Source organism: Notamacropus eugenii, chromosome 6 (genome assembly GCF_028372415.1).
Source record: "Notamacropus eugenii isolate mMacEug1 chromosome 6, mMacEug1.pri_v2, whole genome shotgun sequence".
NCBI lineage: Eukaryota > Metazoa > Chordata > Mammalia > Diprotodontia > Macropodidae > Notamacropus > Notamacropus eugenii.
In genome coordinates, this window is record NC_092877.1 from 173,264,471 (window position 1) to 173,386,366 (window position 121,896).

The following is a 121,896-nucleotide window of genomic DNA, read 5'->3' on the forward strand; positions in this document are numbered from 1 at the left end:
CACTATCTCAGGGAATCTTGCTTCTGGCCAGCCAGTGGGCAACTAAATACCTTGAGTACCAGGGAGGGAAAGCAGGTCATATAAGTTCCACTAGAGGGTGGGATGATGCCCACAGAGGATATCAGTCCACCTACTTTCCTCCATTTAACATGTTACAGTAACATTTCAAATAATGAAATGGAAAAACACTGGGTACCATTTGATCAATGTATTTAGTTATTTAATACTACAATAATATAAAAAATCCTGATTCTCTATAAACAAAAACTTTCTTTTACCTTCCATTGCAATCCACTATCAAAGCATTCATACAAAAAAATCAGCACTCAGAGTCTTCTTGGTTTAAAGCCTGCCTGTGGATGGCAAGTAGGAGCACTGCTCTACTAAATCTCAAAAAGTCATCTTAGTAACATTACACTGGATAAAATGTAAGATTGCTACCCCCTCATGTTCCTTGACAATATTGCACTGACCAGATTATTTCTATAACCCTGATGATGGCAAGGAGAGCATCTCTGAGACAGGTGTCTAAGAATGAAAGCTGCATTCAATGAGTAAGTTATAGAATCAACAGCTCCCCAGAATACTCCCTGAATGACCTTGGAAAAGTCACACCCAGCCCTGCTCTGAGATTCAGTTTGTCACTGAAGAAATCACTGAACAGATTGGAATAGATAATCTTTAACAGCACTTTCCAAGTTTGTGATTTTGAGTCACTATTTACACATGTGGTATGATTATTCAGAGGCAGCATGCATCACAGACAGAAAGCTGAATCCAGAATTCCAAGACGTGGGTTCTGGACCTACCATTACTACAAAATGGCTCAGTGACCTCAGACAAGTCACTTAGCCTCTCAAGGTCACAGGCAACTCTCTCAATTCAGTTGTTTTCATTTGTGTCCAACTCTTCACGACCTCATTTTGGGTTGCTTTGGCAAAAATACTTAAGTGGTTCGCCATTTCCTTCTCCAGCTCATTTTACTGAAGTGGATTTTTATTCATTTTACTCATTTACAAAAAACTGAGGCAGAGTTAAATGACTTGCCCAGCGTCACTTAGCTGAAGGTGCAGAAAATGTCATATAGTTTACAAAGTAAAAACAGCTATATATACAGATATTCAACACTTCTTATGTCCCACAGAAACCTATCTTCTTTATAAAACTGTTACTCCCAGCACCGATTCACTAGGAGTGGTAAGTTTTCTGGGCTACTCTTCAACAAAACCAGTGAATAATCTAAAGTCATGATCGGCTAGTTATGGCCCCAAAAGAGAAGACGTTACTGTTAGACGGATCAATAGATAATTGTTTGCCCAATATAGAAGATTCTACCATATTCTGAGTTTCTGTTTCCTCAGATCTATAAAAAGAGTTGAATTACATGACCTAGTTTAAGATTCCTTCTGATGTTAAATCTATGGTTGCATGGGATGGGGGCCAGACTTGTGATTTCTTTGGTTCATGAACCTGCCAGAGGAGTGGACTTTTCAGGTCAGCACTTTTTGTGTAATATATAGTCTTAAAGAATGGCAGAGCATTGAATGATTAAATGAATTGTCCAGAGACTCACAACCATTATGTGTCAGAGACAGAACCAGATCCCAGATCGTGGCTTCCAGGTCAGCCTTCCATCCATCACACTGTGCTGCCTCTACAATCTTATACTTCCCCTCGAGTGGCCACATCTGTACTATAGTTCTTGATGTTGATTCATGCCTTATATGGAAAACTGTTTCCATAATCTGCATTTACACTTTGTTGATGTTAGGGTGAAGTTAGTTTGTGAAGTTAGGGTGAAGTCAGCTCCTTCTATTCATATCATTAAAGCTTTGCATTTGTATGTGTTCTATTTTCCAAATATTTCTTTCCAATGACACTATAAGGAAAATAACTCTCTGGAAAATCTGCCTGTCTCTTTCTTGCTCTGTCTCTGACTGTCTATGTCTCTGTCTCTCTCTAGATTCTGTCTTTCTGCCTCTGTCTCTTTATTTTGTATCTCTCTTGCTCCCTCTCTCTGTCTCTCTCACTCATTTTGTTTTGCCCAACACAGCCTGGGTAATGGCAGAACTTCAGTAACCCTTAACGCTGCCTTACTAATGATGTGTAGCTTAATGTGCCTGGCCATGTTATACTTTACACCTTCATAGTTCACAGGTGTAGTAACCAGAGATGTCCAACGACATTGCTGTAAGGCCTTAAATGGATCCTTTCAAAATTGAAAACTTCTTGTTGCTTTGTTCCAAAAGAACTGAATCCTTTTGAGAAATGTTTTTAAACATTACCCTGTATACTTAGACACGTGCAAATAGAATTATCATTAGCAACATTGCTTTTCTTCATCCTTACCCTAAAAAGTATTTAGGTACCACAAGCCAGGGACTAGGTACTTGGGACAATAGCAAAATATTTGCTCCTATCATACACTAAATGTCCCTTTTGTTGCACATTCATGGAGTGATTTCCCCAGAATGTGGACATTTTTAGAGATGCTAAACAAAATCCCATGGCTAATACCTTCCTCTGAGGTTACTGTCAGTCATCCTGACTTTTGTCTTGTCACTGGACTTCAATGATTCTGGAAGAAGCAACTCTGGTGACTGTGCAGCTCTGCCTCACTTTAATCCAATTCACAGGCAAGACAAGACATCCCCCTGTGAAGTCAAAAGTCCTCTTCAAAAAACAAATAACAATCTTCCATTTATTCTAAATATATCTTATATATTGGCTCCCCCATGAGACTATAGCTGTCTGTTTGTCCTTATATAACAGCATTTTAAAGTTTGCATAGCACTTTACATATTCTATCTCAATTATTTCTTATAACAACTCTGGGAGATAAGTTCAATTGTTATTTACTTTTGATAAGGGAGATTAAGGCTGAGACAGGTTCAATGACTTGCCCAGAGTCACAGGGCTAGCAAGTTTCTGAGGCAGGATTAGAACTCAGGTCTTCCTCACTCCAAGTCTAACACTCCATGTACTTACTGTACCACCTAGCTGCTCTTTAGAATGTGAAGTCCTTCAGAGCTTTTCCTGCTCTTTGTATCCTGAGCATTCAGTGGGGTATTTGGCACATAGCATGTACTTAAAAATGCTTGTTGACTGAAAGATGATAGTAATAGTGCCTTTAACTTTAAGGTATGTCAAAAAAAATTTATTTTTTTTAATATTTTATTATTTAAACAAAAATATTTTAAAAATGCAAATACAACTGAGGCAGGATTAAAATACAGCTATTCTCACTCCAAATCTAGTACTCTATGCACTTAAGAGTTTGCTGGAATGCAAATTTTTTAGTGGCTTTTCCTTTTCCTTGTATTCCCAGCACTTAGCATATTTGTGGCTTTTATAATTGCATTTAAGTTATTATTATGTGACAGAATGCTACTGTGCTAGAAGAAATGATGAACTGGAAGCATGGAAAAACATGGAAAGACTTGGATGAAATAATGAAGAGTGAAATGAGCAGAGCTAAGAGAACATTAAATACAGTAACAGTAATATTATTCAAAGAATAACCATGAACAACAAAGCTTTTCTGAGTATTAGAAATCCTCAAATCAATAACAAAAGATTTATAAAGGAAAAGGCTATCCACCTCCAGAGAAAGAACTGATAAACAGAAGCAATGTATAGCATAGTTTTACTAGAGAAAGGATGTTTTTACTAGATGTATATATATATATATTTGTGAACGTGTGTATGTATATATGCATATATGTATAGGTTTTTTTTTATACATATCTGTGTTTAACAATACCCTTCTCTAGTGCAAGATGGGGAGAAAGAGAGGGAGATAGTTTGGAACTTAAAGTGTAACAAAAATAAATAAATTTAATTTAAAAATAAATAAATTATTGCTATTATGGTTGGTGTTATTATTTCCAATGTCAAGATGGACCTGTGGGGAAGATCTGGTAACAAATACTCCTGCACTGTAGGTGTATAGAACCAGAGTAATGAATGGGGGGGAAACATCACAACTATAAAAATATTCCAGTCCAGGTAAAGCAAGAAAATTGTAGCTAGTAACAAAGTTGCTTTTTCCTACAAGTAAAAGAAGCAATTGCCCCAACTCTCTGCATAAAAGATGGATGATGTCATTAATTTTTTTTAAGGTAGACGTCATCCTTCTTGTTCAAACTGAGAAGTCCATATAATTATTTACAGGGACTTAGCATGTTACAAATATTATTTCACTTGACCTTCACACCAGCCTTATGAACTAAGTATTGCATCAGTGACTATCTCTACAACACTCAAAATCACACAGCCAGTAAATAGTACCACATGCTGAGACTTGAACCCAGAGCTTCTAACTCTAAGACCATTGTTATTTCCGTATACTCAACAGCCCTAAATTTTTCCCATGGTCAGCCAGTTTAACAATGATAACCAAGTAATTCTTCCTGAAACAGAAACTATTTTGAGATTCTCTTTCCAATAAATATTCGTTAGCTGCTCTGGGTAATGTTTTTTGTGTTGTTTTTTTAAAGAATTAAGGCTGATGGAAATCTTGTTGTGGGTCAATTGTTTTCAGTTGTCTCCAGTTGTGTCCAACTCCTTGTGACTCCATTTGGGTTTTTCTTGGCCAAGATAATGAGGGGGTTCACCACTTCCTTCTCCAGCTCAATTTACAGATGAAGAAATGTTGGCAAACAGGGTTAAGTGACTTGCCCAGGATCACACACCTAGAAAGTGTCTGAAGCCAGATTTGAACTCAGGAAGATGAGCCTTTCTGACCCTAGACCTGGCACTCTATGCATTGAGTCAGCAAATAACTGAGACTTAGGGTTGTTGGACTTATAAATTAGCTCAGTTTTCATGAAAATTGAATTTCACCACATCCTTTAAAATTCCAGATGAAGAGACAGTATATGAGCTGGATTTGAATGAGCCACCTATCTACCTCCTACCACTGATGTGACCTAATAACACATAACATGGTCAGGAAGGCCCTGGTTCCAGACCTGTCTCGGGCACTTGCTAGCTGAATGACTCTAGATAAGTTACTTAACTGCTACTTGCCTCAGTTTCCTCATCTGTAAAATGAGGATAACAGCACCTACCACTCAGGGTTATTGCCAAATGAGGATGAAATGCAAAAACTGTAAAGCACTTAGCACAGTGACTGGCGCATACTATATAAATGTTAGCTATCATTATTATTAGCTATTATTAATTCCGGGCCTGGAAGTCACAGGTTCACCCACCACTGTTCCAGGGCATCTGCATGGTGCCCTCTAGTGGCTATAAGCCGCAAATGTAGCTTGGTAGCCAAGAGAGAACACTCAGGAGAATTTTAGTTTTCATGAAACTGAACCTTCCGATACGTTTTACATGATTGCACATGTATAACCTATATCCATTTGTCTGCTTGTCTTGGAGAGAGGGGAGAAAAATTTGGAAATCAAAATCTTAAAAAAAAACAAAAAACAAAAAGAATGTTGAAAATTGTCTTTATGTGTAGTTGGAAAAAATAAAATACTATTTCTGAAATGAAAAAAAAAAGAAACTTTCCAGATGGCAAAACTCAGGTCTTGAGGCCTTTGCTCAAGGATACACTGAATTAGTGTTGCAGAAATTTGCAATTAGCCTAAAAGGTGACTATGAACTATCCAAGCTCAGAGATTCCACTGCCTGGATTGAATAGACTATTATACCTCTGTAGGAATATTTAAAATTCTGAGAAGCATTGACAGGATAAAAATCAGTAGAACCAGGAAAACAATATGTTAAAGGTAACTACAAAGTAAAGGAACTACAAAACACCCATCAGATGTCATTAATTATAATGACCAAGTCTGGCCCCAGAGGTAAGAAAACAGGGCGGGGGAAGAAGGGTTACAGATGTGGAACATTGTATATGCCAATCAATCTGTTGATGTGTTGGGTTTTGCTGAATTACCTTTTATTCTTCTATCTCTTTTTAATTCTTTGTTAGAAGGAAGGATAGTCCTCTGGGAGGGGAAGGCAGGCATGGATTCAGAAATGAATAATGAATGTAATGTAAAAGTCAAAAATATTCAAAATTAAGAAATGGTGTCTATGACGAATTCTGAGAAACACAAGCAGACAACTGATGGAAGAGAGATGTAAGTAAAACCAGGAAAACATACACAATGACAAACAAAGAGCACAAAATGAATTGTAAGCTTAGTCCCCAGAGAAAATTAAGCTCCCTCCCCTCATTGTCAAGATGTGCTAGTGTCGGTGTAAAATATCCTGTCAGATGTGGTTTTAATTACTCTTAATTTTTTTCCTTTTTTTATTCTCTGTTATAAGGGATGACTAGTTATGTTTCATTTTGTTCTAAGGGAGAGCATGACCAGCTAAGTTTCCTTCTTTTTAATATTAAAGATAAAAGAAAGAAGGAAAAAAAGGTCAAAATTAGAAGAAAAAAAGTTTGATGTTTTAGGGCTGGAGTAACAACTCATATTTTCTGACTATCAAGATCAGAGTTTTTCTCACTGCCCCATAAACAGGGGCCTAGTATCCAAGGTGGATCCTAAGGAACCGAAGGGATAAGCAGCTGAGGAAGTTAGGTATTGGCAGATAGGCTATGTGGTTTTCTTCTGGGGTAGGAGTGGGGCAGGGTAGGGGAGGTTGGGTCTTGTGTTTTTGAGGAAGTTGAGTTTTGAGATTGGAAAGAACCATAGTCTGAGTTCATCTGGTAGTCCAGATTTCTTCTCCTTGCCTCTATCATCCCATATCCCATAAACAGCTCTTCAAATCCCAGCTTTCTCCAAGAAACTTTATAGAATTAGTAAGAAGAAATGGGCAATGGCTTTCTCTTTTAACCCCCTAATCTGGCAGATCCAGAACCTCATAGCACTTGGCCCTCTACTACTTTTATTTATTACATACAGAGGATATAAAATTTATTTGTGATTTCTAAGTAGGGATGTCTGACTTACACATTCTACACTGAAATGCAGAGACAATAGCACAGAAAAGTGGGCTGTAAGTTGTCAAGTTCTATGCAAATACGATGGGATTACAATACAATACAATTTATCAATTAGATAAATAAACCATGTGGCAACTGTGCCCAGAAACATCAGGCATGAGGAGGAATCTCCTTGAGTTCATTTACTGAACTTCGAAATCAGGGCAAGCAAAAATATTTCCTGTCTTGGGCATTTTTCTCCCACTGTTTATATGTGTACGTTTGTGTCTGCACAGCGTGTCTGACTGGAAGCCTGCCCACAGGCAAGGGCCTGCCTGTGTCTCTGTCACTCACTCTCAGTGACACAGCTACTTTGTGTGGTAGATGACAAAATTTCCTTAAAGGGAAGGCAGAAGGAAGAGGGAAGGGAGAAGGGAAAGGAGAGGGGAGGTGAAGGGAGGGAAGGAGAGGGGAGAGGAGGGATTAAGGTGAAGGAAATCCAAGAGATCTGAGCTCCCACCCAAATCTTGGCCTCCCTCCTCTCAGACCCTTCTCTTCCAGGCACAAGCTTGTTGGGGTATGGGAAAATGGTCCAAGACTGGGCCCTAGGGTGCCAAGCTGACTAGCCCCCTCATTCTGGAGAGACATAGACCCCTGTGTTCTCCAGGAAGCCCAGCAGGAGTGAGAGCTGAGGTGCCAGGGATGGATGCCAAACTTTTGGAGGCTTGAGCCCAGCCTCTGACTCCTTTAATACAGGCATCTTGGGAGTCCAGCCAGGAGGTGGGGGGGTCTGGGATCTTACCTGGATTTCATTCACCTCTAGGGAACTGGTAGGGAAGGGGAAAAAAGGGAAGCAGGTACATGTGTTTTGCAAGTAGACAGAAATATTTTAGAAGACAATATTTCTGACAGAAAAATGTCAGAGCTTATTTGGCAGGTAGAAGTAAATATTCTGGATCTGAAGTTAAAGGGAGTAAGATATCACTGAAAAGGACAAAACTATGTGGTGAGAAGTAGAATGGCTTGTAGCAGGGGATAGGGCACTAGCCTGAAAATACATGGGTTCAAATCTCACCTCAGAATCTTACTAGTAATGGAAGTGATTTGCCCAACATCCTACTTCTCTGTACCTCAAGTTTCCTATCTGTAAAAGGAGGATCTTGGACTCTGGCATTTAAGATTCCTTCTAGTTCTAGAGCTGCAACATTGTTTTTCAGTCATGTCTGACTCTCTGTGACCCCATTTGGGGTCTTCTTGGCAAATATACTAGAATGGTTTGTCATTTCCTTCTCCAGCTCATTTTACAGATGAGGAAACTGAGGCAGACAGGGGTAAGTGACTTGCCCAGGGTCACACAGCTTACCAGTGTCTGAGGCCAGATTTGAATTCAGGAAGATGAGTCTTCCTGACTCCAGGCCCAGCATTCTAGCCACTGCTCCACCTAGATGCCCTTAAAGTTGTGATGCTATGGCCTTGGTATTACTCCAAATATTCCCTTAAGGGAATGGGTAGAGTCTAAAGCCCAGCAGTACCCAGCACACAGTAAACACTTAATAGACGTTTGGATGGGCAAAGGCGAGCCTGGCACTCTAGGTACCTTCTGTATCATCTGGGAGCACTTCAGCTACAGTTACAGGAGGGTAGACTGACTCACTCACTGTTAGAGCTGAAGGAGTCATCTAATCCAACCCTGCCATTTAACAAAGGAGAAAACAAACCATGGAAGGGGAATGGAGGACCCAAATCATCTAGGCCTTGCAGCTAATTCAGAGGCAGAACTAGAACCCAGGTCCCCTAGCTGTAAATGCAGAGCTAATCTAACACACTAATTTGGATTTTCTCTGATCTTCGTTTGGTGCCCCCTTATTGGCCCCCTCCCCACAGACATAATGTCAAAAAAATATGTTTTATGTAGCTCAGCCCCATCCCTACCATGATTATCTGGGAACACCCTCTCTTCCTCAGGATACTCACCCTGAGCAACCACAACAGGCCTATCCAGTCCTCTCACCTTTCTCCCATTCCTCCCACAGAATAGAGTTGACAAGAAACACTGAACAGGAAAAAAATAATCCCAAATTATTTATTTTATGCCTTCAAGGGACATTTGGTTTCTGTATTGAGTATTAAAAAAAGGCATATAAATAAATGGCACTGTATATGAGACATTACACAAAAAGGCTTGGAATAGGGAAAGTGCTGAGGTCAGATGGATGGAAAAACATGGCCAGAAAAAATATGACCCTAAAGCAATACTTTATCTCATACACCTGACCCCTAATACCAGATACAGACATACGGAGGGATGGACATGGGAATAGACAGACACATACAGAACTGTGAGGGGATAAACACTGTTTTGCCCATAAATGGGTTCCATTGGTCAGTCAGTCAAATACTACAGGAAGCTACACCTCTCTGTGCTGTCCCTTGGGACCCCTTCCACAGGATAAGAGAACTCTAGCTCTTTGGCTCCCAGTGTCCAAAGAAGGAGTTCTGCAATTCCATCCCCAGTACAAGTGAGAAAACAGAGGTCAGAGTGGACAACGCAGGGCGGCTGGAAGATTCTAAGTGGTCACACTATGACCCGGAGCAGGAAAGACAATAAGGTACCCAGAGCCAGACCCAGGGCAAGGAAGAAGACCATGACTGTGCCTGCAGCCTCAGCCTCTGAAGGTTTCACTTTCCTGAGCGGAGATGGAACAAAAGGCAAGGTCATCCCAAGACTCCTGTACCTGGCAATCTCTTCTCCAGAACCAGGACCTTCTCCTCTTTCCATGAAAAATCCTACACCATGCTTCCAGACTCCACAACACCCAGTTCTCAAACCCAAGGATACCTCTATCCATCCACTCTACTCATTCTCTTTCAAAGATCAGAAGTTCATCAATTTAGAATTGGAAAGGACCATCTAGTTTAATTTCCTTTTTCAGAAGAGAGAACAAAAGCCCAGAGAAATAAAAGTGACTTGCCCACTGGTAGGAAGTTATCAGAGGTGAGATCCAAACCCAGGTCTTTGAACTCCAAATCCAGTACTCTTTCCAAAAATGTACACTTTGTGTTCTCTCCCAGATTCAGGATGACTGTTACCCTGGGCCCTTGGCTTTGCTTAGGGCACCTCTCCCACAGCTTATTCCCAACATACTCCCCCTCCTTACTCCAGCACACACTCCCTCCCCACTTGGTCCCCAACCCAGAGACCCCTGCTAGCTCTATTACTCACATAACCCATTCAGCAAAGTGCTCCCACTAATCTCTCCCCAGCACTCTTTATGGCCTCTGCTATTATATGTCCCACCATTCTTCCCTCTCTACCACCTTCAACCTTCATTGTTCAGGCCCATGTCTTGAACAGGGATTGTGACACCCTACTCACATAAAACGGCACCGTGAATATTACCTATGAAAGATCTCACAGCAAACAAACTATACTTCCCAGAATCCCAACTAGAAGCTAAGTTACTTCCTGCCTTAAGCAACCAGAGCTGTGGAGGACATAGGGAAATGAATGCCAAGGATGCAGATCAGATGCAGGATGCTGGGTGGGCAAGTCCTTAAAAGAAGGGTAGTCAGAGAAGCTATGTAAGAAGGACAGGGCAGGATATACCTGGGCACTCCCACAGGCTGAGGCTAATGGCTATCCAGATCTCTAACTGTTCACCCCATTCCCCAGACTTATGCTTTGTCCATCCTTGTCTCCCTCTGCACAGACCCTGGCTCTAGGCACATCTAATCCTAGAAAGAGGAGGCTATCTTCCTCCAATGAGACTGAGGTTCTCAAGCATACTGGATGGGTCTCTTCCAATCAGGCTAGAAAGAGTAGCAACTCTTCTCCCCATTTCTCTCTCCCTCCATCATGCCAAACTCAGAACTCTGAACATGGGGATGCTGAGGCCAGCAACTTACATCAGATTCACTGGTCAAAGGACATATTGAGTCCCTGTACCATCCTACCTGCTTGCTAAGAGTCCTGCCCCAGAAGTCTTGTGCCCAGAATCTGCCCTCCCTCTCTCATCCCCATGCCCTGCTCACTCACTTGGGGGCAAAGCACATGCAGAGGCTGGCAAGATAGCCATTGGAAAAGGCAAAGAGCGTGATGAAGATGATGAACCAGGCATCATGGTGAAAGATCACAGGCAGATTTTTCCTTGGATGAATGTTGCACAGCATCAGCAATGGCACAAACACAATCCTCGCCACCACCAGGGCAGGAAGCTGCCATCGGCTGTCCTTTGTCGGCTGTGGAGAAAGGGTCACCCAAAGGTCCTAGGTCTCCCTGCCTGCCCCATAGCAAGGAGAGTTCTCTCCTAAGAGTGGGTCCCTACACTTACCATTCATTCATTCAAGCATTACCAATTAATCAGTGAGGATTTACTAAGCTCCTGGCCTGGAGGCACAAAGATAAAACTATTCCTGCCCATAGTTTCTATCGAGGCAAAAACAACATGGACCCAAGCTAAGTAAAATATGGAATAACTGGGGGAGTGGGGCTCTACCAGCTGGGGGAGGTAGAGCTGAGGAGTCAGGACAGGCTTCCTGCAGGAGGTAGCTACTCAGCGAAGCCTTGAAGGAAGCTAGGGAGTCTAAACAGCAGAGATGAGGCAGGGGATTATCTCAGATATGAGGAGCAGAAGGTGCCACAATGTGATCCCTGGCCCCCTAACCCACTCCCCCAGGTAAAGATAAGTGATCACATGTGTGTATAGATCTCACACTCACATATACACACATATACACATAACACACACACACACACACACACACACACACATTCACACACACCACTCTATTCTGAGATACCCCTAAGAAACTTGCAGTCCATTAAGTGGGACCAGAAACCCCAAACCCTAGCCCCACCCACTACACACTCCTGGGTTGACCAGTTTTGAAGCAGGAGAGGGCAGCTTACATCCCCTTCCCCTAATTTATTTAATTACTGTTCTATCCTCAAAGTCCTATGGGACTCTTACAGCTTCCCTACCCCTACTTACCCACATGCAGAGAGTAGTGAGGCTCCGGCCAGCCCAGTCAAAGACATTGAAAGTGAAGAAGCAGGAAATAAGAATGAAGTACTTTTCTGGAAGTGAGGTGGTAAAAAAGTGTCAAAGTAGTAAAAATACAAGGTTTGAGGCCCAAAGTGGGTAGGGGGAGGGATTAAGAGGCAGGACACAGGCTCCAGTCTCAACTCTGACACCTATGTGACCTGGAACAAGTAACTGCATTTTTTAACTAAGCTTATTGTTTCTGCAACTGTACAATACATCCCACTTTTTACCTTCAGGGAACTGAGAAGAGAGCAGAATAAAGGGTTAAGGACACCCTCTTGACTCCCCACAAGTCACTGACCCATACACAAGCAGGTTTCCCAGTCTTCCCCCACCAGCACAGCTCCCTATCATCTCAAAAGGAAAGGAATCATCCCCTTGGCACCCTAAAGACCTCCAAATCCTAGTGAAGGTCTCTTCTCTTCCCTCCCTCAGGGATTCCATTCTCCAGTTCCTCCCCCTCCAATTCCACACCCAATCCTTCCCTGCCCACTCTGCCATCCAGCTCTCACTCCAGTCACTGGTCCTGGCAATGGTTGACTGGACCTCAGCAGTCACAGCGGGGAATACACAGATGGTGATGATGAAAATAAAACTGACAGACAATGCCAGAACCCAGATCTGGGAATAAGAAGAAAAGGGGATGGTTTCCTCCTGGAGCACGTGGGATGATGGGTGTGGGGGTGGCAGTTCAGTCTCATTTTGGATGTGCTTTGGGTGGTGGTGGGGGAGTGGTGTGGGGGGCTGGAATGATGAGGACAGGGGAAGTTCTTCTGGACCTAGCCACCAATAACAAAGGGTCAAAAATAGGCAAAGTCATAGATTAAAGATGGGGGAAGAAAATAGAGAGGATCAAGGACAAGGGGAAAATGGGGATGGGGAGGACAGGATATAGAGGCAGAAGAACCAGACTTTTTACCCTTATCTACCTGTTTGAAGAAAGCTATGATGGAAGTCCTCTCACAGGAGGTCTGGGTGCTGGGCTTTGACATCCCTCCTTCTTCTCCACTTGTAGCAGAGTTGTCTCTTGGGAAGACAAGGTAAATACATGAGAAGGTCCTGAATTGGGGGGAAAAATAAATTTGTTCTCTTATATAGTGTTGTATGATCATAGATTTAGAGGTGGAAAGGAATTCTGAGGCCATCTAATCTAACCAACCCCCTACCCCCACTGCTCATTTTATAAATGAGGACACTGAAGGACAGAAACTTTCGCCAAGATAACATAGATTCTGCCCAAGGTGGAATTTGAACCCAGACCATCTGACTCCAGAGCACGTGCTCTTTCCACTATCTAGCATCATCTCTTCCCAAATGGAACCTACTTCCCACATCCTACCTCTGCCCTGTACCATCACCAAGGTCTCAGGTCACTGGGTAGAGAGAACCTATGATGATCCCATCAGGAACTCACAAAACAACCACTTCACAGTCCAACACGACACATACTTCATGTTCTCTGTTATTCCCTTTCCACAAAGAACTTTATATCCCAGAGCTACCAGTCATCACTTGGGTCACTAAAAAGGCCTCTTGCTTCCTCTAGGCTCCCTTCTCTAATCTGCATTTTGCCTTGTCCCTAGTGAAAGTGCTTCCTTATGGAAATACACCACTTTCAATGTGTCATATCTCAGAGAGGGAGCTCCTTGTAAGTGAAGAGACAGCAGGCCTAGGTCACAAAGTTTGGGATCAGGTTCCTCCTAAGACAAATACTGGTTCTGACTATGGGTTAATCACTTAACCTCTAGGCCAGGACTCTAAATTATACTCTGCATTATAGTTACTGATTGTAATTAATTAGCATAGGGAATTTCCCTATTAAAATGACATGAAATCACAGGCCTAGGTCTCCCACACCCAAACCCTCTCCATACACATGTTCACTATGTTTAATTTATCACAACCAAAACCATTTCCTTCCAATGGCTTCTATAATTCAATCTTGAACTTCCTACTCAATCTTCTCTTATCCCTCTCCCCAAAGGCACCCTCTGCCCTAGTTGGAAGTCTCCTCAGTGGCCTGTAAACATACCATAATCCTATTCCTGTGCGGGAAAGTGAAAAGATAATAGGATTTGGAATCAAAGCACTCTATGGTCTGTGTAGTAGACAGATGCTGGACTTGGAATCACAAAGGTATAAATTTGAGGCAGCTAGGTGGCACTGTGGATAGAGCAACAGCCCTGGAGTCAAGAAGACCTGAGTTCAAATGTGACCTCAGACACATTTACTAGATGTGTAAGCCTGGGGCTAGTCACTTAATTTCTATTGCCTGGTCAAAAAAAAAGCAAAAAAACAAAATTTTAAAAAGGCCTGAGTTCAAATCCTACTTCAGATATATACTAGTTAAGATACCAAGTAAGTTGTTTAACTTCTCTGGAATTCAGATTTCTCATCTGTAAAAAAGGGTTTCAGCTTATCACCTCCTACATTCCTTCAGGCTCTAAGATCTTTGATCTTTTAACTCAATATGATTTTACAGTGTAATATAGCAAAAGATAAAGCATAACTGTAATAATAAATGCTTATTGATTGATAATACAATGCTGGGAACTAAAAGGTGCATAATATCCAAATCAAGTCAACAAACATTTATTAGGTGCCTACTATGGCACTATACTAAGCAACAGGGATGTAAAGAAAAACAAAAAAAATGAATTCCTGCACTTGAAGAGCTCTCAATCTGACTGGGGATTCAACATAGAAGCAACTATATAAAAATAAGCTATGGACAGGAAAAATTGGAGATAATTACAGAGGAAAGGCAAGAAGAGGTGACTAAAGAGGCCTAGGAAAGACTTCTTGTTTGGAGAAGGTGGGATTTTAGCTGAGATTTGAAATAGCCAGAAGGCCAAGATGAGGAAGGAGAATTACTTCAGGCTTGAGGCATAGTGAAAGAAAATGTATGGAGTTGGAAGAGGGAGATAAGGACACAAAAAAAGGCCAAGAATCAATCCCTGCCATTACAGAGTTCACAGTCTGATAATGCTCAGAACAAGGAGGTGAAGGTTTCCAATCTATGATGTTCTGGCCAGGCCATTATCTCTAGAGGGATGAGTTCAGCTCTGGGTGCTCTATTTTAATAAAGAAATAGACAAGCTGAAGTGTATCCAGGAGAGGATGGTTGAAAGGAAAGAAGAATATATTTTATGAGGATCAGTCGATAGCCTGAAAAATGCAAGACTGAGGTGACAGAGGGTAGATATCTCCAACAATGTAAAGAGCTATACTTGTTCTGTTTGAACTGTGAATCTGGAAGGGTAGGGACTAGGATCAAGTGTTTGAGATCTGATGTCAGGAAAAGCTTCCTGATAATCCAAGCTGTTTGAAAATGGAATGGGAGGCTCAGGATCATTCATTGGATGAGGACTTCTTAGGTCATCTAGTGCTCACTTTTCAGATGTGAGGACCAACTGGGTAAAGTACAGAGTGGGGGGAGGATTCTTGGACAAGGATGAGTTGGACTAACCACCAACTGAGGTCCCGTCTAGCTCTTGGGTTCCTTGTTTTTGTGAATTTGAGCTTTCTTCTCCTTTCTGGGTTTCTTTTTCCCCGCAGAAGTAAGTTGAAGACAGGAAGCATGGCATGGTGCAGAGGTGTCAAACTTGCAGGACTTTGGCAAAATTCCTGAGTAAGCCAAAACCAGATGGAAAATGTAACTGATAAATTGTTTAACACAATAAATTGGAAAACACAATACAACACAGATAATGTTAATTTGTGGCTTTCTAAGTCAGTGATCAGGTTCTTATCTGAACTGACTCCACTTGCTTAGCAGATAAAGAGCCAACCTTGAAATCAAGAAGATCTGAATTAAAGTCCGACTAATACCCAACCCATAATGACTGTGTGACCCTGGACAAATTCCTTTCATCTCTTCAAGCCTTGGGTAAATCACTTCTAAGACAGTAATTTTCTTTTTTTTTTTTTTTTTTTTTTTTTTATTATTAATTAAATTTATTTATTTAACTTTTAACATTCATTTTCACAAAATTTTGGGTTACAAATTTTCTCCCCTTTTATCCCCTCCCCCCCCAAACACCAAGCATTCTAATTGCCCCTATGACCAATTTGCTCTCTCTTCTATCATCCCTCACTGCCCTTGTCTCCATCTTCTCTTTTGTCCTGTAGGGGCAGATAGCTTTCTATACCCCTTTACCTGTTTTTCTTATTTCCTAGTGGCAAGAACATTACTCGACAGTTGATCCGAACACTTTGAGTTCCAACTTCTCTTCCTCCCTCCCTCCCCACCCCTCCCCTTTGGAAGGCAAGCAATTCAATATAGGCCATATCTGTGTAGTTTTGCAAATGACTTCCATAATAGTTGTGTTGTATAGGACTAACTATATTTCCCTCCATCCTATCCTGTCCCCCATTACTTCTATTCTCTTTTGATCCTATCCCTCCCCATGAGTGTCGACCTCGAATTGCACTCTCCTCCTCATGCCCTCCCTTCTATCATCCCCCCCACCCTGCTTGTCCCCTTATCCCCCACTTTCCTGTATTGTGAGATAGGTTTTCCTACCAAAATGAGTGTGCACTTTATTCTTTTCTTTAGTGGAATGTGATGAGAGTAGACTTCATGTTTTTCTCTCACCTCCCCTCTTTATCCCTCCACTAATGAGTCTTTTGATTGCCTCTTTTATGAGAGATAACCTGCCCCATTCAATTTCTCCCTTTCTCCTCCCAATATATTTCTCTCTCACTGCTTGATTTCATTTTGTTTTAAAGATATGATCCCATCCTATTCAATTCACTCTGTGCACTCTGTCTCTATGTATGTGAGCGTGTGTGCATGTGTAATCCCACCCAGTACCCAGATACTGAAATGTTTCAAGAGTTACAAATATTGTCTTTCCATGTAGGAATGTAAACAGTTCAGCTTTAGTAAGTCCCTTATGACTTCACTTTGCTGTTCACCTTTTCATGGTTCTCTTCATTCTTGTGTTTGAAAGTCAAATTTTCTTTTCAGCTCTGGTCTTTTCATCAAGAATACTTGAAAATCCTCTATTTCATTGAAAGACCATTTTTTCCCCTGAAGTATTATAGTCAGTTTTGCTGGGTAGGTGATTCTTGGTTTTAGTCCTAGTTCCTTTGACTTCTGGAATATACTGTTCCATGCCCTTCGATCCCTTAATGTAGAGGCTGCTAGATCTTGTGTTATCCTGATTGTATTTCCACAATACTTGAATTGTTTCTTTCTAGCTGCTTGCAATATTTTCTCCTTGACCTGGGAACTCTGGAATTTGGCCACAATGTTCCTAGGAGTTTCTCTTTTTGGATCTCTTTCCTGTGGTGTTCTGTGGATTCCTTGAATATTTATTTTGCCCTCTGGTTCTAGAATCTCAGGGCAGTTTTCCTTGATAATTTCATGAAAGATGATGTCTAGGCTCTTCTTTTGATCATGGCTTTCAGGTAGTCCCATAATTTTTAAATTGTCTCTCCTGGATCTATTTTCCAGGTCTGTTGTTTTTCCAATGAGATATTTCACATTATCTTCCATTTTTCCATTCTTCTCTCTTTGTTCTGTGATTTCTTGGTTTTGCATAAAGTCATTAGCCTCCATCTGTGCCATTCTAATTTTGAAAGAACTATTTTCTTCAGTGAGCTTTTGAATCTCCTTTTCCATTTGGCTAATTCTGCTTTTGAAAGCATTCTTCTCCTCATTGGCTTTTTGAACCTCTTTTGCCAATTGAGTTAGGCTAGTTTTTAAGGTGTTAATTTCTTCAACATTTTTTGGGGTCTCCCTTAGCAGGGAGCTGATCTGCTGTTCATGCTTTGACTTCATGTCTCTCATTTCTCTTCCCAGCTTTTCCTCCACCTCTCTAACTTGATTTTCAAAATTCTTTTTGAGCTCTTCCATGGCCTGAGCCCATTGGGTGGGCTGGGACACAGAAGCCTTGATTTCTGTGTCTTTGCCTGATGGTAAGCATTGTTCTTCCTCATCAGAAAGGAAGGGAGGAAATGCCTGTTCGCCAAGAAAGTAACCTTCTATAGTCTTATTTCTTTTCCCTTTTCTGGGCATTTTCCCAGCCAGTGACTTGACCTCTGAATATTTTCCTCACACCCACCTCACCTCCTGATCCTCCCAGCCCGTGTTTGTGGTCTGAGATTCAAATGCTGCTTCCAGCCTCAGGGCTTTTGGCGGGGGCAGGGCTGCTATTCAGTATGAGATTATGTTCTGGTGCTGAGGTCGGGGCAGGGCCACCTCTCAGGCTCAGTTCCCTCAGGGGGTTTATGCACAGACCTTCCACAATGGATTCAGGCTCCCGCCCGCTTGGGGAGCCCCTGTCTGCAGCCGCCTCTCAGCTTCTACCTCCGGGGGGGGGGGCTGTATTATGGGGGCACCCCACTCCCCTCTCGACCCGCCAAAGAGACTCTCTCACCCACCCCTGTCACCTGTGGGTGGAGGGACTTGTGCGGCCGCTGGAGATCCCGTCCCTGAAGCCTGCTCGGATCTGTTTCTCTCGGTGCCGCAGCCGTGGCCGCAGCAGTTCTGGGCTGGGCTTTGTGTCTGCAGCGCGACGGACCTTTTGGGAGAGGTTTGCAGATCCCTCTGTGGGTGGAGGGACCCGCGTGGCCGCTGGAGATCCTGTCTGTGAAGCCTGCTCGGATCTTTTCCTCTCGGTGCCGTGGCCGCGGCAGGGCTGCACTCAGCTCCCAGTCCTGGCGCCCAGTCCGCAGCGCGAAGGACCCCCTGCGAGAGGTTTGCAGGTCTCTCTGGAACAGAAATCTCCCTCGCTCCAATGTTCCGTGGCCTCTGGGTGCGGAATTCGCCGTGAGTTACTTCCCTGTAGCCATTCTATGGGTTGTGGGTTCAGAGCTATGTGTATGTGCGTCTTTCTACTCCGCCATCTTGGCTCCGCCCCTAAGACAGTAATTTTCAAACCAAGAATTTACTTTTGGTAAAGTAAATTCCTCATCAGGAATCCTGTTGCAATCATAGGTCTAGTCCAAAAAAAAAAAAAAAATGCTACCTACTTTTTCACTGTGGTGGTGAGGAAATCACCCTTCTGACTTTTGCAATGCTGTATAAGAGGCATCAGGTATTCCTGGGCCACTCCCCCAGCCCCATGACTCCAATGGATGGTTCTTTGGCTAAACATTCATGGAAGTGTATGTGGCAGAGGCTGCCATCCATGCTCGTAGCTTCTATTGGACTGATTAGCAGAGTACCTAGAGAGGCTGGAGAATTCCCCTCCCTTTGAGCCACAACCGTGTGGTTGCAGTGGTGAGAATTTTGACAGATTTTTCACTTCTCTGGGCCCTCATGATGAACTCATCTGATTGCCAGGTCCCAGGCAACAGGATGATTTCCAGGGCTTCATCTATGTCAATTCCAACTTTGTACATCCTGATCTCCAGTACTGGAGATGATGGCAACCCAATGCCTGTTCTGTGAGCACACACTGCTGGATCAGGGTCTTTCTGCTACTTGACCCCCTCCCTCAGAGGGTAGAGCTGTCTGGGGCAGTTCTTAGATCTTTGTATTCTCTCCCCCACTCTTTCCCCATCTGGGATTTGCATCCTGTATATCCTGCCTCATCCTATTCTAGTCCCTAGTAATGTTTTAGTATCCCTACCCTCCCATTCTAGTTTCCCTCTATTTTTCATTTCTGATCCCTCTTCATTGCCCTGAGCCTAGAGCCTACCTTCAATCCAAGGTCCTATGAGAAGCTGTGCTCCTGGGACCTGGGGATACGTGGAGATGATCCCCCAGCTGGTGGCCCAGCTTCCAGATCTATCCAATCTTGCCTGCTCCCCTCTGATCTCCCCCATCAACCAGTGTTCTAGAACTTCCCTTCCCTCTCAACCACAGCCATATGTGACTCAAGTCTCAGCTTTCATGGAGCCCTGGATTCACCTCTTAGGACCCTTAAGGCCTCTCTCTTTCACAGTCTCCACAGCTTGTCTGCTCATCCCCATATCTCAGGGCTGAGAAATAAAGTTAGGGTTTGATGCTGAAAATAAATGAAATGCTACCCAAGTGAGAACTATTATTCTACTTCCTGCCTCTCCTCATTCAGTTTCTTTAGCTCACACCCTCCATCCTTCTTTCCCTCCTCCAAATAAACCCTACCAATCTTTTTAAGTTTGACCTATTCCCAGAGGCTTCAGAAGACAATACCACCACAAACTAGTTAACAGTTGCTAAGCGTCTCTTTTTTTTAAGAAGTCCCATCTTACAGAGGCTAAAGGAATGCCAGGGGATATGCAAAGTTTAGACAACACAAGATCCCTGCCCTCATGGTTCCAGTCTAGCACAGGGATGTGTCATATACACAAAGCACTGTCATACACAATTTTACCTGATGAGTCCACACTGCAGAGGGCTGCTGTGTGAGTTTGGGGCTGAGGGTTGGAGTCTGACCAAGGAGGACTTTTGGAGGAGAAAGCATTTGAGCTGAACCTTACAAAACAGGCCCTCGCTCACTCAGATTTCTGCCTCTTCTGAAGATTTCTTGTATGGACAGTGGAACCTTCCAATTTTCAGCGTGTCATTGTTTTTCCACATTATTAAATCTGCATCCCCAGACGGGCATCATGTTTTATGTTTCTCCTCACAGAACCTGGCCTAGAGACCATATCTAGGTTTTCTGTTACTGTTCCTTTGTTTTTAAGATTCGGTCTCCCTAGCTTGCCCAGGCTGTAGGTAAAGCAGTCACTCACACCCTCCATGGTCAGCCTGATGCCACTCCTTATCACTACACTCCATATGCTCCCTAAGGGTCCGCCATATTGGTGTAGTATGGCAGACACCAGGCTGGCTTTTGCCATGCTGCACCTCAGGACTCCAGCTCAACCCATCCACTAGCCTCAGTCTCCCCTGGAGCAGAGAAAAATAGCCATGTGCTGTCACATAAAATCATATTTTGTATTTCTTCTGAATCACCCAGTCCAGAGGTCACATTTTTCCAGTATCCTTTACAGCATCTAGCACATAAAAGACTTCTCTCTTTAAATATGTATTCCCTCAAAGTAACCTCCCTCCCACTCCTCTGGGGCCCAGGACCTCTTAGAATAAAATCCATTTTGACTTCCCACTCCCCAAGAGCCTCCATCTGTGCTTGCTGATAATACCGGTAGAATTTCTGGCAGGGAGAAAGAAAGAAAAGGGGCAGCTCAGACTGGGATCCTCTTCCCCAGCTTCCAACTCTCCAATCATCTCCATGCTTAGGATCACAGACCTAGGACCCTAATCTAATCCAACCCCTTTATTTTACTTATATGTTTTTAGAGGGAGAAGGAAATAAGACTTTATTTACATGTTTATTTGCACTGAAAAATAAACAAGCATGGCAACTGAATGATATGCATTTTATGTCTCTCCCAAAGCCTGGAGGAGCTAGGGAGTAGTAATACATAGGGGAAGGAAGCATCACCATAAGTGCCCTTGAACCCCAGAGACAGGGGTGGAATGAGGACATACTTTCCTTTACCCCAGGTCCCAAAATAGGGAAAGATCTTTGGGATCATTTGTCTACTGGCTGATTACTTTGATAGCAAGGAGATAGTGCAGAGGTGTCAAATACATGGCCCAAACCATAAGAAATGTAATTAGAAAAATAACAAAATAAACAAACAACACAGATAATATTCATTTGTGGCTTTCTAAGCCAATAATATGCTGCTGGAAGAAATCCTCTAATTCTTTTGAAGTTTGATATTACTGACTTAGAAGCAGAAGGGGGTTCCTGAAGAACTAAAAGAGGAAGACTCTATGTGTGTGTGTGTGTGTGTGTGTGTGTGTGTGTGTGTGTGTGTGTGTGTGTGTGTGTGTGTAAGGAAGACAGAGGGGCACAGGCAACATTGAGTCTGAAGTCAGGAAAATCTATTTAAATTCAGCCTCAGATACTTATTGGCTATGTCATCCTGCGTAAGCCACTTAACCTCTGTTTGCCTCAGTTTCTCCATCTGTAAAATGGGAATAATAATGATATATCTCTCAGGGATTTTGTGAAAGATACTATTCATAAAGTACCTTGAAAACTTTAAAATATTATATATGTTAGCCATTTATTTTATTGTTATTATTTTATCATCATATTATATATTTTATATTATATCCTATTATACTACAGTTATTATTTCTGCCACCATGACTACAGATCAGAAAACTGATGCCCAGAGAGAAAAGTGATTTGCTAAGTGGCAGAGCCCCCTTTCTACTATACCACACTGTCTCTATTGTTCAGGAGCCCCCAGAGGACAGACTTCCTCCCTTCATCTTACCAGGCAAGACAGGACCAAGTAGCATAAAACAGAAATGGTAGTGACTACACAGGCAGTGATAAAGTATCTGGAAGCACTTTGTTCCAGTTCTGAACCACCTATGGAGGTAGAGGGAATGGAAATTACTCACAGAGGACATGAGAAAAGTGCTCGTTGCAGGGTCTCCATCCCCAATCAATCCCCTAAGGATACTTCCCCTCCCCTTCCCCCCAGCTAGTCATAAAGAAGTGAGAAGAACTCACTGGAAATGGCAAGAATCACGGCCACAGCTGTGAAGATTCCGGCCAGGCCCTGGCCACTCATGAGGGGAACTGTGTAGCTGGCAGGCAGGAGGCCAGCCAGGCCAAACAGGCTGCCCTGGAGAATGGCTCCAGATGCTAAAAAGAACATAAGACAACACGGTGTAACAGAAGGGGAAGGAAAACAGTCAACCTGATGAGATGAGAGGAAGTAAGACAGTAAAGCAGGAACAGACTTTCTTTTTCCAGCACTTAGTACAGTGGCTAGCACACAAGAGCTGCTTCATAAATATTTGATGAATTGAATTGAACAGTAGAGAGGGGACCAGGGGAAATAAATAAGACTCAGAAGGTTGTTACAAGGGTTAGTGAAGACTGGAGGATCAAGAGGAAGTCACTGGGCACTCCAGGAATATCCTCTCAAGGAGAGAGGCCGAGGCAAATATTTCCTCCTTTCCCTCCAGCCTTCTCCCCATCATGCCTTAGAACCAGGTTTCTTGCCCTTTCAACTTCCTTGTAAGTGTAGGCTTCTCCTTTAGAAGGTAAACTCCTGGAGGTCAGAGATTGTCTTTTTTTACATATATTTGCATTCCCAGCACTTAAGATAGAGGTCAACACACAGTAAGCACTTAATAAAATGCTGGACTGACTGTCTCTCAGGCTGGGAGGCTAAGGAGGACTAATTCAAATAGTTGGGAAAATAGTTATTCTGTGGGGAGGGCGACTAAGTGGGGGGAGCAGATCCAGTGCCAGCCCTGGAGTCAGGAGGACCACTTGAGACCAAATCCACCTTCAGATACTTACTAGCTGTGTGACCCTGGATACTTACTCTTGTTTGCCTCAGTTACTTCCTCATCTATAAAATGAGCTGGAGAAGGAAAATAGCAAACCACTCCAGTATCTTTCCTAAGAAGAACTAAATGGGGTCATGGAGAGTCAGACACAACTGAAACAACTCAACAAACAGTAACAACTGGCCAAGATGTTCCTTTCCCCAGGGTCCACTTTGCAAAGAGAAATGGGTGCTGTGGGATTCAGTTCTTGGGATTCCAGTAAGCTTTATACCTCAGTTTGCCTAGAGCCAAGCTTTCATACCACTTCTCTCACCCAACTCTACACTGGATCCTCCACCCAACCCTTTCCAGCTCTCCTTTTGTGTATCCTCTTCTCCCATTAGAATGGAAAGGTCCTTAAGAGCAGGAACTGTTTTGCTTGATAGTTAACTGTATTCTCAGAGCTTAATACATCCTACATAGGTTCTTATTCTATTCTACCTATTTATCTAAATTTTCTAAATTATAAATTTAGATTTTTATAAATGTATACTTATATATAAAATTACACAAAATATATTTAATAAAATTTATAAATTATAAATTTATCTAAATATTCTACCTATTTATCTATCCATCCATTCACCTAATCTCTGTATGGAACAGCAAATGAAGAGATTGGGACCAATGAGGGAATGAGGAAAATCCAAGCTGAGAAAGTTCCCACTGGCTCTCCATCAACCCACAGATTCCCCAATCAACTCTCTTCTCCCCTGAAAACTCCCCAGAGAACTCACAGTTGATGATAACAATCTGGATCATGGTGACAGTGAAAAAAGACATGGGGTCAAGGTCCACTTCTACCAGGATGGCTGTCAAGGCAAACATCAGCAAGATGGCCACCATATTGCCCAAGATCCTTAGGGCCTGAGGAATCCTGCAGAAGGAAAGGAAAGGAGAGTAGGTCAAATCCATACTCCCTCTTCCCAAACCAGAGGCAGGGGAATCACAGGTCCATGGGCTCACATAAGGGAGAGGACCGCAGGGCACAGAGGAGGGAGGAGGGGAATAAGAAGAATTCAGGACAAGCTACGCAAGAAAGAAATGGGTGTAGTGGAGAGTGAACAAGGAATAAGTTCAGAGGACGTCAAGCTGGAGGGACTCACTCCCTAGAGATCACTAAGCAGGTCAAAAATACTTATATTCAGATCCTGCCTCAGATACACATAGTGAGTCACTTAAAACTCTTTGATCCTCAATTTCCTCCATACCGAAAATAGGGATAAAACAACTCCTACATCATAGGGTTACTATAAGAATGAAAACAAAATACTCTAGGTAAGGCAATTTGTAAACTTTAAATCATTAGACAAATTGGGATGATTACTATTTATTCCAATCACCTCATTTCACTTTAAAAAAAATCTTACTGATATACAGTTCCACATTTAGGGAGTTAAAGTTGCAGTGCCCCTGTGATCTGGAAAATCTGTGTAAAATTTTTTGGCCCTCCTTTTGGACCAGAGAAGCCTGAATTGTCATCGTGGTATTAAAAGATAAAGTGTGCTGATACTATCATCCACTATTCTATATATATTTTATGCAATTCTTAGTTTCTAAACTTTTTCTGTGTTATCTACTGACCTTGGCATGTCCTTTGTGGCTTCCACAAAACTCCCCAAAAATTCCCACTTAATTTCTTATGTAGACCCATTGTAATGTTAATGTAAGGTTGTTGTGTTCATCCTTGGCTTTCGGAAAAAGACCATGACATCAGAGAAACCATGACATGACTTGCGCTTGACTTTGTTTTGAGGAAGGGCTGTGTAAGGTCACCAGCCTCACTTTCTCCTCCTGGGTCATCTGGATTCAGTGACCAGATATTCATCAGGATGACTGGAGATGGCCCAGGATGCAGAGAGACCTTGGCCTTTTCAGGTACTCAGTTAGAGGGAGGTAATGGCCATTGAGTGAATAGTCCTCTTTAAGAAGTGGTCAGGGAATGGCCTCTTTACTGAGCAGAAAAAAAGAACTAAATCAAGCAGTCATTAAGTAGAGCTTGGACAGGGACCTATTGTCCAATACATGGGCTTCAGAATAAGGTTTTGGGAAAGACAAGATGAAGGAAGGAAGGAAGGAAGGAAGGAAGGAAGGAAGGAAGGAAGGAAGGAAGGAAGGAAGGAAGGAAGGAAGAGAGAGAGAAAGAGAGATTAATGGTGGGTGAGGGGAAGAGTTAAAGATCTTCCCAGCCCATTATTAGGTCAAAATCCCTTTTGTTAATTTTTATTAAGGCACTGGATCAGAGGGTCTTGCCATCCATCTCCAAAAAGTGTATAAATGAGGTTTTACTTTGGGGTTTACTCATTAGTGTTTGTTTGGCCAGACAAGCCTCTGGGTAGATGACAAGGAGCCCTCTGGCTTTGAAAACCCAGATGTTGGTCTTCTCTCTCTGGTAACTATGTATGTATGTAAAGGTCAGACAGTTGGATCTGTCTATTGATCTGTGATGTGTGTATTGCTTATGGTCAGACAGTTGGAAGCCCTGTCTGTTGGTCTTTATTTCTCAGCTTGTATTTTCTCTGTTGGTATATGTGTTTGATTAAAGTGATTGTTGACCCCTCAAATGTTGCTTTCCTTTGAGAAAAGCAGATCTAAGAACCTGTACAGCAGACCATCCTGTGTAGGCAGGGTGCTTGCTGCTACACCCATATTTATCGAAACAACTATGGGAAAAGTCATGATGTGGAAAGGATAACTGTAATTTGTCTTTGTATCATAATTATTTCTAGGGAAAAGAAAAACTCTTGAACCCCCTCTAAGACTGAACCCTCTTTTACTACAAAATAACACTGAGCAAATACATCAAATATAGTAGCAGCAATATGCAACCACTTTCTTCCCTAGAAGCCTCCCACCTTTCTGCCATCCCAGAAAATAGAAAGAGTGACAATAGATGTTAGAATAATTGGGCCAAAATCTCAGAGCTACTGCTCCATCTGTGTGAGCCTGGGCAGGTCATCACCATTTATATTACTGAAGCAAGCAGTTAGGGCAATAGGGAAAGGAGGTGAGTCATGGAAGGGTTCAATTACCTCCAACACAGGAAAGAGTTGAGACAAGTGAAGACCAGGAGGGGAAGCATGGCACAGATGGTCATGACATTGTTGAAAATGGAGCTTAGGAAGCTGGGCTCCAGTGGGGGTGATGATGGAGTAGCAAGTAGGTCCCTATTTTCCTCTGTAAAGGCACCCAAGTTATTCTGGGGTGGGCCCAGACAACTTTTGAAGTACTGAGGAGAGAGGTGGACAGTAAGGAACATCAACAGGTACTAATGTATTCATGTGCACATGGATTCACTAGCAAATCTAAGCTTTCAGAATATTCACAACAGACTAAAATTCATAAGATGAGAATCCAGCTGTCTTCTAGGAAGGCAGATAATATTGAGATGTGCAAAACTATGTTTTAAAAAATGCCACTCTGTTCACTAATTTTTAAAAAGAGGATGCCACCTTGGTCCCAAGGCCATCTTGAAAACTAAGCAGTTATAAAGGAAGGAAGGAGGCTATATACTGTAGCAGATTTGGAATCAGAGGAAGGGCTACACACAAAGTACTGGCTCAGCCACTTGCTACTAGGGTGACCCTGAGCAAGTCATTTCTGTGGGCCTCATTTTCCTCATATCTAAAATGAGGAGACTGCATGAAATCCTATGATCCCATAATATTTCTTGGATGGCTCTTCGTTCACCTACAGGGTTATTCCTTTTTCTAGTAGAGATCCTAATCTACCCATGCCTTATTGGTTCTCGTCTCTGCCATCTTAGATGATCCATCCAACATACAGGGGAAGCTTTCCTCTTGATTTACATGGAGGTATGCTTCATTTCTTCTATTAGTATATTCAGACTCACGCCGGGTTTTGGGCAAGGATGCCCAAACATCCTCTGAGTACCAGCAATTGACACTTGGGTTTTTTCTTTTTTTTTTTTTTGATGCAAAACATATTTCCATATTAGTCATGCTGCCCAAAAAAGGCAAAAAATAATAATAATAAAGAAATACAGTCTAGCAAGTCTAGTAATCTAGACAGATGGTGAAATATTGAGTGAGGAGCTGAGTCCAGAAGACTTGGGTTCCAGTCCCACCTTCTGACACATAGACTGTGTGATCCTAGGGGGCAAATCACCTCACCTCCAAGTGCCCAAGCAGCTCTCTAAGACTTCCATGCTGCAAGGGTGGAGGAAGATTCTTAGAATCAAGAAATCACAGGTCCAAATTTTTTAAAACAGACAGTGTAGAAGTTATAAGATACTGAACACCGTCTCCTTTTTTAATCTCTTCTCCCTAGGCAGAGACAAGGCCACATAGAGTCCTGCTATGTTGTTATCTGCTGCAAAGGAAAAGAGAATTGAAGTTACTTATACTCTTAGGTAAGGTGCCTTGCCCCAGATCAAAAAGTGCCAGAGGTGGAATTTAAATACCCATCTCTCTGACTTCAAAATCAGCGTTCTGTCTACTACAACACACAACTTCGTGCTTGGCCATAACAAATGTAGCTAGGGATGAGTCTTCTGGCAGGAAGCTAGTTTTTTCCAAGTCAGTAGAGTACTTCAGAACTGTAAGAACCTAAAGTTCATCACAACATCAGCACAAAATTGCAAAGAACTTTAGTGAAGGATACACATAAACACACGTCCCCATTCACAGAACTATATGACCCTTGGAAGGCACCTTAAAGACACCATCTAGGCCAGGAGCTCTTCACTTTTTGTGTGTTATGGACCCCTTAGGCAATGTGGTGAATCCAAGCCTATCTTTTCAGGAGAATTTTTTAAATGCATAAAACAAAATACATAGAATTGCAAAGGAAAACAATTATATTGAAAAGACAGTATTTTTCTAGATGCACAGATCCCAGGTTAAGAATCTCTGATCCAAGGGATAGCTAGGTGGCACATTGGAGACAGCACCAGCTCTGGAGTCAGGACAACTTGAGTCCAAATCCAGCCTCAGACACTCATTAGCTATGTGACCCTAGGTAAGTCACTTAATTCTAATTGCCTTCCCTGCACCCCACCCCACCAAAAAAGAATCTCTGATTTAGTCTAATTCACTAATTTTCAGAGGAAGAAACCAAGGCTCTGAGATGTAGTAACTTAACCAAGTTCCAATATCAGAGACAAGCAGAGAATTCAAGGTGCCACTTTCCCATATCCAGGGCATTCTCCAGTACCCAACAATACTGTCTCTTCCTCCTCCCATCCCAGTGAACAGAAACACTTCTCATCTCCCAAGATGGATATGCCACCTATCTACATCCTCAAATTATACCCTCAGGTACCTCCTCTAAGTACTTTACTGAACAATGACTTCCCATGGTACCCCTGGGAAAGGTACCCACCCTCTGCCCCTTGCCAAGTGGTCTACCATCTTTCCTTTCTCCCAAGTCTCACCATAGTGGCAGTCATAAAGAAATTCCATGGCAACAGAGTGCCCAACCCTAGAATGAAGAAGATAAGCCATACCGCTTTGTACCTGGAAAAAGACAAGAAAGGCATATGGATGGATGAGTGGCATGTCCCAGCTTAGGTCCCTAACTAAAAGGACACTCTCTCTGGAGCCTATCTCTCACTCCTCATTTCACTCTCAGCCCCCTCCAATCCACTGTGACTCTGAGCTAACACTTCACCTGCTCTGACTATCTGCCTAGTGCATAAAGCTGGAGGGAGACAGACTTTGACCCAGGGAAAGACAAGTTTCTCTCAAGAAATGGACACAGGCATGACACTATATCTGTACTTTAGTTCCCAGCCCACATTGGTCCATAGGGACCTCAAAGGCCAGGAACTCCAGTTCAATCCCATACAGTTCCACACAGAAAGGGGGAGGAATTGCAGAGGAGGGGAGGGAGAGAGAAGAAAACAAAATATACATCAAATATACCTCCTTCCCCTTTTGGCTGGAAATAATTATGCTGCTGCCTGTTGGGGGTAGGAGGAAAGGGGAATGTCTAAGGTTACCTACAAAAGATGTAAAACCAGGGGAACCAAGCTTCCTGGTGCTTCTGCCTGGCCATTGCACGAAGGGGTGAGTGGGAGAAATGAACTTGGGAGGCCAGAGTCTGTATGTATGTGTGAGTATGTGTCTACTTCTTACTCCAGACAAAACCAGCTCTGTTGGTCACACTTCCTTGAGTGGGACCATAGATATCAAGCAACAGGAAGTCATCCAAGTTAAATAGAGTTAATAGTTAGGGTCTTCCTAGTTTGCAGGGGAAAAGACGAAGGAGCTATGATTCTCCAACCCACATTAGGGCAGAAATACTCCCTAAAACCCATCTCCATATCAAGCACTGTCTGGGACAGGCTGAACCACAAAGGAAGAGTTGGGATCATGGCTAGAACCTCAAGAGAAAAAAGTCTGAACTGTTTACCCAACCAAAAGACAGGGAGCCTAGGCTTGAAAAACCAGAGGACAGGTTGATGGGAAGAGAGAAATCACATGACAGGTCTCTGATGGTAGATGTGGGATGCAAGGATGGGATGGATGTCAGAGATGAATCTCCCAAAGGGTGAACAGTAAATGACCAAGATAGAGCATGGAGCACTGGTATACTAGGGGCAGGGATGTAAAGAGTGGGGTAGGAAAAAAGATTAAGACAAGAAGGAGACCAAAAAACTGTAGGAAGGCGAAAGATGAGGCAAGGCAGGAAAGCACTAAGAGACAGTAAGCAGAGATTAAGATAGAGAAGTGAGATATGAAGCCAGAGAAGGGAAAAAAGGGAGCTATGCAAAGAAGTCCCAGAAAGAGAAGGGTGGTTCCAGATGTGTTGGCAAGGAAGAAAACAGGAGTTGTCAAATATCCTTCCCCATGGGAAGAGGCTGGAAGCCAAGGCCTGCTAGCTGAGGGGAACCAGCAGCAGGTAAAAACAGTGACAGAATGGGAAGAGGCCCAAGCCATCCTACATGCCTGTCTCCTACTGACCAAGCCCCTAGCAAACACTCAGATATAGATTTCCTCCCCATTCTCTGGTCTGGGCCTGACTCACAGTTTCCATCAGGAAGGGCCAGTAGACAAAGGGGGCAACCTTTCCCCTTCCCCCAGCTCCACAGGCAGAGACCCCTCCTTGGGTCCTCTATGCTTCCTCTCCCTGCCCCCATCCTCCAACTCTACCATACCTGTCCTGTGGCTTGTGACAGGTCATCATGGTAGTAATGCCTGTGGCTTCCAGCTCTGTCAGTCTGGGGGTCCTTGAAGGGGAAAGGGGCAGAATTGGTGTTAAGTTCCCCTCCCTTCCCACCCCAGATGCTTCTTTGTCCCCTCATGGCCAAGCACTAGATTAACTCCTAACTTCACTATTTTTGTTGGAATTGTCAGTGTCTGACCCCCTCACCACCTCCCAAAGGGACCCCAACAAGCCTTCACCTACTCCCCTTCAAAAGGAACCCTGTTCCCAGAATACCTGAAACTGTCACCAAAAGAAACAAAGTCCTGAGAGCTCGCCCCCACCCCTCCACCTCCTCCCCAGCTGTGGCAATACCTGGTCCCCTACCACTGCCATAACTATTTTTATCCAGCCCTGGGAAGTCTGTAGACAGGAAACAGGAGAGAAGGAAGCAGAAGGGTGGGGGTAATTGGGAGGGAAAGAGAGAAGAGACAGATGAGAAAATGGGAGACTAGAAGGGCAGGGAGGAATCAGGGGAGATAGGAGACTAGAGGGAGGAGGTGGAGAGGAAAGTAAAATAGAGGAAGCAAGGATAGATATGGGAGGGAAGAAAGGGGCAGAGGGAAGGTACAAAACAGGGAGGAGGAAAAGGTAAGGACAAAGAAGGACAAGAAGACAATAGCCACATAATCCTTCTCTCAGAGGGACTTGGCCCCAGTCCCTAAGATCCTTTCTGCTGGAGGTAAGGGTGAGGGGGTAAGAGGGTCTGGGCATCCTCTCAGGCTTCCATTAGTTTTTTTCCTTCCCATTTCACATAAGCTGTTCCTCTATGAAGCCGAGCAGGACTGGGTGGTTTCTCAGTCAGGGGAGGCACAGGGCAGTTTTTGGAGCATGTGTCGGGAGGGCCAGTAAAACAGAACCCTCCCATTGGGATTATGATCCAGGATTCTCATGGGGCAGCTAGGGCTAAAGTTTCAAGGGGTGACAACGCTGAATAACATTCCCAAAAGTCAGACAAATTGAGTGTTTTCCAGTGTGGGTGGTTCTACAGGGGTGAGGCACTGAAAATCAGGAGTCTCACTCATTCTGCCTGGGATTCGCCCTCTGATACTTGTACCTCTGTCATTGAATTGCCCCGATCCATAGAACTGTTCTTCTTTTATGGTTCCACACTATATCACAGCCTCCCTCCCTTCTGGAAGGCCTCTGTGCTTTTGTCAACACTATGCCAAATTTGTCCCAATTCCCAAGTAACCTCTCCACTACAGTTAAAAATTGTCTCTCCATCAGCAGCTAAAGCTTGCTTTCCTGCCCATTATGACCCTGTTGGCATCCATTGGATCCCTGACTAGTACTGAAGCCATACTCTATACAAACATACTCTGTCCCTCTATCGGGAACCTTTGGGCAGAACTTGCCATGAATGCAGGTTGTTTCACTTGCCCTCATGGTATTGCAAACCATAGGGTGCTGGACACCCTAATGGCTGGGAGGAGCAGGGAGGTCAGGAGTCCTGTGTCGTCACTGGGGAGGAATGTTGTTTCTATGTCAGTCAATCCTCTCAAATAGAGGAAGATCTTGGTGCTTTAAACAAGCAAGAAAAAATTTATGGGATGGGGTCAAAACTTTCCAGAGCATATTTCTCTCTGACCTTCCTTTTAGCTACTCTCCTGGTTGCCTGAAAGCTTTGGCAGCACCCTCCATCCTGCCCTGATATTTCTTTAATTTGCCTTGCCATCTACCTTGGCATTAGATTTCTCAATCATTTATTCTTACATAAAATTAAAATCACTTTTCAAATGAATGCTCCTCATCGGCGTTCAGGGTCCTACCAACCTTTTTGGTTGAAAGGAGAGGATGTGAAGGGTATTATGATTTTAATAATAATACATATAATGAATATACTAATAGATCGAATTTTTCGGAACTGCCTCTCTTATGAGTCAGATTTACAATGCAGTTTAAACTGATCCATCAAACTTTGACAAGACTCACAATCACTGGCATCCTTCTGCCTTTGTGAATCAAAGACCTGTTCCTGTCACAGAACTCTGGTCCTCAGACCCAGCAAATAAAGAACCCCAAGGACTACAGCTATATTGCTCCCAGAGGACTCTAGAATTGTTGCATTGACTTCCATTTGTGTGTCTGTTGTGGGAAACTGCTCAAGCCCAGGAAAACGTTGTTTGTAATATGCCTTTCCCCCTCGCCTCCCACTTGTGATTTATGTATGTAAATCAGTCTCCACTTCAGCAAGGTGGACTTCTAATCAGGACAATTCCCGCTTTACAAATGTGTTCTTCATAATGAAACTAATTAAACTGTTATCTGACTACAGGTTAGAGACTGACTCAGTAAAATCTGGTTAACACCTTCTCCTGATCATTTTATAAAGTCAAAAAGGGTCAAGCGACTTGCCCAAGGTCACATAGCTAATAAGCATCTGTGGCCAGACTGGAATTCCAGAAGATGAGTCCTCCAGATTCCATGCCCAGCGCTTCATCCACAGGGCCACACTCCCAGGGTTATTATGAGGATTAAATGATATGATAATGGTACTTAGCCTGCTTTTAGTAAGTTCTATCATGGTTAGCTGTTAGAATTATTATTATTCCTGAATAGGTGGAAGAATCAAATCTGAGACACTCATGCACTTCTTAAAAGATAGCAGAAGAATGAAACTGGCCAAACCAGATCAGGTTTAGAGGGAGGGGCGACTGCTGTAGAGAGGCAAGTTTAGATGTCAGATTTTCCCATTACTTGGCAGAGGAGAACCCCTTGCCTACTTGAGTCCCATTTGAGGCAAGGGTCCAGTCAAGAACCTCTGTGCCTGACCCATCAAAAAGGCAAAAAAAGAAGGGGGAGATGGAGGTTTAGGGGCCAAGTTGAGTTGGGGAGAGTGAAGTATAGAAGGGAGCACAAGACATTTTGGAATCCACCTCTCCCCTCCTCCTCTTCCATATTACAGATACCTAAAAAAAAAAAAAAAAAATTCAGGTCCTGAGGCTGGAGGAACCCTCCCTAATGTGGTATTCTGATTCTGCCAGGCCCTTCACACCATGCAGTAGCTCCAATTGCCCTTACCTCTTCCTCTTGGCTTTTCTCTAAGCCCCAGAAGCTGCCCCGACACCAGAAACCTGGCAGACCTGGGTGGAGAAGACAAGAAGGACAGGAAAGGAGATGCCACCAGAAGAATCTGGGCTCCCTGATCCTCAAACTTGACAGAAGAGAGACAGAAGGAAGAATAGGACAGGCCAAGCCCTAGTAACAAAGACCCCTACACCCAGAAGCCCCCTGCACCTTCACTACAGTCAAATTCCAACCTTTTCCTGGGATTCTTACAAGCTTTCCTATATGATGTGAAGCAGGTGAGAAGATAATGAAAACACCATTTTCCCAACCCCAGAGACCATACTGCCGAGGAAAACTGTGCTCTTTCACAAGACAAACCAGGGCACCTACCTGCACATGTGTTGAGATGAGTGGAAACACTGAAACAGACCTAGTAGAGTCTCACATCCAGGATTTGGAACTTAACTGAGGTAGTGCTGGCTGTGCAGGAAATGCTGATGGAGAGATCAGCAGGAATGGGAACCTGAAGTAACAATAGTGGGTTAAAGGGGTAAAAAAAACAAGGATTAGGGATGGGGGAGAGGGAAAACTAAGCCAGCCTATCTAGACTGTAATAAGAAAATATAACCCTTGGGAGAGATAAGGAAGGGGGGCCATAATCTGCCTTCCTCCCTTACATCTTGAGTAATGTGCTGAGGTCTAGGTGCCATAATTTAAGAAAGCCACCGATGAACTGCAGTGTATAAATGAGAAAACAATCAGGATTGTGAAGCCATCAAGAGTTGAAGTCATGACAATTAGGGGAAGGTTCTAGGATATCCGGCCTACATACTCTTAAGGGACAAGACAGCTGGCCTCTAGTGTTTGACAGGCTGTCCCATAGAGTCTGCTCACCTCCGGGCGCCATAACTAGCAATTGAGGGGAGAAGCCTAGCGCAGCAGGCTGAGGTTTGATGTAAGAAAAAAATTCCCAATAATTGGTTTATCCATAAGTGGACAGGGTTGCCTCCAGAGGCAATGAGTTTGCCTTTCGCCTTCATTCGAGGTCTTCATGCAAAAGATGCCTGATTTTTGTTCGTCTGTGCCCCAGCTCGGAAGTTCAGCCATTCTGGGGAACCCTGCCCAAGAACTGGGGGAGGAGGGGAGCAGACTCAGGAAACAGAAGCTTCAGGAACAGAGGGGCAGCCTCCTATCAGGGCCCAAGTGTGGGAGGCGGTGGGAGGGCAGCCTCTAGATGTGTGCAGGAAGAAGGGAAGGAGGGGTGGGTGGAGATGAAAAAGACCACTAGACTTGGAATCAAGGGTTCGATTCCGGGCTCTTCCGCATACCCTAGCCCTAGAGGATCCGAAAAGTGACAATAGGCATTATGTAAATTGCTATAAGAACTATCACAGACCGCCCCTCTTATCAATTCACCTAAACCATTATTAAGCAGTCAGTCCACCGTCCCGCCCCCAGGCTAGGGCCCTGAAAGGGCTCCCGTAACTCCAGCCTCTCCCGGGCACCGCCAGGTCTACGCTTCAGGTCCCCATCCCTGCCGCCGCCGCCACGTGGTCGGCCTTCTCCTCTCTCCTCTCCTCTCCTTTCTGACCTTTCAGACCAGGTTCTCTATTCGGGTGGGACTGGCCTCTCCCTCCGCTGCAGGGACCACGGGGATGGCAAGGGACGAGGGAAACACCTAGGGGTGCTCCACCTCCGACCCTGGTCATCCTCGGGCTGCGTCCTACGAGCGCGCAGGGACTCCAGGGTGGCCAGTGCTGCCTTGTCCCCTACACACGCTGAGGCGGCGCAGCATCATCTCCGGGGTCAGAGGCCACGGCCCTCCCAATCCCCGGGGTCCCCCCTAACTCCCCACTCTCCAAGCGCACCAGGAGGACCTCACCTGCTCCGGTCCGACTCCTCGTGGGCTCAGATCCAGCCAGGCTGGATTCCCGCGACTCCCGCGGCTGCCGGGACCCACTTCAAAGAGGCTTCCCCCCGGTCCCGCCCACCCCCGCCGGCCCCCCTCCATCCCCGCCTCCTCCTCTCCCCCAATCCCACCCTTCCTCCTCTTCCAATACGCCTTCCCTCTGCCCATTAAACCATTCCACCCGCCCCACCCCTCCTAAAGTCCAGTGATAGCCACTGTCCAAAACCCTGGAACTGGCTTCCTCACACACCCCAAGAAAGTATCTTGTTTCTACCACACTCCAGCGCTCTCCCAAACCCATATTCCAACTGGTATGCCCCCCATTGGTATACCCCTACCCTCCTTTGGTATACCCCCCCATGCTAACAGCATCCTGAGCCACAGAACCTCCCAAACTCTACCCCAATAGTAACTTCATAAGTCATGAAAGTATCAGAATGAAAAATCAGACAGGGATAGGGGCTCTGCTTTTTTTGGAGGGGAGAGGGTCTTTTTTTGCATCCCCAACGCTTAGCACAGTGCTTGGCCCACAGAAGGGTTTAGACAACACGACTTAACTGACTACCCTCTCTGCTACTTCCCTCACCCTGCTCACCCTTATTCTCCATACTGAATCCCTTTGGTTCTCACGGACACTAATCTCTCCTCAAGCTTACTGCCTTCCTTCCAAGACCCTGCCTTCTCTCCAGTTCTATTTTCTCCCACGATTCTCTTCCTTGAGCCTTCAACTGTCTCCTTTCCTGAGCAGAATTACTCCTTTCAGACCTTTCAGACCAGGTTCTCTATTCGGGTGGGACTGGTAAGTAGATGTGGCAAGGAGAGGGAAATAGTTAGAGTCTTAGTTCAGAGTGGAGGGATTTTATTCCTTTGTAAATCACTCCCCATTCACCTACAGTTAGGTGGTGGGCAGCAGCCCAGGCAGTTATTGCTGGAGGGCCATATCATCACACCCAACCTAGACATTCACCTAGGATTACTACTTAGGCACCCAGCCAGCAATTCTTCATCCCTCCGTTGCCTCCCCAGGAAACTGGCCTTCTGCAGGAGTGGTTTTTGGACACAGGTGCCCCCTGGCAGGCTCCAGACTGTCCCAAGTGGAAACCCTTTGTTGCAATGCTAGCTTGTGTCCACCATGCCTAAGAATCATGTTCTTGGACTCCACAGGGCACTTCGAACTCAATCCTAACTGGACTCTGCTCATGCCATCCCGCTATGGGTTCACCCTTAGGTGACTAGAAGTGGGTTCTTTGAAGATTGGAGACAGGAAAAAACACTCATTAAGGCTTAAACTAGTTGGCCTGTCTTGAAGATGGGCAGGGAGTTATAAATTATCTCCAAGGTCCCTTATCTAGCCCTAAAGTCTTTGATCTCCAGCCCTAATAGGACTCAGATTATCTCCCATATCTTTCTTTGTCCTCCCCAGACTCTCCAGAGGTTGCCAAACTTATTTGGCCTAACACCTCCTTTTCAAAAAAAAAAAAAAATTACTCAGCATACCCCCTGAAAATCTACTTCCTTTAATAGTTTTTTTAAAATTTACTTCATTTTGAAAAATACATAAAATATATATTTTTAAAAGGCATATTTTAAATTTAATAATTTATTATAAATTTGTGATTTTTTCCTACATTGAAATTTTCATGTTGTAATACTGCATCATGTAGCCACATAGCATTGTATTGTAAACAAGTCATTACTGGCACATATTCCTGCTGATGCATGCTGAACTTCCCAATAATGTGCATCACAGTGGCTTGCCAACACTTGCTTGTTATTAAGACCTATCAGCAGACCTGACTACTGATAGTTTATAATTTGTATCATGTGTGTTTATTTGGAAAATAATGTAATCATTTGACTTTGACTGTGTTATACAACACATGAAACATGTACCAACAGTTTTTCAAAGTTTTCTTCCCTTCTTTCCTTATGCTTCTACCTCACATATCTGGGGTTGCTACGTGGTGCAGTGGATAGAGCACCAGTACAGGAGTCAGGAGGACCTGAGTTCAAATTCTCACCTCAAACACTTGATTCTCACTAGCTGTGTGACCTTGGGCAAGTCACTTCACCCCAATTGTCTCATCCTGGGTCATCTCCAGTCATCCTGATGAATATCTGGTCACTGGATTCACATGGCTCTGGAGGAGAAGTGAGCCTGGTGACCTGCACAGCTCTTCTTCACTCAAAACAAAGTCAAGTGCAAGTCATGTCATTATTTCTCTGATGGCAAGGTCTTCTTTGGCAACGAAGGACAACACACCACCCCCTTATTTTTATTCAATGCCCCTCAATTACACTTGAAGCTACTACTCTCCCCCCATCATTTCCAGTGCTACCCGGGGGGGGATATTGCCCACTTTGGGAATCTATCTCTAGATAATCAATACCATAAAACTCCTTTCTTTGTAGTTAACCAAGTCTGAGAATGTATGACTGAAGTGTCTCCATTCCTATAAATCATGGACACTTTGTGTGTTTGTGTATTTGCACACCACAGGCAAGTTTTCTATGAAGGATGTGCCAAGGTGGTAAAGATTTATTATACTTTTCAGTGGACAAGAGTTCTTAGGGCACCTGCAACCTTAGAGGGGTACAGGTAAAGTTTATATAGGATATTCTATAGTAAAACATGAGCCAAATATGCTAAGTAGGTGATTAGTGGCAGGATTAGGGAGTGGTTAAGGAGTGGTTAGTTCTTAAAGGAACATGCACTTTTGATATCTGCTGAGCAGGTATTTTACCCAGAGTTCATCAGGAAATAGCCCAAGGAGGGGGCTACCTGGAGGTGTGGTTTTAGGCCTGAAATGTCACTAAGTCAACTAGGGTTCAGGGCTGACTAGAGAATACCATACTGCTCTCATCAACTTCTCCTTAGACAAGATAAATGTAAGGGAGCATATGTATGACTAAGTCTAGGATACATATGATTGGTCAGTGAGTAGTAAATGTTATGATCCAGTGCACAGCCTGTTCAGTCAGTTCAGACTAATAAATTCTATGGCTGCAGCTGACTACTATATCAGGAAGGGAGATAACAATTGTTGCTGGGACAGGGTGTGTCCTTGGGCTGGGGAGAAACTGCCTGAGATAGTATTTTGAGGCTTGGGAGAAATGTGATTTTTAAAGAGAAATGTGATTTTAGAATTGGAGTCCAAACATGTGTTTGGACATGCATTCCATCACTCCTAAAAATCCCAGGGTCTTTCCCTCCTCTCTCTAAAGGGCAAGACTAACCCCCTTGAGTCCTTAGCCCCAATTTCCCCATGATCATCATTTCACTTGCCCCATCCCCATCTCTTCCATGATGTCCTTTCTCATGCATTCCAGATACCCCTTGAATCTCTCATCTATTTACTTGGGTTCACATTCACTCCCTGGATACCCACTCTCCCCCAGATCCTTTCATCTCCATCTCCACCTCCTTTTCCATCAGTTGTTTTTCCTGGGCTCCAAACTAGTCTCTAGCTGTGTGAGAACCCCTGGAGCCCTGCCTCATCCAGCAAACACCTCTTGCCTGGCCTCCCAGTTATGGTCAAGCTCAGGAGGGAACCTGTCCTTTTCACCCCTTCTTCCCAGATTCCAGGCTGCTTAATCTCAAGGCCAGAATGGCTGCCAGGACCACTGCACAACTCGGGGTGGGACTGGAGAGTGTGGGGGGTGGGGGGTGGCCATGAACCAGACCAGTCTGGACAGGTGATTTTCATTCATACCTCCAACCATCCCAGGCACATTGCATATTGGAGGGGAACAGGAAGCCAGAAGGAAGATTGCAACTCTCACCATCCATGCTGACTTTGAGGGTTTAGGAAAGGTCAGTGGAAGCAGCACTGCCAGGTGAACCTGGGCACCCCAACCATAGAGGTGGGAAAATGGAATTAGAGGCCTAGGAGAGGAAGGGGTTCAAACGTAGGAGTTTTCTGATGTTCTCAGGTTGTGGGAATGATGGGGTGCTTGGGTGCACGTGTTTGGACCCCAATTCTAAAATTACATTTCTCTTTAAAAATCACGTTTCTCCCTAGCCTCAAAACACTATCCCAGGTAGTTTCTCCCCAACACAAGGAAACAGCCTGCCCTGGCAACAACTGTTATCTCCCTTCCTGCTATAATAGGCAGCTGCATCTATAGAACTCATTAGTCTGAACTGACTGAACAGGCTGTGCACTGGATCATAACATTTACTACTCACTCACCAATCATATGTATCCTAGACTTAGACATATGTATACTACCTTACATTTATTTTGTCTAACAAGACATTGATGAGAGTAACCTGGTATTTCTGAGCCAACCCTGACCACTAGTTGACAGTGATGTTTCAGGCCTAAAACCATACCTCCAGGTAGTCCCCTCTTGAGCTATTTTTGATGAATTTTGGGTAAAATACCTGCACAGTAGATACCAAAAGTGCATGTTCCTTTAAGAACTGACCACTCCTTACCCACTCCCTAATTCTACCCCAAAACACCTAGTTAGCATATTTGGCACAAGTGGTACTATAGAATATCCTATATAAACTTTACCTATACCCCTTTAAGGATGCAGGTTCCCTAAGAACTCTTGTCCACTGAAAAGCATAATAAACCTTTATCTTGACCTCAATAATGCTTGAGTCTGTGAATTCTTCTCCAAAAGACATGCTCCTGGTACCCTGGTCTTTGTGGGGGTCTCACACCCTCCTTCCAGCCATCATCAGAGAGAATGCTTACCCTAGTAAGAAGTGAAGGGGGAATCATCTGGACCAGGGTACAGTCACAGAGGGTTGCTGTTTGCCCTAGAGTAAGGTTGGCAGTTTTCATCAATGGTGCTTGTCCTGGAGTACCAGTGGGGCTGGGAACATATGTGAAGTGTTCCTTTGATGGGAAGTTGGAGGAGATGCCTATCTCTGGTTAGGACCTTCCTCCAGCCCATAGAGTGAGTCTGAGTGGTCAAAGCTGTTGCATAGGATGAGTGTGGCTAGAGAAGAAAGAGTAAAGAGCATTGATCTCCTTTCCTTTGTACCTGCCACACAAAGTAGACTCTGTACACTTATGTTGATTACCTGGAACAAATTGGAGGAAGGATTTCTGAATTTTCAATTATTTAATTTGCTAATTATTGAAATTTATATGGAAATCATCTTGTTTTGACTTCTTGATGTTTCTTGCATGAAACCCCTTCCTCTACCCCTAGCCCCCAACCCAAAAGAGACCTACATCCTATATCAGAGCCTTATCTTAAGACTCCAAGGTCCCTATTCCTATAAAAGTTAGTTTCTTCCTCCTACTCCTCATAATCTTACTGGAATTAGAGAATGCTTCCCCAAATCTTCAAGGATCTGACTTTGCCTTTTCACTGGTTGTGTCCCCACCTGGAATGCTTTTCTTCCTCACCTCCACTTCCTGGCTTCCTTTGAGACTCAGCTCAAAGACCTTTTCTGCTCCTTTCCAACCCCCATCCCCAAGCTGCTCACCCACACTCCACCCCCATTGCCTTCCCACTAAGATTATCTCACATTTATAGTTTGCATATTGTTCTCCTCTCTCCATCAGACTATGAGCTCCTGGAGGGTAGAATCTGTGCTTTTGTCTTTCTTTGTATCCCCAGAGCTTATCACAGTCACAGTACCTGGAATACTGTAAACGCTTAATAAATGTTAGTCAAGTAACGTTTTATTTTTTACTTCTCTTATTTTTAGGAAAGGAAATCCTGGCCTCTCTTTCTCTTTGGGAAAATCCTCTTTGTCTTCTAAATCTTACCCTAAATCTGAGCTGCTGTCTAATCTGACAAACCTCAGGGACCTTCCCAGGAGATGATGTTGAGAGACTATATCATCTCTTTGGAAAGACACCACCCTCCCACCCCCCACATACAGCATATTAATTTTGATCTCTACTGGTAGGCTTCACAAGTCCACTCTCCTCTCAGTGAAACTTTGGGATGAAGGATTAAGGCTGAACAACCCTCGGTGAGAGGCAAAAGATTCATGGAGAAGCAGAAATAACACAGTTAGACACAATAAAGAAACTCCTGGCAAGGATGGCTGTGGATAGGGTATGGAAGCACTATCTTCTTTGTCATTTGTCTGAGCAGGGTTAAAAGATTGTTCTCCTTGGAGTTGGAGACAAGAGTAAAGCCAGGTGCCCTGAGTTCTAATTTCAGACTCCCAGCTATACTCTTTGAAGCTGAGCAACGGATTATACCCTCTCTGGGGGCTGTGGTTTCTCCCTTCAGACAAAAGGGAGAATTCTTTCTTCCCTTAGCCAGTGAGTGTGAAGGGAGTATATTTAGAAAAAAGGATGAGTATGAAAGAAGGCTTGAGAAGCAAGAGGCATGAAAAATTCAGTATTAATAAGCTTTTTCATTTTCCACTGGACAAATAAGGCAGCACTCAGAGCTAGACAAATGGCATTAGGACCAGGCACACACTCAGCCCACCAACAGGACTGTGCCAAAGTGGATGGAGGGAAGGGATTGTCTGAAAACAGAGGTCCAGACGAGAAAAAACCCCAGTTAGACACCTCTCTTGTCATGCTGTTGTCTGCCCTCTTCATCAATGAATAGGGCAAAATAAAGCAGAACAATCCTGTGATAGCCCCAGGAAGCAGAGGAAGGGTGGAGATGTGGGTTTTAATATTTTCTGCCCCAGGGGAAGCTAGAGTCCAGAAAAACAACCTGTAGTCTTCCTTTGCATCCTTCCCATCCCACATCCACCTCAAGAAAGAAATATTCTAAGACTCTGTTTCTCCTCCCCTTAAACCCAGTAGTAGAAGAGAGCTTCCCTTAGGGCTTTGCAGTCTTCTCTGCCCCCACCCCAAATCTAGCCTCTTTTGTTCTCTACTCCATTTCTCTGTGCATCAGGGTGCTGCTGGAGGGTGAGAGCATAGAGAAGGCAGCCCAGGAGAGCTTGGGGAGTCTTCTGAGAGCCCAGGTGTTGGGCCAGGCTGTGAAGCAGAGGCAGGAGGTGCCACTAGGTGGGCAGTGGGCAGCAGTAAGCTGGGGTAATGTCCCATTGTTGACTAATTCTAACTTTTTACTTTTTTTTTCTTTAATACTTTCAAAACACTTTTCTTCACTTCCCTTCTTTGGTTTTTCTTCAGAGTGGAGAAAGGACAAGCAATTTTCTCCCCAAGAATTCCCCAAGAGGAGAAAACTTGTGACTAAAGTTACCTGCCTGGGATCAGGAAATTTTAAAACCAGGACAAAACCCAAGGACTTTTCTGTCTTTTCAACCCTGGGTTTCTTCTACTAAACCCTCTTTAATATCCACTAGCCTCATCTTCCTTTTCAAATACATTTTAGCTCCTTCCCCTAGTTCCTGTTCTCTTGTTGAATCACATTTTCTGTGAGTTGGGTTGGTGTAGCTAGAAGACCTTTCCATGACTACCCCTTATTTTTCGTCCTTTCCCTCCCAATCTCTAGGCATTGACCCTCTCCAACCTTTCCCATCCCTAGCAACTCAGGGTGGGCTCTCACCTATCTAGTAGTGGTATTGATGGGGTCAGAGGTTGAGTATTCAATATTCTGTCTATTACAGCAAGTTGAGCTGCATTTCACAAAGTTTATGTTTCTCAGCACTTGTCTTTCCTCTGAAAAACGATGAAGGGTCTTTTACTACTTGTTGCTCTTAGCTCTCTCCTTGGCAGAAAATAATTTCTATTTAGTGGATGGTGGATGGATTTAGAGAGATCATCAACCAGTCTTGCCCCACTCGGATAATCCATCACCTCTCCACTGAAAGGAAGGAAATATGTTTTATTAGTTCTCCGAAATGAAGATTTCACTGTCTTGATCTGACTTCATGTGTTTTACATTGGTAGTGGTGGTGGTGGTGTATATGTGTGTGTGTGTGTGTGTGTTTGTTTAAATTATTGTGGTCATGGTATATTGCTTTCTCATTGTGCTGCTTACTTTATTGTGCATCAGTTCAAAGAAGTCTTTCCAAGTTTCTCTATCTCATACTCACTATTTCTCATAGTACAATACAAGAGAAAATTATTTAAAAAGTAACATCTGTCTTGCTTCTGTTCTAAAGAAATCTGCTTGTATTTCCTAAGTATTATTTTCATCTCCTAACCCTTGTACATCATGTCAATATTTGTTGATTTCAGGACTCTTAAGACTAGCTTTTAGCTTGGTGACTCAGGTTAACTTGATATTATCTATGACTTCTTATTTGCCCTTCTCAAATGTCATCCTTCATTACATTTTTGTAGGACAGAACAAATCTGCCCACCACCTCCAGGATACTCTCTCCTCCTTGGGCTTTCATGATACTGTTACTGTTGTTTAGTCCTTTTCAAGTCATGTCCAACTCTTTATGATCCCATTTGGGGTTTTCTTGGCAAAGTGTTTTACCACTTCCTTCTCCAGCTTATTTGAGAAATGAGGAACTGAGGCAAACAGAGTTCCGTGACTTGCCCAGGGTCACACAGATAGTAAGTGTCTGAGGCTATATTTGAACTTAGAAAGATGAATCTGATTTCAGACCCAGCACTATGCCACCTATGCTACCTGTTGGACTAATCCTCAGTAGACTTTGCTAGATCAGTATAGGTATATGGCTTAGTGTTCATCTCTTTTCTCTCACTACCCTCTTTCTTAGTGATCTTATCACCTCAAAGGGGTTCAATTAGTGTCTCTGTGTTGATGATGCCCAAATCTACATATCCAGCCTTCATTTCTCTCCTGAGCTCCAGTCACACTTTACCAGCTGCAGCCTCCTCTAGACATCTTCACCTGGATGTCCCATAGATTATCTCAAAGGCAACATGCTCCTAGAAGAACTCATTGTCATCTCTCCCAGCCCCCACCAAAAAAAAAAAAAAAGAAAATTCTTCTTTCAAAAAACTTGCCCTTCTTCCTAAACTCTCTTTCACTGAGGAAGCTACCATCTTTTCAGTTATTTAGGTTTTCAACCCTAGTCATCCTTGACTCTTTCTCCATAATCTTCCAGATCCCTTCAAAATGGCAACTCTTGGCAATTCTACTTCCACGATATCTCTTATATCCATCCTCTTCTCTCCACTTACATGACTACCCCCCTCATCATCTCTCATGTGGAAAGCCTTTATAATGAGTCTCTCTGTTTTTTGTTTCTCCTATCTATCTGCCACACAGCTACTGAACTGACACTCCTAAAGTATAATACTACCCATGTTACTACAGTGATGATGATGATGACAATGAAGAGGACATTGCTACTGTTAGTGCCCCTAGGATTACTACTACCACTCCTACAGCTACTACTACTGCAACTTCTAATACTCCTTCTTTGACAACTACTACTGCTGGTACTAATAGGACACTGCTACTGCTATGACTCCTGTTACCACTACTACTAATTGTTGCTACTAGTACTACTTCTACTACTGCTAATACTATTGTGACTACTGCTATTACTACTATTGTTACTACTTATACCTACTACTACTACTAATTGCTACTACTACTACTGCTACTACTATTGCTACTAGTAATATGTCTACTGCTGCTGCTACTACTACTACTAGCTAGCTAGAAATTATATCAAATTTTAAGGTTTGTAAAGCACTTTATACATAGATACATATAAGATCATTTGATTAAAATATCCTGTAAGTTAGATGTTATTATTATTATCCCTATTTTACTGATGCCAAGGGATATTAAATGGCTTACCCTTAGGATCACAGAGTAAATGTTTAAGGCAAGGTTTTCCAGACTTCAGGTCCCAACCCTAAATGCTTTGCTGTATGGATGCCTCAAGAAGCTTCTGGACCTCCCCATAGCCTCTAGCTATATATAAACAACTCTGGCATTTAAAGTCTTCACATGATGACTCCACTCTATATTTCCAGACTAATTTCACAATATTCCTCTCATTTAATATACATTGAATGAACATCTGAACCAAATTGCACTTCTTGCCTCCTCCCTATTCATAATATTCTATTTCCCACTTCTTTATCATTGTATAACCTGTACTATATTCCTGTAATTCTTTTCCTCCTCACCTTCATCTTTTGGAATCCCTAGGCTTAAGTGACAGCTTCTACATAAGCTTTCCTGATCCCCTCTTACTGCTAGATTTTTCCCCTGTCCCCAAATTATTTTGTGTTTCTTTACCTGTATACATAATGTACCTCCTCCTTTGAGCAAGGGCTCTATAACCCTGGTGCCTAGCACAGTACCTGTGAATCACATTTGGGGGATTGAAAGGAACTCTCAGGAGCCTTCTTGTACATCCATATCCAAAAGAGAATACTGCTTATAATATTCCCAACACATGACAGATCTGCCAGCCTCCATCTGAAGACCTCCAATGAGAGAGAGCCCACAGCTTCCTGAGGAACCTGATCCACTTTGGGACAGCACTGGTTATTAGGAAGATTTTCCCAATGTGAATTCTAACTTCCAGCCACAGTTCTTGGTTCCACCCTTGGTGCCAAATAGAACAAGTCTAATCCCTGTTCCACAAGATCCTTTCAGATACTAGAAAATAATTATCCTGTTCACCCTGTTTTCTGTTCCCCAGGCCAAACATGGTCAGATGCTACCTTCTCATATGGCATGTGTACATGGTGTTAAGATAAGCTTGTTGCATTGAACTGAAATTGAAAAATTAGGCATAGTCACCCTGGTATTCTGCTAAAAAGATAGCTCTAAAACTAAGTATTCCTCATTCCATGATGACTTGTCCTTACCATAATGGTGACAGCTTCACCTTTATAAGCAGTGAATAAAGCTCCAGGCCTGGAGAAAGGAAGATATGAATTCAGATCTGGCCTTAGACACCTACTAGCTGTGAGACCTTGCACAAGTCACTTAATCCCTATTTGCCTTGTAGAGAACCTTGAGGGGTTTGAAAGAGCCCCTTATCAAGAGTTCCCCTCCTCCAAGGGAGAGTAGCTGGCTTGAGAAGTTAAGTGATATATTTTTCTCAGGTGCATGTCCTTGAATTTGGGTGTTGAAGTTCCAGGAAACAAGGCCCCTGTTATCCCTATACAGGATAACATTCCAATAAAGAGCCCTTGAGGCCTCCCTTTCTACTTATCTCAATCTGTTCTGTTTCATGCCTCAATTGCTACCCTTATGGTTTTTCACTATTTAAGCATCCTGATCCCCTGATTTATTGGCTCAATATGTCCAGAATAAACTCAGCTTGTTCAGACTCCTGTGTCCTGCATGTCTTTTCATCCTCGCTCTGTGAGCCCCATAACCTCCCTGGACCTGCTGGACTGCGCTGGCCACAGCATTGCCTCAGTTATTCATCTATAAAATAGAGCCATACTATAGATGGAAAAGGCAAACCATTCCGGTATCTTTGCCAAGAAAACCCCATGGACAAGTCTATGAGGTCACAAATAGTTGGACACAACCAAAGGACTGAACAGCAACGTGGTAGGACAGTGGATAGAGTGTTGAGCCTGGATGCAAGAAGTTGTAAATTCAAATCCAGACTCAGCTACTTACCAGCTGTGGGACCCTGGACAAGTCACTTAACTTCTGTCTGCCTCAGTTTCCTCAACTGTAAAATGGGAATAATAATAGCACTACCTCCTAGGGTTGTTATGAGAATCAAATGAGGTAATACAAATATGAATATATAAATATAAATCTCTTTACACAGTGCCTACTACATGGTGGGTGCTGAAGAAATGCTTGTTCTCTCCTCCATGGTGGGGATCCTCATGCTTCTTGTCTCAAACCTCAGCTTTTCCATTCTAGAATTCCTACCCATCCATTTAAACCAGCTGTTTTTGCCTTACTTGACTTCCCACCTCATTCCACCTGGTTTACATTTGGTTTGCACTATAGCCTTCTCCTCTGCATGGGTACTCCTGGCTCCCTCCCTAGGTGCCTGTTTACTCTGTGAAAACTTGCAATATAAATAACTCTTTAACTCCTTGCTGATCCTATCCATGGCCAGAACTACTGGCCATTAACTGCTCATCTGCAGTGACTAATGGTAAGTCTTTATCATTGTCCCAATATCTGTGATAAAAGCAGGAGGAATTAAACAGCTAACTTTGGTATTGGATGAGGAAATAGAAGTATATTTGTGATGTGGCAGCGAGGTGGTACCGTGGACAGAGCACCAAGCCTGGAGTCAGGAAGATTCTTCTTTGTGAGTTCAGATTTATATTCAGATGCTTACTAACTATGTGACCCTGGACAAGTCACTTAACCCTGTTTGCCTCAGTTCCTCATCTCTCAGATGAGCTGGGAAAGGAAATGGCAAACCACTCCAGTATATGTGTCAAGAAAAACCCAAATGGCATCAAGAGTTGAACATGACTGAAATGACTGAGTAACAAGAATAAAGCTGTTCTTACCTTGAATTGGATTTTTATCAACAAAATCTAAGGTAATGTGAGTAGAGTACACTAAACTGTAAGCCAGGGTCCCAGAATGTTCATGCCTCCCTCAGGGGAATAGGGTGCCTCCATGAAGATATATTCACACATAAGTGTTCCTAAGCCAAATTTGTGGGCATTTTTTCAACACACTGGTGCCCCAGATGTGTACCAACAGACTTCTGTAGTCCTAAATAGACAGACCTACAATAAACCTGTTACTTGTTTCCCAAAGAAATATGAATATGGGCATACTCTCTGGATGTATGATCAACCTTTGCTCCTTACCCCATTCCAGGAGACCCAGAAAAGACTCATAGAAGGATGTGGAAACATAGGCCTTCCAATATCCTCCAACCCAGGGGTGGGGAACCTATGACCTCAAGGTCACATGTAGTCTTCTAGGTCCTTGGGTAAGGCCTTTTGACAGAGTTCAAGTTTTACAGAACAAATCTTTTCACTCTTTGACTGAGTCCAAACTACATAGAACAAATCCTTTTATTTAGGGGATTTGTTCTGTGAAGTTTAGATTCAGTTAAAGGGCTGCTGACCTGGAGGGTCACATGTGGCCTTAAGGTCACAGATTCCCTACCCCTGATAAACTCTCTGAGCTTGAGGTTCCGATCTATAAAATAATGGGTTAGTTGAAATGATCTCTGAAGTCCCTTTAGATCCTATGATCTGATAAATAAGCAAAGTTTAAAAAAAATCAGAACTGGAAATCAGGAGACCATGGGTTCTTCTATAATCTGCTATAATTTTGTAACACTGCATTTATGAAATTCTTCTGGAAATTCAGGTTCCTTATCTGTGAAGTGAGCATGACACTGTGATAAAGCCTCATTCCTAATTCATAGGGATGTTATAAGGACCAAATGAGACTAATAAATGAAAGAAATTTGAGAATAAAAGTGTTAACCATAATTAGTACACTATAATCTTGTACTGTCAGAGCCCACCCTCTTACATGGCCTATCTGGGTTCTGTGTATCTGGAGGAATTTGTAGAGTGTCTCTTTTCTCTGCCATTGGCTCTAGTGCTATGTTTCCCCCCATTTGCAAGGCACCAATGCCTAGCACCCCAGTTATTTAACCATGTAATATTAATTGACTTTTGTAAGAAGAAATATGAAAAACGTTTCTTCTGAACATCTCAGGGGCATAATTCCCCCTATACTGACCGCAGTCTATGCAGGACAGGCTCAGAATTTAGCTCAGTGCTGACATAGCATTAGTCCCACCAAGTTCATGACCAAAGTTCATGACCACAGCCGTTAAATAAATGCTTCTGTTGGGCTGTGGTCCTGAATGATATTCTCAAAGATGGCTTCTTGCTCCCTGGATTCCTGTAACACACTCCAAACCTATATCAGAGATTTCACTCTCTGTACCTAGAATGGAAAAGAATAAACTGGCTAAGAAGACCCTGTTCCCAGAACCATATGGTCGCAGAGATTTCCTGAGGCATTTCTTATAACGTTATTCTTTCACAGGATGTGAAGGAGTAATCAAGCTCCTCCAGATGCAAACACAGAAATGCAAGGCAAAAAGCAAGACACTGAATCTGAAAGGCCTTCTTGTAAGCCTCTGAAGTCAATCAGAAAGTCTCCCCTTTATCATGTCATTGATTACACAACCAGAACCAGTTTCATGCAGTCTCATCTCTCCAAAGCAATTTCCTTATATATCGTCATGATTACCTGGAAGAATCTCCTGAATGTCCTCCACGTGGAGAGGCACCAGGCACTCATGACATATAAATATACCATATCTTTTTATGCTTGCAAAGTCTTCATCTCCAAATTTTGCTTGTTGACATCTCATCCATCCATCAAGACTTAGCTCAAATGCCACATTCCCTGCTCTCCCAAGTTGGGATGGATTTCTCCTTCCTTGAAACTCTTATAGTGTATTTTCTCCACATTTTTTTATAGGTTCAGAAAATAGCTCTGTGTACACACACAGACACAGTGTGTGTGTGTTTCTTATACCTTTTGGCATTATATTTATTTCTGCATATGTTTATTTCTCTCATTAGATGACAAGTTTCATGATGGTATAGACCCTGTTTTATTTCTCTTTGCATTTCCTTCAGCACCTAGCAAAGTGATTTCTTCAGATTTCCTAACTTTTGTTAGGAATGTTTAATGTTCATTTCTGTTTTCTTCCAGTCATTTAGTGTAAAGGTATCTCCTTGTTCTTGGAGGCTCTGCCAAGAAAGCACAGTCTCTGAATAGTAAGTATGTCATTGGAAAGTCAGCCTAGCTAAGGTCACTGAATGTTTCCATTAAAAGTCTGACCATTAGATAATGAATCTTTTAGATCATAGCAACTCGTAAAATCTATCTATTAAAGTTTTTAAGAGAATGTAATATGCATCAATAGAAGCCAAACCCACCTCAATGAAATCATGAATTTTTGACATATATTTTTCCCTATTAGAATATTACTAGTCTAAACCAGCAGGGGAATTATCTGGTCACATGCAGATCTGTGCCAAGGCAGTTAATCCAAGAAGGAACAAGTGAGGGAACTGGGGGCTGATTTGCCTAAAAGAAAATGTAAGAATCATTCATCAATTAACAAAGCCTATGTAGAATCCTCAGAGGAAGCTGGGAAGTGGAATAGTTCACTCTATGCAGTGGTCTAAAACCAACTCAAACATTCTTACCTTTACTGTTTGATACTTCACAAAGTGCCCCCACCTTTGCTTTTCTACCTAAACTTTTAGAGTTTTTCTCATTACTTAATAATCACAAAAAACTATTGTTTGTAAGTTGTAAATTGATTGTAAGTTACTTCATCCTGATTACAGTAAGAAAGTATAGGTAGAAATTGTGAAATACACTTGAAAAGACATCAAAGAAATGGGAAAATCACCAATATGTACAAAAAAATATTTATAGAATCTTTTTTTCTATAGTGGCAAGAAACTAGAAACTAAGAGGGGTAGCCAGCAGTCAAGGAATGGCTGACTCAAATGGGGTCATGAAGAGTCAGACATGACTGACAAACAAACAAGTCTCAGAAGCCCCAGGAACCTCAGATACTTGCAGATACTTGACTACTCTGAGGATAAAGGGGTGACAAGAAAAGAAAGTCAGCACTTCTGAACACTATGTCTAAGGAGGGAGTAGAAGTCTGCAGCACACTGAGCTGAGACCCTCCAGAGGACCCTGATACCTGCAGTGTTCTGTATCTTGGGGTAGGAGCTCCAGAGGGCTTGCACAAGTCTAAGAAAAGAACATGGGAAGCCCCAAGAGGGTTGGGAGTCTGCAGCTCTCTAGCTGTGCTCTGACTGGGCATATTGGGGATAGAATTCCACCACAATATGACTTGAGGTGTTCAAGTGGACCCTGAAGAACACAATGGCCTAAAACCAGATGCTCCAAAGAAGCCTTTAATCTACCTGCACCTTTAGCATAGACACACCAGAGGAGATGAAAATCCCTGGTAGCAACCAAGGGAATTGTGGTCAGGATCAAAAGTGCCTGACCATCCCAGCTAAAAGTAGGATGGATCCAGGCCCTGGCCTCAAAACCAAAATTAGGAGCTGAGGCAGGAGATTTGGATAAATAGAAGCCACCTAACAGTAGGGAACAATGTTACGGATCAAGAGATACCCAGGAGGTATATTCAGAAGAAAAAAGGAACTCTACAACAACTACCAGTAGAACTTGAAAGATTTTTTTTTTAATGAATTGGCCACAAGAGCTATAAAAGATACCTGGAAAATATGAAGCAAAAGATTTTTTTAAATGAAGATGTAAGTAAAATGAGAATTCTGGAGGAAAAAAATTAGGATAAGTTATTGAGAAGAGGAAATGAAAAACCTTGTTTAAATGAAACAAGCAAATGATTCCAGAAGGTAATATAGAATACTAGAACAATCAGTCCTCAACCAAAACATTGAATAAATGATGAAAATGTAAGGTATCTACTACCTGAAATAATTAGATTTATTCTGTCATTTTTAATTGATCCTATTTACAGTTAATTTCTTTTGTCCTGTAATTGACCAAGTCATGACTCTTCATTTCTGAGCTTTAATCAGAAATTTAGCTGGCATGTAATAAGTTTAAAAATCCAGTTCTCCTGTCAATTACTGTTTCTTTTTGTGTCAAGGAAATGTTACCTTTAGAGGATACAGGTGGACACTAGGGACTCTGGTCCAGTATCTTTACACCACCAAGCTATCCTTCCAGGATGTCTGGTTTGTTATCTAAAATCTGGTTTTCTATCTCTGCCCTTGCAGACACAACTTAACTCAAACGATGAATACTTCTTAGCCACAGGAGGGAAAGAGAAGGCTGCTGCTAATCCTCATTCCCAATTTCTATCCAATTACATTCTCTAACACCTATGATGCTAGCCTTCCTATTTTCTGTACTCCCCAAAACTATGAGAGAGAATTCTCCCACTCACTCAAGGTCCTGGCTTTGCTGGGAATGCTGACATCCTATATAGTGACAAATCCATGCTTTACTAACCAATTTATTGTGCTCAGAACTTTGTACCTCAGGCTACCTAAATTTTAATTATCACACATCAGAAATAACTGTCCTGGAAAATAAGTCAAGGAGATACAATTTAAGAATCCTCAGATTCCCTAAACACCATAACTTCTGCCCCCCACCCCCCCGCCAGAAATACCAATAATGCTTGGAAACCTAATTTAAGGAAATAGTAAATAAGTGTGTTGCAATCAGAGGACAAAGTGACATACTGGTTACCCCCTGAGAATCCCCGAAAATGACAACTCTCAAGAATGTTATAACTAAAGTTAAGATCTATATATTTAATGGGATAGAGGCACTTCAGGCTTTCCTAAAAAGAAGCCCAGAAGTAGATTCTCTGAAATGTAAATACAAGAGTCAAGAGAATATAAAAGTAAATGCATTTGAGCAATGGAAAGGGGTTAATGAAGTGCTTAAATTCTAAGGGTGGCAAAAAACTAGTGATCCCCACCCCATCCCCGAGAACCCTAAAACCTTCAAAGGTCACAGAGGACAAAAAATGAAACAGATGAACTGGGGATGTTATTCAGTTCTTGATGATCTTAAAAAAGGAGTCATTTTGACTATTATAAATACCCAAATTAATTTAAAAAGACATGTGATAAAAGATGCTATCTGCATCCAGAGAATGAACTGATAACCAGAAGTATATATATATATATATATATATATATATATATATATATATAGATGTATAAAAATATTTATGTATATATGCATGTGTGTATATACACATACATACTTGTGTCTAACAGTAGCCATCCGTATGTGAGAGAATTTTGTTATCCTTTTAGAGTTTAGTTTCTCAGGATCCATGACCATGGGAATATCTAGCTTCCAGGTGTTAGATAATAACTCCCAGAATAGTCTCAAGAAACCTAGATAGTAGTTCTTAGAATCATAGTGACAGATAGTCCTACTGAGACTGCACCACAAGATATGGGAGTGACATAATTGACATTTACTGTGCTTGTGTAGAATGACAATATTGCTAAAGTTAACCTGTGAAGCTATTGTTGGCAAGATGCCTTCTTTTTCTGATTGCCCTATAAAAACAAGTGGACACTGGTCAATGATGAGAGAAACCACAAGGAAAATCCATAGGACAACCCTTAGAGAAAAAGACCATGAGGAATCTATGGGGAAAACCCATGGGGGCATCCATGGGGAAACCACAGGTTTGAATGTACCTGCCTCAACCAGCCCCCATTGAGGCTTGAGGGGATTTATGAGTGTGCAAAAGCTGTGCCTATCTTGATTGATTCCATTAAGACATAGGGGTAGTTGCCCTCTGCCCTTCTTACTGGCCCCTGTGACAAGACTGATTAGTGAAAGCTATAGGAGCTGGTTCTCCCAGCAACCATTTGAAAAGACTGTACTAGAATAAAACTGATTATTAACCCCTCCAAAGCTGTCTGCTTTTCTGACCAGATCAAAAGTGAACCTGTTAGAGATTGGAAACCAAGAACTCCTATGCCTTCTATGTGTTATCTGTGAAACACCACTTCTAGGGATGGGGAGAGGGGTCAAGGAGGAAAGAAAATTGGAAGAAAAGAAAGTTACATGAAAACTATTATATATTTAAGAGGAATACCAAGTTGCAGTTTCATGTACAACAATCTTTTTTTCTACTCTACTATGTAAGGAAATGTCTATTTCTTAAGTTCAGAATAAAATACCTTTTTTTAAATAGAAAGAAAAGAAAAGTAAGATACTAGAGGAGAATGGGAAGGGGTGAAGTTACTATTTCTATTACTTGGGGTAGACAAGAAGAAGAATATATTGGGGGCGAAGCCAAGATGGCAGAGTAGAAAGACGCACATACACATAGCTCCGAACCCACAACCCATAGAACAACTACAAAGAAGTAACTCATGGTGAATTCTGCACCCAGAGGCCACAGAACATTGCAGCGAGGGAGATTTCTGTTCTGGAGAGACCTGCAAACCTCTCGCAAAAGGTCCTTCGCGCTGCAGACTGGGCACCGGGACTGGGAGCTGAGTACAGCCTTGCCGCAGCCATGGCACCGAGAGGAACAGATCCGAGCGGGCTTCAGGGACGGGACCTCCAGTGGCCGCACAAGTCCCTCCACCCACAGGTGATGGGGGTCAGTGAGAGAGTCTCTTTGGCAGGTCAAGGGGGGAGTGGGGTGCCCCCATGGCTTGGGCACCCTCGGGAGACAGAAGCTGAGGGGTGGCGGCAGACTGGGGCTCCCCAAGCAGGCAGGAGCCTGGATCCATTGTTGAAGGTCTGTGCATAAACTCCCTGAGGGAACTGAGCCTGAGAGGCAGCCCTGCCCTGACCTGAGCACCTGAACTTAATCTCACACTGAATAGCAGCCCTGCCCCCGCCCAAAACCCTGAGGCTGGAAGCAGCATTTGAATCTCACACCCCAAACGCTGGCTGGGAGGTTCAGGAGGCGAGGTGGGTGTGAGGAGAATATTCAGAGGTCAAGTCACTGGCTGGGAAAATGCCCAGAAAAGGGAAAAGAAATAAGACTATAGAAGGTTACTTTCTTGGTGAACAGGCATTTCCTCCCTTCCTTTCTGATGAGGAAGAACAATGCTTACCATCAGGCAAAGACACAGAAATCAAGGCTTCTGTGTCCCAGCCCACCCAATGGGCCCAGGCCATGGAAGAGCTCAAAAAGAATTTTGAAAATCAAGTTAGAGAGGTGGAGGAAAAGCTGGGAAGAGAAATGAGAGACATGAAGTCAAAGCATGAACAGCAAATCAGCTCCCTGCTAAAGGAGAACCAAAAAAATGTTGAAGAAAATAACACCTTGAAAAGTAGCCTAACTCAATTGGCAAAAGAGGTTCAAAAAGCCAATGAGGAGAAGAATGCTTTCAAAAGCAGAATTAGCCAAATGGAAAAGGAGATTCAAAAGCTCACTGAAGAAAATAGTTCTTTCAAAATTAGAATGGCACAGATGGAGGCTAAGGACTTTCTGAGAAAGCAAGAAATCACAGAACAAAGACAGAAGAATGGAAAAATGGAAGATAATGTGAAATATCTCATTGGAAAAACAACTGACCTGGAAAATAGATCCAGGAGAGACAATTTAAAAATTATGGGACTACCTGAAAGCCATGATCAAAAGAAGAGCCTAGACATCATCTTTCATGAAATTATCAAGGAAAACTGCCCTGAGATTCTAGAACCACAGGGCAAAATAAATATTCAAGGAATCCACAGAACACCGCCTGAAAGAGATCCAAAAAGAGAAACTCCTAGGAACATTGTGGCCAAATTCCAGAGTTCCCAAGTCAAAGAGAAAATATTGCAAGCATCTAGAAAGAAACAATTCAAGTATTATGGAAATACAATCAGGATAACACAAGATCTAGCAGATTCTACATTAAGGGATCAAAGGGCATGGAATAGGATATTCCAGAAGTCAAAGGAACTAGGACTAAAACCAAGAATCACCTACCCAGCAAAACTGAGTATAATACTTCAGGGGAAAAATTGGTCTTTCAATGAAAGAGAGGATTTTCAAGCATTCTTGATGAAAAGACCAGAGCTGAAAAGAAAATTTGACTTTCAAACACAAGAATGAAGAGAACCATGAAAAGGTGAACAGCAAGGAGAAGTCATAAGGGACTTATTAAAGTTGAACTGTTTACATTCCTACATGGAAAGACAATATTTGTAACTCTTGAAACATTTCAGTATCTGGGTACTTGGTGGGATTACACACACACACACACATGCACACACGCACACATACATAGAGACAGAGTGCACAGAGTGAATTGAAGAGAATGGGATCATATCTTTAAAAAAAATGAAATCAAGCAGTGAGAGAGAAAGATATTGGGAGGAGAAAGGGAGAAACTGAATGGGGCAAATTATCTCTCATAAAAGAGGCAAGCAAAAGACTCATTAGTGGAGGGATAAAGAGGGGAGGTGAGAGAAAAACATGAAGTCTACTCTCATCACATTCCACTAAAAGAAAGAATAAAATGCACACTGATTTTGGTATGAAAACCTATCTTACAATACAGGAAAGTGGGGGAAAAGGGGATAAGCAGGGTGGGGGGGATGATAGAAGGGAGGGCATGGGGAGGAGAGTGCAATTTGAGGTCGACACTCATGGGGAGGGATAGGATCAAAAGAGAATAGAAGTAATGGGGGACAGGATAGGATGGAGGGAAATATAGTTAGTCCTATACAACACAACTATTATGGAAGTCATTTGCAAAACTACACAGATTTGGCCTATATTGAACTGCTTGCCTTCCAAAGGGAAGGGGTGGAGAGGGAGGGAGGTGAAGAAGTTGGAACTCAAAGTGTTAGGATCATCTGTCGAGTAATGTTCTTGCCACTAGGAAATAAGAAATACAGGTAAAGGGGTATAGAAAGCTATCGGGCCCTACAGGACAAAAGGGAAGACAGAGACAAGGGCAGAGAGGGATGATAGAAGAGAGAGCAGATTGGTCATAGGGGCAATTAGAATGCTTGGTGTTTGGGGGGGGAGGGGAGAAAAGGGGAGAAAATTTGTAACCCAAAATTTTGTGAAAATGAATGTTAAAAGTTAAATTAAAAAAAAAAGAAGAAGAATATATTACACAGAGACCATTGGCATGGAACTCTCTCCCTACTGGTAGAGGTCAATGCCCTGCACCCACATGAAATGATTTTTTTTTTAACACTGGCTGAGTTTTTCAGAAAGAAAATAATTTGGGCTGTCTATTGACAAGAATGATCCCAGAAAACCAGAAGTTCAGTTACTGTCTAATGGAAGTGAAGATATCCGTTTCTGTTCACATCACTTGGCAATCAACTCAAAGTTCCCTTTCTCCTCAATTAGCAGGATAAAAATGGGTCAATATAATCAAAAGGTAACAAGTTGCAGCCTTCCATCCCTAGACACCCAGAGATCATTTCTACTTCAAGAAGTCCTTTCTGGAAATTGTAAATTCTTTCCTCATCCTCTTAAATAAGAAGTGGCAAATAGCCAGATTATTTCAGTCCTTTGTCCCCTGAAGGCTCAGATTTCCTAGACCTTGCCCTAGTCATCTCCTCACCTCTTCTTCTTGGAATTCCGACTTCCCTTCAAGACTCAGTTCAATACAAGATCCTCCCTCCACTTGTTCAATGCTCCTCCCATTTATGATCTATTTTTTACGCATATCTTTTACATTTACTAATATGAATCCATTTTGGACCCAGTCCAATGTTAGCTCCTTAAAGACGTAGATTATTCTGTCATTGTATTCCTGGGGTTCAGCACCTATAAGATATTTTATTATTGAATTAAATGGGAATCAAAGTAGCTTGTGTAAATGTGGTGAATGGAGCTTTTAGAGAAAAGGAGAGAAATATATACAAGAGAATGATCCACTGCCCCACATGTACAAAAGTATTTATAGCAGCTCTCTTTGTGGTGACCAGCAACTGGAAATTAAGGGGTTGCCCATCAACTGGGGAATGACTAAACAAGTTGTGGTATATGAATGTAATGGAATACTATTTTGCTATAAGAAATGAAGAACAGGAAGACTTCAGAGAGGCCTGGAAGGACTTATATGAACTGATGCTGAGTAAAAAGAGCAGAAAAAGATCATCGTACCCAGTAACAACCACAGTGTGCAAGGAATTTTTCTGATAGACTTAGCCCTTCACAGCAACCTAAAACATTCCAAAGGACTCTTGAGGCAAAATGTCATCTATATCCAGAGAAAGAACTATGGAATTGGAAAGCAGAAGGAAGCAGAATATCTTCTCTTGCATTTTGTTATGTTTGGGTTTTTCTCATAGTTTCTCCCATTCATTTTAATTCTTCTATGCAACATAACTAAGGTGAAAACGTGTTTAATAAGAATATATGTGAAGAACCCATATAAGATTGCATGCCGTCTCAGGGAGGGAGGGAGGAGGGAGGGGGAGAAAATCTAAGACTTACGGAAGTGATTGTAGAAAACTGAAAACAAATAAATTTATAATAATAATAATTATAAGAGAATGGCTCATTTAGGCTAGAAGGGACAGTAAAGATAAAGGCTTGGGACTGGGTCTTTCCCCTTGTGTCATCTTGTGTGGGGAGGATGGGAGAATTCAGCAATGTCTGTCAGAGCTACAAATTTGTCTTGCTTCAGAGGCCACATATATGATGAAATAAAATAAGCGCAAAAACCAATTATGGGAACTCTGGTCAGCTCAAGCTGAAGCTGTCCAAATGAATTAAACAAACTGAGTTTATTAATAATATGCCCCATTCTCCCCTAGCAGTAGATTTCGGATATCCCTAATAGACTTGCTCCATACCTGCATGGCCCTCACAGAGGGCCAGAACTCCCAAGCCAATGGAATTTGGGCTGTGGCAGGACTTGGAAAGGGGAGAGGTGAAAGAAGAGGAAGGTATTTTAAAGGCCACTCCAGTTGAATATCTCTAAGTCCCAAATTCAAGAAGCAAAGTTTTACAAGCAACTATGGCTCATGCCAGTCAGTAACAGTTAATAAATATTTTGTTACTGTCTACAATATGCCAAGCACTGTGCTAAGTGAAAGGAGTACACACTGGAAAAGTGTGGTGGTGAGGGGCTAGGGGGAGTAGGGTAAAGGGAAGCACCTTATGTGGGGGCATGACAGAGTCTACTTCAATGGAGTACAGCTGTGTAGGAAAATGAAGAGATAGCTGACCTGGAAACCTTCTTGAAATAGAAGTTTGGAGAGGTCTTTATGCCAGCTTCCAGTCCACCAATCACAGACCACCAGAAGGCATTGAGGGTACTGATGAGGTATGAGTACTAAAGCTGTCAAAGTCTCATAGGACCATGAGTTTCCTGATGATGAGGTTCCTGCAGGCATGGTAGAATCCAGTCCAAAGGAGTACAGTCAAGTGGGAAATAAGACTGCCGGCCTGCTAGTCCTCTTTAAATGGAGGTTTGAGGAGCTCTTTGATTTACTTTGCATCCCTCTAACCAGAGGGGCTACGTGTAGGTTATTGCCTTGTTAGAGCTTAAACCAGTGTGGCCTCATCCCAATAATTAGGAAAGAAAAAATGAATAAAAGTAAAACAACAATAAGATAACAGGATGTAATTTGTCTTTGCCCCTGCTCACAAGGGGCCAATGAACCTTGGAAGATTTCCTTCCTTCTTCCTCTTGGCACAAACCTGCTCCAGCAAAAAGGCAGGAGTGATCCTGGAGCTTGTGCATTCAAGTTCAAACCCTCTTCTCCCCCTAACACTCCCTTCACTTCAGATTCTTGTGTTACTGCACCCCATAGACAGGGCCAGCAGTATGCTGGAGTCAGTTCTCACTGCCTAGGGAGAGAGATTATTCAACTTGCAGTGTTAGCATTTAGATCTTGGAAATCAGTAGCAGCTGCAAATCAGAATTTGATTTATTGTTGTATTGAGGTGATAGATATAATGCTAATGATGTAAATTAAGCTTAAAAGTGTGTTGAGAGGATATCTTTTTTAGTGAGCTGATTGTTAAGCATTTATATAATGATAATTTAAATGGAAAGATCTTTCCCATTCATTAATAGGCCCATGTGACCCATCCATGTCACATGGAAGCCTGAGTCACGTGAGTCTAAGTCACATGGAGTAGGAAGAGGTGGAGTAGGAAGGGTGGAACAGGAAGATGAGCTGCTAGAGCAAAGCTGAGAGGAAATTTGTCAGAGCAATCAGAGCTAGGAAGGACGTAGGCAAGCAGGCAGCTGACTAGAGTGAGTGAAAGAGCTTGTTTGTGATTTTGTTTAAGAGAGTTGGTTTGTGGGAAGCCTGGCAGGGATGGTGTTGTCCTCTGCATTGTTATTGTATATTGATTTTTTGTTGTTACTGTGATGGCTTTCTGGTATCTGAGTAAATGTTTTGGTTATGTCCTCCACGTGGAGAGTCTGTTGTATTTCATGACTCAGAATTGCGCCGTGATACTCATGGCTACTGTAAGTGCTGTAAATATCCCAGTGGCCCTCCAAATGGTGATAAGAATGGGATCAGGAAATATCAGACCTCTATTTGGAGGCAGGAAGGCTTTGGAGGAAGAAATGGATGTCCTAGCATGGGAAGATTTGCCTTATTCCTCTCTAGTAAGAAAATGGGATAAAGGCATAGGGCTCTGTGAAAACTGGAAACCAAGGCTACAGAAGGGAGATCCCAGAGACTTAGAAAGATATTTGCAGGGAATACGAATAGAACCAGGGAAAGAAATGGCAAGGGTGTGTAGGAGAGGTTGGGCCTTACTAACAAGCTATCGAATTATATACAAAAGCAGAGACAAGCTGCTTGAAGAGAAGGCTCAGATAGAAAGGTAGCTGACTAGTTTGCATGAGAAGCTTTTTATGCTGCAGCATTTCAAACTCTCCTTTAGAAGAGCAAGCTAGAACATCTCAGATGGTAAAAGAAAAAGCTGTCATTGGTTTGGCTCATAGGAGGAGGCAAAAAGTTAAGAATAGGAAAGTGAATAAAGCCCTTGCACAGGCTGGGCCTGATTGAGTTCCAAACATAGTCCAGGAGCATGTGTGGGAGGAGAATGAAACAGTACAAAGGTAGCAGAAGAATCAGGGAGCCCACACAGTATTCAGGAGGTAATTGAGGATTTTACTCAGCAGGAGGTCACAGTTATTTTGAGTTAGTTTACCCAAAGAATGGGAGAATCGTTGGTAACTTGAGTGGTGAGAATCAGTGAAAAAGATAAATTTCTGAAAGAAAGAGAGAGAGAGAAGTAAATAGCCAGAGGATTCAAAGTCAGAATAGATTGACAAGAAAAGAATTATTTACTGCTCTGTTGAGAGCAAGGGTAGATTTTGGAAGAATAGATGGCATTCCAGCTAATGAACTATATAAAATGTATTGAGGAAAGAGGCTTGATATTAGATGGGGCCAGGAAGTGAGACTTCAAACTGGAAAACAGTAAACTACAGTGAATGAGGCTATGATAGTGGTTTCATGGACTCAAGAAGCATGGCTGACTCTATATTTACCCTGCTTCTAGTTACCGTCTCCTTGTTTCTTTTCGGCTTTTTGTCTGTTCACCTTGTTTGTCACATTTGTTTTCTGCAGACTTAATACCCTCCATCTGCAGATGCATGATTGCTTAAGCCATACGTCACCCCCTATATGATGTGCTGTTACCCCTGGACCTGGTGTCAACCAAGCTCTGGATGACAGTTAAAGAACTGACCCCTCAAATGGGACAGCTCTATGTCCATTCTCAACAGGAAGTAACTCTGGAAGAAGAGGCCTTTGCCTCTTACCCCAAGATTTTGGACCCTATTCGTTCGAGAGGTGAACAATGGGGTGCTTGTACTCAAGCCTCACCGTAAGTACTGGTTTACAAACTTTTTTGTGTGATCCCTGTTATACTGTTGCAAAGTTCTATTGACACCAGTTGCCTAAGATATTGTTTTCTATGCTTATTCTCTGTTATTTCTGTTAAAGTTCTCTTGATACCAGTTGCTTCACTGACCTATGTAATGAATAGGAAAGAACTTAGGGCCCCATGTAATGTAATTTAAAAGGGAAGATCTTTCCCATTCATTAATAGGCCCATGTGACCTGCCCAGGTCACATGGAAGCCTGAGTCTCATGAGACTAAGTCACATGGAACAGGGAAGGGTGGATCTAGGCAAGAGCTGAGAGGAAATTGGTCAGAGAGCAGTCAGAACTAGGAAGGATGCAGGCAGCAAGCTAGTTAGAGCCTGTTTGTGATTTGTTTAAGGGAGCTGGTTTGTAGGTGGCCTAGTAGGGGAAGGCTTGGGGATGGTGTTGTTCTCTGCATTGTTACTATGCATAGATTTTTGTTACTATGATAGATTTGGTTTTCTCGTATCAGAATAAATGTTTTGGTTCTGTCTTGCATGTGGAGAGTCTGTTGTATTTCAGGATTCAGAATCATGTGGTGATATTCATGGCCACTGTAGGCTCTGCGAATATCACATTGGTGTTGCAATTTATCAGCACATCCCTGGTTGGCCCAAATAAGGGTTGCAAATAAGAAAAAATGTTCAAACTTTCCCCTTCGAAGGGCAAGTTTAGTTCCAGGTGGGATTTCATGGTGTATGAGGCTTTTCTGAATAGGAACTTGGAATTTGGGATGAATCAGAAGTCAATCCTCTCACTCTCTGATGTGAGACCATACTATCCTAAATTGCAAAAGACATTTCCCATCCCCTCAGCTGCTTAATCTCCTTTCTGAGTGCTCTCATCTAATCTGGATAAATCTTTTATGCACCTAGCTGTTTATACACTGTCTCCTCATTGGAATGTAAACTCTTTCATTGAAGGAATTAGAATAGGTAAAGAAGAAACAAAGGTATCACTCTTTGCAGAGGGTATACTTAGAGAATCTTAGAGAATCAAATAAAAAAATTACTTTAAATAATAAACAAATTTGGCAAAGTTGCAGGATATAAAATAAACCCACATAAATCATTGACATTTCTATGTATTATTAACAGAGCCCAACAGCAAGAGATAGAGAAATTCCATTTAAAGTTATTGCCAACATTATGAAATATTTGGAAGTTTACCTGCCAAAACAAACCTAGGAACTATATGAAGACAATTATAAAACACTTTTCACACCAATAAAGTCAGATCTAAATTATTGGAAAAGGATCAGTTGCCCATGGGTAGGCTGAGCAAACATAATAAAAATGATAATTCTACCTCAATTAATTTACTTATTCAGTGTCATACTAATGAAACTACCAAAAAATTATTTTATAGAGGTAGAAAGAAAATAATAAAAAATTCATCTGGAAGAGCAAAAGGACCAGGATATTAAGGGAATTAATGAAAAGAAATGCAATGCAAGGTGGCCTAGCTGTACCAGATCTTATATTGTATTATAAAGCAGCAACCATCAAAACAGGCTAAGAAACAGATTGGTGGGTCAGTGGAATAGATTAGGTACACAAAACACAATAGTCAATGACTATAACAATCTATTATTTGATCAATCCAAAGACTCCAGCTTCTGGGATAAAAACTATTTAACAAAAACTGCTGGGAAAACTGGAAAATAGTATGGCAGAAACTAGGCATAAACCATCATCTTACACCTTATACCAAGATAAAGTCAAAATGATTTAGATATAAAGGCTGGTACTATAAGCAAAGTCAGAGAGCAATGAATAGCTTATCTGTCAAATCTGTGGAGAAGGGAAGAATTTATGACCAAACAAGAGATAAAGAACATTATGAAACGCAAAACTGATTTTGCATTGAATTGATTTTGATTACATTAAATTGAAAAGATTTTGCACAAAGTCAATGCCACAGTACGAATGAATATTATTGTATCTTGCTGTGCTCCCACAAATGTTTTTGAGAAATAGTAAAGCTCCCAGACTGATGGGAGCTTGTGATAAGATAAGTATGCATAACCTGTTTTGCAAGAAAGATGGTGGAGCACATCCTGGCTTCAGGGAGAACTAGAAATATGGGGATATGACAAACAGCTCAGACCCTAAAAGTCTTGCCCAGGTCCCAATTATCCTCACTACTATGCCTGCATAATTTGCATAAGGAGGGAATGTAGAGTAATAAAGTATAACCCTGAAGAGTCTGGCCTAACCCTAACTCTGATGGGAAGGACTGTTTAACGTCACTCTTGCTTCTATATCAGTGTGGATGCTCTTAGTGAGCATCACATCTACTTCCTCACCAGAAATGTAATAAATGCCTTCTTCAGCCCATTCTGTTTCTGAGTTCTTTCAGTGAGAATGGATCTGTCACATGAGTCTTTCAGAGGGCATGCTACCAGGGAAGCAGAGGGCAGCCTGACCTTTCCTGGGAAGTCCTATGATCCCCAGAGGCGTACCTCTCACACAAGCAAGGTTAGAAGTGAAACAGAAAAATGGGAACTAATTTTTACAGCCAATGTCTCTGATAAAGGCCCCATTTCTAAAATATATAGAGAAATGATCAAAGGATATGAACAGGCAATTTTCAAAGGTAGAAATTCAAGCTACCTATAGTCATATGAAAGAATACTCTATCTCTGACATACCACCTAAAACCTGTTAGATTGGCTAACATGATAGAAAAGGAAAACGATAAATGTTGGATTGGATGTGGAAAAAACTGGAACACTAATGCATTGTTGGTGGTGTTGTGAACTGATCCAAAAATTCTGGAGAGCAATTTGGAACTACATCCAAAGGGCCATAAAACTGTGCATACCCTTCAACCCAGCAATACCACTTCCAGGGTTGTATCCCAAAGAGATCATAAAAATAGGAAAAGAACCCACATGTTCAAACATATTTATAGCAGCTCTTTTTGTGGTGGTAAAGAATTGAAAATTGAGTGGATATTCATCAATTGGGGCTGAACAAGTTGTGGTATATGAATGTAATGGAGTATTACTATGCTATAAGAAATGATGAGAAGGTGGACTTCAGAAAAACCTGGGAAGACTTACATGAACTGATACTGAGTGACATGAGCAGAACCAGGAAAACATTGTACAGCCACATTTTGCAAAGACTGACTTTGATAGCCTTAGCTCTTCTCAGCAATGCAAGAATCTCAGACAACTCTGAAAGACTCATGATGGAAAAATATTATCCATATCTATAGAAAAAACTCTGGAACCTGAATGAAAATGGAAGCATATTATTTGCTCTTTTCTTGTTTGGTGTTTTGTTTTGTTTCTTTTTTCTTGTGGTCCCTGCCATTGCTTCTAATTCTTCTTTACATCATGACTAATGTGAAAGTATATTCAATATGAGTGTATATGTAGATCCTACATCACATTGCATGTCATCTTTAGGAGAAGAGAGATGGGGAAAAAAATTTAAAACTCAAAATCTTATGGAAATGAGTGTTGAAAACTAAAAATTAATTAATTAATTATTAAAAGAAAAAGAATGTAAACTCATTGAGGCAAACAAGATTTTTGCTTTTCTTTTTATTCCTAGTGTTTTCTGCAGCACTTGCAACAGAGTAAGAGTTTCATTAAAGGCTTGTGGATTGTCTGTCATTTCTCATGTAGACTTCTAAATATGGCAATCGAAATAGATTCCTGGGAGATGTTGGGGTTCTCTAAAGTAAATTAAGCAAAGGAGGGTGCATTCACATTCAGGACACATGAGTCAGAAGAGAAGTTTAACATTCCTCAAAGGCCAGTTGGTAGCTAGTGGCCTCAAAAAAGAGGTTTTTAGGAAAGGGCTTTGAGGGTTCACTTTTAGAGGTTATTTTGGAACTCCCAGGCTTTAAATTTTGAGAACCATGAGCCACCATCAAGTCTTATTTATCAAGTGCTGAAAATACACACACACACACACACACACACACACACACACACACACACACAAAATAACCTAGGTCTAGCAGGAGATAATTTCAGGGACTCTAAAGGAATAGAAACTATATGAAAGGTCCTATTTGAACTGCCACCATCTTCATACTATTCAGCTAATATGATGGTGCAGACTACAAAGAATGTCCTGATATGATTATTGAAAGCAATTGGATCAAAAGCCTAGTTAGCTTTATTATAACCAACATGTCAATCCATGTCTATCAATAGAATAAATTATTTACTAATAGAGACTTCTCTCATCATCTAGACTTATGTGATGAGTTACAAGACAAATATGTTATTCTATTGTATCTACTCTTTGCTCTTTTATGACCTTAAAAGTCAGTCTTTACTAGAATATGAAGAGGTGGACAAAGATTAGCTCCTCCCTAAAATAATGGAGATCAGAGGGCCTATGTCAGTGTGCCAGGCACTGTGCTAAGTGCTAGGAATAAAAATACAAACAAAAACAAAAACTCACAGCCCTTGCCTTCAAAGAGCGTACAATCTAATGGAGGAAGACAACTCAAAAGGAAGCTAAGAGGGGAGGGTAAGGAGAAGGAAGGTACCTGATGCAGGGACAAATCAAAAAAGTTTAGTGGGAAATGAAGAGATAGCTGGCCTGGGCACTCTCCTTAAATGGAAGTTTTACCAAGAGCTCTTCACTTCAGTCTCCAAGAAGAGGGGCCCCAGGGGCAGAGGGTACTGGTGAGGTGCCAGTGCTAAGGCTGATCTGATTTTGAAGGATAATGAGGTTCCTGAGGGAACAATGGAGAAATCCAGAGGAGTGTAGCCCAAGTGAGAAATGAAGGGATATGAGATGCAGAGTGAAGACAGGCCATTGTAGTATCATCACATTGACCAACTGCAAATGTATCATTCCTTCTAAAGTGAAGAAACATCAAATTCCTACTTCATGTCTCTTCCAGCTCCAATCCACTCATAAAACAATATTCCTCACTATTCATTAATTCTGTAGACCGCTCCCCAAACCATTTTGACCCCCCAAGACCTGAGAAAGGCCTAAAACATGGATTGGTCAATCAGGAGAGACATTTTGGCCCATAATGCTTTGCATAATCTGGCATAACAGACATGCTTTGCTGTCTGAATGGACCCAAAATGGCCCTTTCTGTGTCAGCAACTATGAGGTCAAATGAAACTGACTTGGAGCATTTTTCTGTTTATGACTACCAAGGACAAGGTGCCTTGAACCAGACACTATCTTGAATAATGGGACTTTTCTTATCTTGGTATTTTACAGACATATACTATGCTATGTTATATCATGCCATGTTAATGATTGAAGAAACACAGATATCCTGGATCTATAATTTCAATTGACACTTCAACACTTCTCCTATCTTATTGTAGTTACATTCTATTCAATGAAGAAAATTATTTTCTCATGTTATGGTTAACACATATGGAGATTATAGTTTTAGCTGACATAGGCATCCTGAGTCAAGATGGGAAGAAGGGATGAAAGGGAATTGCTCTGAAGATATAAAATCCCCTTTTGTCTATCCATCCTTGAGTTCATCATCTACAATGAACTTTCATGGGAATCTCTATATTCATATTCTGCAAGCTTTGAGAGAAATAAACATACATATATAGCCTAATTTTGAGAGAAATAAACATACATATATGGCCTAATATTGTTTGTCTTTCTAAGAATGAACTCAGTAATGGTTGACAATTCTAATACTTAGATTCTTTTGTAAAAAGAATGAGCTGTGCTGTGAGTTGGCCAACATCAGAATTATTCAAGCAGCAAATGCTTGGAGAAGAAAATTAAATTATTTGACATTCATTTGAGTCCCATTCAATTTAAGTATCTGTACTTCTAAGAATCTCACTTCCCTGCTAAAGAAATTGAAGCAGTTCCCTATTATAGCAATTCCAACCATCTAGGACCCAATTTCTTCTCTCTACCACAAAATACTGCCCACTTGTTCAAATTCACTCAATCTCTGTACCATCCCACTCAGCCAACCCCACTCTGGATTCCCACAGCTGTGCCTTTTACATTCTATTCCCATCCTAAGAATCTCCTTGCTCCCTCTAGGACATCCCAAACTCATTACCTCCTTCAAAACCTTTTGGGGTTTTTTCATCCCTTATTAAGACCAGTATAAAGACATCAACAAAAACGTGTGTGGCATGAAAAGAAGTTGGGCCAGTCATGGGCCCAGTCATGGGATAGTGCAAGTATAGGATAAGAGATAGAAACTCAGGTGTTAAACCAATATCCACAAAAATGGAAGATTTCGAAATGGTGTTCTCATTCTCTTTTATGAAATGTATGCTTTAGTCAGAATAACATTTCGAAATACATAAAATAAAAGACACACAAATGAAACATACTATATTGAAATACAGTTATCAAAATATTTGAATACAAACATTCCCAGATTAAGAAGTACTAACCTAGAAGAAAGTCCATTGAATGAACAAACAAGGAGTAAGTGCTGTCTATATGTCAAGAACTGTGCTAAGTGCTAGGGATATAAAGAAAGAAAAAACCAGTACTTGCTCTCCAGGAGCTCACATTCTAATGGGAGAGACAATATGTAAATAAGTAGACACATGAAAGATAGAGATAGAGGAAAGATGGGGGGTGGGGCTGGGTGGGCATCAAGATGCGAGCAAGAATAACACAGAGGAAATAGTTAAGGGGCTTGTGACCTAAACAGATGGATAAAATCACAAATCTGTTGAGGTACCAAAGTATTAAGGTCCAAAAAAGGCGAGTCCTTCACTCCACTCATTTAAGCTGAGAGCAATAGAAGGAAAAGGCTTCTATTGTGCCATATGTAAAAAGGCAATATAGGTTCATTTTACTTTCTGAGTCAATATTTCACCATGAGTCCAGCAGCTTTGGCATAAATTCTGGGGGGAAAGAGGGAAAGAGTAGCAATCTACCAGAAGAGAGCAACTCTTGTCATTAACAAAAAAATAAGGTTATGGTTTCATATCATTTCCTTTCTGTAAGGTGTAGAGGGTTGACAATCACAAGTGATAATCTTTGATTTTCTAGTAGTGTGAACTTTCTCAGGTCTCTGTTTCCATCTTCTATGTATCCATATGCCCACAATGACCAAGAAGATGAGTGAGAGAGGAGCCACAGCAATTCCCCAGGAAAACGTAGGTTCTGGAAGAAGTCACAGAACCCAATTACTGTGTGTAGCATTCTCTAATTATCTGGCATGAGATTAAAATAAATGTTTGCAATCTTTATATTGAGGAAAAAATTAATTGTGACATTGCACAGTTATGATTTCACACCTCTGGGCTTCAAGTTCCTCATCAGTGAATTGCATCTAATGTTTCTCTTCTCCCCTTTATAAGCATTTGGGGAGGAGGGGTAGAATTCTATTCTTTCCAATGGAAATTCCTTCCATCCATGCAAACTGACAACGTGTGAATACCTTATAGTTCTTAGACAGTTGCCCATCACCCTGGGAGATTAATTGACTTGCTCATGACCACACAACTAATATGTTTCAAAGGTTGGACTTAAACTCAGATCTTCCTGATTTCAAAGCTAGTCCTCTCTATCCATAATACCAGGATTTTAAGAAAATCAACTGAGACCCAGAATATGAAAAAATCTAGAATTCAAGTTGTTACAAATGTCAGACATTATCAAACATGCAAGGAGAGTCCTTTACTTTTAAGTTCCTTCCTTTCCTCATATTAATAGAAATCATAAACAATAAAAAATTGGATTAAAGAACATGCAAGTGAATCCCCATGGCTAGAATGGTCACAGCCTACCATTTCCATACCAAATTCCTAGTATTCAATTCATTATTTGATGACAACCTCTAACCATTCCAGGATTAGCATTGTCAAAGTCTATTTTCCCCACAAAGTTGTTAACACTTTGTCCATAAGGGGAATAAACGATAGATATCCTGACTAGAGTTCTGTTTTTTATATCTAAGATCTGATATATAACTTTTTTTCTACTTTTAATATCTGAGATCTGATGAACAATTTTTTTTCTGCTGTTAATATTTGACATCTGATGAATAATGGTGGGTTATTTCTACGGTCCTGTCCTGGAGATCAGTAGCACATATTTTAAAAGGGTTTCCAGGGAACATAGTTCAGTTTATGATGGATTTCATAACAACAGTAGCATGTATGCATAGAGTACTTCAGGGTTACAAGGAGATTTATATATTAAGGGAGATGAAGTTGTAATTGCAATCTGTCTATTACAGGTAAGAGGTTCAATTTACAAATGTAATAAATGACAAAACCAGAACTTAGCCTAATTCTTCTGATTGTTAGTTCTTTGCTCTTTTCCAGGGCCAGTATCAAGGCAATCACATTGCTCCCCTGAGTCTGAATTCACATTTTGGTGTTCGATGATTATTTTTTGGTAGCCTATCTTCATACTGTTTGGCTATCTACAGTAATCCAGTGTCTAATCTGCATAATTGCCAGATCCACTGTGTAGTGTGTGAGCATTCAGAAAGGAAAAAAAAAACCATTTCGCTAACCTCATAAAGAATAATAAACATTTACAATTTAATTTTCTGATGCACCCACTTCCTCCATCAACAACAATAACAAAGTGTTTGCTTGTTTCAATGACTGCTCTGTGTTCCTATTTAATTGCCCTTTCTGAACCAAAACGTCAGTCACCAAACTCATAGAGCTCTGAGGACTAACATCTCAGATGCTGAGCCTTGCTCTTGACCAGGGAGGCTTGTCCTCTCAACTCAGTATCTCTCTCTGTACAGCTCTTCGGCACGTTTCAAAGTATATAAGACAGTCATTTTATCTTTTTCTAAAAGTTAGCTTGCTGTCCTGTAAACTTTTCATCCTAACTCATCTCTCTCCCCATCCTCACGCTAGCCCCCATTCCTGATACAGCTCTCATATATACACACGCATATGTATATATGTATACATAATAGTTTAAAATTAGAAATATTTATCCTTCCAGAGTATAATCCCTTAGTACCATCCATCAGTTAGAAGGGTAAAGGACTCTTTAAATCAGAGGTTCTTAACCAAGGAGTCTGGGAATGCATTTCAAGGTACACATGAACTTAGATATGGGAAAAACTACTACTTTATTTTCACTAACTTTTGTTTTCCTCTGTAAACCTATGTATTTTATTTTATGCTTTTAAAGACAGTATTCTGAGAAGGAATTCATGGGTTTAAGCAGACTACAAAGAGATCCCTGACGCACAAAATTTAAGACCACTTAACTTCAAAAATATAATGGAAGAATGTATTTGAGAGACTGTTATGGAGATGAATAATGATTATACCTCTTCTGTATGCTCCATAGGGCACATCCAGAAGCAAAGGACAGGACTGATCAACCAATAAGCATTTATTAAGCACTTATTAAGCTCCAGGCACTGTATTAGATGCTGGAGATATAAGGGCAAAAATGAAGCAATCTCTGCCTTGAGGCAGCTAGGTGGTATAGTGAATAGAAGGTTGAGCAGGATATTAGAAAGATCTAAGTTCAAATCCAGAATCAGACCCTTACTAGTTGTGTCATCTTGGGCGAGTCACTTAATCTCTGCCTTAGCTTCCACATCTGCAAAACGCAGATGAAAAAGCAGCTACTTCACAGGATTGTTGTGAGGATTAAATGTGACAATACTTGTAAAGCACGTAGCATAGTGCTACGTACATAGTAGCTGCTTAATAAATACCCCTCAAAGAGTTTAAACCCTAGAAGAGAAAGCAACATATACTCATACAAGTACATGGGCATACTATTCAAAATAGATACCAGGTAAAGGAAAAGAGGGTTCCTCAGATGCATAAAGGCAAATTAAGGTTTGACCTCCTAACAAAATTATCCCAAAATGTAATGGATTGAAAGATGGGAGTAGGAGTGAGGGAGATTCCCCCTCATTGTTCAAACAGAAGCTTAGATGACTACTTTTCAAGTTAGAGGAGGGACTACTTTTGAGGTGTGATGACCATAGAGGTCTAGATGGCCATAGAGGTCCCCTCTAACTCCCAAATTCTGTGATTCTGTTAATTCATCAACAGAGAAATTGTACTGTTTGTCCTCTGTGGATGAGGATACATACCTTCTTTCACTCTTGCTTGCAAGGTCTGGTATCCCAATCTGTTACTGGCAGTACATATAAATTCTGTGTTCAAATCCTTCTTTTCCACCGAATTAAATATCAGAGGCACTTCAATATAGCTCTTATTGTTTTCTGTATATTCACTGAATGAGAGAAAGGTTTGCAAAACAAAAATTGGGTGTAAAAAAACAAATTAACCTTCATAACAATCATTCTGATTCTGGAAGAATATATTAAAGTCTAGGATATGTCAGTGATGTGCTAGGCAGTAGCAATACAAAGATAAAAGGAGAAACCACCCCACCCTCAAGGAGCTCAGAATCCTTGCTCTCAGTCAGATGCATCCGTTTGGCTTAGATCAAGTGAAAAGTTCTCAAAGGAGCATTTAACCTTGTGAGCAGGGGTTTGTTTTGAAAAGTTTAAGCTGTTGCTGAAGTTCATTCATACAGTGGGATCAAAATGACTTACCTTGTTTTAAGTAATGAGAAGTCCATTTTAAAATATTTGGCAAACCACATTAATGAGAGCCAACAGCAGCTAATTTGGGGGAAATCTAAGCGTGCCACTCAGAAATCTTTTGCACGTTGACGGACAAGACCTGGGTTTTCAGCCTGCAGCTGAGTAACTAGGGAAGAGAATGCCAACCAGAGGAGTGCCTCTGACTCTCTGAACCTGCAGAGACTTCTAACAGCTTACATGTTCTACTGGAGGTAGGGACAAGAACTCAGTTTTGTGATCTAGACCAAAGTGGAGTTAGGAGCCTGCAAAATTCATACAAAGAAGGCAGCAAGCAAACTCTGTCCTGGAAGGGACCACTTGGGACCTGCTGGAAGTTTGCAGTTCCAGAGTCTGCTGACACCACAGAGATCCAGAAACAACATAGCACTCAACACTTGGAGAAAGTAGTGAAAGACCCCAGTTAGTACAGATAAAAGTAACACAGGCCCCTAAGTTTCCCCCCAGAAATGTATAGTTCCTTGGCTCTTACACGAAGTGCTAATACAGGAAGAAAAGATAGAAGAATGAGAAACCACAAAGGCGATATTTAAAAATTGTCTCTAACTTCATGAGCACTAACTAATTGCTTACCAAATATCTCTTTTTTTGTTAAAAAAAAAATAGGACTGTGGTTTCATTTGTAGAGGAAATTCCCAGTAAGGAATCTCTCTCTAATAATATCATACAGATTTGCAGCTTACAGGCTAAGAAAATTGCCTAAAACTAACAAGTTATTCACGATACTGAGGATACTTTTCTCTTTTTAGTTTCTCTGACATTGCTTCTCCATTGCTTGCCAATGTGAAAAATGATTTTTAATAATTATTATCTTGGAGATTTGAAGCTTTCCCAGCCCCTTCTTTCCAAATCCTGTCTTTAAGTTCAGAAGAACATTTCTGATAATGTGATTACCTTGACTCTCCACATCCTGGTCAGAACCCAACTTAACTCAAAAATAATTTAATCTAAGGTACTGAAGCCTCATTGTGTTTTGCTCAGGCTTGGGGAGACAGATTACCCTGTCTAGATAGTCCAAGATTGGGAGTGGTCTGGTATGGTTGAGGGTGGCCTGATAGCAGAGGTCTTTCTACTGTCCAGAGATGAAATGATATCTGCTTCTTTTGAAAATGTAAATAAGCTCTATCCCCGACCTTTCAGTTCCAAACTATTAGCTCCCATACATGCATGTTGCCAGCTTTGAGAGAAATAAAAAGATGGACACAACCTAATCATATTTGCTGCCTTAGACCAAATTCTTTGGTTGACACCCACAATGTGCAAATTACAAATTAGTTTTTTCAATCTATTAGAGCATGGATTTCTGGACCATTAGACCTGAAATGGACTTTAGGGCATCATATATTCCAGTTGCCTCCATTTACAAATGAGGAAACATAGGGAGGGAAGATGATTTGTCTAAGACTGCCCACAGCAGAGTAGAAAGTCAGGGTATCCTGAGTCAGGGGGCAGTGTCTTTACCGCTCCTCCAGGCTGCCTTATGTAGATCAAACAATACTGATGACATTTGGCATTAGTCCATAAGGACATGTCAGTGAAGGTGTATTGTATGACCAAAACTAGTCTTATTTTCAATTGTTTTATAACTTTTGATCTTTCAAATGGTCTTCCCTACAACTCTATTTAAGTTTCATTCATTATAGGAAGGAAAGCTTTATAGATTTCTTTGATTTTTAAAACTCAATGTTTCAAACTAGACTTTTCTCTTTAGTTAACTTCCCTATGTTATAGGAACTGATACAAAGTAAAATAAGCAAAAATCAGAAAAAAACCTCAATATATACAACTACAATAACATAATAAAATAACTACAGAATAATAAAATAATGTAACTGAATATTGGTGATTATAATGAACAAACTTGGCCTCAAAAGAAAGATATAAGAAAAGTACATAATTTCTCAACCCTTCTTTGAAGACATAGAGGATTATAGACATAGAGTACTACATTTAATATTGGCCTTTTCCTATATGTTGTTTAGTTTCCCAGACTTTTTTCTTTTTCTTTCTTTTCTTTTTTTACTCTTTCCTGTAAAAAATTATTTTGTGGATAAGGAGGGGTAAGAATCCAGTAGGAAAATCTAAGGGAGGTAAAAACAAAAGATTTTTTAAAAATTATTCTAAAAATACTAACATCCCTTTACAACTGCTAACAATTAAATTTGATCTCTGGTTACACACTACTCCTTGAGAAAGCCAGCCCAAAGAGCCAATATGAGTGATGACACTGTAAATTCTGTCAAGTGAGCTTACTGGTGCTCTCCCACTTTAACTCGTCCTTCTTTGTAGAGATCATGCACGAAAGTTTTATTTGCTGTCCACCACAAAAGCATTGTAGACCTTGAGCCCAAGCCAAAAAATACTTTGCAGGGAATTATCAGTTTTGAACCTAGATAAAGAAAGACAGATGAAACAAAGACTCAGAGAGGGGCAATTTAGTAAAAGGAAAAAAAAAAACAAGACTAAATGAATTCTTCCTGACCTAACTTCCAATAGAAGCCTCACTAGACTTTCTCAAACAGATTCACCACAACCAAGTATCTTGAGCAAAATAATCATTTTGGAGACCACTTATTTTGTAAAACCATCTTGGCCACCCAAGTCTTCTTTTGCGCAGGAAAACTAGATTCCTCAACAGTTCCCTAAAATGTCCAGTTATCTACTGAGTTTCTCACCTCACCTTAGTTCCATTGTTGATCTATATTCCAACTTCTTGCATGGTCTCTCTATAATCATAAAAATGGGTAGCATTTATGTAGCACCTTAAGGTTTGCAAAGTGTTTTTACATATATTACCTCTTTTGGTCCTCACAACAGCAATGGGAGGTAGGCTATTATTATCAACTCCATTTTACAGTTGAGAAAATTGAGGCTGAAAGAGGTTAAGTGAATTACCCAGGGTCACACAGCTACTAAGTACCTGAGGCAGGATCTGAACTCAATTCTTCTGGACTCCAAGTCCAGCACTATAACCCCCTAGCTGCCTATGACAGAATGAAAAAGGAAGCAGAGATGGCAGAAGTGGAGCATACTGGTTGGAGAAAACAAAAAGAAGGAATGAACTTCATAGGCAATATTGTGTAGTAGATAGGACACTGGACTTGGAGTCAGAAGGCTTTGAATTCAAATCCTACCTCAGATTTTTATCAACTTTGTGAACCTGTGCAAATTATTTCATTCCCTAGCCTTTAATACTTCATTTGTAAAGAGAAGGAGTTGGAAACATGTTCTCTTCCAGTTCTAATTCAATGATGCTATTATCTGATGAAGTTTCCATTCCTATATCTCTCATTCAGGGAAAAAATCTTTTCAAAAAAAAAAAATGAACTCTTTCTTTTGTTCTTTCAATCAGGTTTCTTCTCTGACCTGTCCTCATTTTAAATAACATACTTCTCACTTTTATGATCACTTCACCGTTTTGACATCTTTCACTCTCTCTGAATTAAAAGAAGAAATGATTTCAGTATTGATAGCCCAGATTTCTCTGACAAAGGTTTTGCTGTCTGTCATAAGCAAACCAAAAACCAAAGCCTCCCTCTTTGAGTTCCCATCCTTTAATGCACATCTTAAGACACACACACACACACACACACCTTCCCATGTCCTAGCTGGCCTAAATGAGAGCTGATATGCATCTAGGGAAACCTGAAGTTTTGAACACTTGAATGCCAAACACCAAGTTACCAGTTCCCAAAAGTCTGTTTAAAATATATTCTTCCCAACTTTGTCCACTTTTGGGCTACCAAATGAAGAACATGTTAATCCTAAAACAGAAATGAAAAGTAGGTTCCCTGACAAGTATGAATATCTACATGTCTACTATTTGTTGTTGTTTTTTAGTCACATCCAATTCTTTACCAGCTTTTCGGAGTTTTCGTGGTAAAGATCCTGGAGTGGTTTCCATTTCCTTCTTCAGCTCATTTTACAGAGGAGGAAACAGGGTTGAGTCACTTAGGCAAGGTCACATAGGTAATAGATTTGAACTCAAGAAAAGAAGCCTTCTTTACTCCAGGCCCAAACAATCCACTGTACCAGCTAGCTGCCCACATAAATACTATGTTAAAATACTAATACTAGTTTTAAAAAGTCACACTATGTGTTTGCATCACACTCAAATACTTCTGTGTGCATCCCATAAGTTGTGTGAGCATTGTGTCACCTTGGGCTGGCTCTACACTCCAGCAGTTGAGAAATGAATTTAATTGGCATTTTCATGACACTAGCCAAAGAACTAATTTTTAAATTAACTTTAGCATGACCCTTGAGAAGATAGGGAACAGATTGTGTTGTTCTATTGAGCCCTTAGAGCACTATGGACAACCAATAGATACTAGGGTGCCTTGCTTAGCACAATGTCCTCTTTGTAGAGTGTAGAGGGAATATTTGTATAAAGAATAACCTTACCCATGAACAGTCCTGCTTATTCCTTTTGCAAAAGGAATACAGTTGGATTCCAATTAATATAAATAATGAATCCCCTGATAGAGTTGCATTTATTAAAATTCATATTATTTGAAGTTATAATCATGCAAAATATGGTCATTGGTTCCAACCCAATGGAAATATGCATTACAAATTCAAATAATGTGATCATTTCATGGGATTCGTTATTTACACTAACTGGGACCTAGCTATAGTCATTCAGAAAGGTACACTTTTGTATCTTTGTATTTTGGACATCCTTAACCTTTATTAAAGTTCAACTCTGATATCTCACTATGGTTTGGAGGTGTCTGGGTCCTCAAAGACTATACCAGCATAGTGAAAGCTCTGACTGGGGCAATCAAGTGTGGACTTAGTGACAGATCATGTGGATATATATTGAGGACCAACCTAGCTAGGTTTAGGGAGGCTCTTCACCAAGTTGGGTTCAGGTTTTAGCCATAGCAACTTGTGAAGACCTTCTATGAAGTCACAGTGAGGTAGCCACTTGCTTTGCTGGAGAAAATTTTTTGTTGTTGAAATAATAACAGGCATATCATCATCTTCAACAAGGATGATAATAGCTAGCATTTCTATAGCACTTTTAAGTTTGCCAAGCATTTTACAAATATGATCTCATTTGATTTTCACAACAATCCTGGAGGGTTGGTGGCAGCATTATTATTCCCATTTCATAGATGAGAAAACAGGTTAGACAGAGATTAAGCAAATTGCCTATAATTACACAGCTAGTATTTGAGGCCACATTTGAGTCTTCCTGACTCCAATTCTAGCATTCTATCTATTCTATTCTATTCTATTCTATATAGAATATATATATATATATATATTCTATTCTATCTATTATATTATTCTACCTATTGCACCATGCAGGTGCCTCAATCAATGCTTAATTAACTTAATCCTCATCTATAAAGTGAGGGAGTTGGACTAGATCATTGACCCATCTAGTCTGGTTCAGGGGGTTTTAACTGTTGTTTGTGTCTGGAAGTCTGGGAAAGCCTATGGACCTTCTTAGAATATTCTTTTTTAAGTAATTGAAAGAAATGCTACATTTCAGTTAGAGATGAGTGAAAAAAAATCCAATTTTCTTCCCTATTTCCACTCAAAGATGAAAGCTGGCCATAGACCCCAGGTTAAGAACCTCTACTCTATCTGAGTAGTCCCTTCCAGCAGTAAATCTATGATCTCACAGCTAAGAAACAAGCATCAAAATCTAAGACTGTTCTTGTTACATTATTACAGTGAGTTCATTTGAGCACTTTAGGTTTGAAGCCTTACCAAGAGAAGTCCATATAGTCTTATTAGGCCCAATTATCACTGGTACAGTCTCCTCCTTTTTTTCTGGGAAGGGAAGAAACAGAGGTTTCATTAGAAAAATAACAGTTCCAAGAAAATCAAAGTGTTAGAAGAGATAATAGCTGTCATCTCCATTTCTAGTCATTGGCAAAGCCCTACTATTGGTCTTAATTATGTTCTACTTTATTCCATGATCATGACACCAGATTTATCCTTTATCTTGTAAAGGAAACAATCTCTCCCCAAGACTGGAACAACAGTGGTCACTGCCTTTCCCAGAACAGTAACTACCAGTAAGGTCAATGCTAAATACACATGTGACCATCTCTCATTCTGGATACTGTGGCAAACAATTAACCATTTTCCATCCTAGTTTTTGCTTAATGTGATACATTTTTATCATTATTATAACAATTATGATCATAAAATTCAGCTGTAGTTAATCCCTAACTACACTAACTGTTAATCCCACCTATAGATAAAATTGCCAAAAAATAAAATTTTTAATGGCCATTAGCGTGACTCATCAATATGAAGTAACAATTTTCTACAATAAAATAACCAGCCAGATGTTGGGCAGATGTAAGCCATTCCCAAGGCTCTGGAGAGTTGCTCCCTTTAAGGCATGGGCTCTCAGTATTGTGTTATGGACCCCTTTGATGGTCTGATGATGCCTATGAAATCCTCCTCAGAGTGCTGGTTTTGGATTTATCAAATAGTGGATTACTATAGTCATTGACTTTGGCATCCTGACTTCCTAACCTATTCCACTGGTCCACTACTCTATTTCTTAGCCTAGTTGTTTTGATGATTGCTGCTTTATACTACCATTTAAGATCTGGTACATCTAGACCACCTTCTCTTGCATTTCTTTTCATTAATTCCCTTGATATTCTGGACCTTTTGTTCTTCCAGGTGTATTTGTTTATTATTTTTTCTAGCTCCATAGAGTACTTGTTGGTAGTTTGATTGGTATGGCATTGAATAAGTAAATTAGTTCAGGTGGAATTGTCATTTTTTATTATATTACCTCAGCCTCCCATGAGCAACTGATACTTTTCCAATCATTTAGATCTGACTTTGTGTAAGAATACTGTTTTTAAAAACATAACATAAAATGTATATGATTAGAAAAGAAAAAATACATTAAAATATAGTTATCAAAATACTTTTTAAAAAAGTTCATGGACCACAAGTTAAGAACCTGTAGCTAAGACATATGATTTGAGAGGAACCACTGTAAAGGTTACCAGCCAGCAAAAAATCTCAGCTGTCCCTTTATGCTCTCTCATACCTAAAATTCCCAACACCTGATTTTTGTTTTTGAACTAAAGTTCAGTGGCTTGAGGAGACCCTGTGTCAAAATCCAGATTCTCCTGGAAGGTAATACATAAACCACAGTAACAGTCATTCATTAACATTCAGAATTAATTTACCAGAATTCTAATTTTGGGCAGCAGAAAACAGATTCCCAAGGGAATGAAACACTAGACAGGGAAGTTCTTCTGGGGGGAAGAATGGAAAATAATGAGGTACTGCCTGATGAGATGACTGTCACGTGCACTGTCTCAGGGAATCTTACTTCTGGGCAGTCAGTAGGCAACTGAATACTTTGAGTAGCAGGGAGGGAGGGCCCATATTGGTTTCACTCACTAGTCCATGGAGGACATCAGCCCATCTGCTTTTCTCCACTTAACCTGTTACTGGGACATTTCAAATAATGAAATGCATAAACACTGGGTACCATTTGATCAATGTATTTAGTTATTTAATACTACAGTAATATAAAATCCTGGTTCTATATAGACAGAAGCTGTCCTTTCCCTTCCATTCCAATCCATTACCAAAGCATTCATATAAAAAAAATCTGCACACTGTGTCTTCTTGCTTTAAAGCCTGCCTGTGGATGGCAAGCAGGAGCACTCCTCTACTAAATATCAAAAAGTCATCTTAGTGACATTATACTGGATAAAATGTAAGACTGCTGCCCCCTCGTGTTCCTTGACAATATTGCACTGACCAGATCATTTCAGAACCACAGTTCTATAACCCTGATGATGGCAAAGGGAGTATCTCTGAGACGGGTGTCTAAGAATGAAAGTTGCATTCAAAGAGTATGCTATAGAATCAACAGCTCCCTGGAATATTCCCTGAATGACCTTGGAAAAGTCAAACCCAGACCTGCTCTCAGGTTCAGTTTGTCACTGAAAAACCACTGAACAGGTTGGATTAGATAATCTTTAACAGCACTTTCCAAGTTTATGATTTTGAGTCACTAAATAATGTAAATACACATGGGGTATGATTATTCAGAGGCAGTATGGCATTACAGATAGAAAGCTGGGATCCAGAATTCTAAGTCATGGGTTCAGGGTCTACCTTTGCTATAGAATATCTCAGTGACCTCAGACAAGTTACTTAGTCTGTCGAGGTCCCAGGCAACTCACTGTGACTTTTAAGTTGCTCAATTCAGTCATTTTTAGTTGTGTCCAACTCTTTGTGACCCCATTTTGGGTTGTTTTGGCAAAATATTGTAGTAGTTTGTCATTTTCTCCTCCAACCCATTTTACTGAAGGGAATTTTTACTTATTTTACTCATTTACAGAAAAGTGAGGCAAACACTGTTAAGTAACTTGCCTCAGATCACATAGCTAATAATGTCTGAAGCCAGATTGGAATTCTGAAACATATCTACCAGGCTCTAAGCCTGGCACTCTATGTACCATGCCACCTACAGAACAGGGTTAAAGAAGGGATCCTCTCACTAGAGGTTTCATTTGCCAACGAAATCATTGGTCTGAACTCCTTAAGAGCAGTGAAGGTTTCATTCTTTTTATTTATATCCCTCATATCTAACCCAGTGCCTGGTGATTGCCAAGCAATGATTGGCATAAACAGTAAGGACAGTAATTGACCTTTATTTTCTCGTAAAGAACAAAAAAAAAAGTTTCTTTACAAATTGCCCAGTTTTTAAAATTAAAGATTTTATTTCTTGAGATTTCTGAAGTACCTGTAAAGGTGCAAACAATATCAGTTTATACAGTAAAAACAGCTATAGATACAGGTGTTCAACAGGTCTTATGTCCCACAGAAACATATCTTCTTTATAAAACTGTTACTCCCAGCACTGATTCACTAGGAGTGGAAAGTTTTCTGGGCCACTCTCCAACAAAACCAATGAAGAATCTAAAGTCATGATTGACTAGTCATGATCCCAAAAGGAAAGAAGTTAATGCTAGATGTCAACAAATAATTGTTTGCTCAAAATAGAACCATATTCTGGGTCTTCTTTTCCTCAGATCTATAAAATGAGTTGGACTAGATGACCTAGTTTAAGGTTCCTTCTGATGTTAAATCTATGATTGCATGGGACGGGGGCCAGACTTGTGATTTCTTTGGTTCATGAAACTGCCAGAGGAGTGGACTTTTCAGGTCAGCACCTTTTGTGTAATATATAGTCTTAAAGAATGACAGAGCATAGAAGATTAAATGGCTTGTCCAGAGACTCACAACCAGTATGTGTCAGAGACAGGACTAGATCCCAGATTGTGGCTTCCAGGTCAGTCCTCCATCCACCACACTGTGCTGCCTCTACAATCTTATACTTCCCCTCAAGTGGCCGCATCTGTACTATAGTTCTTGATGTTGATTCATGCCTTATATGGAAAGCTGTTTCCATAACTTGTAAAACACTTTGTATTCAGTGAAGTTAGGGTGAAATCAGGCATATACTAGCTCCTTCTATTCATATCATTTTTGCTTTGCATTTGCATAATGTGTTCTACTTTCCAAACATTTCTTTCCAGTGATACTGTAAGGAAAATCTCCACCTCTCTCTCTCCTACTCTGTCTCTGTCTCTTTCATTTCCTCATTTTGCTTTGCCTTATACACCTAGGGAAATGGCAGAACCCCAGTGACCCCTAATATTGCAGCTTCACAAACTCATTAGTAAAAAAACATGAAAGATCATATACTGCTAGTACTTACTAATGACACGTAGTTTAATGTGCCTGGTGATGTTATACTTCACACCTTCATAGACAAAAGGTAGTTGACAGGTGTAGTGACCAGAGTTGTCCAAGGATACATTGTGTATAAAGCAGCGAGTGGATCCTTTCCAAACTGAAAACTTCTTGTTGTTTTGGTCCAAAAGAACTGAATCCTTTGAGAAATGTTTTTAAACATTACCCTGTATACTTATACTTATATACTTAGGTATATACTTATACATACCCTGTATATTGTATACACATTTACGCATGTAAATGGAATCATTAGCAACTCATTACTTCTTTTCATCCTTACACCTAACAAGTATTTATTAAGCACCATGAGTCAGACATTAGGTACTTTGGACTGTAGCAAAATAGTTGCTCCTGTCATACCCTAAATGTCCCTTCTGTTGTATGATCATGGAGTGATTTTCCCAGAATGTGGACATTTTTAGAGATATTAAGCAAAATCCCATGGCTAATATCTTCCTCTGAGATTAGTCAGTCATTCTGACTTTGTCTTGTCACTGGACTTCAATGATTCTGGAAGAAGAAGCAAGGCTGGTCACTGTGCAGCTCTGCCTCACTTTAATCCAATTCAGGCAAGACAAGACATCCCCCTGTGATGTCAGTATTCCTGTTCAAAAAACAAATAACAATCTTCCATGTATTCTAAATATATCTTGTATATTGGCTCCCCCTTCAGACTATAGCTAGCATTTATATAGCGGCGCTTTAAAATTTGCAAAGCACTTTACACAGTTTGTCCCAATTATTCCTTACAACAACTCTGGGAGATAGATTCAATTGCTATTTCTGTTTGATAGATGAGAAGACTTAGGCTGAGACAGGTTCAATGATTTGCCCAAGGTCAAAGAGCTAGCAAGTTTCTGAGGCAGAATTAGAACTCAGGTCTTCCAGACTCCAAGTCTAAAACTCCAAGTACTGACTGTACTACCTCATTAGAATGTAAACTCCTTGAAGGCAGGTGCCCTGCTTTTCCTGCTCTTTGCATCCTCAGTATTCATTAGAGTACCTGGCACATAGTAAGCACTTAGAATGCTTATTGACTGAAAGATGATAGTGATAGCCCCTTTATCTTTAAGATATGTCAATGTCTAAAAATATACAAATACAATCGAGTCAGGATTAGAATGTAGGTATTTCTGACTCCAAATCAAGGACTCTGTACACTTGGAGTCCATCAGAATCCAAACTCCTTAGTGTACACTCTGTTTTTCCTTTTCTTTGTATTCTCAGCACTTAATACATATGTAGTTTTTATAATTGCATTTAAATTATTGCTATTATGTGATGGAATACTACTGTGCAATATTGTTCAATGTATAACTGTGTGTTCACAGCATTCACACTAAGCTATTCTGAGTATTAGAAATACTCAAATCAACTACACAAGATTTATAAAGAAAAATGCTATCCACCTTCAAAGAAAGAACTGATAAATAGAAATGCATAATATGATTTTACTAGAGGGAGAAAAAGAGTGAGTGAATGAGAGAAAAAGGGAGAGAAGAAAAAGAGAGAATGGTTTTACTATATATATCAATGTGTATATGTATATGTTTGTATACATACGTATCTGTGTTTAATGATGACCTTTCCTAGTGCAGGATGGGAACAGAAAGTGGGAGGGAGACAGTTTGGAACTTAAAATGTAACACAAATAATTTAATTTAATTTAAAAATAAATAAATTATTGCTATTGTGGTTGCTGTTATTATTTCAAGTGCTAAGATGGTCCCCTTTGGGAAGATCTGGTAACAACTATTCCTGCACTGTAGGTGTATAGAACCAGAGTAGTGAAGGGAGAAAAAGTCACAAATATAAAAATATTCCAGTCCAGGTAGAACAAGAAAGTGGTAGCTAGGAACAAAGTTGCTTTTTCCTTTAAGCAAAAGAAGCAATTGCCCCAGTTCTCTGCATAACAGATCATGACAGAAAATCCATAAAGAACTTTTTTAAAGTCAGATGCCATCCTTCTTGTTCAAACTCAGTCAACAACTGAGAAGTCTGTATGATTTACATGTACTTAACAATTTAAGATATTATTTCACTTGACCATCACATCAGCCTTGTATGTTGGGCATATCTGAAAAATATCTGCCAATCAAAAGACTTATAGAGATAGTGTTTGAAAATATGTTTTACAAATATGTAAGCGGAAAGTCAAGATGGCAAAAGCAAAAATTCTCCCAGGGCTTCAGGACAGTTTAAGAGATGATGGATAGAAGACAGGTAGATAGAAGAACAAGTCATATAGTTGCTTCATTCTGCTGGGCAGGTAGAGCATCATTTCTTTCTTGATGTTGACCTAATCCAGCATATTCAATTTGCATTATTTCTGAACTTGCATTATAAATCTCCTTTAGTGAACAAACATTTCTTAAATTTTTTTAGTTTTAAAAGTGATTGCTTAAATAGCATTCATCTTCAGTCCTCACTACACTGCACTCATGACTCTCTAGACTTTCTCTAGAATGCCATAAAAACCTCTCTACCTTGGAAGGTCATATACCCCTGGACTTTCCACATTGAAAGTCTTCTCCACCCCATCCCCACCCCATCCCCACCCCAACGGCCTTTCCTTCTGATTGACTGGCTCCTTCCAGAACCTCCATTTTAAGGAGGATACCCAAGCTTATCATGTCTTCATTTCTCTCCAGACTTTCTCTACAGTGGCCATGCATTGGATACCTTCATTCCATTCTCACCTTTAAGCTTCATTTTACATGACAAAGGCTGTGTCTTCTGTTTGTCTGTATTGCCAGCACTTAGCGTACTTAACTGACCAAGCATTTTTTCATATCTAAAGCTAATTGTTTGGCACCCTATTTTCAAACCTTTTTATTGTGAACTTAATAATCACCAACAACCACAAAAATTTCAGTAAACTAAGAATAAAACAAAACATCTTTTTTCATGTTGTGGATATGGATGCTTTAAAAAAAAACATGTAAACATATTTTTTTTTCTAATTTAAAGGAAGGGTTAAATTACACTCCAATCAATCATGGTGCTTTATTATGGAATACTGAACCTTTACCTCCATACCTTAACCCACTTGCCTCCTAGCTCTTTCCAATTCTCCCTAAATCAGGAAACATTTCATATTTATGGGCTGTTTAAATGTAGTTTTTAAAAGGACTAGATACATAGAGGTTAAAGCAAAAAGGTAGGAAGCATTATCCTGTGGCTAGCAACCTAATGGACTGGCATATTCCAACCTAACCATACCACTATCTAATAGATGGAATACAAATTTTAAAGGTGTATACCTTATACCACTTTATCTCCATGCTATTTTTGTCTTGGATAAAATTATGTATTGCAGGGCACACTAGATATCCAGAAACTGAAGTCCTTAGAACTTGGCCATACGAAATGTGTTGCAAAGATAGTTCTGTCTCCTTGAAGACCTTTAACTCAACAGACATTGTGGCACAATAAGATTCATTCCTGTAAAGAGATGATAGCGTTTTGTTATATCATATACATGTAGAAGAAATGTCCAAGTGGTAGAACAGTAGAGTAGAACAAGCATTGGATGAGAAGAGCTGTATTCAATTACTTTTTCCTAATTATGAGAAGCCTTCCTCATTACAGTGTTTCTCTTAGCCTCAGTTTCCACATCCATAAAGAAGTCATAATAATTGTCCAATCTCATTCACAGGGTTATCAAGTTGATCAGATGAAATAATGAATAGGGAGAGGCTTTCTCAATTATAAAAGTCTATAGGAACATAAGATTACATGTTAAATTATATGTCATGATAATATTGATGGAATGTTATTATCAATACATTGAGTTTAATGTGGGATATATTTGCATAGGTTTTATAATTTATAATTAATTTTCATTTAGAATAATAATCATAATAGATAATTTAACATCACAAGTAATCTTTCCACAAGCCAAAGGATATACCTTCAAATATCCTGCATGTCTTCTGACAAAAAGTCCACAGTATCTTAATATTTAGAACTAGAAGAAACCTCAAAAGTCATCTCAGTCAGCTACAGACACTCCCTCTACAGCATCCTAAACAAGTGGCCTACCAATTTTTGTTCAAAGAGCTTTAGGAAGGGGGAAATCCACTACATTCCAATACAGCCTAGTCAACATTTCCACAGCTCTCACTGTTAGAAAATTTTCTCTTATGTCAAGTCAAAACTTACTTTCATACACCTTTCATCTATTACTTTTGTTCTGCCCTCAAAGGCCAAGTAGAAAAATCTAATCTTCCCATGCAATTATTTTGCATATGCTGCACATGGATTTTGTATACATGTTGTTCACTCCCTGCCCAACTAGAATGCTCCTTGAAGTCAGAAACTAGTTCATATCCTCAAAGTCTGGTTCAATATCTGATCCACAGGAAGAGTTTAATTAAATTTTAATAAATCAGACTGAATTGAAGGCAGAAAAATTATATATGAATATACAGATTGTTATTTATTGCCTCTATGGTTCACCATGGTTCATATTCTCCTGTCAAAAAGAGGGTGGTTGAACTAAACTACATCATCCCGAAAGTCTGCTCCAGCTTTCGCTCTGTAAATATGTCATGTGTATGGGTGTGTGTGTGTGCATATACACACTATATATAATATATAGATATGTAAATCTATTTAATATAAATGTGTGAATATATCTATATCAATATTTGTATATATGTCTATATTATATGTGATATATGTATATGTGTATATATAGGTATGTAGATCTAGAATATGTATAGTATGTATGGAATAAATCCACATATATCTGTTATATATATTGTGTCTTTGTGTGTATATTTATGTTATATAGATACATGTAATATGTATATAAATATGTAGATCTATAGTAGACAGATATATGTGTATATATGAAACAGTCACATAGCTGTTATATAGATATATGTGTCTGTGTGTATATATTTGTTATATACATATGTAGATCTATATTATGCAGATATACATGCATATATATGTCTATATCTGTTGTGTAAATATATGTACATATCCACAATATAAATATATGTATGTATATATGCCTTTATCTATATAATATATATGTGTGTGTAGATCTATTCAATATAGATATGTGTGTGCCCCTATGTTATAGATATGCATCTATACATCTACATTGTATAGATATGTGTATATATATTATCTATGTGTGATATAGTCACATATATCTATATATATGTCTGTGTGACTATATCTGTTATATAGAAATATATGTATATAGATCTATAGATCTATGTTATACAGGTAGATATGTACATATTTTAGATTATGTAGATATGTATAATATATATGTATACATGCATTTATCTATATAACATAGATATAGATATGTTAAAACAATTGTATCTCCCCCTCCCTCAATTTCAAGTTACCCAATCATCTTGGTTAAATTGGTGATGGCTTTTCAGACAGCCTAATTATCTAAATATTTGTCATGATGGGCCCAGGTTGAGTCAAAGGTCTTTTGTTCCCACCATCTTAAATCCTAACTCAGCCTTCTGGAGACTTTCCCTATCCCAACTCCCCATATTTGGGAGCCAGCCCAGCATTTCAGGGAAAGGTCCTGGCAAAATCACAGCAAGAAAACTCATTTCTATGAAACAAATTAATGACTTGGTGGATCACAGACCCATTAAAAAAAAAAAAGTTGCCCATACCCTAAGTAGCAAAAGAGCAAGCCTCTTACTGTGTTGCTAGAAATACAACAGACTCAATAGGTAACTTCTGTTTGAATTCCTATCAATTAAAAAGAAAAAGATATGAAGATCTGGTTTATTTCAAGATCTTTAAAAAAAACTTAAAAAGCAAAAATTATTACTTGTTATTAAGCATTTTCTTAAAACAAGAATTTTTAAATGGCAGGTGGACAAAAATGACTCGTTAACACATATCTCACTTTTGGTGCAGGTTCCTTTCTTATTCAATTATCACCTGTGTGGAAAAATTCTCTTGCATTGAGAGTATCCTCTGTAGCAGAGGTTCTTAACCTTTTTTGTGCCATAGAGCCCTTTGGCAGGGTAGACTCTAAAGAAACCTGTGAACCCTTTCTCTGGAAAAGGTTTTTAAATACATAAAGTAAAGTACATAAGATTTCGAAGGAAATTATGCTGAAATGGTTAAAAATTTTTATTTTTAAGTTACGTAATCCCAGGATATGAACCTCAAAGATAATGGAGAAGGGTTAAACTTGAAATCAGTTGGCAGTTGCATTTGCAAATCACCACAAACTTCTTAACTATATAACCACAATCATTATTCTCTATCTCAAGTTCCTCATCTGTAAAATGAGGTTAAATAATGGACCTAGTGTCTACCTCAAATGAAATAATGGATTTAAAATGTTTTGCTAATCTTAAAACATTATATATAATCACAACAGCCAAATGTAATTGTAGTTATTTTTGTTGTTCAGTTGTATCCAAATCTTTGTGCCCCATTTGGAGTTTTCTTGGCAAAGACACTGGAGTGGTTCTTCATTTCCTTCTCCAGCTCATTTTACAGATGGGGAAACTGAGGCAAACAAGGTTAAGTGACTTGCCCAAGGTCTCACAGGTCTTCAGCGTCTGAAGCCAAATTTGAACTCAGGCCTTTCTGACTGCAACCCTGTACACTGTCCACTGTGCTGCCTAGCTACCCAATGTAATTATAACCTTCACCAAGAAGGCTTGCCAAAAGAAAATAGCTGCTCTCTATTAAGATCCAAAAAGAGAATAAGGTAATTGCAGTTGTGTTAAATTAATGTTGTATTACAAATTGAAATCTTCCCCTACACTTGTAACAATAGAGCACAAACTCTGAATATTTCTCTCCGGCTGAAAAACCTACATAGCATGGACCTAGTAACATTGTATAGTCATCAGCCAAGGACTAATATTCTTAAATTTGGAAAGACTTATTACCAGAGGGTTGGCCACTGAATGATTTTTTATTGGTCAGAGAAACTCATTAAGACTTTTAATGAAGGTCCAAAGAGGCAAGGATCTATGAAAGAAATACTCACAATTAATATGTCGCTGTCCCCCAACTGCTAGTGCCCTCCTTACCAAATTACTTTTTATTCAACTGCTGTGTATTTTATTTTATAAGTTTTAATTAAATTATTAAGTTAAAATTTTATGTTTTAATAAATTAATAAATTTATTATTAAGACACCATGATCTTCTCAATTAGAAATGATCACATTTAGGCATTCATCCTGTTCTAATTTGAGTTACATTCATTGTATCCATACCAGGTAGATTGAAAACTCTAGCTTATTTTGTCTTTGTAGCCATCCCATATATGTGACTCAATATCTACCACATAGTAAAATTTCCATAAATTGGACTGAATTGTCATAAGCATTTCTTTGTTGTTGTTGTTGTTGTTGTTGTTTTAATGCAACTTTCAGGATGATTTCATAAGACTTTTATCATATCAGGAAGGAAAGCAAATTGGAGCTGGAAGAGATGTGGAGGAAGAGAAGTGTCTAAAAGTGAAAGTGAGGAATTTTTATTTCACAGTTCTGCCTAATCAATCAAGTGCATACTATGTGCTAAGGTTGTCAGGTGGTGCAGTGGATAGAGCACCAGACTTGAAGTCAAGAAGACCTGAATTCAAATCCAGGCTCAGGCACTAGCTGTGTGACCCTAGGCAATTCACTTTAACCCTGTTCACCTCAGTTTTCTAATCTGTAAAATGAACTGGAGAAGGAAATAGAAAACCATTCTAGTAACTTTGCCAAGAAAAATCCTAAATGGGGTCACAAAGAGTCAGCCACAACTAAACAGCAACAAATATGTGCCAGGCAGGCAAAACTGAAACAGTCCCTACCCTCAAGACCTGACATTCCACCTAAGGCATGTCTTCTCTACAATCAAATTTTTCAAGAGAACTAGAAAATAAAGAACAATGCCAGTCCTATTGAAATAAGGGAAGTAATTTGTTAAAATAACAGAGCAAGAGGCGGAGTCAAGATGGCAGAGTGAGAAGAAGCAATTGATACTAGCTCACCACTGACTCTTTGCAACAGTCTAGAAAATATCCCACTCCAAAATCTGATCAGGAAGAATGAGAAGAGTCACACTAAGTTATTTTTCCATTACACAGCAGCTTAGGGAGAGAGAGACAGACTGACAGAGAGATCTGTAGAAACTGGGGAAATACACACACACACACACACACACACATACAGAAACACACACACACAGTACATCCATTTCTCTTTCCCAGCTCCCACCCCCACCATCACTTCACAGAAAGTTCTCACCTAAAAGTACAAATGTAAGTTCCTGTGTCTTCTGGTAATGCTGGCAAAATCCAGAGAGCATCTTCCTTCACCCATGTTCTGCCTGATTTGCTGGTTCCTAGAACAGTCTCCTCGGAATCATTTTTATGCCATGACAGGTTGTAGTGGAGACTGAAGAGGACCCTGTTGTGGAACTTTGTGAAAGGGCTGTTCAGGACGACAGGTTCTCCTTCTACCTCAAATCTTTTAAAATAATCCCCAAGATACTGGCAGTTTTCTACAGTCAGAAAGGGTTAGAAAGGTCTCAGTTAGCTTTTGATTCTTGCACACTCATGAGTAAGCAGCAAGAGGCAGTGGAAAACACTCTAGATCTGGAGTCAGGGCAAGTGTGTTTGAATTCTGTCTCTGCCACCTACTTCTCTGTGTGATTTTAAACCAGTCATTTCTTGGCTCTGGGCATTCTCTCTGGCTGTTCCCCATGCCTGGAATGCTCTCCCTCCTCTATTCTAACTACTCTTACAAGAAGATTTCCCCAACCCTTCTTAATTCCAATGCCTTCCCTCTGTTAATTATCTCCTATTTCAGGAACGTGTAGAGCCCATACAAAATTGCATGCTGTCTTGGGGCGGGGGGGGCAAGAAGGGGGATGGAGAAACTTTGCAACTTATGGAAGTGATTGTTAAAAACTGAAAGCAAATAAATTAATAAATTTGGGGGAGGGGGAAGAAGTTAAAAAAACACAAAAAAATTTTCTAGACTATTTCCCATTTCTTCTGTACATAGCTTGCTTTTATATATTTGTTTACACCTTGTCACCACCATTAGATTGAAAGTGCCTTAATGACAGGAACTGTCTTTGGTCTCTTTTTTGGACTGCCAGCATTTAACATTGGCACTCAATGCCTGGCACTTGGTAGGTACTTAAATGTTTATTGAATTGAATTGAATTTCACTCCTCTGTTGGTCAGTTTCCTCTGGGTTCAATTCTCATCTCTCTATTAACCATGTGACCTTGGCAAGTCACTTAACATCTTCCAGGAAAGAAGAAAAAGCCAAACAAATTCCTCATCTGTAAAACAAAGGGGTTGGGATCCATTCCAGTTCAAATCACTGATTTCTAAAACACAGCATATTAACTCTATTTAGACCATGTCAAAACCATGGGCAGTTCAGCCAATCCAGTAAAAAAAAAAAAAAATGCTCTGTCATTTCACAGAAGAAAAAATGACAAATCCAGGTTGATCTGATGAAACTGAAATGAACCAGCTGATCTGATCACCCTCTCCATGTGGCTTCCCCTGATTTCCCTCAACCAGAAGGGATTCTGTCCTCAATGAACAGACACTTGATCTGTACCCCTCATGTGCTTCCATACTCTACTGAACCCAAGCTCCTTGGAATATACTTTTATCTTTGTAGCCCTAGTACCTAGCATGGGTACTTGGCATATAGAAGGAACTTGACACATGTTTGCTGATTGATTGATCGACTGAGTATATATCTTTTTCTCATCTGCTAGACAAGTGAAGGCAGGAGATATAATATGATTTATTCACCACTGGATCCTCATTAGGACCTAGCGTATTGCCTTGACCCATAGTAGATCATCAATAAGTATTTATTGCATTGGATTTGGCTACTGAATTGAACTGTTTGTATTTTATTTTTTTCATTTAGTGTCACATATATATGCAGCTACTGTGGTTTCATGTTCAGACAAAATAAATCCCTTCCACACAAGGGAAAACAAAAAAACAACTGCACTTGATGAGTTTCCACTCATCAGACTTTTTTTTTACCTGTGCTTTTCTTGGGCTGAATTTTGGAAGCAGAAACATTTCCTGCCAATACACAGAAAAAGAAGAGAAATCCAAATAACTTCTGGAGGCAGGAAACTGAAAGCTGAGATCCAGTACCTAGAAATCTAGAAAAGGTAAGAAAGGTCACACAGGAAACCACAGACCAACCCAAGTGTTGCACATATTCCCAGGGAATATTATAAACAGGCCATAGGACACTGGAAAACTGGCAATTAGCAAGTGAGACTAGACCAAAGGATCTCTTGGGTCTTGTATAGCCCAAAGCCATAACATAATCCTAGGATTGTAGAGTTTAGAGCCCTATTTCCTCATTTTACAGATAGGGAAATTAGACTCCTAGAGGAAGTGAGGACAGATCACAAATGAGCAGACAGATCACAAAGACATCTGACTCCAAATCCATCATTCTTACTATTGTACGTGTGAGATGGTCTGTTGAGAACACTATGGAAGTGTTCAGCTCATCTCTCTAGGAGCATGTCCTTATCACTAATTAATGTGGCTCCATCAGCACTCAGTAGTTGTGATGCACCATAGACTTTTGGTCCATAAATAGCTTTCAGGGAATCATAAAAGTGCTTTGAGTTATTACTATCAGTATAAAACTGAATTTCATCTGCCTTCTTACTGAGCCAGGAAGCCTGCATCTCTCCAAGCTTGCTTGTACTTTGCTTTTGATGTGAAGATAGTGAAGATATAGCGATATGTGATATATCATATATATATATGATATAATGATATAATATATCAGATATAATGATAGTGAAGAGTTAGCTAGCGTGTCTCTGCCTGAAATTGTCCTTGGGGGAAGGAAGCCTTAGGTCAATGAGATCAGAGCATTTATTTATTTATCCATTCATTCATTTATTCATTCATTCATTCATTTATTATTAGCAAGGTAATTATTCCTTTTGCTGATCTGCTCCCTCTCCCCACCCCTCCACCCCTACCCCCATCCCATTACTTAAGCATTATGTAAAGAACTTGGACAGGATTTGAGGAAAAAAATTAAAATTGCTAGATTTGCTAAATTCAGTTCTGCATACCGTATTTTTAATTGTTGTTGTTTCAGTCATGTCCAACTCTTTGTTGTCCCCTTTTGGGGGATTTTCTGGGCAAAGATGGTTTGCATTTCCTTCACCAGTTCATTTTACAGATAAGGAAACTGAGACAAATAGGATTAAGCAACTTGCCCAGGTGACACAACTAGTAAGTGTCTGAGAGCAGATTTGAACTCAGGTTTTCCTGATGCCAGGCCCAGAGCTGTATCCACTGGACCACCTACTTGCCCTATATAGCTAGCACTTTTTTAAAAATTATTTATTTATTTATTTATTTATTTTTAGATTTCAACATTCAGTTCCACAAACTTTTGAGTTTTAAATTTTCTCCCCTCTTCCTCCCCAAAACAGAGTGCAATCAGATATAGGCTCTACGTATACACATACACACACACACACACACACACACACACACACACACACACATACACACACACACACACATATATCTGCCACTTTTTTAAGAAGGACATTGATAAGCTAATAGATGAGGAAGGGCATCAAGGTCATGTTATACTATTGTTCAAGAATCTTCATTGGCTACTTATTTCCCATAGGGTAAAATACCAATGTCACAGATTGTCATTTAAGTACCCTCAAAACTGGAGCCAGCCTTCATTTCCCACTAGCTCTTCTTTACATTCTCTCCATTCCAGCCAAACTGGTCTATTTGCTGCTCCCCTGAATTCAATACTCTTGTACAAGTTGTCATCTATGTCCCAATATGTCCTCTCTCTTCAATTCCATCCTTTAGAATCCTTCACTTTCTTCAAGGCTCAGTTCCCTTGCTGCTTTCTTGCCTAGCTTCAATTTTTTTTAATGTTTGCTTGTGTGAAATACTCCATTCTACAACAATCCTGAATAAATGGAGAATCAGTATTCCACACATAACCTTATACTTAAAGATTAGGTTCTTTAGACTTTTCATGTCATTTTAGACATATTCATTATTTCCCCAAATCAGATGATAAATTCCTCAAAAATAGGAATCCTATCTTCTCTTTAGTTGGTTATCTCCCAACCTATATTATCTGCACAAAGAGATACTCAGTATTTACTTCAATAGTTTAAAGGGTCCAGATTTCCTCAGTGAAAGCAAGCTCTCCTTTCATCAACATAATATGGCACAGTAGAGTGCTGGGTCTGGAGTAAGGAAGGCCTGAGTTCAAATCCAGCCTCAGACACTGGGAAGTCACTTAACCTTTATTTGCCTCAGTTTCCTCATCTGCAAAATAGGGGCAATAATAGTCCCTACTACCTAGAGTTGAGTTTTTGTGCAGATCAAATGAGATAATAATTGTAAAGTGCTTAGCACTGTGCCTGGAGCAAAGAAAATGCTATAAATGTTAGCTATTATTATTCCATGTCTTAAGGGATCACATTCCATGAGATACCATGGCCAATGAAATTGTTGGCCTTGTGGCCAAACTTCTGGCCCTGAGCCTCTCTGAATTTAGTTAGCCTAGGCCTCAAATGACAGCTATGTGATCTACCAATGGTTAGGACCATCCTTGAAGTCATTCTGTCTTTGTAGTTCCTGCCTTTGAGCTGCCAGAGCCTTCAGTATAACTCACCATCACTTCCATACCACAATGAAGTATTAGAGGAGGAAATGAGTGAAGGGTGTTCAACACATATGATTAAAATATAACTTCATTATTCAGATTTAGACTGAGGACAAAAGTCAATCACTGTCCATCAAAATGAGTTTGTATCCATGTCCAGCTTTGGTAAGAATAGCTGGTATTTCCACAATGGGACATTTATTGTAGGTACATTTTGGCCTGGGAGGTTTCAGGCACATTTATCTTTGCTTTTTATAGACTGTGACCCACCAAGAGGTTCCCTACCTCTGAAATAGCCTGAAGGGTCCTGGAGGACTAATACATTAGAATGTAAGCTTCTTGAGGACAGGAGCTATTTTTCTTTTTATGTTGTCCTTATATTCCAATAGATATTTTATAAATGAAATTAAATTTCCTCAATCTCCTAAATCTAGGACACAATCTCTTTGGATCATAGTAAGCAACATTGCTGACTCTCCAGAAGAGTCCTAGAAGTTGTCCCAGAAAACAAGGAAAGTAAGGAGGCTCAAGAGATTTAGTGACTCACTAAATAAAGTCTTATAGTAATGGACCTTAACGGCTGCCATTCTGACAAGTCATAGTGAGTGGAAGGGAAGTGTGCTGAAATGAATCTTTGGGATGATTAATTTCTAATTACAAAACCAGAACCCCTGAAAGAAGAAATCTATGATGGAACTTTGCTACAAGAATGGTTTAAAAATGTCAAGAGTTTGGTTCAATTTGACAAGTACTTACGTTGAAATTCTGCCTCAGGTACTTACTATCTGAATGACTAGGCAAGTGACTTAAACTCCTTGAGCCTCAGTTTTCACCAGTTGCCACATCTATAAAACGAAAAGGTAGACTAGATGGTCTTGGAGAGCCTTTTCATCTCTAAGTCTATGATCCTATGATTCTAAGTGCTTATTATGTACAAAATACTATTCTAAGATTTCAGGGTACAATGATAAAATAAAATGACCTACCATCAAAGGAAAGCTAGAATTGAGTGCCAGGCTTGGAGTCAGGAAGACTCATCTCCCTGAATTCAAAACTGACTTCAGACACTTAATAGCTATATGATCCAGGGCACTTAACCTTGTTTGCTGCAGTTTCTTCATTTGTTAAATGAGCTAGACAAGGAAATGGCAAACCACTCCAGTATCTCTGCCAAGAAAAGCCCAAATGGAGTCATGAAGAGTCAGACTTGACTGAAAATGACTGCCATCAAAGAAATTACAATCTGGGGGGATATGCGCATATATATATTTAGCCAGGATTCCAGGAGAAATCCTAACAAAATAGCAGTCAAAATTTGGCACTCTCTCCTGAACTTTTGATAGGCATAACTATAATAGCTATAGTTGTGCTATAGTATAACTCAAAGTGCAGTATAGTACTTAAAAAGTCTCAGTGAATTCAGCTGATGATGAGATAACTTAGAGGTAAGGATGGTAGAAAGAGCTTTGGGAGATTTGTGTTCTAGTCTCTGGTATCACACTAACTAATGTCTGTCTGGGAGATCAATTAACCAATCAACTAGCATTTATTAAATGCTTTCTAAGTGACAGGCATTGTACTGAGTTCTGGGGATACAAAACCAAAAATGAACATGTCTCTGCCCTCAAGGAACTTACATTCTGTCAACAAAACATAAAATTCTCTGAGTTTGTTTCTTCAAAAGATGTAAGAGTTCTCTTACAGTCTTCCCATCTTATGATTCACTTTCTTTGGAATGTAATAAACAATTGCCTTTTAAGTAGTGAATCACAAACATCTGGCCAAACCTTGAGGATGATGGATAATTGGGGGCACACATCAATGCAAGCTAATAAAAGTCTATATTTTGTAAATTTTTCAAAAGAACATAGTTTTTTTTTTTTTTCAAGAACTTTGAGTAACAAGTTAGGATTAACAAAACCTAGATAAGCTGTTTTGGTGATGAAGAAAGTGTGAGACCTTCTTTGGTAAATAGAGGACATGTTTATTACATTAGTGGATTTTTCTGAAATATTTAAAAACAATTGTTTCAAAATTATGCATATCCTCCGTGATTTTATAAGTTGTACATTTGCTTAACAAAGTCCCTTTTTTAGTTGATCTATAGATAAATCCAGGCTTGAATGGCCACACACTTAAATATGCAGAATTGGAATTAAGGAAATTGTGGTGTAGGGGGTAGAGCACAAGACCTAAATTCAATTCCAGCCTCAGACACTTATTAGCCACGAGACCCTAGGCAATTTTGCTTAATCCTGTTTGTCTCAGTCTCCTCATCTATAAAATGAACTGGAGAAGAAAATAGCAACCACTCTAGTGTCTTTGCCAAGAAAACCCCAAAGGGAGCCATGGAGACTCACGATTGAAATGACTCAACAGCAACAAAAATAAATAAATACATTTCCAAATCATTGAAGAAAGGCACATTCTTTTGGGTCACTTAGATAGTTTCCTAATAGACTCCCAAGAGCTTCCTCAAAGGCAGCAAGGTTTAGAGAATAGAATGTAAGGACACCTACCAGCTATGTGACCATGGACACAGAGCTTCTGCTGCCTCATCAGGGAAAGGAAAATGATAGGTTGTTGTGAAGAAAGCATTTGGAATAAATCAATAACTATACAAATGTGAACAATGTTTATTATTGCTAGTGTGACTGGAATATGTCACTGAATGATCCCCTAGCACCCTGAGTTAGGACAGCTAGGAAGGGCAGTAGATAGTACTGGGCTGGGAGTCAGGAAAATTCATCTTTCTTAATTCAAATCTGGCCTCAGACACTGACCCTGGGCAAGTTACTTGTCCCTCTTTGCCTCAATTCTTCCCCTGTAAAATGAATTGGAGAAGGAAATGACAAACCACCCCAGTGTCTTTGCCAATAAAACCCCAAAAGTGGTTGTGAAGAAGAAGAAGAAGAAGAAGAAGAAGAAGAAGAAGAAGAAGAAGAGGAGGAGGAGGAGAAGAAGAAGGAAGAGGAAGAGGAAGGAGAAGAAGGAGAAGGAGAGGGAGGAGGAGGAGGAGAAGGAGGAGGAGGAGAAGAAGGAGAAGGAAGAGAAGCAGGAGGAGAAGGAAGAGGAGAAGGAGAAGAAGGAGGAGGAGAAGGAGAAGACTAAAGAAGAAGGAGAAGGAGGAGGAAAAGGTGAAAAAGAAGGAGGAGGAGGAAGAAGAGGAAGAGGAAGAGTAGCTGGCCTAGGTTCAAGGTAAGCTTCTGACACACTGTGTGACCCTGAGCAAGTCACTTAACTTCTCAATAACTTCTGCTCTAGCTAACTTTCCAAAGCTTTTACATTGAAAAGAAAGTGCCAATCTGCATCAACAGGACAAGTCTGCTTGTACTATTGTACTTCACTCTGTACCAGTGAAATCACAAGTCCGGTTGCTATCCCAGACAAACAGACAAACTGACAGATAGGCAGACAGGCAGAAACAAAGAGATAAGAGACATAAACAGAAACTCCATTTGTTTAGATAAAAACCATTCAAGCTTACAAAGGTGAATACAAATCATTTGACTTAGTTCTTTTTGCTTGCTAGTAAAAATTCATCACCCTCCTTGTCTCCAGCAGGTATTTTTCTCTAGAAAGTATACTCTTTGAGGACAGAGACTATTTTTCATGCTATCTTTGTATCCCCAGAACCTGCTTCAGTGCTTTGCTCACAGCTGGTGCTTAATATTTATTTTTGCTAAATTGAATCTAGTTGAATTGGTGTCCTCCCCAACCCATGCTAATTTCAAGTGAATGTGCACTGTCTGGAAATGCAATCTGCTTTAATGAGGCAAAAATGCTTTTACTGATTATTAACCAAAGCACAAGAGAGACAAGAAGTCACTGAGATTTAATGCACACCTCACATGGGAGCAAAGTGGTTTGGGTTTTTTCCCTTTCATGTTATATGTCACAGTGGCAATAAATTATATTCTGTTGTGGTACAGGATGTGTTGCAAAAGCTGAATTCTGAGAGCTATAGTCACCTCAGGTTGGCAACACAAACATAGTAACCTATTTTGAAAAAACATCCTAATCTAGTTTATAATCTACTGGTTGCTCTCTAAAATCACTGAATGACTCCTGCTATCTTTCTCCACTTCTGTTCAGCCCTCCCTCCTTCAAAATTAGAACATGATTTAGTAATCTCTTTTTTAGCTGTTTTTCAGTCATGTGTGACTTTTTGTGATCCCATTTGGGGTTTTCTTGGCAAAAATATTAGAGTGGGTTGCCATTTCCTTCTCTAGCTCATTTTACAAATGAGAAAACTAAGGCTAGCAAGGGTTAAGTGACTTACCCATGATCACACAGCTAGAAATTGTCTTTGATGGATTTGAACTCATGGGAAAACCAAAGCAATCAACTGCCTACATTGAATTGAAATTCTTAGCATCAGGAAATCTTCTTAGCATCAGGAAATCTGGATTCAAATTTAAATGAATCCTTAAGCAAGTCACTTAAGATTTCAGTTTCCTCATCTATCAAATGATCTATCAAACCTCAGAAAAGGGTTACAACTAGAGTCTCTGGGAAATGATGAGTCTCTGTTAAGACTAGAGGAAAAGGGAATTAGGATTATGCAAATTCATTCTAAAAATGCTATTTCTTTACCATAATTTCTTAAAGGGCATTTATTTAACACAAATTTAGAAAATGAGTTGATTTTGGAGCAATGGAGGGGAGATTAATGAGTTATTGAAGTTCTCTGACTTTGAATATAGAGGAGAGAAGGAAGGGAAAGGAAGAAAATAGAAGGAAAAGAAAGAATCCAAAAAGAAGCAGAAAAATTGGAGGAGAAAGAAGAGAAGATAAAGATGAAGGAGAATGAATGAATAAATAAAGTATTGATTAAGCACTTGATGTTAGGTATTGCTGGTACAAATAAAAAAAATTATATAGTCTCTCCTCTCAATATTAATGGAGAGAGACAAAACATTTAAGGATGTGGGGCCAGGGATGTGTATTGGATAGGGAAGTCAGACAGAATGGTGACTGAAGTCAGAGTAGTTGATTTACATGTCCCTATCAGAAATGGTAGAGAGGATATTCTTGTTCTCAGAGCTGGAATCTAAAGGGGAAAGGAAGTATGAGAAAACTGGGAACTCAGCAGCATGAGTTATTGAAATGACTGGGAAGTAGCAGGATGGGCTGGGTAAAGTGAAGGAATTATCAGATCCCCCGGCCACAGCTGTAAATGGAGGTGAAGAAGGCTCCAGTGTGGGGTGAATGGAGGCATTCCATTCACCGGGAAGTGACTTTTCCCTTCTTACACCAGGACTGAGACTTGAGCATAAAGAATTTTTACAAGTTTCTGGCTGCTCTGAATACTCACACGTTTCCTCCTTCCACTTGCCCTTGGATTCTACCTATACTTACTGCTGGTAGAACTATAATGTTATTTGAAAAAGATATTCCAAATGATTAAAAAATGGTGGTGTCAAAAGTAACCCATAAGAATTATAATAAACTTGAATTCTTTAAAAAAAAAAGCCCTCATTCACATGCTATTTAACGTACAATTGGACACAATTAAAGCAGACAAATCAATTACTCTTAAGCTGTCCAATTTTCCAAAAAACATAAATTAAGTAAATTTATAGCACTAAGATAACTTTTAGGGGCTAGTGCCTTCTCCTAATAATAGCTCACAGTACTCTGCATCACATTATCTCATTTGATATTCATAACAACCTTTTGAAATAGATGCTATTATTTATCATCCCCATTTTCTAGGTGAAAGAATGAAGGGTCAGAGAGGCTAAGTGATTTGCTGAGGGTCACATAGCTAGTGTCTGAGGAGGGTTTGAACCTGGGTCATCCAGGCTCCAAGACTATACACTATTCCCTGCTGTCTCATTCTGGGACTGACTACAAGCATCACCTGCCTGTTGTTCAAAGTTCAAACTTATAATTTCATTTATACAAAGTAAACCCTTCATTATTCTATTTTTAAAATATTTCAAACATAAACTCTGAAGATTTCTGAAAAGCCAATGCTGAAATAATGTCAAATGAATTTTGGACTTACATGCAGAATAAGAAATGCAATTTTGGACATGACCAATGTAAAAATATATTATAAATGACAATGCTTATGTGGCATATGAGTTCCTTTTTATTTCTATTTTTCTCCTTTTTTTCAGTGCATGTAAGGAGAAAGGAAGGGGAGGGGAAATGATTTCCTGTTAACTGGGGAATTTTTTTTAATTTTTAAGAATTTTATTTTTTAAGGTATTTTGAAATGAACTTCCAGAGAATTTAGCAGAATTTGAAAGTACTATGAGAAGATAGAAGAGAATAAACATTTATTAAGTACCTATTATGTGCCAAACCCTATACTAAGCATTTTAGAAATATGATGTCATTTGATCCTCACAACCCTGGGAGGTAGATGCTATCATTATCCCCATTTCATCACTAAGGAAACTGAGGAAGACAGAAGTTAAGCTACTTGTCCAGGGTCACACAGCTAGTTAGGGTCTAGGATTGGATTTGAACTCAGGTCTTCCTGACTTCACTCTCACAACTCTACCCTCTGTTGTTTTGCCTCTTCCTTTTTTTTTTTTTTTTTTTTTTGTATCCCTGGTGCTTAGCACAGTGCTCTGTGCATATTAGGCCCTTCATTGGGTTATCTTTTCTATATCACAACTTTCCCCATTGAGGTTTCAATGTATCACTGGTTGGCATAAGAAATTAAATGAGAATTTGGAGGGAGTTTTGTAGAGGCCTCAGATAATACACAGAGGTCAGTAAACAACATGGAAAAAATTTAGAAATCCAGAAATGCATTAAATATATGCATTGTATTGTATAATATCAACATATTTTATTTTTTAAAACCATAAATATATCCAAATTTTACAATAAGGTACTATAAACACCTCATAAGAGAAAAAGAAAAAATTCAGACTTCTCTAGTATGAAGGGAGGGCCAAAAATTTTATGTGGGTCTTCCAGATCATGGGGGCAATGCATCCCTAACCCCTGCGATGTGGAAGGGATAACTGTAGATGTTTAGTGATCAAATGACTGATTATACCACTTAGCTGTCTTAAGAGAATAACTATAGTTCACTCCATGAAAATATACCTCAGGGTGAAAAGGAGCTTGATTGAATTGAATTAGAATCTTCAGAGCAACCTCTTAAAATTATTTTTATTTCTCGAGAAAAAAAAACTCAGTTCTGTTGAGACACTCAGCTAGTCCAGTCTTGGAAAAATACATAAAAACATGAAGCTCTACCACCCATGGTTGTTATCACAATGAATTCCACATGACAGTGTCATAAATGTTCTTTGTACAGAACCGTCCATTGCCTTTTGGTAACAAAAAACAAAAAAGTCTAGATTGTTACTATGGGCAAATATATATCCAGACCTTCTCTAGATTAAATATCAGTGGAAAGTGCATCAGGACTGTTTCATCAGGACTGTTTGGATGTAAGGGCAGCTGCTCTTTGGAAACTAAAGCAAGAGCAAGCATCAGAGTAAGGGATGACTGTGTATCTGGTCTAGAAAGGCACCAGCAGCAGATCACAGAAGCTTAGAAGCCCCATCTCTCATATTGTTGATGAGGAAATGGAAAGAAAAAGTGATTTATTTCAGGATCCATAGCTAATGTTATAAATAATTCTTGTGGCTCTCTTTACTCCATTCTGCATCAGTTCATATGTTCCTCCATGTCTTTTTGAAATCATCTATTTCCTCATTTCTTATAGTATAATAGTAGTCCATCACACATATGTGCCACAATTTATTCAGCTGTTCCTTAAATAATTAACATTCCTTTAGTTTCTAATTTCTCATCCTCACAAAAAGTTGTTGTAAATATCTGTGTGCCTAACAGATCTTTTCCTCTTTTCTTTTTTCTCTTTCTTACTATAACATCAATATTGTAAAAAATGAATAATTTTGAAAGCTTTTATAAAATGAAGACGAATGAAATGGACAGAAACAGGAAGATAATTAGACACTAGCAAGGTAAAAAACAAACGACTTTGAAATATGATCAATACAATGACCATTCATGATTCTGCAATTCTTCCTTCTGTTGGACCTAAATTGGCTTCCTTGTACTTTCTTCCCAGCATTCTATTTTTGTTTTCTGTGTGTAGGTGGTAGGCGTGGGCATCAGAACCAATTGGGGCTGAGGAACACAGGACAAGCCTGTTTGGGTGAACCCTCAGCCAAGATTCCGATGGTTTCCTAAGAAGGCAGTTAGAGTTTGGCAATCTGGTGACTCTGGCCTTTGTTTTATCTTGTAGAAGGTAGGCCCACTTCAGTGTTTCACAATTTCTAATTCCTTTGCCCCAGTGCCACACACATCTATGGAAGCCCTAGGAGAAACCAAGGCTAAAGACTTTCCAAATGCAGGATATTAGCGTGTGAGGTGGGATGACATAAGGATCCAGGGACCCTGTCACTAAGCTTTAGAATCAGGAAGATTCAAATCCTCCTCCAATGCATTGTCAGGCACCCAAATCCAGTGGGGAAGTGGGAAGCTTTGTTAGGCCTATATGTAGCAAGAATGCTGCTTCCTATAACATATGTGAGTAGTGGAGGAGTTAAGAAATATTTATGTTACAAAGCATAACCTCATTCCTGTAAAACCACCAGCATTTTGCCTAGGAGTCATTCAGACTGTCTGCCCTGTTTCTACTTTGCATTGAGGTTTCCTTCCTGCCTGCATGTAATCTTACTTCTTGAAATATCAGCTCTTCTGTCAGGCCTTTTTGCTACCTCTTTTTGAGTACTAGAACCAATGACTAAAAGACTCACCAGTAAATCAGGGGACACAACCTCCCCTCCCACTTTCATACTCTCTTCCTTCTCCTCAATATTTCAAATCATCATTTACGTTTTATGGCAACCCAAGTTATGACCAGGCTGCCTAGAACCCTCGGTAATCAGCACAAGGATTGGATCCTAAATTGAAAGCTGGAGAGGCAAGCTATGGTCAGGGAAGAAGGGAAACCAAATCTCCATTCCAGTTCCTTTTTCCGATCAGCTTCCTCATAATATGAATAAATAATATAAACAATATAAAACAAACCTACTTGGTTTTCTATATCTCAGCCTTTCAGCTCGTTGCATATACTTATCATATCTCTCATTCTCTCATTTTTGCTGCCTTGGGGCATGCAATCAAACCAATTCTTTTGTTGTTGTTACTGGAAGAGGACCATGACATCAGGAAGAAGTGAAGGAGGATTGTGCAAAGTCATCAGTCTCACTCTCATCTAGAGCCATTTGGGTCCAGTGGCAAGATATAGATCAGCTCCTTCAGGTACTTCTCTTAGGAGTACCTATGAGCCATTCTCCCATACTGCAATTTTTCTTTCTTTCTTCCTTAAATCTTTAGCTGCAACTTCTTTCTTTCTTCTTGTTTTCTGAATGTTGCGAATGGAAAGATTAATTCAAATCCTCCATAGGCAGCTAGGTGGCACCACAGATAGAGCCACCAGGTCTGGAGTCAGAAAGACCTGAGTTCCAATCCATCCTCAGGTGCCTACTAGCTGTGTGACCCTGGACAAGTCAATTAATCAATAAACATTTATTAAGTGCCCATTATATGACAGGCATTATCACTTACCTACTGTTTACTTCAGTTTCCTCAATCATTAAATTGGGATCAATGGTTGTTGTGAGGATCAAATGAGATAATATTTGCAGGGTCCACATGGTAGTCACTTAATATACACTTATTTCCATCCTTCCTTCCACAGGTCTCTTTTCTGCCTCTCTGCATAAGTAGAAGGAAGGGGTCCCCACGTAGGACTGAAGGCCATTCTGTATTTTTCTTTGTTTCTGGTGTTGCAATTTTCCAAAGAATTTACCAAGTAGTCAGAATATCAGTGATGAACTTTCCTGTATTTAGTAGATTAGGATTTGTTTGTTTTTTGGGAGGGAAGACGGGGTCCCCCAATATCATCCAAAATAACAAACAACCACTCATATACCTGATTCCACTGCTTATCGGCGTGCTCAGCTTTCCAACTTGGCCCACTTTGCCCCTCTAAACAATCAGTTCAACACCCTTTACCACATCTCCCTCCTGCTTCCAGGTGCTCACTCTATTGGTATTAGACTAAGTGTGGATATCTTAGCCTACTACATCTCAGAATTCCTTAGCTTGAAATCTACCAGCCTCTGCCTCCCCAGGAGCATGTCACAAGCCACGATACCTGGCCTAAATCTGGTCTCTAGAAAACATGATTTTTTGTTGGGATCACATTCAAAGTCTTTCCTGCAGATCCTGTGCCTTCAAGAACTGTTACCTTTGTGCCACTGAGAGGCATCAGACTAAGATTTGTGCCATGAGTCTTTCCGTCCTTTGCTAGGATAATCCTCAGAAAGTAGACTGGTTTTAGTGCATGCCTTTAAGTTATCTCCAGACTAAACATCATCATTTCCCCCAAAATCACAGAATGTTAGCCTTGGAGAAGAATTAGACATCATTTTGAACAATTGCCCGCATTTCAAAGATAAGAAAACTGAAGTCCAATAAGAAGAGGTCAGAAGTTTATAAGACCAAAGATTCAGAGTGAGAAGGGCAATCAATACAGCTAACAATAGTTATACCTTAATTCATGAAGTAATTATTCATAGTGCTACAAATAGTCACACATAGGAAGTATGGTATTAAATTCCTAAAGCCTCAATGCTTTCATTCAGACTAATGTGTCAGTAATAAAGGATAGTATTTAACCAAAAGGAGGCCCTGGAGCTTTAATATCTATGTTAAGATATTGGCTCTCTCATTAGCTGGCTGTGCAATTTGAATAAGCCTCTTAATTCTGCCAGCCTCAGTTATCTCATCTGTAATAATGTTTTTTAATTAAAAAAAGGAGAGCGAAGGGATTCAAAGGACACTCTGACAGCTTTCATAGTCTATGATACTCTGTATTTTAATAGCCTTTGATACTTTGATAGTTTGTCTATGATACTTTGTATTTTTTTTAATCTTTCCCAGTTCTGAAATTCTGAAACTTACAGTGGAGTATTAGAATTGGATCAGAGGACCTCAGTTCCAGCTAATGTTCTTTGACTTATTACCGTGTGTGACCTTGCAAAAAGCACAAAATGCCTTTGGGTCTCAGTTTCCTCATTTGTAAAATGAGAGATGGCTCCTGAACTTCCTTCCATCCCTGAATCTTATCATCCTATGATCTATTTCCATCATCTGGATGAACTCTTGCTTCCTGACAATGCTTGCTCTTTGATAACTTGATTCTTTCAAGATATTATCAGTCATTTAAACCTTCATGTGCAGGATGTATTTAAGGGTAGGTTCTAAGAACCAGAAAAGAAGAAAGAGACTGAGGGCACTGGGGGAAAAAAGAGCTAAGGGAAGGAGAGGAAGCTGGTGGAGAAGTCTATGTAAGCAAAAGATAAAAGTCTACTTACAATTTCCTACATTCACCGCTGACCTTAGACCAGTATTTCATTATGTTCCCTAACTTCTTTTAAGCTAAATAAATGGAACACAAAGAACTTATTCACAACGTACCATGGTTAGCGTGTTTGTTATTGTTGAGTCATTTCCAACTCTTTTTTACCCCATTTGGAGTTTTCTTGGCAGAGAGACTGGAGTGGTTTAGTATTTCCTTCTCCAGCTCATTTTACAGATGAGGAAACTGAGGCAAGCAGGGTTAAGTGATTTACCCAGGGTCACATGGCTAGTGGGTGTCTGAGGCCAGATTTGAACTCAGCTCTTCCTGACTCCAGGCCTGGCACTCTATTCACTGTACCACTTAACTGCCCTATGGTTAACATACTTAGGAGTCACATAAACTAGACACAGGGCTTATCTCCCTACTATGTTCTCCTATAGTTAACAGTTCCTCCATATGTTTATATCCCACTTAAGTAACCAAGAAGGAAGCAGAATGATTTAAGAGGGAATTACATAGAGATTTAAAAAATTGATTTCAATTTCCATGTTTGTTAGGCAGACAAGTTGTTCCAGTTACAAAGAAGAAGGAAAAGTAAACAGCCCTGCAAGAAAACAACTGATGGGAAAGGCAGTTTGGCCCTGGTAGAAGGCAAAGTAGGGGGCCATGAACACAGCCAGGGTAGTAGTGAGGACATCTGAGAGTATTTTTAAACTATTATAGTATAGTATTATATTATAGTATAATATTTATCACAATATATTTTATTATATTTATTATAATGGTATATTTTATTATATTATTTGCTGTAATATAATATTTTATTACATAGCTTATAATATTTTATTATATTTATCATAATATAATGTTTATTATGATATAATATATTTTATTATATTTAACATACTATCATAATATATATTATTATATTTATTATAATATAATATTTACTAAGCCTTACAGTTAACAGTTATTTGATATGTATCATTTCATTTGACCTTCACAACGACCCTGTGGGCTAGTAGAGCAGATGCTGGCATTTTCATTTCACAGATGAGGAAAGTAGGTCTTAAGAAAGTTAAGTGGTTTCCTCAGGGTCATGTTGTTAGTGACAGAAGGAGGACTGGAATCCAGGTCATTTGAATTCTACTCCAGTATTTTGCCTATTATGCTACCCATCACTAGGTGCTAGAAAGGACACATCCTAGAAGAAGAGGACAAAACACATAGAACAGTGAAAGGGCCACCAAAGGATGGAGATGGAAAGCCCCTAAGCAAATCTCAACAACCCCTCAATTTTGTTGAAAAAAGGAATTTTTGAAAAAATAAATAGACTCACCTACATTTAGATAATTCCTTGAGCTCTTTAAAGATAAGTACTCTAAGAAGAGATGAGAAGTAGTGGTTCTAATATGCTTAGAACATATTCACCTCTTCTTGTCGTGTCCCATGAGAGATTATTGTCCTCTTAATGGAAACAGCATCTATTTCTCCACTCTCTCCTCCATTTCTATCTTCAAAACTCCTTACCTGTGGTTCTGCATTCTTTTACTTTGTCCCTGCTTGTGAACAGGAGGCTGCAGGCAAGGATTTTCCCTTCAGCTCAAGGGTTCAGCTCTTGTGGCAGTAGATTTATAGGCTCTTACCTCACCTCCCTCCTCCACCACACACACACATACACACACCCCGACACACACTCCTCCGTTTCCCAATCAGGTTTGTGTCAGTCCCAAAACTGACTGTGCTGACACACCTTTTTCTTTCCTCCTCCCCAAAGAGCACCTCTCTAGGGCACCAGTCCTATTGGATGCCTCTGCTCTCTGCTCTCTGCCCTCCCAGAAAGGGAAGTGACAGCAACTTCTGCTTCAATTTCCCCTATTTGAGTGTGCATGTGTGTATAATGAGCTACACATTGTGTACTTCCAGATGATAGAGGTGGTATTTCAGTAAAGCCTGAATTATTATGATGGATGGGGTGTTTAGTCATTGAAACATTAGGTCTCAAGGGGGATGGACCATTTAACCAGGTTATGATGGGTTTGTTTTGCTTAGGGACTTCTAACAACATGTTGTTTACTCTGTTTTTTGGAATTTTTGAGAGTTTTATTAGTGTTTCTTTAATTGAGTTTTCTGGAGCCAGTCCCAAAGCTGAGTTTTGAATTAGAGACCTCAGGCCATGTTTATCTGAATAAGGCAATTAACTCCAGAATCTGGACCCTGCTGCCTGTGACTGAATGAGGTTTTTCACCCCAACTCCCTTTGCTCCTTTTCTCTAGGGACTTAGGAACAGTGTCTAACATAAGAAAGGGCTTTATACTAAGATAATGAATGGGGAGAGTTGATGGCCTTCACTGCCCAGCAGGAATAGTGTTAACTTTCGCTACAATGACCCTGTGAGTTAAATAGTCAATTTTCTACTTTACAGATTAGGAACCTGAGGCTCTGAGAGGGTAAAGTGAGTCATAAAACTAGGATCTGAGCTAGGATTAGAACCTGGATCTTTTTGTTCCCAGTCCCTTAATCTTTCCATATTCCCATTTTGGCCATAATAGCTAATATTTCTAAAGCTCTTGAACGTTTGCAAAGCACTTTATATATATATATGTATGTATATGTATGTGTATATATATATATATATATATGTATATGTATGTATGTATGTATATTATATCATTCAAGCCTCACAAAAAGCATTGGCTAATTCAGACCCAGCATAGAAATAAACAGAGCAGTCATATACATGGAAACAACACTGAGACAATCAAAACTGAATGCTGCTAAATTATGAAGACTAACCTTGGCCTTAGCACAGCAATACAAAAAGCACTACAGCACAGAGGGAAACACACTTGCCTTTTGAGTCGGACGCCCTAAGTTCAAATCTCATACTTACTGTATGTGTGACTTTGGACAAAACACTTAAGGATTTTAGTTTTACTCTTTGTAAAATGGGGACAGAAGGAGAATTGGACTAGATAGTGGAGGCAGCTAGGTGATATAATGAATGTAGGGCTAGGACTGGGATCAGGAAGGCTTGAATTCAAATACTGCCCCAGATACTTACTAGCTTTGTAACAAATGGCAGGATCTATTTATCAAACATATGTTATTTGCAAAAGGAGAGACGGAAGGAGCTTAATGGGTTTTTAGATAATTCTTGCAAATTTAATGAAACCAAACAGGTCTATTTGAATAAAACTTCCTTTCTCTGTGCCTCAATTTCCTCATCTGTAAAATGAAGGATTTAAACACGACCTGGACAACTTGGCAGTAGGTAGGGGCCAAAATTAAAACAGACCAAACTGCTTTGGGCCACAGATAAGTTAGACTAGGAACAGACTGACAATGATTGGTTGCCATGAGTCACGTGACAAACAGAAGAGAGTGCACAGTGGCAACCCTAGATTTTTCAAGGGCTGCCTGAAATCCTTTGGTGGGCTGCAAGTGGCGTGGGGGCCTTATGTTGTGCAGGCCTGGGTTAGACTCAAAGAGTGCTAGGTTCTGCTCCAACTTCAAATCTATGATGTTAGGGCCCTATGAATATCCTGAAGAAAATAGAGAATTTAACTATGCTGCACTCCTTTGCCAACTAGAGAAGATAGCAATTTCTAGGATTCAGTTCCAATCAAATGAGACATCACACAATGAGAAGAGTCATAGAGCTATAGAATATTAAAGCAGGAAAGCATCTTTAACGTCCTTCTTCTACAGATGAGGAAAACTGAAGCACTGTTATTTAATCAGTCAACTACTTGTTAAGCATGGTCTGTGGGCCATGTGATGTGCTAAGTGCTGGGAATTTAAAGAAAAGCAGAAACAGTCTTTTTCCTCTGGGGATTCATTCTAATGAGGAAGACAACACTCAAACAACTATTCACAATACAAGCTGTATATGGGATAAATGGGAGATAGCATAAAAGATTAAGGAAAGGCTTTGAGCAGAAGGTGGGGTTTTAGCTGAGATTAGAAGGAAGCCAGGGAAACCAGAGGGGAAGAGGGGTAGTATTGCAGGCATAAGGACAGTCAGTGAGAATGCAGTGAGGAGATGGAAAGTCTTATTCGAGGAATAGTTCGGGTCCAGAGTCACTGGATCACACAACACACGGAGAGGAGTAGAGTGTTAGAACACTAGAAACAGAGGAAGGGACCTGGTTATGAAGAGCTTTAATAGAATTCTATATTTGATTCAGGAGGTAACAGGGATTCAGTGGAGTTTCTTGTACCAGCCAGTGGAGTTGGAAATGGTATGAAAAAGCTCATGCCTTAGGAAATTCTATTTGACAGTTGGTGGGAGAAACCTGAGGAAAGGAGACCAACCAGAAGGCTGTTGAAATATTGGCATATAAAAGAGCCAACCTAATAGTTCATTTAATTGGCTTGGTAATTAATAAATCTGTTAAAATACATTAATGCATCAAAATAGCATTTGTTGAGCCACACAAAATGATTATATTATACTTATCTTAACATTTTTGTTCCCAGGGCTAATTGTTGGTAAAATCTCTCTCTCTCTCTGTCTCTCTGTATATGAGTGCACCTTTCTGTCTGTCTGTTTGTCTCTGTCTCTCTCCCCCATCTTTCAAAATAAAATACCCACTATATTTATGTATATATATTTGTATGTCCTACCTGCTAGACTGAAAATTCTAATGGCAGACAGCATATCCTCTGTATGTAAGCCCTTAATGGACTTGTATTTAAGGAATGAAGGAAGAAAAGAAAGTTTAGATGAGAAATAAAGGACATAGTGTTTGGATCTAGACAAGTATGTTATGTCAGCGTGGATTCATTTCAGCCAGTGTGGATTCATTTTAGCCAGAAAATTTTGTCTAGAATCATCAGACCATCCCAAGACAGAGAACTCCAGAAAATCAACCATGCTTTCTGCAGTCCATATAAACACATCTCTCTTAGTCCATCTTGCTCCACTACGTTTGTAGAAAACTCCAACAAGTACTTAAGCCATGTTTTGGTCAACAAGGGATGTCCCCTTGTAGAGGCACAGCTGTAAATCTTGTAATTTAGAAAAAGAGGTCTGTACAACTCTTTCTATGGATAAAGTACAATCACAAAGGAATAGCTTACTTGGTCTTTTTAGGAAGAAGAATTTCAGAATCAAGTCACCCAAAAGTCAGTCTCTCAAGCATTGCTCCTGGCATAAAATCTAAGAAGAAAAGTAAGCTTTTTTTTGTCTTTCAGATAGTTGCCCTGCCTCATCTGACTCCAGAGGAGTCATGTGGGACACCCTTAGGATCTCTTTCCACTATTATCCACAGCAGCTGGGTGGGATTTCCCTTCCCTCCATCCCCAATGATGTAATGGGAAAGGGATGACCTACAAAGTATAAAAGCCCTGCTGAAATTTCTCTGATTTTCCAGGAGAAAATAATTTAGGATGCCTACTGTAAGAACTGAGCAGATAACACCTCATTTTTCAAGTTTGGGGGACTCTAAAGAGACTTTATAGGTTCAAGAATCAGCAACCAATGAAAAGAAATAAGCAAAAGGTCCTTCCCCCTTTCCTTTCACTGTATAGCAAAAGGATGAAGGAAGGTGACCCTGGCTGACTTCATGCCCAAATTTGAGATAGGAGGAGTGGGAAAAGAGCAGATGAAATCCTTCATGACTTAAAATACAGAATAGATGTGACTAAGAATTCCTCCATCTAGGGGAAAATAGTAGGAAGGAAGGAAACTGCAGAGGCCAGTCTAACTGTGTAGGCAGTTAAAATAGGATGGAGCAACCAATCCCAAAGGACTGATAGTCTAAGGCTGAGCAAGGGAATGAGGTCTCTCTATGTGAAAACAAGAAATAAAGGAAATGTACCTCCTCACAAGCATCCCCTCCTTTAAGTCAGTGCCCTATAACAGAGCTCTGATCACCCTACCCTAATTATGGCTCTGAAATATGATCTTACCACTACATGTATGAGACCACAAAAGAGAGGAAGTTCTTAGGACAAAAAGAAAAAAAAGGGGATAGCATAATATGGAAAGAGTAGTGAATTTAAAATAAAAGAAAGGCATAGGTTCTGGTTCTGCTTCTGACACTTTCTTGGAGAAGACATCTGTCAAGAAAAATCAACCTTAGAGGTTAAAGAAACAGAAGGAACTTGTGTAAATAGAGACATTCATATTGGCAAAGACAGCAGGATGAGCCTTACTGGATTTCTATCTTGAGGACATCTCCACTATCATCTGGAGATTTTAGCTACCTCATACAGTGGTGGTGAGTACCAAAAGATGTTGGTAAAGGGCTTTGCAGACATTAAAGTTCTAGATGAATGTCAGCTATCACTACTACCAGACACAGTGTTGATTTTTAAAGATATATTACCTCACTGGAGCTTCTTTAAGAAGCATTATCAGTATTGCAAAAATGTGCATAGAGATTCATTCGTACAAGATACTCAGACTTGTATTTAGTTTCCAAAGTTTCTGGATTCATTTGGGTAAGAGAGAAAGGAAGAAGAGAATATCCAAGATCAGAAATAAGAGGAGGACACAGGATTTAGAGTTTAGAGGTAGCTTAATGATCATCTAATCCAGTCCTTTCACTTTTTAGATAAGGAAATTGGTGTCAAGAGAAGGTAAATGACTCGCCCAAAGTCACAGAGATTAGGATTCAGACCCAGATTGCCTGACTCCAAATTCAATGTTTTTTCCACTATAGTAGGATCACCAACCTATTGAGGAGTCCATGGCTTCTGGAGTGTGTACAAAGGAACCCTGCTTAAGGCAACTTTGGGTCAGGTCTCATGCCAATGTCAGATAGGGAGAGTTTGAGAGCAGTGTGGTATAGTGGATAGAGAATTACTCATGAAACTGTGAAGACCTTGGTTCAACTCCTCAAGTGCAAGCCTGAACAAGTTATTTAACCTCATTGTTCTAAGACTGTAAGCTGCCCAGGTACTGGCATATCCATAACAGGAGTTTTCTCAATCAGGGATTTAGAAATCACAGGGCCAGGCCCTTTCTATTTTACTTTATCTGCACTATTATATCTGTATAAATATTTTACTCCTAAGGGAATGTTTAATCATGTATCATCAGTGGGATGTACCAGTAATCCAAACAAGTGACAAATCATAGTGTTTTAAAGGTGTTTTTCAGACAAACCAGTGAGGTAGATAATAGCTATATTATTATCCTTGTTTAAGAGATGTCATCAATATCAGAACCAGGATTTGAACTCAGACCTTCAAATACTATAGGGGATTGAGGAAGGACTCATCATAGAGAAAGCAGTATTGTGGAGGAAGTAGACTGAGTCTGGGGAAAACATCTCTCAAAAAAAGCAACCTTAGAGGTTAAAGAAACAAAGGGGACTTGTGTAAACAGAGATCTTTTGACCACCAGAGATAGGGTGAGCCTTACTAGATTTCTATCTTGAAGAAGGCCTCCACTATCCTAGACATCTGCCCCACCAGAATATTCAGATAACATAAACTACTAAGAAAACATCTCCACCGGAAGAAAACTGATCTTTGAAAATTCATGAGGCCTCAAGGTTAACAAATTTCAGCCCCCAAGTTAACATATTCTCCCCCAAATCACCTGACAGTCTTTCCCTAATATTCCATCTCCCAATGAGAGAAAGCAAATAATAGTCTCCTTTTGATTAAAAAATGTTACCTGGGGGCGGAGCCAAGATGGTGAAGTAGAAAGACGCACATACACATAGCTCTGAACACACAAACCACAGAACAGCTAGAGGGGACCAAGCCAGGGCGAATTCTGCACCCAGAGACCACAGAGTATTGGAGCGAGGGAGATTTCTGCTCCGGAGAGACCTGCAAACCTCTCGCGGGGGGTCCGTTGCGCTGCGGACGCGGAGCCCAGCTCAGACCTGCGGTGGCTGCGGCTCCGAGAGGTACAGATCCGAGCAGGCTTCAGAGACGGGATCTCCAGCGGCGGCACAAGCCCCTCCACTCACAGGTGACGAGAGTCGGTGAGAGAGTCTCTTTGGCGGGTCGAGAGGGGAGTGGGGTGCCCCCATGGCTCGGGCCCCCCCCCCCCCAGGAGATAGAAGCTGAGAGGTGGCTGCAGACAGGGGCTCCCCAAGCGGGCGGGAGCCTGGATCCATTGTGGAAGGTCTGTGCATAAACCCCCTGAGGGAACTGTGCCTGAGAGGCAGCCCTGCCCCCACCTGACCATCTGAACTTAATTCTCACACAGAATAGCAGCCGTGCCCCCGCCAAAAGCCCTAAGGCGGGAAGCAGCATTTGAATCTCAGTCCCCAAGCGCTGGCTGGGAGGATCAGGAGGTGAGGTGGGTGTGAGGAGAATATTCAGAGGTCAAGCCACTGGCAGGGGAGAATGCCCAGAAAAGGGAAAAGAAATAAAACTATTGAAGGGTACTTTCTCGGAGAAAAGACACTTCCTCCCTTCCTTTCTGATGAGGAAGAACAATGCTTACCATCAGGCAAAGACACAGAAATCATGGATTCTGTGTCCCACCCCACCCAATGGGCTCAGGCCATGGAAGAGCTCAAAAAGAATTTTGAAAATCAAGTTAGAGAGGTGGAGGAAAAACTGGGAAGAGAAATGAGAGGGATGAAAGAGAAGCATGAAAAGCAGATCAGCTCCCTGCTAAAGGAGAACCAAAAAAATGTTGAAGAAATTAACACCTTGAAAACTAGCCTAACTCAATTGGCAAAAGAGGTTCAAAAAGCCAATGAGGAGAAGAATGCTTTCAAAAGCAGAATTAACCAAATGGAAAAGGAGATTCAAAAGCTCACTGAAGAAAATAGATCTTTCAAAACTGGAATGGTACAGATGGACGCTAAGGACTTTTCGAGAAAGACAGATATCTCAGAACATACCGTGCAGATTCGAAAAATGGAAGATAATGTGAAATATCTTATTGGAAAAACAACTGACCTGGAAAATAGAATCAGGAGAGACAATGTAAAAATTCTGGGACTACCTGAAAACCATGATCAAAAGAAGAGCCTAGACATCATCTTCCATGAAATTATCAAGGAAAACTGCCCTGAGATTCTAGAACCAGAAGGCAAAATAAATATTCAAGGAATCCGCAGAACACCGCATGAAAGAGATCCAAAAGGAGAAACTCCTAGGAGCATTGTGGCCAAACTCCAGAATTCCCAGGTGAAAGAGAAAATATTGCAAGCAGCTAGAAAGAAACAATTCAAGTATTGTGGAAATACAATCAGGATAGCACAAGATCTGGCACTCTCTACATTGAGGGATAGAAGGGAATGGAATAGGATATTCCAGAAGTCAAAGGAACTAGGACTGAAGCCAAGAATCACCTACCCAGCAAAACTGAGTATAATACTTCAGGAGAAAAAATGGTCTTTCAATGAAATAGAAGACTTTCAAATTTTCCTGATGAAAAGACCAGAGCAGGAAAGAAAATTTGACTTTCTAACGCAAGAATGAAGAGAACCATGAAAAGGCGAACAGCAAAGAGAAATCATAAGGGACTTACTAAAGTTGAACTGTTTACATTCCTACATGGAAAGACAATATTTATAACTCTTGAAACATTTCAGTATCTGGGCACTGGGTGGGAGTACACACACACACACACATGCACACACGCACACATACATAGAGACAGAGTGCACAGAGTGAATTGAAGAGGATGGGATCATATATTAAAAAAAAAAAAATGAAATCAAGCAGTGAGAGAGAAATATTGGGAGGAGAAAGGGAGAAGTTATATGGGGCAAATTATCTCCCATAAAAGAGGCAAGCAAAAGACTTATTAGTGGTGGGATAAAGAGGGAAGGCAAGAGAAAAACATGAGGTCTACTCTCATCACATTCCACTAAAGGAAAGAATATAATGCACACTCATTTTGATAGGAAAACCTATCTCATAATACAGGAAAGTGGGGGACAGGGGCACAAGCAGGGTGGGGGGGAGGATGGAGGGGAGGGCATGGGGAGGAGAATGCAATACGAGGTCGACACTCATGGGGAGGGAAAGGACCATAAGAAAATAGAAGTAAAGGGGGACAGGATAGGATGGAGGGAAATATAGTTAGTCCTATACAACACAACTAGTATGGAAATCATTTGCAAAACTAAACAGATATGGCCTATATTGAATTGCCTGTCTTTCAAGGGGAAGGGGTGGAGAGGGAGGGAGCTAAGGAGGTTGGAACTCAAAGTGTTAGGACCAAATGTAATGTTCTTACCACTGGGTAACAAGAAATACAGGTCAAGGGGTCAAGAAAGCTATCTGGTCCTACAGGACAAAAGAGAAGACGGAGACAAGAGCAGGGAGGAAGGATAGAGGAGAGAGCAGATAGGTCACAGGGGCAATTAGAAAGCTCGGGTTTGGGGGGGGGAGGGGAGAAAAGGGGAGAAAATTTGTAACCCAAAATTGTGTGAAAATAAATGTTAAAAATTAATAAAAAAAAAAAGTTACCTGATTATGTGTAAGACCCAACATATATGTTCGTATCTAAGCTCTTACCCATCAATTGATGCTAATTAAACTTTGTCTTCTAGTCTTGCTGCCTGATTTATTGACCTCTAGTCATTGGACCAAGATGGGAGAAACTGGTCTCCAAGAGGGTGTTGGGACCTCTGAATTGAGGAATTCCCCAAATAGTACCACAGATTTGGTGGTGATAGAAGTAAATGTAGTCAATCAACTTTGTCCGTAGGATGTTTGGTACCATATTTACTACTACTACTACTACTACTACTACTACTACTACTACTACTACTACTACTACCACCACCACCATCTTGTGTAACACTAATACTAATACAATTTTTGGAAGCTAAGTAATGGAGTGGATAGAGTGTGGGGCTTGGAGTTAGGAAGAGCTAAATTCAAATCCAGCCTCAGATACTAACTAGCTGTGTGATCTCGGGCGAGTCACTTAACATCTGCTTGCCTCCATTTCCCCAACTATAAAATAGGGATAGTAATAGCACCTCCTTCCCCTTTTTTTCCTGAATCTTTCAGACTTTAAATCTAATACTCAATGCTCAGGTTTCAGTTCTTCATAAATGAGGATGAAAGATGCAGCTACCATTTTGGTCAGGGCTGCTATATATTGAAATGATTCTCTTTTATGAAACTAAAGCAGCTGGAAATGTGAGGAAAAAATGAAATATTATTTGGAAAGAACTTAACACATTTCCTGGCACATAACAAACACTATATAAATGCTGTCTATTATTTTTATTATTAATTACTAGGCTAGTTAGCTCTCAGGGCAATTGTAAAATAGGCCAAGTTTGTCTTTAGTTCTCTTGTTTCCTGGTAACTCCTATTTCCTGCTATGTTTCAGTTGTCCATACTCCTAAATTAAGTTTTATTTTCCTTCTTGTTGCTGTTCAGTTGTGTCCAACTCTTCATGACCCCATTTAGAGTTTTCTTGACAATGACACTGGAGTGGTTTGCCAATTCCTTCTTAGCTCATTTTACAGATGAGGAAACTGAGGGGAACGAGGTTAAGCAACTTGTCCAGGAACTGATCTTAAATAACTCATGAGACCCCAAGATTAACACATTCCAATACCCACATTAACATAGTCTCCCCCAAACCACCTGGCCCTTAATATTCTATTTCCCAGTTAGGAAAAGAAGATGCTTGAAAGTATCTGAGGTCAGATTTGAACTCAGGTTTTCCTTACTCCATATTCAGCTCTCTAGCCACTGCATCACCTAGCTTCCCCTTTATTCCTCCTAGAATCTCCATTAATTAATACCTCATTTCCTTAAAGCAACTGAGCTCAGTTATTGTTAGGACGAGCGCAGGATGAGAATGACAAATGACTCATAGTGAAGGCAGCATGACTCGTGCATGAAAACTTGACGTCAGGGTCAGAAAGATCTGGCAAGCCCTGCCTGATACATACTTGCTGTGTGACCATGAGGAACGTCACTTAGTCTTGGTGCACCCAGGCAACTCTTCAAGGCTAAATTATAGCTGAGTGGCCCATCTACATAAGCAGAGTTTCCTTATTGGAATTTGCCCCATAATTTCTGTTTTCTTCATATTAAATTACACCTCACCTATGACAGCTAACTGTCAAGAAAATGTCTAGAATCATACAGACCTTAAGAATTGGAGGAAATCTCAGTGGTGATTTAGTTCAGAGTATAAATGGAAAATAATCTCCTCTACAACATAACTCACAAGTAGTCATGCCATTTTTGCTTGAAAACCATGAATGAAAGGGAAACTCCTTCCTGAGGCAGCCCATTTCATTTCTAAATAACTCTCATCGCTAGAATTTTCTTCCTTAAATTCAAGCTTAAATTTGTGTCTTTGCACTTTCCACCTCATGTTTCTAGTTCCTTTTTCTTGGGCCAAATGGAACAAGTTTAATCCATATTCCGTGAGAAAGCCTTTCAAATCCTTAAAGGTGACTACTATGCTGCTACGTAAGTGTTGCCTTCACTAGATTAAACATTTCCAGTTCATAGGATCATAGGAACATAAATATAGAAGACAACCAGTCTGATCTCCTCATGTAACATAAAATCCATGGCCTATGGCAAGACCTATGCTCCTGCCAAGGACTCTGGATTTATGAATCTGATCCAATCCTGGAGACCTGGTCCTAAGAGAATTGTTTTTTCTGTGCAGCTCTATGTTTTCATCTTGGAATTATTGTGTTTAGGTCTCCCCAAATGTGGAATCCACAGGTCGCCCTACAAACACCAAAGATGTCAAATGCACATTAGGAACAGAATAGTTCTAACTCCACTCCAAAGAAAATGCAAGAGTAAAAGAAGCAGCCCCCCACCCCCACGCAAATACAGAAAATAAAGCACTCAGTCTACCAGCTCCCCTGGGAAGGGAAATATATCTGATGAATAGTAACCCTACAATAATCTAGTGGATTAATCCTTTACCAAAAGTGTGGTAGTAAATGTTTAATAACCAGCTCTCTGAAGGAAAACTATATACTAGACACACCTTTAAGTTTAATTTGCATTATTAACATTTTTCCATCAGCTTCCTAAATCTAAACAATCAAAACAACAACAAATTCAGCCTTACTTTGTAGCATTTGCCAATTTCTGAAGTATTTACACTGAATTTATAGCTCACATTGAAAATTTAACAATTGGCTCTCAATTCTCTTTTCTGCAATCTAATACATTGTCTTCCCCTATCCTTCAAAACTCATAATACCACCTTGTGATTTAGATTCCTTCACAAAGGAATAATTTAAGGGGCTCTTTAACAAACAAGCTCCTCCTTGGACCTGAATTTACTGAGTAAGTAATGAACTTAGCTCTCCAAGTAGGATTCTATGAAGGAAGCTGTTGGCTTCTTTCTCCAAGGAGTATACAGCATCAGGAAATCCCTTTTATTTTCCAGAAAATACAATCGCTAAACTTTCCAATTTGAGACCTCTTGAATTTGGGATTTACCCATGAGGCAGCTTTGAAAGCTGATACTACCCAGAAAATTTCCCTTTTCTGAGTAGAAAGCTAGATTCTGGGACTATTTTACCTATGGAATTTGAAATCCTTCATGTCCACACAGGAGTTTGAAGCTCACTAATGAACTACCAGAAGGTTTGTATGCAGCAAATGTTCATCTGCTTTTGTCATGCCACACATCAATATTAAGTGTTCATGGAAAAGACTGTGCATGAGTACAGGTTCCTCTGTCATCCCCTTCTTGTTGGTCTCTCTGCCTCAAGTCTCTGCTCATTCTAGTCTACAATTATCATCCTAACTAGCACCGACCATGTCTCCCTCTTCCACTTTGCTATTAAACTCCAATGGCTTCTTATTATATCAAGTATCAGATATACAATCTTCTGTTTGGTTTTTAAAGCTTTTTGTAACATGTCCACTTCCTCCATTTCTAGTTTTTTTATATTTTACTTTCCTCCTTATATCTTAAACCCAGTTAGTCTAGATTCCTTGCTGTTCCTTGAACAAACACTCCAATGGGTACATTTTCACTCACTGTCCATGTTTGAAATGCCTTCCATCTGCACCTCTGTCTCCTGGCTTCCTTCAAATCTCAGCTAAAATCCCACCTTCAGCAAGAAGCCTTTCTCAGTCCTCCTTAACCTTGGTGCCTTCTCTCTAATTTGTCTAGATTATCTCCAGCATATGGGGTATGTGTCATGTATGTGAATAGTTTTTTTATATGCTGCAGGTACTTGATAAATATTCATTGATTTGACTTTCTGTCTTATCAAGGAAAAAGCTAAGTGGAAAACTCCTCTTCCTCAGTCTGTGTCACACAGAGCAAGTCACTTTACCCTGTTTGTCTCAGTTTCTCATCTGTAAAATGATCTGGAGAAGGAAATGGCCAACCACTCCACTATTTTTGCCAAGAAAACCCCAAATAGGATCACAAATTGTTGCACATGACTGAACTACAGCCATCTTGTCAAAGTCAAAGAGAAAGTCAAATAGCTGGTCTAGGATCACACAGCTATTAAGTTTCTAAGGACAAATAAGCTTTTATACATTATTAGAAACCATCCACCTGAGTTTCTAGTCAATTCATCATCTAGCTTCTCTGTGCCAATAACTAGCAGATGCTAATAGACCTGCCTACGTTCCATGAGGGTGTGTCCCCTCAGATACCTCCAAACAAAAGCTTATGCCTCTACAAGAAAGTGGGGGAGGGGTGGAGATGGGGGAGAAATTAGTATTTCCATAGTGTCTACTATATGCCAAGTAATTTTATAAATATTATTCATTTGATCCTCACAATAACTCTTCAAGATACTATCACTATCCCCATTTTCGTTGTCATATTTCAGTCATGTCATACTTTATGACTCCATTTTAGGTCTTTTTACCATATCCTTCTCCAACTCATTTTACAGGTGAGGAAACTGAGGCAAACAGGGTTAAGTGACTTGTCTATGGTCACACAGCTAGTAAGTGTCTGAGGCCAGATTTAAGCTCAGGTCTTCCTCACTCTGTTCACTTCCCTACTGACAGACTCTATCCTCTCATTAAGTTGTTGGAAGAATTCATCAAATTGACCCACCTACCCCCTCCACCTCTACTCTTTTATGTTTAGATAAGAAAACAGAGATAAAAAAAAAAAATTAAACAACTTGGCAAAGGACTCACAGTAAGTAGAAAAGCTAGCATTTGAACCCAGCCTCTAATTTCCAATCCAGCACTCTGCCTCTTTCTTCCTTCTGCCCTTGCATGGTGTGAGACCAAGGCCCTTCATGATCCTGAACTTTGTTTTCTTCCTTTTTACACTGGGGGTTCAGATTGAGCTTGCTCTCCGCTAAAAGCCTTACATTGTAGAATTATACTTTTAGAGCTTGAAGAAACTTTAGAAGTCATAGATATAGAACTAGAAAGAATCCCAGAAGTTATCTAGTCTAACCCCCTTATTTTACAGATAAAGAAATTTGGGCCTATGAAGTGACTTACCTATCATCATCCAGGTAGCAAGTTGAACTCAGGTCCTCTGAGTTAAGGCAACCAGGTGACTCAGTGGATAGAGTGGTGGGTCTGGAGTCAGGAAGACTCATCTTCCTGATGTCCTTGGACACTTAACAGCTGTGTGATCCTAGACAAGTCACTTAACTGTTTGCTTCAGTTTCCTCACATGTGAAATGAGTTGGAAAAGTAAACGGCAAAGCTTCTTTGCCAGCTTCTTTGCCAAGAAAAACTCCAAACAGGGTCATGGAGTGTTGGACATGACTAAACAGGAGCCTCTGGATTTAAATTTTTTAATAATTGTGAAATTGAGTTTCAAACCCAGATGTAAGACTTTACCTTCAGGCCTTTTTGATTTCATCTTATTATATCAGCCCAAAAGTCTATCCTGCCAAGATCTTTTTGAATTCTGAATCCTTCAAACAGGGTCATTTCTTCCTAAATTTTGTATTCTGTAATTGTAGAATGCATGCAATCAGAGTATCTATCCAAATCATTAATAAAGATGACAAACCTATGCAACTGATACCTTTCTAGGTTGACATCAAACTTTTAATGCTTATTGTGATAGATTTTTACATACTTCCAGCGTAGAGGTGGATCCTCCTCCTCCAATATGGAATTGCTTTCCCTAAAAAGAGACAAAGTTGTCCTTCAGACCTGATTGGCCC

The 121,896-nt window shown here is 40.3% G+C and overlaps 2 protein-coding genes across 8 annotated transcripts; both read right to left on the minus strand.

Annotated features, from left to right (window-relative positions):
- Positions 1–8,959: 8,959 nt before the first annotated feature.
- Positions 8,960–33,900, minus strand: LOC140512188 (equilibrative nucleoside transporter 1-like). The gene is made up of 14 exons (XM_072621448.1): positions 33,812–33,900; positions 30,363–30,434; positions 28,638–28,719; positions 26,275–26,471; positions 23,980–24,119; positions 22,413–22,547; positions 22,171–22,268; positions 20,730–21,029; positions 15,407–15,564; positions 12,867–12,996; positions 12,450–12,558; positions 11,884–11,969; positions 10,929–11,131; positions 8,960–9,579 (listed from the first exon to the last, which is right to left on the minus strand). The coding sequence occupies exons 1-14, from the start codon at positions 33,817–33,819 to the stop codon at positions 9,468–9,470; spliced, it is 1,830 nt and encodes a 609-aa protein (XP_072477549.1). The 5' UTR covers positions 33,820–33,900; the 3' UTR covers positions 8,960–9,467.
- On the minus strand, positions 33,860–121,284 carry IL1R2 (interleukin 1 receptor type 2). Of its 7 annotated transcripts, none has more exons than XM_072621581.1 (9): positions 107,378–107,670; positions 91,824–91,948; positions 90,046–90,301; positions 85,061–85,241; positions 81,760–81,934; positions 77,754–77,816; positions 74,283–74,418; positions 71,514–71,656; positions 33,860–33,944 (listed from the first exon to the last, which is right to left on the minus strand). In XM_072621581.1, the coding sequence occupies exons 1-9, from the start codon at positions 107,389–107,391 to the stop codon at positions 33,928–33,930; spliced, it is 1,110 nt and encodes a 369-aa protein (XP_072477682.1). In that variant the 5' UTR covers positions 107,392–107,670; the 3' UTR covers positions 33,860–33,927. The 7 variants fall into 7 exon arrangements, with proteins under 7 accessions (XP_072477682.1, XP_072477680.1, XP_072477683.1 ...); XM_072621579.1 differs by lacking the exon at positions 33,860–33,944 and adding an exon at positions 35,639–40,286 and having other exon boundaries at positions 107,378–107,671; XM_072621582.1 differs by lacking the exon at positions 33,860–33,944 and adding an exon at positions 40,849–40,945.
- Between the last annotated feature and the right edge of the window lie 612 nt (positions 121,285–121,896).

Bases quoted from the DNA above. Each gene is read 5' to 3' on its own strand.
- IL1R2 (XM_072621578.1), bottom strand. The intron at 90,302-91,823 runs GTAAAAAAAAAG...TTCTGACTGTAG, and splicing joins TCAGCCCAAGAAAAGCACAG to AAAACTGCCAGTATCTTGGG. The intron at 85,242-90,045 runs GTGAGAACTTTC...ATCTCTTTACAG, and splicing joins ACTTACATTTGTACTTTTAG to GAATGAATCTTATTGTGCCA.
- LOC140512188 (XM_072621448.1), bottom strand. The intron at 12,997-15,406 runs GTTAGTCCAACT...CCCCCAATTCAG, and splicing joins AGACGGGACCTCAGTTGGTG to GACCTTCTCATGTATTTACC. The intron at 12,559-12,866 runs GTAGATAAGGGT...TCTTATTCCCAG, and splicing joins TCATAGCTTTCTTCAAACAG to ATCTGGGTTCTGGCATTGTC.